Here is a 144,179-nt window from a genome sequence, read left to right as displayed (position 1 = left end):
AACCTCAACCAGGTAACTTGTCCCGACCGGGAATAGAACCCGGACCACCTGGTTTCGCGGCCAGACGCGCTGACCGTTACTCCACACATGTGGAGTTACACCAAGCTGTGCCACAAAAATAAAAAGAGCATACATGTCAGCTGCCAAAAATCCTATTCAACTAACTGCTGAGAAAGCTTCGGCTCTTATTACAAAACAAAGATGTTACCTCTAACAGTGTAAAATGATTAATAATATCTGTTAGAAGAAAATTTGATAATTTTATTTAAGTTCACCCACTATAATAGTGTAGTTTCCTTTACATAAACGTAATGAGACTTTGTATACAAAATGAATATGTTACCTGTAATTATTGTACAAAGTTTGATTAAAATCTGTAAAATTGGAGAAAATTTGATAATTTCATTTAAATTCATTCACTATAATAGGGTAGTTTCCTTTAGACAAATTTAATGAGGGTTTGTATACAAAACGAATATGTTACCTGTAATTACTGTACAAAGTTTGATTAAAATCTGTAAAATTGGAGAAAATTTGATAATTTTATTTAAATTCACTCACTATAATAGGGTAGTTTCCTTTACACAAACGTAATGAGACTTTGTATACAAAATGAATATGTTACCTGTAATTACTGTACAAAGTTTGATTAAAATCTGTAAAATTGGAGAAAATTTGATAATTTTATTTAAACTCACTCACTATAATAGGGTAGTTTCCTTTAGACAAATGTAATGAGGGTTTGTATACAAAACGAATATGTTACCTGTAATTACTGTACAAAGTTTGATTAAAATCTGTAAAATTGGAAAAATTTGACAATTTTATTTAAATTCACTCACTATAATAGGGTAGTTTCCTTTACACAAACGTAATGAGAGTTTGTATACAAAACGAATATGTTACCTGTAATTACTGTACAAAGTTTGATTAAAATCTGTAAAATTGGAGAAAATTTGATAATTTTATTTAAATTCACTCACTATAATAGGGTAGTTTCCTTTACACAAACGTAATGAGAGTTTGTATACAAAACGAATATGTTACCTGTAATTACTGTACAAAGTTTGATTAAAATCTGTAAAATTGGAGAAAATTTGACAATTTTATTTAAATTCACTCACTATAATACAGTAGGGTAGTTTCCTTTACATAAACGTAATGAGAGTTTGTATACAAAACGAATATGTTACCTGTAATTACTGTACAAAGATGATTAAAATCTGTAAAATTGGAAAAAATTTGATAATTTTATTTAAATTCACTCACTATAATAGGGTATTTCCTTTAGACAACTGTAACAAGGTTTTGTATACAAAACGAATATGTTACCTGTAATTACTGTACAAAGTTTGATCAAAATCTGTAAAATTGGAGAAAATTTGACAATTTTATTTAAATTCACTCACTATAATAGGGTAGTTTCTTTTGCACAAATGTATATACAAAACAAATATTATGTTACATTTAAATACCGTACGCAGTTTGATGGAAATCTGTTTCATATGAGAAAAGCCACTATCTAATTTTAATCTAATTTCACCCCTATAATGGAGTAGTTTCTTTTACGCAAATGTAATGAGAGTTCCTATATAAAACAAATATGTTACCTGTAACTACTATACAAAGTGAACCGTAAGTAACGTCATTAACTCTGGTGGATAATTCCTTTAGTAAAGACTAAGAAAAAAGTGAAATGCCATTTTGCTATATTTTGAATAATTTTCCGGAAAGACGTACCTTTTAAAATGCGTAAATTATGACATCGTGCAACGCTGTAGTCAGGAGCGACTGCACATCAGGATTATGTTGCTCTGAACAACCCCTTCACCTAACATGCTCTGAATAGGGAAGTGCAAGGTCATTGCCATCAACAGGGAGGGACAAAAACTGTTGAGGGATCGAAAATGTTTCAAAATCTGTATCGGGGTTCATAAGAGACTTTGAGTGCTATGCATAGACATTTCGCTAGCCCGCTCTACGAGCGTGTTAAACTAGCTCCGGCTATCGACTGGTTACTTGTACAGGATTTATATATTATCATATCGCTAACACTGGTTTATGAATACGAAAAACGTTAGTTCGCTGATCATCCACCGGAAGCCCGCGCTAAGAATGTCTATGAATACGGCCCTATAGTTTTAATTTCTTCTCATCATAGATAGCCTACGTATTATTTAAACAGAAAACCGAAATCGAAGCGAATACCTGCTCAACATATTATTGAAAACTTTCGGCTCGTAGCATGCGTAGTGTGGCATTGTTTAAATTATAAAAAAAACTCGAATCGCTTAACTATTATGTCCCTCATTGTACAGTACATTGTTTCTAGACATCTAAAAAATACACAACATATACCGTTCAATTATTGTGTTTAAACTGTGTTAGAGAACAGAGAATGAACACTGATGATTTCACGTTAAACAAAATATCGGAAAATTGAAAATAAACTCTACAACCTAATTTTAATTAAATGTTCAGAGAACACAGAAAAATTAGATACGCTTATCTCAAAATAAATTTAAAAGAAATGAGAAATATTTCTACACTAACTTTCGGTGTTGGACCCCGGACTCATTTCAGCGGCATTATCACCTTCATCTCATTCAGACGCTAAATAACCTAGACGTTGATAAAGCGTCGTAAAATAACTTACTAAAAAATATTTCTACGCTCCTATTTCAATTGAATGTATTTAGAGGAACGTGTTCCTGTATGTAGTCGCAGCTATATTCTCGCGAAGTTCAACGCCAATTATAAGCTCACTTTATCTCTCTTTCGTTTCCGAAAGAACTAGAACAGCTAAAAACACACGTAATTCCAAGTGACACAAGACATTTTTTTAGATAATATACTGTCTGCAAAACCACATAACTTAAATAAATAGCCCTACACTTCAACAGTTATAAAAGCCTCTGAAACAGGATGACACAAGTCCGGTACTGTACTCTGCAAGTTCTTGGTGGTTGCAATATCCGTAGGCCTATGTAATCCCCGTTACAGGAATAACAAAAATGTTGAGAATATTTGGAAGACACATTTCTATAGCTGGAAAAACAAAGTATCAAAATATTCAATTTCTTAGTGAAAAATTCTATTCTGTTAAAAGCAGTGAAAGTATACTGTTTCGGAGAAATTGCAATAAGAATGTGGTCTCAAGTATTGCTTTTCCACAACATAAAAGCAATAGTTACGTGAGGTAAGTAATGATGCTGTATTATTTTTAATAATGATACAGAATCTTCTACTTCAATGATCTAATCCTGTGCTTCCTAAACCTTTTGAATGTCACGGATTCCTTACTCAGATATTTACCTATATATCTCACCAATTTTTGTACATATTTTTATAAATTATTCTACATCAAATATTTTACGAGGCGTGTTCATAAAGTAAGTTCAATTTTCAATTATAGCTGTCGCATCGCTGCAATCGTTATTTTGCGCATACGTGTTTTCTTCTTCAGTCCTCAGGCAAGCTGTGCATGCAGTTTCAGAGCTTCAGTCCGTGTGTGTGGTTAGTTGTGATCAGTTGAAATGTTTAAAGTGATCGAGCACCCCGGCGACTGTGAGATGCGGTCTGTTATCCGTTTTTGGAATACGAGAAACATCAAACCAGCTGACATTCATCGTCAACTTTGTGAGGTGTATGGTGATGATGCCATTAGTGATGGAATGGTCAGGAGATGGGTTAGAAAGTTCAACGAGGGCCGCGTCTCTGTGCATGACGAGCAGCATACCGGTCGGCCATCTTTGATCAATGACGATTTGGTGCGTGCTGTAGATGAAAAAATTCATGAGGACAGGAGGTTCACAATTTCTTCGCTTTCCTTGAATTTTCCACAAATGTTGCGGAGTGGTTCGCAGGCGGGTGAATTCTACAATGAGGGGATAGAAAGACTTGTGCCACGACTCGATAAATGCCTCAATAATGGTGGAGATTATGGTGAGAAATAATTGAAGTGTGGGGAATACAATGCTACAAAAATGGTTTGTAAATATTTTCCCGTTTACTTTCTACACCCTTTTGGAACTTACTTCAAGAACACGCCTCGTACATATTATAATCAATCTTAGGAAGTTCCTATCAAAACATTGTTTTCACGTTGAGTGCAGCCAGGCATGTAGATAAATGCACTAGCATACTACACTCTGTCCTTCTAAACAACTCGTAGTATATCCGCAACTATGGGTGGATGACTATAGTCACTTACTTTATTATGCACAGAAGAGAAGCAGTATCATTACGTACTAACGTTTGCAGTGGAGTTGTGCAGTTTAATGACTGGTTTTCAACGTGACAAGTTAAATCCTCAAATCACAACAAGTTGAATTCAAGATTTCAAGAATTTGCCGGTAACCATGGTAACAAATGGAGAAACACTTTACTGAAAATTATGTAATGTTTAAATTTCAGTGGCGCAACTGGGTGTCCCGCAGAACCCGCGATGCTGGGAGGCCGAGTTTCTAGGGACCCCGCAAAAAAACGAAACGTTTGAAAATTAAAAGGGAAAGAAATATATAATTACTTGTCATAATGGGGAAAAAATACATGCAAAGTAATAAAAGAAAAAGAGCTCGAAAATTTTCAATGAACATACCGGTACCCTACATGTCAACAAACTGAGTATGATATTGAAATATAACACGAACCTGTCGTTTCTACCTGCGCCGCCAAAAAGACATATACTTAGGTTAGATTCGTGAATGTAATAGTTTATTTTTCCGTAGCATTTATTAATGCATTATTGAGGCAGATACAGTGTCGCTTGGATGTTATATCAAGACTAGTACGTTGGTAAAAGTGAAGCATAGTGTTTTATTCTGGTCTCGAGTCGCTTACAATATTAGACTAAAATAGCCTAGTCTCAGCAATTCAATTTTATTTTTTTTTTATTTTTTTCTTTCCGAAATGAAGCCATTTAAATATAGTTATGAACATTTGAGTGGTGCGCTAAAACGGAGAAAAAAAGAGACATTGAAATGAAAGACCGGTTTCAAAATTAGTAAAAATAGATTTCTTCTTTAATACTAATTCCGAAATAATAAATTAAAATTGTAATAGCCTATGCTCAAGTAGATCATCTGTTTCTCTAAGAACAAATGACAGTAATGAAAATTCAAGCAGCGGTACAGTGAATATTAGTAAAGACGAAGAGTGTGTGAATCTTGATAATGGAAAGCCTGACATTTCTATTGAAATTGAGAATGGACGTAATAGCGCACAGCAGAATATAAGTACTTCTTTCGATGATACTACTAGTACTAGAGAGGAATGTCCTATTGATCCTGCTAATTTTACAGATATTTTAAATGAAGAGACAAAGGAGTTTATTATACGGCATGACTCTTGCAAACCCCAAGGTCCATTTCCGAAAGATTCTAAGCAAAGTAACAGATGTTTCTCCATGAAAAATTAACAAAATCTGGGTTAAAAATGACAAGACAATAACTCTGTTATCCTAGAAAAGGAGACTTTGTTTATTGAGAGCTACGCTGGTTACTTGCCAACAGGAGTCCAGCATCTTTTCAATTTTCTTAGATAACGAGTGTTCGTGATTGGCAGAGCATGTCAAAAAAATTTTAACATACGAAATGTCTCATTCCTAATTAGAGAAATGTGTTGTTTATAATGTCTGGTAAGGTTTATTCTAATTTCGAATGTGAATTACAGAAAAAAATTAACATATGAAAACAAACTCTTGATCGCGTAACTAATATCATCACTTTATCTAGTTTTACGAGGTCATAGAGGAGAATTAGGGAAAGCTCGCAGTGGAAAATATTTAGCTATCGTGGATTTATTGTTTAAGTATGATCCAGTATTACAGCAGCATGTACATGGACCAAAATACCTGAAAAATATATCAGTCCAAAAATCCAAAATGGATGAATTCAGCTGTTATCACAGAAAATAGAGAATCAAATCGTGAATGCAATCAAATCTGCACAATTTTTTTCTATAATTGTGGATACTACACAAGATGTGAGCAAGAAAAGATCAATAAAGTCAAATTTTCAGATATGTTCATATAGCCTAGTTAAAGATTCTTTTGGAAAACCTTGTGAAATAAAAATAAATGAAAGGTTTTTAGGATTCAAAGAGGTAAAAGAACATACTGCTGTGTCATTGGAAGCCGAAATTCTAAATTCATTGGATGAAAAATGTACCGTATCTCATTAGCCAAATGTCGTGGTCAAGGTTATGATGATGCAGCGAATATGCGTACAATGTTGGTATGTCGCACTATCCCTTCAAACAACTGCCTGTAATATAGTAGTCATTCTGCTGCAGTCAGGAAATGTAGAAATGAATGAAGCCGTGAGATATGTGGAAGAATAATAGGCCTGCGAGATGCGCTGTTAGATTCAGAAAGCTATTTCTTACTTGATTATACACTAAAGAATACTTTACCATATTTCAGGCTCGCTCCAGTCACGACTTGTGACGTAGAACGAATATTTTCCGCATACGAATAGTTTTACTGAACAAAGAAAGAATATTTATTTTGATAAATGAAAATGTACATCATTAAATAGGCCTATTGTAAAAAGTCTAGAAACATATCACTATGTATTTGATTTGTTACTTTTATACGTATGCGAAAATAAAAAATTGGACTTACTTTAGAGACACGGTGTATTACTGTCTTCAATGCATTGCCCAATTGTCTTAAAGCTTCGTAGAACCAAGGGAATAGGGTTAGAACAGAATTAACCAAATGTCTACATACTTTTACATTCTACTCAACTGATGAATTGTTTATATTTGTAAACTGTACTATTCTGCTTCATATGTATTGTACATTTTTGTAGAGGCAACATCGGCAAAGGTGCTTGCCTGCCGATCCGGAGATTCACTCGGGCGAGGGTTCAATTCCCTCTTGGGCTGATTAGCTGGTTGGGTTTTTCCGATGTTTTCCACAAATTTGTACAGAAAATGTCAGGTTAACTATGGAAAAATCATTACATACAGGGCTCCTACAAAATTCCTTTCCGGTTTCGAACACATGTAATTTACGTTCTATGAATCTGAGGTGAATGAAAATAGCAGCATGGAAAAAGAAACTCAAAAAGTTTAGTTGTGGTAACATTATTTTCCTACTTAGTAACACTGTCTCATAACAGCGCATATAAACAAATTTCTTCGTTGTTAAGACGAAATGGCTGTTATAGAGAAGCTTGATTTTTATGTGAATCAGTCGGTTATTAATGTGCAACGGCATTACCGAACAAATTTTGGTGCAGATCCACCCAGTGGGCCTACAATCCGTAAATGGTACACTGATTTTAAAGCAAAATTCTTAGCAAGTGCTTGTGATTTCATCCGTACCGACTACAGTTGCTGCAAGCCTTAAAACCAGAGGACAAAGTGTTACGAAGAAATTTATGTATAAGTATGCAGACTTTAATTGAAAACGATTATGAATTTATTCGTTCCGTGGAGTTTTTTGACAAAGCTACTTTTCATCTTTGTGGTAAGGTGAACAGACATAACCTCAGAATCTGGGGGTCGGCAAATCAGCGTAGCTACGTGGAATATGACTATAAGCTTGATGTGTGCCGTGTTACCAAGTGCGGACACACTGAACATCTTTAAGACAAGAAACTAAACTTTTTTAGTTTCTCTTTCCATTGGTACTATATTCATGCCTCTCAGATTTATAGAACGTAAATTATATGTCTTCGAAACCGGAAAGGTCTATTGTAGGAGCCCTTGTTCCAGCTTCAATGCTGATGAACCATTTTTGGAAAACAATAAATGAAATGTAAATGAGAAAATAAATACTATTCGGCATCGTTGAGGTGAAAGATTTTTGGAAAACAATAAATGAAATGTAAATGAGAAAATAAATACTATTCGGCATCGTAGAGCACCAAATGCTCGTTAACGATTTCCAAAAATAATTCTACATTAGAATCGCTTATAGCTTTTAACAAATAAGGACAGCGAAACGAAAAGTATACCACAATGTAGACATAGGAGTTCCGTACATGCAGCAAACATTATCTGCTACATTCGTCTTAGAGATTTCGTTTTTACAGGCACATTTAATGATAAATAAAAAGTGTACGTTTATAAAAGTCATTACATACGTGTATAAATGCGCTAACATAAGTCTCATGCAACATGTGAGCCATAAAAACACTTACCGATCGGAATGACCGAGACGGTCCTTTTAGTGTTAAAAATATACTTTTTTACGAAAAAAAATGTATAACATTTAACCACATTATATCTTTCAGTTAAATATACTCTTGTAAATTTAATTTTATACATTTTTCATAGAAATTTCGCTGCAAATCCTGCTTAATGTACAATTTCAACAACATTATCTCCTAACTAATTGAACGAATATACTGACAATTTGAGTTCTAATATAAAAGAAAATATGCTTGCAATCTTATATTAAAAAGAACTGCATTATTCATGGTTACTGAGATAGGTACATAATTTTCTCATTTTTCTCAAAATCTAAAATTATGCATTTAGCACGATTTGAACGGCATCCCCTCAATTATTCTTTATACATTTCAGTGGACTATCAACAGAGGGAATTCCCGAATATTCACAACAGACGGAAAGTGAAAGAAAAGACTTCAGGATTGTTTTTGAAGATGTTATGCGAAATCTTGCAACAAGAGAACATTATCACAACAGTCTTGAAGCTGGTGACTGGTTGGAAAAAGTGAGTTTAAGTTTAAGGAACGTTGTACTGTAGATCTTTCCTCGTGTTCTTAAACTTTGAGTTTGCTATTCATTCATAGTTTTCTGCCCAAGGGCAGGTTTGTCATTTCAAACCCAGCATTCTCCAATCTTGCCTAATTTTCATCTTCCTCTTAGTCTTTGCATACAATCCATGTAAGGGTTTACTATACTAATGTGATCAGATTTTGAAACAACAAAACGGGACATTTTGAGGACTGACGTTTCAAAACGCGGTAAGTCCACTGTCGATCGTAAATTAGTTTGAAGAAGATTTATACTCTTAAATATGTCCTGCATCGAGCTGCAGTGATGTTTCAGTTCAGAAAGTAATATTTACACTTTTAAATATCGTACAAAGTTTGGCCTTTGGTGCAATACGCGATCAGTCCAACATCATTTCTGGTTCAAACCACGATAAGTCCAACTTGTTACGATTGCTGATGTTGGTTTTTATATATTCGAATAGAAAGCAAAATGATTTTTACAGCTGAGAAGTTCCGCGTGTCAGACGTTGACGACAATATTTATGTGGTTAATCGCTCTTTGATAATCGAATTTACACTGCTCAACAGCGTGGTTATTACTCTACGCGCTAATCCTTCGTTCTGTCTTGTGTTATTGCGACAAAGACAAACTCGAGCTACGTGTTCAAAAACCGTTTTGAGTACATGGATGTGAACGATAACATGGAATTCCTTGTATCTTATTGGCTATATCACCCACATAATTATCACTCCAAAAATTGGATTCCTGCACATGGCTTGCTTACAATGGCAATGTAACTTTTTATTTACTCGTGAGTGCGGATGAGAGGTATCGATCAAATTCCAGCAGAATTAATACAAGAGGGTGGGAGTGCATTATATAGCGAAATTTATAAACTTGTACTTGCTATTTGGGAAAAGGATATTGTACCAGAACAATGGAAGGAGTCCATAATTGTACCTATTTTTAAAAAGGGGGACAAAACTAACTGTGGTAACTTTCGAGGAATATCACTTTTGTTGACGTCGTACAAAATTTTGTCCAATATTCTTTTGAGAAGATTAACTCCGTACGTAGATGAAATTATTGGGGATCATCAGTGCGGTTTTCGGCGTAATAGATCGACTATTGATCAGATTTTTTGTATTCGACAGATAATGGAGAAAAAATGGGAGTATAAGGGTACAGTACATCAGTTATTCATAGATTTCAAAAAGGCTTATAACTCGGTTAAGAGGGAAGTATTATATGATATTCTTATTGAATTTGGTATTCCCAAGAAACTAGTTCGATTAATTAAAATGTGTCTCAGTGAAACATACAGCAGAGTCCGTATAGGTCAGTTTCTATCTGATGCTTTTCCAATTCACTGCGGGCTAAAGCAGGGAGATGCACTATCACCTTTACTTTTTAACTTCGCTCTAGAATATGCCATTAGGAAAGTTCAGGATAACAGGCAGGGTTTGGAATTGAACGGGTTACATCAGCTTCTTGTCTATGTGGATGACGTGAATATGTTAGGAGAAAATACACAAACGATTAGGGAAAACACGGAAATTTTACTTGAAGCAAGTAGAGCGATCGGTTTGGAAGTAAATCCCGAAAAAACAAAGTATATGATTATGTCTCGTGACCAGAATATTGTACGAAATGGAAATATAAAAATTGGAGATTTATCCTTCGAAGAGGTGGAAAAATTCAAATATCTTGGAGCAACAGTAACAAATATAAATGACACTCGGGAGGAAATTAAACGCAGAATAAATATGGGAAATGCGTGTTATTATTCGGTTTAGAAGCTCTTATCATCCAGTCTGCTGTCCAAAAATCTGAAAGTTAGAATTTATAAAACAGTTATATTACCGGTTATTCTGTATGGTTGTGAAACTTGGACTCTCACTCTGAGAGAGGAACATAGGTTCAGGGTGTTTGAGAATAAGGTGCTAAGGAAAATATTTGGGGCTAAGCGGGATGAAGTTACAGGATAATGGAGAAAGTTACACAACACAGAACTGCACGCATTGTATTCTTCACCTGACATAATTAGGAACATTAAATCCAGACGTTTGAGATGGGCAGGGCATGTAGCACGTATGGGAGAATCCAGAAATGCATATAGAGTGTTAGTTGGGAGACCGGAGGGAAAAAGACCTTTAGGGAGGCCGAGACGTAGATGGGAGGATAATATTAAAATGGATTTGAGGGAGGTGGGGTATGATGATAGAGACTGGATTAATCTTGCACAGGATAGGGACTGCTGGCGGGCTTATGTGAGGGCGGCAATGAACCTTCGGGTTCCTTAAAAGCCATTTGTAAGTAAGTAAGTAAGTTGTAAGAGTGCGGATGAGTTGGAGTGGTCGTCAGCACTCGCTGAAATTGGTAACGGGCAAGCAGTGTATCGCAATATGCACCGTCGTGCGGGAGGATGCATATCCGCCAGTAGCCACGGATGCACGCTGGTGCTATATGAGATGCATGGAAACTTTTATGGGTTTTTCCAAAAGAAGTCTGAAGGCAGTGATCAGTGCTTTTGCTGAATGGCAACAAATAGGGGAAACTCGGCAAATTTGGCAATATGAGAAATTTGGCAATATTCTTGTATTTCTTCTATTGCCAAATTTCCTCCAGAGTTTTAAGAAGTTCAGTGACACGATCATAGGGTGCAACATCTGAGTGTACTTTTAGTTTTCGTTTCATTCGAATCCGCGCATTATAGTGGCACATATTGCTACTAATAGAAAGAAGTGTTGAATACTTCCTGTTGACGTGGTGGTTGTGTGGGCGTGTGAATACAAAGACGGAAGAAAAGTGTTGTTCATTACCTACGTTTGTTTGTGCATTATATATCAAAAGCTGAGATTCCATATTATAAGGTAAGCCACTTATATAATTAATATCTTCTGTTAATAACTCATCAGGCCTTAGCTCGTTTTATGTTCTTCTTAGCAAAAAATGTCTTCTTCAGGGTAATGTAAATTAGCCATTTTCCTTTATAGCGATATATTGCTGCTCTCTTTGAACAAGAATGTGTACTCGATGGTAAAATTTAAGAGTAGGGACGTATGAGGGATTTTTACAGTCTTCAATGCAGCACTGTGTGTGGTGTGTTGCAGATATGCCAAGGGAACGAGGACATTATTCTGAAAAATATTCCAAAGATGATTTGCTGGCTGCGGTTGGGAGTGTTTTGAAAGTTAGATGGTCGACTTATAAGGGCTTCTAAGAAATACAATGTGTCCTTTAACAACTTAAAGTGGTTTCTGTATGCATTCTCAGGACCCGATGACGTTGTCATTCTCAAGAAAGGAAGTCCTCTAGCTCTAACCGTTGAGGAAGAGCAAAAACTGGTGACATATGTAATCAAAATGCAAGAACTTGGGTTTGGGTTATCGACAACAGAAATTAGAAGACAAACCTTCAATATAATTAGTAAGAGTGGTCGGAAAAATTCATTCAATTTTTTTTCTTGCTTTTGTTATGTGTTTATGGTATTTAGTGATTTCTTGTCCCAGTAAATTAAGTCTTATAAACCTTGTACCACTGTTTTATTTTTAAAATTTTATTTTTTTTATCGTATTGACAAATTACCCCTGCACTATTGCCAAATTATCCTGATGAAGTACCAAATCTGGAAACATGTAACTTGTTGTTTATTAGTGTGTTATGTGTAAAGTAATTTAGATTTGTAGAATTTTCTTTCAGAAGTTTATTGGGATTTAATGTTTAAACACATTCCATAATAGAGGAATATTTAATTTCTGAATATGTAACTACAAACTGTGTCGAAATATAAAATATTGCCAAATTAGACGAGTCTTCCCTATGCTTTGCTACCTGTTAGTCATTCGATACACCTTAAAGAAACTTATGAGAATCTTGAACTAGTTCTTACGAAGATAAAATATGAAGATCATAACTGAATGATCTGTGGAGATCTCAGAGAGTTGTGCATGCTTCTTGGTCAGTAGACTGTGTATACTAAGTTTCCATATTTCCTCTGTGAAAGGGACATCAGAACAAGAAGCAGGCAATGGGAACAAAAACACTGGCTACAAAGAATATCTCTTGAACCTCACAAAAGAGGAAAAGCAACTTCACTATGAAGAGAAAAAAGGCGGTATAAAGCATTTGACTAAATATGAGTTGTTAATTATGACAATGTAATAGTTTTTGTAAAGTATATGGGAGAGTTGAGTAGTATCGGACATCGGGTAATATCGGACAGTGAGTTTCTTTGAAATGTTATCTTTTATTTAACGACGCTCGCAACTGCAGAGGTTATATCAGCATCGCCGATGTGCCGGAATTTTGTCCCGCAGGAGTTCTTTTACATGCCAGTGAATCTACTGACATGAGCCTGTCACATTTAAGCACACTTAAATGCCATCGACCTGGCCCGGGATCGAACCCGCAACCTTAGGCATAGAAGGCCAGCGCTATACCAACTAGCCAACCAGGTCGACTGAGTTTCTTTCATCTACCACCAGATGATAGTACCTGAATTACATGGTTACGTTTCTGTGATGTCGCATACAGAAATGTAACCATGTTATTCAGGTACTACCAACTGGTGGTAGATGAAAGAAACGCACTGTCCGATATTACCCGATGTCCGATACTACCCAACTCTCCCCTACCTTTAATATTTGCCTCAGGGTACGTGTCCTTCATCACTTTTCCATATTAAATTCAGTAACGCTACATTCACATTGCTAAAAGTATCAATGCATGTTTCGGGTAAACGGTACATGGCAGAGAAAATCTGAGCTCAGATTTGGATTCAGCACCCCAAGAAACCATAACTGTAGCATAATTTTTAGAAAAAAAGATATGATCCTTAATTTTGCAGGCGGGGGCTAAAGGCTAATTGGAATTTCCCGGTCTCTGATCTGGTCAAAAACCCTGATAGAACTGATATTTAAGTCTTTCGGTGAAGTCCGGAGGGCCTAATTAGTCAATTCCACTCTCCTCACCTCCACGCTGGGGGCCCCTGGGATCTTTTAAAATGCGAAAGAGAGTGTGGTGTGCGGAAAGCAACGGGAAGCTATCACGGTAAAACATTACAAAGAGGCGGTATGGCATAGTTGCGCCCCGCGGTCAATTGGGAGGCCTAGGCATGGCATAGTTGCACCCGAAGAAATCAGTAGCAGAAGGAACATGGCATAGTTGCGCCCCGAAGAAATCAGGTAGCAGAATGGACATGGCATAGTTGCGCCCCGATGGGCATAGTACACACGAAAATGATTGTCATAAAATAAATAAATTACTTAAAAATATTACAGTGACAGCTGCATTGAAATCAGGTAGACCTAGCATATGATCAATTTTCCTATTTAAAATAACATTTTTTTATCGATCACACACAATAAATGAACTGCATTTTTTGTTTGTACATCGGTATCTTAACCCTACGGCACAGGGTTTCGAAAATTGAAACTTAGAACCATTGTGAACTATTAACTATTTACCCTTTTCACTGAACTTAACATTCACTTTAAATTAGCCTCACTATACGCCACAGACGGTGTTAAAATCACTAATAAAATGTTAAGATTGCTAAGGCCCCATATTCCAATGGCTCACTCATTTGAATATATCAGTTAATAAAGTACTGCCAACTTCATGGTGTTCATTTTAATAAATATTAAATCGAATAAGAAATCAATAAGGTTGTTGAATAAGAGCCTTGAGTTTCCGTAGTGTCTTTTTCTCTACCTATTTCATCAGGGCGCAACTATGCCATGCCCCTTTCCTCTACCTGAAGGGAACGGGGCGCAACTATGCCCACAAAACAGGGACCCTTTTTTATGTGCTGCATTTTATCTGACTGTGGGGCGCAACTACGCCCTATCCCAAAGAGGAAGGCAGAAAATAGGCCAGATTGGAGAAAGCTGGGTTTGCAGTGAAAGACTCGCCCTTGGGCAAAACACTATGCATGAATTAATGAAATTTTTCAGGCCTGTGTAATAGTTGTTTCACTTCTTTAAAAAGCGGAAGCACATTAAATAAATAAATAAATAAATAAATAAATAAAATCAAAAAAGTTCCTGTGGTAGGCACTAATTTCTTGTCCACAAACAAACTACGTCAACAACTGCCTCCATTCTGCGCGGCATGGAGTCTACAAGATTACGGAACAAGACTCCAAACACTTTGGCCCCAATGATTTGTTGACGGAGTTGTTGCATGTCAGTCATATTGAATAGTAATGTCTAGACAGACAGTTTTATTTACAGACTGGAGTATTGCTTGGATGAATGGTGTTTCTTATTTATTACAGTTCGGACATATAATGTAAGAGACGTCGCCACATAAATCTAGCTTTGCGAGAGATATGATAGGGAAATATGTAAAAAAAAAAGGTAAAGGTATCCCCGTAACATGCCATGAAGGCACTTGGGGGGGGGGCATGGAGGTAGAGACCCATGATTTCCACGACCTTGGCACTAGAATGAGATGGTGTGGTCGGCACCACGCTCTGACCGCCTTTTATGCCCGGGAAAGACCCGGTACTCAATTTTATAGGAGCTGAGTGAACCTCGGGGCCGTTCTGAAAGTTTGGCAACGAGAAACAATCCTGTCAACACCTGGGGATAAGGAAATATGTAATTTAAAAAATGGTGATTGTGAGAGATTCGAACCATGCACTAGTATTACTCAATCATTCTGTAGATCCGTGCAATCTACGCTACTGAAACTGATAGTACCAGAGCGGATTAATACTCGTTTCTCTGTTCATATTCGCTTCGATTGATTTTGTATTTATGAATTCAATTATTATTTCTCTCTTCAGACGACCTGGCATATCTAGAATCAATCTTCCATTCGGTTTCATATTTCATATTTCAGAATTTTAAACAAAATACAGTACAGGTACAGCAAATTTAAAAGCTTTAAGCAACTTAAGTGTCATCAGGTGAACTGTGGCTTTGACGAGACGAGTATGCGCAATATTATAGTTAAAGGTAGGAAATATACCACAACATGACGATATTAGGTTAGTTGTGCTTAGACTGTCGTCACGTCATGAACAAAGCTCGGAACTTGGGGACTTGGGTGTCGTGTGCATGAGTAAGGCTACAGGTACAGCGTACACAAAGCTCACCCTGCAAGTGCTCAGGGACAGTCGTGTGTACTAAGAAAGTGGTCACATCGAATGACAGGAAGACGGACGAGGAAACTGTGTCGTGTCGAAGGCAATGACATTCAGATAATTAATTAGAGGTAAACGGTCTGTTTGAAAATAAGAAAATACGTATTATTCGAATGGGTATTGTATACGTTTGAAAATATATTTCTTAAAATTTAGGTACAGAATTTCGGGAGGAATTCTGAGGAGATACATTATTTTCTTCGAATGGAGAGTTTATATTTTGTAACTTGTGTCAAACACAAACTAGAGATTGGAAACGGGCATTCATTGAAATACAGTGCAGTCCCTTAAATCGGTGGAAAATTTGTCCATAGCCATGGATCAAGTCGTAGTGGAACCTTCCCTAGTAGTGACATAGAAATTGAAAACTATTTTCGAGACAAATTTAGGATACTTATCTTTCTCAGATACGAGGTCAGCTAGCAACTACTGAAAATCGAACAGGAAACAGTGACAGTTAAAACATTCAATACTTTATTTCGGCCTAAGACTTTATAATACAATTACAAACCATTTTCCAAATTTGAAATTTTTTAAAATTGAAGCTTTTAAAATATAAATTTGTAAAATTATCCACGATATAATATAATATTAACAAATGTATTTTTTTACCTTTTATTTCTGTCTACTATATTCTTGTTTTTATTGAATATCACTGGCTTCTGTCGAATTGTCAATTTATATTAAATGTGCATTTTTCTCTCTTTTTCTCTTTCTTCTTTATTCTTGCTCTTGTGTTGTATTTATTGGTTTGAATTAAGTTACTTACTGTATTTAGTAAACTGTCCTTGTAAATTTTATGTTATATTATTGACTAAGACCACATCATACACGAGCCTGGCTCTTACGGTAGTGGCTAGAAACATTTTTGTTTTATAAATGTAATTTGTATTCCGTAGGTAGCTAGTTAAAATAAATAAAATAAAAAAAATAATTTTGCTCCCGTCACTTCATGTGACATGGAAATAAATTTCTTTCGTTTAAAATCATGTTTAACTAACAGACGAAGAAGGTATGGGTTCGAAAAATATTCGAATGTATGTAGTCATACACTGTAATAAAATATACAGAGCAGAACTGTAAATTTGATATATTTTGCATGTTTATTTATATATAAGCTATAAAATTACTTGTTTCAACCTACCATAATATTATCATTATGTTGTCCCAGCCAGGAACCACTTTTATAGCAGACTTTACAGTACCTCTGTGCTGGAAGCGGGAGTTTGTTGACATTGAAGTCCGGTCGCTTAGCCACGTTCAAAGACACAAGTCCCCAAGTTCCGAGCTTTGGTCATGAATGACGTGAAGCCTGAGGTACGGCCAGGCTACAACTGAAATGTGTTTTGTATCGCAGCAATTGAATGGGGATATGTTTCTCGTGCGTACAACGAACACACTCTGCATATCTAACCTTATAGTCTCTGTGGGTAAATTCCTATCTGTAATATTATAGTATACCTAAATTGTCGGCTGCCCATTCTTTTTGCCTCGAAGTGTACACTGCTCGACAAAAATAATCTTGCGAAGTTTTTGGTATACGAGTATTACAGCTGGTTGCGTTCTGCAAGTAACGGTAATTTGTGCGATATTTACTTTTCTTGTAAATGCTTTGTGTGTACACAAACACAATGTTTATTTCCTTCATTCCTTGATATAGATAAGATCTTTGTAATGTTAGCTATCTTCTGGAGCGCTTGTTAATTGTTTTTCTGCACTCATAAACAGATGATAATGGTGAATAGCATACTACTCAACTCAAGACAAAAACAGTAACGATCAATTGAAATTATTGACAAATTGAGTTAACCAGAATATGAAATTTAATTAACAGTTGTTGATTTCAGTTCAATGTTGACTATTATCTGTGCATTTCCAACTGTCTGCTCAAGGTCAAGCAATAGGCTGCATTTACCACGTGTGCTTATCCCAATCCTGGACCATTCTCCTCAACTAAAGTCAACTGAGACAGCCGGAATTACCAGTACTTCAGTTCACAGTTTTCAGTTCAGTGACTCGTGCTTGGTGTATGCTTTTGAACGTTTATACGTGACCTTGATCCGCCAGTTCGAAATGCACAAATAATAGCGGTGCAATAATAGGTTAAAGGACTTAAAATACCACCTGTACTTTGTTTCCTAAAAAGGAAGAACTTTTGTTCGAACGTCTAATCTGTTTGTTTACTATGTTCAGGCCTGTTATATGTATGCTATTATTTTTCCTGTACTCCATTTTCCTCTTTTTGTTCATTCCCCACATTTCTCTTTTGTGGTCTGTTTCTTTTCACTCTGTGTGTTTGTTATGCTTTGTCCAGTGTGATGGTCCCGTTACTGGGAAAGCTGAGAGAATGTCTTTCTTATTATTAAAAAAACACTCCATCGTGGCGCTGAACGCAACGTGAGTCCCTTTATAATGAGAGTTGAAACATAGGATCATCTCTTTCTCATTGGCTGGAACCAGTTACCACGACCTCCATTAATGTATTACTAAGTAAATCTAATCACACATAAATAATTCTAATAATTGGGTCGATGGAATAATACATCCTTCTCCTTTTGCAGTAGAGGAAGTGAACAGCTTCAAATACTTGTGGTGCACTATAAGCAGTAATATGAGCTGCAGCCAGGAAGTCAAAAGGAGGATAGCAATGGCAAAGGAAACTTTTAGCAGAAAAAGGAGCATATTGTGCTGACCTCTCGAAAAAGAACTAAGGAAGAGGCTAGTGAAGTGTTTTGTAGCTATGGAGTGCGGCATTGTATTGGGGCAGGAACTTGGACACTACGACAAAGTTAAGAGTAGCGAATAGAAGCATTTGAAATGTCAATATAAAGGAGGATAGAACGTGTGAAGTGGACAGACAGATTAAGAAATGAAGCTGTGTTGGAAAGAGTGGGTGAAGAAAGAATGATGCTGAAATTGATCAGAAAGAGAAAAAAAGAATCGGTTGGGTCACTGGCTGAGAAGTAACTGCCTACTGAAGGATGCACTGGAAGGAATGGTGAACGGAAGAAGAGTTTGGGGAGAAGAAGATATCAGATGATAGACGACATTAAGATATATGGATCATATGCGGAGACTAAGAGGAAGGCAGAAAATAAGAAAGATTGGAGAATACTGGGTTTGCAGTGAAAGACCTACCCATGATCAGAACACATACATGTATGTATGTATGTATGTATGTATGTATGTATGTATGTATGTATGTATGTATGTATGTATGTGTTCTCTCCAAGACTGTTAAAACCATTTAACATAAACTCCCAAGCTTCCTTTCTGTTCTCCAACAATACCCAGCATGAACAAATCACTAATAGCTTCTCAATATTAACCAAATAAAATCCTGCCCATCTTATTGGCGCTCTCGGTATTAAGAGAGAATTCCTTCGTTTAAAAAGACTTCAAGCAGCTCCAACTTATCTCATTATTATTATTATTATTATTATTATTATTATTATTATTATTATTATTATTATTATTACTGCCAATTAAAACCTTCCAGGTGATCAAATACCATGTCCCTGGAGGAACAATTAAACGAGGATTAGCATTCATGAGAACATACAAAATGCTAGCTTCACAACAAGATCTGACACCAGAGAACATTCGACTGTCGACGGTAATGGCTGTATGTATAGAAATGGTAAGTAAATCCTATACGTATACTATTAAAAGAGCAATATATCTTTTTTTTCTTTGCATATTTTATCTTGGAAATGGGTCTAATGACTTTGATGAAATGGAGATTTTGGGTGCGATAAAATGATTTAGCTGGTTCTAATTTCGGAATGTCGCTTCATAAGAAAATAAAATATAGGCTATGTGAACTATTTGAAACAATCTAGAGAGGTTTCGCACCCTGGTCGCCCGCTAAGCGGCCAACGCTATGATCACGTCAGTAGATTTTATTGACGTATGTTCACTTTCGTAAAACTTCCGTAAGAATCGTAAGGGATCGGTGCACGTATTCCTTTAACCCTATATCATATATCTAACAGATAACTCATCATTATGTTAAAATCGGCAGCGCTTTGAAGAGAACAACCGCCAGGATCGCCACCCGTCCGCCGTAAACAAATACGAGATGGCAGTGCAGTCGCTAATGCAATTCAAATGGGAATTATGATGTGATACCTTATGTAACAACTAGATGGCAGCATAGTAAACCTGACAAAAGTTTTTATACCATTAAGTACGAGAAAAATTCGTACCGGCACCGGGAATCGAAACCAGGACCTCTCAGCTGTGCGCGCTGAGTGCTCTCTAACCAACTGAGCTATGCCGGCGTCGCGAATCGGGTTCCGGCATAACTCAGTTGGTTAGAGAGCACTCAGCGCGCACAGCTGAGAGGTCCTGGGTTCGATTCCCGGTGCCGGTACGAATTTTTCTCGTACTTAATGGTATAAAAACAAACTGACTAGTCATACTAGCCGAGCAAAATATAATGAGGTGGGCGAGACCTCATTCATATTTAATACATATCTGACAAAAGTTGTTAACGTCAAAGCCTATAAGGCCGACCTATCTGTTACATATATGATCTAGGCTTTACGTAAGGCTCTGTTATACGATTTTTCCAGCTCCGTTAAACAAATATCACGTTGCACCTACTATGAAATCAATCAATCAATCAATCAATCGCCCTGTAAAATGTTTAATCGATAGCCCAATGTCTAAGGAAAGGATAGTAAAAAACTCGAAACGAAAATATGTTTTCTTTAGTGAGTGTTTTTGCTTGGCGGACTACTCAAGATTCAACCTTTTGTCAGTTGGAATATCAACGAAAAATTCTTTCCTGCGCCTTCTAGTATTTCGGCATGAATAATTTATCCATCTTGAGCAGTTCTAGTATTTCGGCATGAATAATTTATCCATCTTGCGCAGTTCTAAGTAGATGAATATCATCCACAGTGGCAAATATCAAACTAGATGTCATGTTTTAACACCGGATTAGGAATACGGTAAACTTCGTTCACCTCCACGTTATATCTCTAGAGATAAGGGGTCCGCTATTGAAATAACATGAAGTGAATGGCTCTGGCTCTTTTATCAATGACGTCAAATAGCTTTAACCGTTTAGCGTATCAGTAGGGTGCGAAAACTCTCTATTTAAATAATAGAAATCTGTTATCTTGTAATTTCCACTAAATCTGGTGTTATTAGATAGTGTTCAGAGGGAAAAACTACCTTCGGTGGTCAGAGACATTTCCAGGTTTTTTAAGATTTGCAACCCTTGGGTGTAGAGGGAACGACATTTTCACTTACACTTCGACGTAATTTCTTATACGCTATTCTATTTTTTCGTGTCTGAATCTTCACTTCAAAACGATAGAAATCTGAACTCATACATTTTAAAAGGGCGTAACATGACGTAGAAAATAAAGTAAAATGGTGAAAAATTTTTATTCATAAGCATTTTATTGCTTTTGAATTTTAAAACACTTCAAATGAAATACGAAATAATGCTACTATTAATAAGGCTAAAGATATTCTTCATAGGTATTATCAAATCAAAAATATTTTCATAAGTTTCAATTAAATATAATCACACCATTAACTTTTTTGGTTCTATCTGGTGTCTACTTACAGCTGGAAGCAAGTATCATAATCTTAGACGATCTAATAGATGGTTCTATACTGAGGAGAAGTCGACCATGTTGGCACCATGTTAACAACATTGGAGTGGCTGCTGCAAATGATGCAGTGCTTGTTCAGTGTGCAGTATATCAAGTACTGGAAAAATACATTAGCGATAAACCGTATTATTTGGACACGGTTAAACTGTTCCGTGACGTAAGTTACAATCACATATAGCCTATTAGAATGAAAGTTTAATTAAACAATATGCTAGACTTTTATGAATATTAGTTTCACCTTCCAAGTTGAATACTGATTAATAGAGATAGAATATATGCATAAAACATATTTTGCATGCAATATTCTGAATACACAGAGCGAGAAAAAGTTCACTGGCATGCAATTCCTTTAGTTAACATCGAGGCACTTTCCGAGTCGCATATTTTCTCAATCTTGCATATTATTTTCTAAGAAATATGGAATATAATCTTTTTATTTTTTATTTTATTGGGTTATTTTACGACGCTGTATCAACATCTCAGGTTATTTAGCGTCTGAATGAAATGAAGATGATAATGTCGGTGAAATGAATCCGGGGTCCAGCACCGAAAGTTACCCAGCATTTGCTCGTATTGGGTTGAGGGAAAACCCCAGAGAAAAACTCAACCAGATAACTTGCCACATGGTTTCGCGGCCAGACGCGCTGACCGTTACTCCACAGCTGCGGACTGGAATATAATCAAATTTACGACATGGGAACACACTAATTATCCTTGGGAAGTTCATGTAAATTACTTAATTACAAGATCGTTTAGAATACTGTAATTATTAAGAAATTTAAGAACATATTCAGCAAACATTTATGTTAAATCGGTTTATTTGCATATTTACAATCCATTATTAAATATGGAATATTAATTTGGAGGAATAGTAGGCTTACAATATTTATATTACAAAAGAAAGACTTCAGAATAATAACCGTTCACCTCATGAACACTGCAAGTCCATTTTCATATTTAAAAGAATCTTGACTAACTTGTATATATCTTTTCGAAATACTATTACTATTAAAAGATAACATTAATTATTTCTTCTTAGACAAAAAATACCGGCTGCCATACGCTAAGTCCCCTTCGGTTGATTTCGTGAGAGCTTAGGTTTACTCGTGAACGAATTTCTTATGCAAGACTCCGCTCTGTTTTTATTTTGCTTCGTTTGTTGCTTTTCCTGTCTGTATGTAGATCAAGTGTTAAATAAATAATCTATAACAAAGATAGGCTCTATTCAAAGGGTAAAATGGGCGCAAAATAAATATCCCTTGTCTAGTCCTTTTTTGAACCAGGCGCTGCCCGATGTGGACTTAAATTCACGTTTCAGGAGATGGGTCATTTTTTGTGTGTGAGACTGTACGTACTTATAACTAACCTTGTAAAGTTGGGTACCGATTACAAATGTTGACAGCGGCGTGTTTTTTTTATTGGGTTATTTTACGACGCTGAATGAAATGAAGGTGATAATGCCGGAGAAATGAGTCCGGTTTCCAGCACTGAAAGTTACCCAGCATTTGCTCGTATTGGGTTGAAGGAAAACCCCGGAAAAAACCTCAACCGGGTAACCTGCCCCTTCCGGGATTCGAACCCGGGCCACCTGGTTTCGCGGCCAGACGCGCTGACCGTTACTCCACACAGCGGTATGGTACATAGCTAGTACGAAGACAATGACTTGGTTCTACGATCGATTACGCGAATAACAATGTTAACACATACAAATCGGGACAGCTCTAAAACTAATAAATGCTACACAGCATTAAAAGATATATTTTTACGTACCTTTCGTTATGTGCAGAAGAGTTATCATACAATTATTTGCGGGTTTGAGTTTCCTTTTTTTTCCTTCAGGATTCGTACAATTGAAGAGTCCACTGGAAGAATGATGGATGTCATTTGGAATACATTTTGCAGGAGAAGCAATTGAAAGTTTGAAATGCTCAGCGCCCAAAGCTTAACTGTGATTTTACGATCATTACTGGACAATGACTATCAGAGTTAATGCCATATAACTCTCTATGTACATTCTATATGTCTTAAGCTATGCATTGACAGTCTTGGTTCATTTTCGACAAGAAAGTGACATCCATCATTCTTGCAGTGGACTCTTCAATTATAATGTACAACAACATACATCTTCAGTGCCTTAAAGGTGAATCTTCTCCGATTATTACGGAAACAATTTCTCTGTATATAATATCGCTTGTTAAGGTGAAAATATACGTAGTAGCCTATCTGTTCAGCATGGTTTAGACATGAATACTGAAGGTGAAAATGAACGTAGTAGCCTAACTGCTCAGCATGGTTTAAACATGAATACTGAAGGTGAAAATAAACGTAGTAGCCTAACTGTTCAGCATGGTTTAGACATGAATACTGAAGGTGAAAATAAACGTAGTAGCCTAACTGTTCAGCATGGTTTAGACATGAATACTGTATTACATAATGTGCATGTAATTTTCCCGCCATTCACTTCAACACACTCACCATATTTTGCTGCAAAAATATGCGTCTGAGAATATTTAAACTTCGACATTATTATTCAGCGTATACTGTTTACGCATGCTACGGTAGTGACTGGCAAACGGAGAATTCATCTCATGCACTGTTTACGCATGCTAGAGCTTACTCATTGGTGGACGGATTGTAAACTTGAAACCACCGTAACGCACCCTATTGGTCCCAAACATAACTAGCCTAATTATAACACAAGACAAGATCTATGTAATATACCCAAATTAGGACTAAACAAATCAATGCAGATTTATGAATTTATATCGTATAATGAATACACCAAATTTTCTCAATAATATTTTACTTAGACAGGAATGGTCTTCGAAAAATTAACTTCTGGTTAGCTAAATGGAAAGTCTATTTGTCACATTGATGATTTTTGAAATCTTAGTTGTATAAGTATTAATTTATGTTTGTAATCTTATTGCTCATACACTTTAAAGGCTATTTGATTGCGTACAATTGACTAAAATCAAGACACATTATGGTGCTCACAGATTTGTGTATAATACTAAATAAATGAGGAGAGTTTTTACAAAACTTAACGTCTACAGAAATCAAACTTTTCAGTAGACATTTCTTTTAATTAACTCCAAATTCAAGCACAGTATTTTAACAGGTAATAAATATTTTCTGAAAAGAGATTAATAGAAATAGATTATGATATCATACATATTATTTTATAAGCACCATTTCTAAATAGACCCTGAAAATAACAAATTTAAACAAAAGTTAACATCTAAAAACCTTTTCACCACTTTCAAATGTTTTACTAATATTTTCAATTTAAAATTCTGTTGTCGTTTTAAATTTAGATCTTACTATGCAGGAAAACAATTTTCATACTTATAAATTCTTAGCAAGAACTCGGCACATGCAGAACAGACATCCGAGCGAGGATTTCCAAAGCCAGGATTTTTTGAGAGAGAACAGGCAAGATGGCTATGGTAAACATACTGTCACAATATCTTCTCCACATCAACTTAATATTTAGTTCCGGTGACAGGAATCTCGTCGACAATAATGAACTTCGCGACATTTCTATTTTAATTTATTCCTCTTAATAAATTCGGTTTGCTCTTTATCTCTTTCCTTCAGTCTTCGACCTCCGCGATTTCTCTACAGGCATCTCTCCTGAGATAAAACGTGTTTTGTCTAAACGTAGTGATATGCTCTTTGACACATTCCAAATGCTTGCAAAAGTGGCAGTACTTACAACCACAGATCCGCTATTCTCTTCCTTCACATAATATACTACGGATACACATCTCTTGTTTCTCACTTTCTCAGGCTCTACTGTTCTCCTTGCAGGTTTCATTACTGTCACATGTTTAAGCAAAACTGTATTCTGTTTTATCTTACTGTCATTTTGATAAAATTTCTCTAAATCGTTATTTAGTGACAAATCAGCCGCTGAGCAGTTATGCTACTACGTTTATTTTCACCTTCAGTATTCATGTCTAAACCGTGCTGAACAGTTAGGCTACTACGTTTATTTTCACATTCAGGATTCATGTCCAAACCATGCTGAGCAGTTAGGCTACTACGTTTATTTTCACCTTCAGTATTCATGTCTAAACCATGCTGAGCAGTTAGGCTACTACGTTTATTTTCACATTCAGGATTCATGTCCAAACCATGCTGAGCAGTTAGGCTACTACGTTTATTTTCACCTTCAGTATTCATGTCTAAACCGTGCTGAACAGTTAGGCTACTACGTTTATTTTCACCTTCAGTATTCATGTCTAAACCATGCTGAACAGTTAGGCTACTACGTTTATTTTCACCTTTAGTATTCATGTCTAAACCATGCTGAACAGTTAGGCTACTACGTATATTTTCACTTTCAGTATTCATGTCTAAACCATGCTGAGCAGTTAGGCTACTACGTTCATTTTCACCTTCAGTATTCATGTCTAAACCATGCTGAGCAGTTAGGCTACTACGTATATTTTCACCTTCGGTATTCATGTCTAAACCATGCTGAGCAGTTAGGCTACTACGTTCATTTTCACCTTCAGTATTCATGTCTAAACCATGCTGAGCAGTTAGGCTACTACGTATATTTTCACCTTCGGTATTCATGTCTAAACCATGCTGAGCAGTTAGGCCACTAAGTTTATTTTCACCTTCAGTATTCATGTCTAAACCATGCTGAAAAGTTAGGCTGCTACGTTTATTTTCACCTTCAGTATTCATGTCAAAACCATGCTAAGCAGTTAGGCTACTACGTTTGTTTTCACCTTGACTATTCATGTCTAAACCATGCTGAACAGTTAGGCTACTACGTTTATTTTCACCTTCAGTATTCATGTCTAAACCATGCTGAGCAGTTAGGCTACTACGTTTATTTACACCTTCGGTATTCATGTCTAAGCCATGATGAGCAGTTAAGCTACTACGTTTATTTTCACCTTCAGTATTCATGTCTAAACCGTGCTGAACAATTAGGCTACTACGTTTATTTTCACCTTCAGTATTCATGTCCAAACCATGCTGAGCAGTTAGGCTACTACATTTATTTTCACCTTCAGTATTCATGTCTAAACCGTGCTGAACAGTTAGGCTACTACGTTTATTTTCACCTTCAGTATTCATGTCTAAACCGTGCTGAACAGTTAGGCTACTACGTTTATTTTCACCTTCAGTATTCATGTCTAAACCATGCTGAACAGTTAGGCTACTACGTTTATTTACACCTTCAGTATTCATGTCTAAACCATGCTGAACAGTTAGGCTACTACGTTTATTTTCACCTTTAGTATTCATGTCTAAACCATGCTGAACAGTTAGGCTACTACCTTAATTTTCACCTTCAGTATTCATGTCTAAACCATGCTGAGCAGTTAGGCTACTACGTTCATTTTCACCTTCAGTATTCATGTCTAAACCATGCTGAGCAGTTAGGCTACTACGTTTATTTTCACCTTCAGTATTCATGTCTAAACCATGCTTAGCAGTTAGGCTGCTACGTTTATTTTCACCTTCAGTATTAATGTCAAAACCATGCTAAGCAGTTAGGCTACTACGTTTATTTTCACCTTCAGTATTCATGTCCAAACCGTGCTGAACAGTTAGGCTACCACGTTTATTTTCACCTTCAGTATTCATGTCTAAACCATGCTGAGCAGTTAGGCTACTACGTTTATTTACACCTTCAGTATTCATGTCTAAACCATGCTGAACAGTTAGGCTACTACGTATATTTTCACCTTCGGTATTCTTGTCTAAATCATGCTGAGCAGTTAGGCTACTTCGTTTATTTTCACCTTCAGTATTCATGTCTAAACCATGCTGAGCAGTTAGGCTGCTACGTTTATTTTCACCTTCAGTATTCATGTCAAAACCATGCTAAGCAGTTAGGCTACTACATTTATTTTCACATTCAGTATTCTTGTCTAAACCATGCTGAACAGTTAGGCTACTACGTATATTTTCACCTTCAGTATTTATGTCTAAACCATGCTGAGCAGTTAGGCTACTACGTTTATTTTGATCCTCAATATTCATGTCTAAACCATGCTGAGCAGTCAGGCTACTACGTTTATTTTCACCTTCAGTATTCATGTCTAAACCATGCTGAGCAGTTAGGCTACTACGTTCATTTTCACCTTCAGTATTCATATATAAACCATACGAACATACTACATTGGGTTCTGTACCTGGATCATCGTACTTCGGCACGGATAAGGTTTGCCTGCACCTCTTACGACCTCGTTCAACTTCTTGGACAGGAAACACGTAATCAGACACCTCACTTTATATAAAGATTATTTTAATTCACACAAACATGAAGAGGTAGCTTGCAAACTTCTGATGTGCTGCCACAATAGTTAATCTACCAACAATGACACCGCAGCAGTTGATGAAATAAATTAATTGGAAACCGCCAAATCATTGTTGCAAATACCTACACTATAATTTACCATTTTTTAAAAAGTCTGACTAGTGTAATATGTAGCTAGTTGGCGATGTATGCAATGCAGAGGGGATAGGAACTGGCCATCCTATCCCATTAACTCCTGGCCTAGTTGCCTCGTAAATGGTGCCTTCTTGTTTGTGAGGTTCAGGCCTGTTGACTACACAACAAACAATTTACCATTATTATCTGAGAAACAGGTAAATTCAATTGAAGAAGATTAACCCCAATTGAAATGTCATCTAGATGTTGTTGTGTTAAAAGAAATTGGCAGTAGATATTAAGTTTTGTGAAAACTCTAGCCATTTACCGACATTTTACGCCGGTGGATATTAAGTTTAGCTAAATTTCAGCCACGTCAATGAATTCATCGGGTGCTTAAACATATTATGGATTCACCAATATTACAAAATTCAAAATTTTGTAGAAGTTAAGTTTTTTTAAAATGCCCCTGAAATAGAATATTCTTAGTCATAATTTTGGTCGAGTCTTAGCAAAAATTGTTGGATTGCACATAGTTCACTTGCCATATTGGGTAATTTATATTCATAATTTTTCAGACTATATTCAAACTTTCTCTCGGTCAACTGTTAGACGACAATGTCGCAAAGAAAGGAGAAAGAAGAGTTCCTGATTTAAACACATACACAATGGAGCGCTATCGTACCACAGTTAAATACAAAACAAGCTCTTATACATGTTGTTTCCCATTTACCCTCGCTACATATATGGTAAGTACTATCATCAAATTATTTCTGTAATTTCATTTTCAAATAATATGCTAATAACGTCACGCTTATTAATAATAGAGATTTCCCTGCTTTTATACATTTAACTATGTCTGAGTGAAATTTGTTCTTCACATTACCATATTTGGAATACATTTAAAACACTAGAAATGAAATATTTAAATAACTTGTATACTTTCAAGATGTAAGTCGATGTTAGTAATGTTTCAATTTAAATATGAAAAACATACAAGTTCGTTACAATGCTATATATATATATATATATATATATATATATATATATATATATATATATATTAACATAATACATCCACAGATATGTGCTGAGATGTAAGAAAATTTTTTTGTATTTACCCCTTAACGGTGTTCCAAGTACAGTGCGGTCAGTTTAAAAGTCCCGAAACATTTCTCGGCTGGTTGGCGGCCCGAGTCCCATGCAATCGCCGGCATTCTCCTCCATGAAAGCGTGGCGTTCTTCCCGCCTGCAGCCAATCGTGAGTGTAAAATTTCATCGGAGTAGGACAGTTGTGTTGTACAGTAGAGAATGGTTCCAATTAGAATAATTTTATCATCGATCTCCATACCATGTTTAATTCTATGCGCACTAATATGATTAATATCTCTTAAAATGTTTTAAGTTAATTTTAAACTAATATCCTTAAAAGCTATAAATAAAGAGATTAAATTTCTTTAAGCCTTAGTAATCAATTTCATTAGAGAGTACAGTACTGTGGTGCAAAGGTGAGATATTTACTGCGCCATTATATATTCTTTTTGAAGACGTGTATCAAGTTAATGATTAGTTAACGAGTCATTAACTGAGATAAATCATAGGTATTGTTTCAAATTAACACATGAAAGTCGTTTAAATAATAAATTTACTAAACCTTAAGTGATAAAATTGTTAAAAATGTGTAATCTAGATATAAATTGAAATAAATTTCACTCACTATTTTACTTGATGAAGCATTATTTATTACTTTTATAAAGAATTATCTACGTTCTGGTAAACTAAGTTCAACCATCTAGAATTCCTAAGATATCGACAGTTAATTTGATCTCATATAAAGACGGCATTGTCGGGTGGCTACGTGGTCTATGGCCCGCTCCCCTTAGGCGGTGCGGTTCGAATGTTCGTGGTTTCTAATCACGCCCCGGGCACGGATGGTTCTTCTTCGCTAATGTTTTGTTCTGTGTGTCTGTGAAACCCCCCTACCCTCTGCTGACTCCAGACCAGCGGTGATCCACATATGTGTTGGTGTCTAGTGTGTGTAGGCCATAGGATATGTCCTGTTCCCTAAAGGTATTGGTTGTTAAGTCCTACAATAGGATATTAAACGAACATGAAAAACATAAAATTTATTAAATCGGAAGGTAGTTATCTTGGATTATGTTTATACGTACAATAAAAAAATCTAAATTTAACTTAATTGATTTCAGTTTAATTGTATTATACAAAACTGACTCTAAAAATTTAAGTTTTGTTAGCCGCTATAATAAACTGCCAACTTACACAATTAAAGACGTGGAGTTTGAATTCTTTGTATTTCAAAATGGAATAGAAAGTATTAGATTCACATTTAAGCAAAAGTTATGGAATGAATTGTAGTATACTGTCGCTATACATGTCTACGAAATTTTATATTTACAAAAAACTTAGCCTACAATATTTTATTACTGTAGTTGGTCAATTATGGCAGAGTCCGTACATGTACTAGAGAGCGTAATCAGCTTGTCGGCCGACATTGTTATTCTATTTCGGCACGCTTGTGGTAGGAGTAAGTAAAGAAAAACTCAAATATCTTTAGTTTTAAGGGCAAACACTTGAAAAGGATTTTCGTATATTTTATAACATTGTCGACATATTAATGTACAAATTAATAATTATTACAGCATAAATGTTAATTTAATTCTTCAATACATTCCTTCCTACTCATCACAATCATAGCTATTACAGCAACATAAACTTGGGAGCAACAATGTTGCAAATGAAAAATAATAAATCTAAATATTTCCAACTGCATTTCTTGTTCCCACGCCTCGACTTCCGGGTTTAATAGGATTTCTAACGCCTTCTCTGTATTTTCCAATCGAGCCAAGCAATACAATCTTGTTCTGAAGAATGAATTCAGAAGTTTAGCAACCGTATTATGACATTATCGTGAATAGCAATATTAGGACTGAATTCAGAAATGTTGGTGTTAAAAGAGATGGTGAAATTTCATATTTTTTCCTAATTGACGCATAATTTTCATTTGTTTTATATAGAAATATCATTGCTGGGACAATTAATTTCGAGATAAATTTTAGGAAAACATTTTGGGGTCCAAATTTTTGACAAAAAACAGGCTACAGTTAGTTATTCATTAATCTCACGGTTAATGTATGCTCGCTTAGGCAATGGATCGTACCTTTTCCTATTTATAATCGTTTCTTCCTTTTTTTCTTTATTTCTTTCATCTTGTGACAGACAAAACAAATGGGTGCTTTTTTCAGTGCTCTGTGAACAGTTCGGAAAAACAGCACAGCATTTTTTCGCACTTACATTACATTCGTTCTCTGTACGACTGTAGCCTATACTTCGCAGCGCACGCTGGAATAATGGCCGATTTGTCGGCACTTGCCGGCTCAAAGGATTGCCACGGATTCTGAAGTATGAAGTGAGCTTTATAGAGCTCACTGAAAATATGGGAATAGGTAAGACATCTAGGTGCAGAACTGATAACTGCAGGCTCTAAGAGAGTCGTCAACTTTGCAGGTTAATCTGCAGAATTACGCAGATATAATTGGTAAAAATGTATGACAATATTAACTTATCTATCTATCTATCTATCTATCTATCTATCTATCTATCTATCTATCTATCTATCTATCTATCTATCTATCTATCTATCTATCTATCTATCTATCTATCTATCTATCTATCTATCTATCTATCTATCTATCTATCTATCTGTCTACCTATTTATTTATTTATTTATTTATTTATTTATCTATTTATTTATTTATTTATTTATCTATTTATAATCATGTGGGGCTTACTATATATTAAATTACAGTATGTTATTCAGTTGTCTTTTCTCAAGGACGCGAAACAGACGCGTACACAACATGCTAACTATGGAAAGTTAATCCAAGGTTGGCACTACCCACAAAAAGATGGATCAACAACAACATTTATCTGGTACTCTCATGTACTTATATACATTATACAAGTTAACTCTGAACACTTCCTTTACTGCGCTATTTTTTTCTCAAAATTTTCTAACTGTGTACATTTTTGACCCATTATTTTTAAGGCAAATTTAATGCTCTTTTTTTTTTCAAGTTTTATTTTAAGACCACAATATTATTTTCACACTTCTTATATTTTACTCACTATATACACCTATTTCATTTCAATCATATTCATTTTTTCTTCAAAAACAAAATTCATTTGAAAAAAAACAAGCTATTTTGAACAATTCTTGCGCATTACACGGATGAGTTTTTTTAAGTGATTCTTGCAAACCTATTCATTACACTGATTACATTTCCAGTCAGTTTTCATAGTTGGAAGAGTAACAAAATATTTTTAAATTATAAATGGACTCAGCTATTATTATGTTGGTTCTATTTTAAATTGTTTAAAAAAGCATAGAGGTAGAAAACAATTTAATAATAATAATACATATAAGGAGCACTCGAAAGAGTATTAAGTATGTCTTTTATATATGTTGATCTTGTTTCACACTGTAGTCACTTATGGATTTTGTTCTTTTTCCACACGTTATTATGTGATAACGTTCGCACTTTCGGTCGCACAATGAGCAAACGCAGTCGTCGTCTGGATGGTGGAATCTTTGTGTCCTACATATCTTGTGGTGGAAGACGTGGATAGCGAGTCTGGTTACCACGTGTCTTTGGTCCTGGCACCTCTCTGTCCACTTCCGGTCCGTCATTGCGCTTGTACAATAGAAGTCCGGGTCGATGTCATTTTGCTTCCTACGCTGTCTCTCCAGGTGTGCTTGATACGGGCCCGTAGATGGCAGCATTAGTTCCAGCCTGAGGACCTCTATGAAGAAACTCTCTTTGGCCAACACGTAGACGATCCTGGTAGGGGACTGCTTTCCTACTCCTAGGACTCTCTTCAGGAACCTTGCCTTCACATTTTCTAACTTTGCAAGATCGTTGTCCGTCAGTTTCTCCCATATTAATTCTATTCCATAGGAGGCAATCGGTGTTATAACTGCATGAAATAATGATATCGCTGTGGTCAGGGAGAGTTTCCTGATGTTCTGAATTCTGTTTATGGCTTTCGTGGCTGCCGTTGCTCTTTCCTGGATATGTATCCTGTAGGAAGTCATTTCGGTTGCAGGTATACACCTAGGTAACGAAAGGTGTTCACGGTCTTCAGCGTTTCTCCTTGCAAGGTAAATTTCTCGTCTTTTGCTGGCTTTCCTCCCTTTCTAAAGACCATGTGCACTGTTTTTTCTTTGTTGATCTCGAAGCTATTTTTGCAGGCCCACTGTTCGAGCCTCTCGAGTGCTGTTTGCAGTGCGACCCTAGCGCCATGTCGTCTGCATACATTATTAGCTTCACTGTGGGTAGATCCTTAACTATGTCTATGATGTCTGCTGTTAAGATGTTGAACAGCAGGGGGCTCATAGGGTCGCCCTGCGGTACGCCGTTTGTCTGTCTGACCTTTTCGGATAGGACTGCGCCTTCGTTAATAATAATTTGGTTATATGCCAGAAGAGCCTCAATCATAATGGCTAGGGGGTGTGTGTCTCCCAGCATCTGTTTTAGCTTGTTTATAAGGATGTTCCGATTGACTAAGTCGAACGCTTTCCTATAGTCAATGAAGACAGCGTGATATGTGCCTTTCTTGTATCTAAGGGTCTGCTCTGCTTCTTGTAGAACTTTCACCGCTTGTAAAGTGCTCCTTTTTTCTCGAAAGCCGAATTGACAGTCTGGGATGAATTTGTCCACTTCCATGATCAGTCTTTTAGTTAAGATTTTAGAGAAGATCTTATATATAGTGTTCTGTAGAGCTATGCCCTTGTAAGAGTTAGGGTCTTCAGTGTGCACTTTCCCTTTATACAATATTGTCAATTGGGCCGTTCTCCAGCTGTTGGGGATTGACCCGGTTTTCAAGCATTGATTAAATAGCTTTTCCCATATGGGCAGTAGCAGTTCTTGTGTTTCCTTTAGGTGCTCTGCGTATATGCTGTCCGGTCCTGCTGCCTTTCCCTTCTTTGCAGCCTTGATAGCTTCCTGGATTTATTTTGCGGTGATCAGGACGCTTGCTTCTGGTATGCTGTTTGTAGCTTTGACTTGGTAGGCTATGTCTGCGCCGTTCCTGTTGAGTATATTGGAGAAATGTTCCTCCCGGGTCTCAATTGGGATCTCTCTTGCCTTGGGAGCTTGTTTTCTTCTCAGCGCTAAGAAGGGATCTGATTTCGCTTGTTCAGCTGATTCCCTGGCTTCTTTCTCGATGAACTCTGCTCTTTTTGCTTTTATTATTAGTTTGTATTCTTTCCTCCTCCTCCTGGCGTAAATTTCTATGTCTTCTTTCTCATTCGTGCTCTTTGCTTTGTGCTGTGCCCGCAGTGTTTCTTTCCGTGAATTGTAACACTCGGCGTCGAACCATTTTTGAGCGTATCTTTTCCTTCTTAGGATAAAAGCCTTGTTGAAAGAGCTGTTAACAAGTTGCATCGCTTCTTCTGTGCGGTTCTCTGATATAAGTGCGCTTACTTCGTCTATGACTTTCATGTCCTGCAGTTTTTCCGGGTCTAGTTTCCTAGAGGGTCTTTGTTCTGGTGTTATTCTCGCTGTCTGGTGTGTTATGTCTAATGTTGTAGACACTGGTATGTGCTTTCTGATGAGTGCTGCTCCTGAGGTCCATAAACCTTCTTGTTTCAAGATGCGCAAGGATTTCCCTCTGTGAAATACTTGGTCGATAGCACCTGCCCCGTTGTGGGCGAAATAAGTTTTGAATGTTTTATCGTTTGCTAGTGTGTACCCTTCTCCTTCTAGTGCCTCTAGTACCAGGTCCATCTTTTGACTTGCTTTGTCGATTCTGCAGTTGATGTCCCCCGCCAGTATTACGTTTGGTTGATCTGCAACGTGGCTTGTTGTCCTTAGTAGGGTATCAATTACTTCTTCTGTTGCTGTGTTTGGTGGGATGTATACTCCTATTAATGTGAGTTTTGTTGTCTTGACTATTGTGGCATTTGTCTCTTTCCTGCATTCCAGTATCTTTCCAGCTGACTGTTTGAGTAAGCAGGACACCCCTCCCGCTGGTCTACCTCCTGTCGCTCTTGCGTATGCATGCACTCCATAGAACCCGGGTAGGTCTAGTGGTACTTGTAGGAAAGTTTCCGTCATAATCACTAAGTTATACTGTTTTGTGAGGTCCGGTGGAATATATTGCAGAACGTGTCTGAGTCCCTCAGTGTTCCATAGGAGCAGTTTTAAGGTGTTCTTATTCGAAGGCAGCCCTTTCGGTGCGTCTGTGGCCTCGAAAAAGGTATCTTCTAACGAGGATCCCTTCAGGCCAGAACTCTGGCTTCTCTGCTTCGGTGAGGTGTTTAAAAGGAATGCCAACCCTGAAGGCTTCCATGGTTCCTTTTGTAGTTAGCTTTTCGCAGGTTATGCCCTCTTTTATGTTGTTTTTAATAGGAAGTTTCTGATTGATTCTTCGGCCGTGCCGTGCTTCACCTTGCCCACGTGCAGCCACGCAGTCCTGTCTGCTGGTCTTAGGTCGTTGTCATCTCCTTCTTTGGAACCTATGATCGGGACTTTTTCTTGTCTCTGTCTTCTCCTTGAATGGTAGAGCGTCCAATTTTCTTCATCTTGGATGTCGACCACATGAGCTGCTGAGATCTCCTCTGCGTCATTTTTACCGCCTAATGTAACGGCGGCTTCCCTGTTGTCTTCCTCGTTCGTGTATAATAAACCGACTTGTTCCGCCTCGCCTATACTTGGCGGTGGATCCCTGTTTCCTGCATTGAGGTTTGAATTTGAGTCTGCTTTACTGGGTTTCTGCCGTGGATTCATTGCTTGGTGTGGTATGGATTTTATTTCCTTCTTTATCATGTCTTGCACACTGTTTGTAAGTGCTTCCAACATCCTCGTTAATTTTTTCGTTACTTTCGTAGTGACTTTTTCTTCTATTTCGTTGAAATCCATATAGTGACTAGTTTTGCCGCTAGGAGACGGTGGCTGTCGGTTCGGTCCAGAGTCCGTGGATATACAGAGTAGCGCAATCACCGAGCCGGCCGCCATTGTTAGTCCTTTTCAACACGCTAGGGATAGGAATATTTGAAGTAAAACTCAGATATTTTTAATTTGAAGGGCAAAAACGTCTAAAGGATCTTCTTACATTATAGAACATTATTATCAGTCAACATACTAATGTATAAAAACTCCATTTAATAATTATTACAGCATAAATACGCATTTAAGTGTTCAATATACTCCTTCATAAACATCACAGTTATAGGTATTACGGCAGCATGAACTTAATCAAATTACAAGTAACAAATGAAAACAACAATTTTGCAAATAAAATAACAGTAAATCTAAACATTTCCAACTGCATTCCTCGTGCAAACTCTCCGGCTTCCGCATATAAGGGCACACTATAGTGACATTTCTCGAAGTTTATTAGTTATAAGAGTTCACAACAGTGAAACCAATAACTACCATACTTACGAAGCTAGATTCACCAAATTTTGATCACTGGTATATCTGCTTATTAGTGACAAGCGTACAAAATTGCATTCGCCTATGATACGTGGTTCGCAGATTATTAATTTTTTTTTTTAATATTGAACCGCTTTATATAAAAAGACGCTTGCACTACAATTGACATTATTCTTAAGTGATTTTCACTTACATGTCTCCTTACATACATGGAATCAACGCTTACTATAAGTTTTTGCTGTAAAATTAATAAGTAAATTGCTAGAACGTTTTAGTATATAAAAAAAATTAATAGTCATAAAAATTCCTAGTAATTTACCCATTCGCTGTACAGAAAATTCCAATAGTAATGTTTGTTCCAATGTATGTAAAGAATCTTATAAGTGAATATAAATTAAATATAATGTAAATTGTGACGCAAGGAACTTTTTGCATTAAGCAATACACTATATAATTAAGTTATTAATAAAGTGCAAACCACTTATCATAGAGAGAGACGAAATTTTGTAAATGTGTTATTATCAACCAGATATACTAGTGATAAACATTTTGTGAGTTTAGCTTTAAAAGTATGGAAGTTAGTAATTTCATTATAATGTTCCCAAGGATACACTCATGTGAGATTTTGTCATTTTTTGTAAACAAAATCGTTTCTTTGTTTTTATCTTTAAAAATTCATTTATGATCTAAAGATGCCCTCTGCCAATTTTCATGACCATACGACCGGTCTATCAGCTGTTTAGGGTCACATTTTAAACGGCTGTGGGCTCTGACTGTTAATTTAAATTCTCCGTCCACGATCTCCACTCTGAATTCTGCGACCATTTTGGAAATTACGCTATATTTCATACATTATTTATTATATTAGATTTCCGATTGAGCCAGTGTAGCTTCTTGACTTCTCGAAATATTTCTTCATAGAATCCAACAGGTGTTAGACCTACTTCAAAGGCTGCTTTCCTTTAAAAGATATTCAGTTACAAAGGAGAGCACAACTCTTATCTAAAGGAAAATTCCACTTGTTGCTAGTAGCCATAACAACGTGTTTTCCATGCTTGGTTTTTGTTTGTGATACAAGAAATATTTGCAAGTTTCTAACAGTTTTATTGTTAGTGTTATAATAGTGTCTATAGTCCATAGTGATTTGTAAATATTATTTATCTATTATAGTGTTTTCATAAGATTACATAATTTTTTAGTCATCTTTATTTACTAGTGTAGGTTAGGTCTGCACAGCGTGGTAAGTGTATATAAGGATAAGTTCTTTATATAATATGATAGTTCTATATGTTTCAAAATGCCTAGAAAATAAAAAAGACAGAGACCTGGTTAATTATTATTATCCCAAACTTCTGAAGCCAATTTTCTACACTTTAATTTTCTGTAAATTTTGCATTGCTAAAAATGCTACTCTTTCTACAGATTGTGTACTACATGCATGATTTTTTGCAGAAGTTTTTGAATAATATGTTCTTAACAAAACTTACTATCAGTATTATACCTAACACTCATTTTTTTTTTTTTTTTTTTTTTTTTGTTCTTGTTGTTTAGTCAATTGTCCGAAGACAGATTTGAACCTCATAAGTACCACCAATAAGGCATCACTCATGAGAAAACTAGGCCAGAAGATAATGGGGTAGGGTGGCAAGTTTCTTTCCCCCTCCAATGCATACTTCGCCGATTAGCTACATATTCCACTAATCACACTTCAGATACTTACAAACAATTGTCTTCCTCTGACACATATCGTCAAGTGAGATGTACTGCCTGATTATATATTCTATGCATATCAGCCAGAAGAGGTATTTTTTAATATTAAGTTTTTTACACTCGAGTTGAATTTTTCTGTCTTTACACTTTTAGTGCATTAAATATGTTTAATTATTTTTTAGTAAAATAAAGAGGAAAATTGTATAGTAAGTTTCGTTTCTGAAGGTCTGACACGTATGTAGACAAAAATTCTGGCCAAAATAGTAACAATTTTTGAAAACCTAAATTTTCACAATTTAAAATTACAAATTAAAAGTACAAAATTTCATAGATCTACTTAGAATAGTTTAGAAAATTGAAATTTCACATCAGTCTAACCTTAATAGGGTTTATAGTTTCTTCGGTCTTTGTATTTTCTAATCGAGCCAAACAATACAATCTTGTCTCAAGAATAAATTCAGAACTTCACAAATATATTATGTCATTCTTGCAAATAGCAATAGGATTAAATTCAGAAATGCTTGATTTGAAAGGGAGAAGATGGTAACAATTTGACACTGATCCTAATTGGTACGTGATTTTCATTTGTTTTATGTAGAAATATCATTGCTGAATCAACTTAAATTCTAGATTAGTTTCATAAAAATATTTTGGGGCCCAAATTTTGAAAAAATAAATATCAAAATACAGTCATTCATTAATCTCACAATGTATGCTCACTTAGGTAGCGGATCGTTCCTTTTTATATTTATAGTCACTTCTTTCCTTTTTCCTTATTTCTTTCACCTTGTCACAGAGAAAACAAATGTTCGCTTTGTTCAGTTCTCTGTGAACAGTTCTGAACACAGTAGCATTGCATTTTTTCGCATTTAAATTACATTCTTTCCCTATGCAACTGTATACTGCATAGCGCGCCCTGGACTAACAATGGCGGATTTGTCGGCATTTGCCGGCTCAAACGATTGCGATACTCTGGTTCGGTACGTCCACCTTGCTCGCTCGGTTCAGCTGCAGCCGACTGCTCCCTCGAAGCCGGTATTGATTTGTCGGGTTGGCCGTCAGATGCCACTAGGTGTTGGTGCGCGTTCTCTAGTTGATCTTCTGGGTCGGAATATGGCGCTACTTGTCTCATCCATGGTGGAAGAATACTGGTGTGGCGGTGCGCAGGTATCGTCCCCTCTCACTTGCACAGATGACGTCACGCTGGGACCAAGATCCAGCCTTGCCTTCAGTAAAGCATTACATTGAGGCGGTTCTGATCATAATTATGTTACTCGAAGGCATCGCTGATGAAAATAAATATTTGTTACGGAACATTATAATTATGAACAATGATAATATGCTCACGATACAGCAATAACTCTGTACACTGAAGGTGGAAACTGAATTAATGGACAACCGCAAAAAAAAAAAGCAGTGAATTACGAACAAGTATTGAGCTCTCTTTTAATTTTGATAATTATTATATTACAGCTGTGAATAGTACCACGTTTCTTGGAATTTGTGTCGACAACACTTTAAAATGGTAGGCCTATGTTCATATTTATTTTACCTTTTATGGGGAAATACTATTAATATTACTAGACCCTTTATTGCTTAGAAAAAGTTATTAGAACGATTTTATTATTAAAAGTACTGAATCTTATCAATCTTCTTCTTTTTTTTTAAGGAATACAAAATATTAGAGTGTTGTATACTTATATCTATAGCCTATGCTGTTTAAGCGTAATGAAACTGAATATATAATAAAATATTAGATTGTCACGATTCTAATACACGTAATGCAGAACTATAATAACAGAAAGTCACAGATTAAAGAAATATAAAACGTCTTCTGATTATTGTTTTATTAAGTTAATTTCTAGGGAGTCGGCCATGGCAATGACGGTGATCTGAACTGATTTTTTATCGGTATACTGAATTAAGTTCAATTAATAATCGACAGTGACTTCAGTTTTGTGTTAACATAGAGCAGTGGTTCCCAACCTTTTTTGACTGACGACACATTTTACTGAACGCCTACGATATCGCGACACACATTTGTTTTTATTAATAACAATATAATAATAACAACCAGTGCTTTTCTTCTGGAGAAAAAGGTGATGGAACTCTGTGTAGAATATTTTATAGCGGACAGAGAAATGATTACTGTTCACTGCACAGAAATTTTGTCGTTTTTAACTTCCTTTACGCCCAATTAAGACTGTCAAAATCTAAGCGAAATTCAAAGAAAAATTATATTGAAAACATAGTTATTCACACATATTTCGGTTCAATGATGAAAAATGTAACAAAAATATGCCCGAACGCCGTTCCAGCGCGTTCCGCCAGAGAAAAGCACTGAAAACAACTTCTATGTAGTGTCGGCTAGCCAGTGTTGTAGATAGGTCGATGTTAATACGCAATAAAAATAATAAAGAAACAAGTAGCAACTTGAGCAGCATTAGAAAAAAACAAAGATATGTGTCAAAAATTTTAACCTATCTATGCTGGATGTCCGATAAAAGATTTTTATATTCGTTTTTGAAAACGTTTGTGAAGTCTGCGCTTGGTAGGTTGCAAAGTGTTTCTCTATACGTGGCCTTATAGTTGACAGGACAACACGTAAATAATCATCACGTAAGTCTGTTCCTTTGTTTATATTTCACAATTTTCATAATATAAAATGTTGATTCACACAATTATGACGTTGAAAACAGCAGTTCTATGTGTATTTTTAGTTTATTCAGCACCTTCGACAAAACATTTCCGCATATTAGGCACTTGGGATTTTGTTTATATTCATCTTCACGGTACGTAAAACCATATTGCCAGTATTAATCACGCTATTTACGAAACGCAGTACGTTTTTATAAAACCTGGAGGGAAATTTCGCTCACATTATTTGAATTAGCACTGCTGTCATCTAACCCAGAACTTGATTCATATTGTCTCTTTCGCATTAAAAATTTGCCCATGATAAAATCTAAATAAAACGCTTTTGATAAAATAGTCGCACTATCACCCGCTCACACGTACCGTATAGCTATACTAAAAGTGACCAATATATTCTGACGATTATAAACTCTTGTTTTTATTAGTGGGAAGAGTAAACGAATTACTAATGCGTACACTTCCATTCGAATTATCGCCAGACAGAAAAATTAAACTGAGCAATGTTGCAGGTGTTCACGTTTCATTGGTAAAGTCTGTCTCAAATAAAATGTACCATATCAGAGACTTCGTTATAAATAAAAAAAATGCGTTGTAAAGAGACGTTCTGGATGGCATAAAATTAATTTTTCAATTCCAAAATTTCGCGACACATTCCATGGCTTTTAAGGAACACGGAGGTTCATTGCCGCCTTCACATAAGCCCCCATTGGTCTCTGTCCTGAGCAAGAACCCCTGATGTAGAGAGTTCAATTACTTTTCAGTTTTTGCGTGTGTTTAATTTTCAATAAATGGTTCATAATGGCGTACGTTTGGATGCAGTGCGGACATCAGCAGTGCACACGCAAATAATTATTTTTACTTGTTAGAAACATTACATTATTGTTATAAATTTTTGCATGACAATAAAGTTTTACTGACATGATTATTCGTATTATTGGCAGTAATATTTTGTATATTGACAGTGATTTTGGTTTCAGAATATGAATGGACACAAATGTTAAAATTTCGGACCGTATTGGTTGAATAGAGTGTCTCTAAATAAATGAAGAAACTAATTTTCAAAAGATAGTTAGCCAGTGAGACATATTACAATATAAATTAATAATAATAATAATAATAATAATAATAATAATAAATTTGTATTAAGAAAAGCCGCCCTGAATAAGGGTTCAATAGATCGGCCTACTAATCAATTCACAAAGAACAATCATTATAAATAATTATGTGAAATTTGAAAGAAAAAAGAAACAATAAGATAAATGATAAGAAAACATAGGAAATCATCCCTAATGGTTGCATTCGAAAAGTCATTTTCTCTGGTTATTGCATAACCAACATAAATTTTGAAAAACTTATGGACCCAGAAATAATAAATAAAAATAGAAAAATAATAAGTATCAATAAAAATAGTGATATTAATGTAAATAATAATAATAATAATAATAATAATAATAATAGTAATAATAATAATAATAATAATAATAATAATACAACTTTTAAGGAACTCGGAGGTTCATTGCCGCCCTCATGTAAGCCCGCCATTGGTCCCTATCCTGAGCAATATTAATCCAGTGTGTACTATCAAATCCATTTTGATATTATCCTCCCATCTAAGTCTCAGCCTCCCAAAGGACGTTTTACCTCCGGCCTCCCAACTAACACTCTATATGCATTTCTATAATAATAATAATAATAATAATAATAATAATAATAATAATGGTAATGGTAGTAGTAATAATAATATTACTAATAATTGTAATGGTAATAATAACTTAATAATAGGCCTAATTATTATTATTATTTCCACATCAATAATATTTAATATATTTGTAAATGAGTACATTCAAATGTTTCTACTATCATGAGAAAGACTTTAACAAGTATTTTACTTTTATGAAGTTATTGTAATGTCAGAACAAACATTCTTGTTTTAAAAATCGTAATTTAGCGTCTTCTATATTGAACTTGTCCGCCCTTCGACAGTGATCCACGAGCTCGCTACTCGCTACGTCTTTGTCCTTCGGAAATCCGTAGTATCTTATGTTGGTTCATTTCGTTTTCTTCGAGTGGCTGTTGTGGCCATACATAACACAGCCCGGCATTCTATTGCATATTTCTTTCACATAGATTAAAAAAATTCGCACAATCTTTGTCACCATAACCAAGTTTAAAGCGACTGCTGTGCTTGATTCCCAGCTCTGACCTCCCAGTGTGACGTCACATGCGCAGACCCGACGCATTTGTGTCAACGATCCGCCACACCAGTATTCTTCCACCATGGTCTCATCAAACATCTGTCTCCTCTCTGTAGGTCGCCTTCTGATTGTACACTCTTAACCTCTTTTGCTGTGTTTGCAGCGTTTTCTATTTCTCTACTACCTTCATTTCCACAAAACATTTCCTAATCTCACTTACCGCTTTACGTAAGTCTTCTCTGTTTTCTTTCTTTCTGCTGCTGTCTGCTGTGTTTTCAATAGTTTTTGAGAGCACTTTCTATATCGTTTTCGAACGTATGCGCCATCTTGCACTAGAAAACAATTTGCTATATATTATGTACTCATGAGGGCTTAAAGAACAAAATAATACATGACCTGCCAAAATTTTACCTTCACAGCATCAATAAATATATGAATACAATATTATATGACCTGGGTACATTTTGAAACCACTTAGAAAAGTGACTGTCTCTGGCTGAAGATCAGTTTTTTACTTGTTCTCTCTGAAGTACCCGCTGTCTTAATTATTAGGTTATTATATTATTATTATTATTATTATTATTATTATTATTATTATTATTACTACTACTATTACTATTAAATGATTGACTGCTATTCATAGCTTATTTCATTGCGATCATTACACATACTTAAATTTTACAGAAAATAGTATTTATTTATTCTCAATTCCATTACCCAAATTCCTCAATAGAACTTGCACGTAATCACACGGGTTTCCTCAACTCTCGTGTCACATTTCTTTTAAACGGTGGCTACTAAAATATGTATAGTAACTTTAACTAAGCAATTTATAATTTTATGTGACTTTCTTCAGACAGGCCTGAAAAACGAAGAAATAATTCGTCAATGTAACGACATTTTATTGAAGATCGGTGAATTGGTACAAATTCATGTAAGTAATAATTTCATTATTAACTTTTAATAAAGGTTTTACTCATGTATGCCGATATAGGCCTAAACGCAATTATCATTTTCCAAAGGTTTTCAATAATGACAGTTCTACAATAACAGCAATATTATAAACTATAAACAGGAGATAGAGGAGAAGGAAAAAGGAAGCCGAGTCTCCTTCTTCCTTAAAGATTTATGTGACAACACTATCGAAAGCGAGAGATTTTCTGGAATCGGTGATGACGACATGGTATTTCTGGACATGAAATTGAGAATTCTCCAAGCAAACCTACACAGAGTGAGCAGTAGTGTCATTAATTCTAGTGTTGCGATTCCTTGAGTAAAGAGCAACAAAAGAGTCAAATACCATTCTGCTATTTTTTAATTGTTTTCCAGAAAAATCGCGCATTTTAAAATACAATAACTATGGCATCTTGCAACGTTGCAACAAGCAGGCAGTACATATTAAGTTGTGTTGCTCTGAGCAACCACCTCACCTGGCTTGTTGAAGATCATTGCCTTGTACATTATTTTTAAACTCTTAAGCAAAAATATAGACTATATACCGTTTAATTCTCTTGTTCCAACTGTGTTAGAATGAACATTGTTCATTCCACGAAAAACAAAGTCTTGGAAAATTTAAAATAAACTCTACGACCTAAATATAATTACATGTTCAGAAAATACAGTCAAAATGGGAGCATAAGGGTACAGTACATCAGTTATTCATAGATTTCAAAAAGACGTATGACTCGGTTAAGAGAGAAGTTTTATATAATATTCTTATTGAATTTGGTATTCCCAAGAAATTAGTTCGATTAATTAAAATGTGTCTTAGTGAAACTTACAGCAGAGTCCGTATAGGCCAGTTTCTATCTGATGCCTTTCCAATTCACTGCGGGCTAAAGCAGGGAGATGCACTATCACCTTTACTTTTTAACTTCGCTCTAGAATATGTCATTAGGAAAATTCAGGATAACACAGAGGGTTTGGAATTGAACGGGTTACATCAGCTTCTTGTCTATGCGGATGACGTGAATATGTTAGGAGAAAATCCACAAACGATTAGGAGAAACGCGGAAATTCTAGTTGAAGCAAGTAAAGCGATTGGGTTGGAAGTAAATCCCGAAAAGACTAAGTATATGATTATGACTCGTGACCAGAATATAGTACGAAATGGAACTATAAAAATTGGAGATTTAACCTTCTAAGAGGTGGACAAATTCAAATATCTTGGAGCAACAGTAACAAATATAAATGACACTCGGGAGGAAATTAAACGCAGAATAAATATGGGAAATGCCTGTTATTATTCGGTTCAGAAGCTTTTGTCATTTAGTCTTCTGTCAAAAAATCTGAAAGTTAGAATTTATAAAACAGTTATATTACCGGTTGTTCTGTATGGTTGTGAAACATGAACTCTCACTTTGAGAGAGGAACAGTGATTAAGGGTTTTTGAGAATAAGGTTCTTAGGAAAATATTTGGGGCTAAGAGGGATGAAGTTACAGGGGAATGGAAAAAGTTACACAACACAGAGCTGCACGCATTGTATACTTCACCTGACATAATTAGGAACACAAAATCCAGACGTTTGAGATGGGCAGGACATGTAGCACGTATGGGCGAATCCAGAAATGCATATAGAGTGTTAGTTGGGAGGCCGGAGGGCAAAAGACCTTTGGGGAGGCCGAGACGTAGATGGAAAGATAATATTAAAATGGATTTGAGGGAGGTGGGATATGATGGTAGAGACTGGATTAATCTTGCTCAGGATAGGGACCAATGGCGGGCTTATGTGAGGGCGGCAATGAACCTCCGGGTTCCATAAAAGCCAGTAAGTAAGTAAGTAAGAAAGAAAACACAGCCAATAACACACGCTTATTCCAGAATAAAGTGAAAAGATTAAGAAATATTTCTAAATTCTCATTTCAATCAAATAATTATTATTCTACAGATCGTAGAAAATAATGATGCATATTTTACGTCAGAAAATCAAAATTTTAAAACATTAAAACTCTAAAGGAGAAAATAAAAGTGCGATATGTTCATTTTACTTTACAGTAACCAACAAAATTAAAATAGTAATATTATGAAACAAGTTTATAATGTAATAATAACATTATGAATGAGATTCATACCTTTTTTTGTACGACAGCACTATAAAACACAATATTAATAAAGAAATAATATCAGATTTGTGATGATGGGTAGTTTAGTGTAAGTCTATGAAGAAAAGGTTGCTATGACAACAATGATACATTAAATACACTCAGGGACAAAAAAATCCGGACGCTTTAATATTTGCTGGTATTTTGCAAAACATTATCTTCTCATACAATATTATGGTAGCCATCTGTTGTTATGGAGACGTGTATACATTGTTGATTGTTTTTTGTTTTATAAACAAGCCATTACAACCAAATATTCCAATTTTGCTTTCGGAGTCTCAGCTATAACAATTTTGTCCCAACCATTTTGTGCTTCATTATCGTTATCATTCGTTATTTGTTTATTTTTACATTTTCTGAGTTTAAGTGGGGTTGTAACATTTGTCTTAAACCAAGATGCGACCTGAAGATGTGGCTCGAGCTGTAGCCCTTTACGATGATGGACGCAGTGTACGTTACATTGCAAATGTTATGAATATGGTTAGAAGCACAACCCATGATGCCATAAAACGGTATAGAGAGACCATAGAATATACCAGAAGACCAGGTTCGGGTCGTCCAAGAGCTATAAATCCAAATGAAGACAGGTATATGGTGTTGAGAGTTCTTAGGGAGCGCAATCTGCCAGCTACTAGTGTAGCCCAGCAATTTGTTAACATGCATGGACGCCCAATTTCGGCCAAAACAGTTAGAAGGAGGTTGAAAGCAAGTGGACTGATATCAAGTAGACCTGCAACTGGTCCCAGACTTCTCAGGATGCATCGAGTTGAACGACTGTGTTTTGCAAATGATCACAGGGATTGGAGAAATGGACAGTGGAGCTGTGTTCTGTTCACCGATGAGTCCCGTTTCTATCTGTGCTCACCTGATGGACGTAAAAAAGTTTGGAGAAGGAGGGGAGAACGATTTTCACAGTGTTGCATTTCCGAAAATGTGCCGTATGGAGGTGGTGGAGTGATGGTTTGGGCAGGAGTGTGTACGGATGCTCGTACAGAGTAGGTTTTTGTTGAAAATGGAAGACTAATAGCTGATAGGTATATAAATGAATGTTTGATCATGTTGTGCCATTTGGCCAATTTGTAGGCGATAATTTTGTTTTAATGCATGATAATGCACGGCCGCATATTGCCCATGCGGTCGGAGATTATCTCCAAGAAGTGGGAATCCATGTTCTTCCATGGCCAGCAAGGAGTCCACACATGAACCAAATTGAACATGTATGGGACATGCTGGGACGGCGTGTTAAGAATAGACGACCGAGACCAGAATCGTTACAAGAGTTGAGGCGAGCACTTGGCGAAGAATGGGAACTTATTCCTCAAGAAGACATTGCTAACCAAATTGAGAGCATGCCAAGACGTATGGATGCAGTTATTCAAGCCAGAGGGGGTAATACCCGTTACTAAAAAGAGTTTTTAATGTTTAAGGCACCATAAAATGAAAAAACAGTTAGACCAAACGATGCCATAGTTATACGCCCTTTGTAATTTTTTGTAAATTTTCTCATCAGAGATTTTTTTTAATGTTGTCGTATAAGGTGCTAAATGAAACATTATTTTGTTTAAATGGGTTTTGTTTCATTTTGAAATAATTGGCAACAAAATACAAGCATATATAGAAGTGATCGGTTTTTTTTTTTTTTTTTTTTTTTCCCCTGAGTGTATTATAGCACTGGCAAATCGTTTCGTAATGTTAACTGTATGATACAAGTTATGCCTTCTTAATAGAAGCCATGGTGTTATAGTTTGCATGGTAATATTTTTACGACACTTGTACGATAATGCCGTATATATTATGCACGATTTTCGCTAACGATAAAGACTGTTTATAATGTTAGTATACAAAAAATATTATTTTTAAACTCTTCGACTTACTTTTACGACTAATCAAATATTCGGTAAACAGCCAGTAAGAAAAGCTTATTTTATATTATACAATCATAATTAATGATTTTAAAAATCTCCATTTCTCCTACTATGAGCATTTTCTTCAGCCAATTATAAATAGTTACCTTCTACTTCAATTTTTAAAGTAGTAGTCGGTAAACGTACATACAAGAAATCAAATTTCCAATGCCATAATTAAAAGCAATTGTGTTATGTTTACATTTCTTGTTGTCACTGCACTCCTTAGAACGCGGTACCCAGCTGTTGAAGCCGTTGGCCATGATATTCTAGAGCAGTGGTCGTCAGCACTCGTACCCGCTAGCAGCTACGAGTGCACCATAGTGCAGTGTGTTCTCCACGGGTAAGAGACGCTAGCCCCAGGGTGCTCTGTGCTGATGACCGCTGTTCTAGAGTGTATTTAATCCCTCGTCAATTAATTGACTTTTTATACAGAAAAATATTTAATATAATTTGATTTGTCTATTTTTGTCGCAGCGCAAGCATGTCCTGAGAAATCTGCTATTATGAAATGAATTACTGTCAGAATTGGTTAACTGTTTTTCATTATTAACTGAATAACCACAATTAATTATTTTCGTCTTCACTGCAAACAGCTGTATGAGCCGGAGGAGGTAGGCCGCCCGGCAGACAAAATTGACGGCGAAGCCAATGTCCGAAGACATCTAAGTGAAAGTCAATCATTTTAGAAAGATGCTAATAGAGACCTGATTATTACAGACACATATAACACGATTTTAGTTAATACTTGCTTAGGTTAGAATTATCTTGACATCAAATTTAAAGAAATAAATATCAAAAGTCCTTCAAATACTGTAAGTTTTCTTATATTCAAAATACAAAATATTACATAGGTTACATGAACGTATCTTTGACTAGCGCTTTCGCTATTATAATAGCATCTTCAGGTCAGACTTGCGTGACGTTAAGCTTTTCATATAAAGACGTAGATGGACAAGTAACATCGAAATGTGTCAAGGTACATGACATGAGAATATAAAAGTACAATGATAAGAAAAACAAGTAAAATTTGACTTATGAACAGACGAATATATATGTATGACAGTTACACCTTCATGAGGACTCAAAATTAATACATAAAACTATTCGGAGTTAAAGCGTGCAGAAACATGTATGCTGCTAATAGATCAAAATTTGTTTGAAAATTGAAGTCTGCAAAACATATATGCAGCTTAAAATTGAGACACAGATAGTTAAAAGAATAACAAATTAAAATATTGTTTTGCATCAGTCATCACGACGTGGCAGCACATTGTAAAATCTGCAAAAATCAATAATAAGTTTTAGTGAAGGGATCTGTATAGAAAACAGAAAGAAAAATGAAGTGACGATAAACCACTTACGAGATCTTTGGTGTTGGCGTAGTAAAAGAAGTAATGTTGCCTGGTCGGTAGCGTGGTAATGACTGGTGCAGTAACACAGTATGAGAAAATACGTCATGACGTAAGTGGAGGGGGGTACGTGCCGCAGTGAGAAGAGCTTCCATTGGCTAATTTAAATAAGGGGTTACCGGAACTAGGTAATTGTTCATTAATTAATGAAACAGTATTATTAAGCGATTTAGCTATGTAAAATTCTTCAGCAACTAAATTAAAGGTTGCATTACTGATGGGTTTTAAAATCTGTAAAGCGTCGGACATTTTTTGAAGTTCATGGTTGTTCTCAATCAAATGGGTTGCAAATTTGGATTTATTACGATTGTGACGGAAATCTGCTTTATATTCAGAATATATCGTCCTAAAATTCCTTTTAGTTTGGCCAATATACTTTTTTCGACAATTCTCACAATGCAGCATATACACTCCACCACCGGCATATTTATCAAAGTTACAAATATTGTTCGAAATAACATTATTAAGTTTATTACCTGTTCTAAAAGAGATCTTTACATTTTCTTTTTTTTTTTTTTTTTTTTTTTTTTTTTGAAAAAATTATGCAACTTGTATGATACATTATTATAAAAAGACATTGTGTTCCAGTATTTAGATTTTTTATTATCAGTCAAGGGCGTGAGCGTAATATCTGAACTCTTGTTTAAAAGAGATTTTCTTTTAGAAAGAAGTCTATCTATCAATTTTTTATTGAATCCATTTTCTATTGCAAGTCCTACTATATATTTGTATTCTTTTAAATAGTTTTTCTTGGAAAGGGGGACATTCAACAATCTATCAATTAAGAAAACGAAAGTACTATGCTTATGAGATTGGGGATGGCTGGATTGGCAGTGAATAGTATGGGTAGTGTTTGTAGGTTTTCTAAAGATATCGTAATCGAAACGTTTATGTTTTCTGATGACTTTTAAGTCTAAGAAATTTATAGATTTGTTACATTCAAGTTCTATGGTAAATTTTAAGTTAGGATGTAAACTATTAAAAGAATGCAAGATACATTCATGGGTGTCAGCATGACTCTCAAAAACTAACAAGGTGTCGTCAACATATCTGTTGTAAGAAATGATGTTATGTTTAGCAGCAAGTTTTTGATATGTTTGTCTTCCAAGCTCTGTAGAAATACGTCGGCTAAAAAACCGGAAAGAGAGTCACCCATTGCTACACTCGAGTTTGTAAGAAATATTTATTGTCGAAACGGAAATAATTTTGTTTTGTGCAAACAGAAAGCAACTGCATTAATTGACTGATGATTTTTTCATCGGTGTTAAGTTTGTGCAATTTCTCTGAAATTATCTTTAAAGTTTCATCAAGTGGAATATTGGTATATAAATTTTCGATGTCCAAAGAGACAAGTTTTGTGGATTTATTAATACTTAAGCGTTGTAATCTTTCAATAAGTTGTTGGGAATTATTCAAAGAATATCTGTTATCCATCTTAAGTATTTGTTTCAAATATAACCTTTGTTAAGAATGTCCAATTCATCTGTAGAGAAAGCTACGTTGGAAAGATTAATGGTTCTTTGTGCCGCATGGGTACTCACATTGTGAACAACTTCATTTTGTTTTAACAAAGAATCCAGTTTTTTACGTAAAAGTTTACAAGTTTAATTACCCTCCACACAATTTGGACAATACTATTGATAATTTGGTTATAGAGACTGAACATGTTATTCAAAATTGCGAACACAACTGTAAAGATTATTTGAGATACCATACTTCTAAGATTATTCAGAATTACCAAAATGATCCCAACACAAAACGACAGTTTAAAGAAGCCAAATTAACGCACCAGAAAGTTACTGCACTTGGTAAAAAACTCAAACATAATAATTTGATCCACACTAAAGCTGACAAGGGCAATGCAGTTGTGATCATGGAAAAACCTGATTACGTTAATAAAACATATGAATTCATCGCTAAGAATAATATCGAAGAAATTAATTATAACCCCATTGATAAACTTGAAATCTATAAAATCAGCCATAAAATCTGCTCCGGATATCATACATGAGAAAGATGCACACAAATATATTGCTAAGAATCCAAGTTTACCAACCTTAAAGCTTTACCAAAAACCCATAAAAAGGATTTATCTATGCGTCCGGTTGTTAATAGCGTAAATTCACCAAACCACAAAATTAATAAATTTTTGTTGAAATATTTGAAACAAATACTTAAGATGGATAACAGATATTCTTTGAATAATTCCCAACAACTTATTGAAAGATTACAACGCTTAAGTATTAATAAATCCACAAAACTTGTCTCTTTGGACATCGAAAATTTATATACCAATATTCCACTTGATGAAACTTTAAAGATAATTTCAGAGAAATTGCACAAACTTAACACCGATGAAAAAATCATCAGTCAATTAATGCAGTTGCATTCTGTTTGCACAAAACAAAATTATTTCCGTTTCGACAATAAATATTTCTTACAAACTCGAGGTGTAGCAATGGGTGACTCTCTTTCCGGTTTTTTAGCCGACGTATTTCTACAGAGCTTGGAAGACAAACATATCGAAAAACTTGCTGCTAAACATAACATCATTTCTTACAACAGATATGTTGACGACACCTTGTTAGTTTTTGAGAGTCATGCTGACACCCATGAAGGTATCTTGCATTCTTTTAATAGTTTACATCCTAACTTAAAATTTACCATAGAACTTGAATGTAACAAATCTATAAATTTCTTAGACTTAAAAGTCATCAGAAAACATAAACGTTTCGATTACGATATCTTTAGAAAACCTACAAACACTACTTTCGTTTTCTTTATTGATAGATTGTTGAATGTCCCCCTTTCCAAGAAAAACTATTTAAAAGAATACAAATATATAGTAGGACTTGCAATAGAAGATGGATTCAATAAAAAATTGATAGACTTCTTTCTAAAAGAAAATCTCTTTTAAACAAGAGTTCAGATATTACGCTCACGCCCTTGACTGATAATAAAAAATCTAAATACTGGAACACAATGTCTTTTTATAATAATGTATCATACAAGTTGCATAATTTTTTCAAAAAAAAAAAAAAAAAAAAAAAAAAAAAAGAAAATGTAAAGATCTCTTTTAGAACAGGTAATAAACTTAATAATGTTATTTCGAACAATATTTGTAACTTTGATAAATATGCCGGTGGTGGAGTGTATATGCTGCATTGTGAGAATTGTCGAAAAAAGTATATTGGCCAAACTAAAAGGAATTTTAGGACGATATATTCTGAATATAAAGCAGATTTCCGTCACAATCGTAATAAATCCAAATTTGCAACCCATTTGATTGAGAACAACCATGAACTTCAAAAAATGTCCGACGCTTTACAGATTTTAAAACCCATCAGTAATGCAACCTTTAATTTAGTTGCTGAAGAATTTTACATAGCTAAATCGCTTAATAATACTGTTTCATTAATTAATGAACAATTACCTAGTTCCGGTAACCCCTTATTTAAATTAGCCAATGGAAGCTCTTCTCACTGCGGCACGTACCCCCCTCCACTTACGTCATGACGTATTTTCTCATACTGTGTTACTGCACCAGTCATTACCACGCTACCGACCAGGCAACATTACTTCTTTTACTACGCCAACACCAAAGATCTCGTAAGTGGTTTATCGTCACTTCATTTTTCTTTCTGTTTTCTATACAGGTCCCTTCAGTAAAACTTATTATTGATTTTTACAGATTTTACAATGTGCTGCCACGTCGTGATGGCCAGTAGCGGCTGGTGGTCAAAATAATGAGTGTGCTACAATCTCTATATCGGCCTACTGTATACACTTATATGTATTTATCTTAATTTGAGACTCGCCTAGTGACGAAATATGAAATCCGTACGACGTTCCTTCCTACTGCAGAACTTGTCAATTGCCCTGGTGTTAAACCCTCCATCCTGGACATCATACTCTTTTCTATTGACAGTATTGCAAGAGCAATGAGACGATCCTGGGACATAGTGTTCCTTAAAAACGTTTTTATACGTTTTAAGCAAGAAAAACATCTTTCTGGCTCAGCAGTGGTTATTGGTGTTGTAACCAAAATATTTAACAACTTCGTTACCTCACAGAATTGATCCTGTGAATTGTTGGAGGCTATGTATTGTAACAATTGAACAGCCATCTATATTCCGGAAGTCGGGTCTTCCGTATAGAACTCCAAGTTGTGTCTTTAACACTCTTTTATTCAGTATAGTATAGCTGTTGACAGCAACTTCAAGTACGCGTTCAGGAAAATTATGCGAAAAATTGTCAAAAAATTTGCTGTTTAACAATTTTGTTGCGTCTAGGTAGCTTAAAGACTGGAAACGATAAGTATTTTCCTGAATTATACGGTCATATACTTCCTTGACTTCAATTTTCTGGGATTCCATTTTCCGTCGCTTGCTGACTGATTCAAGAGGAACCTCAAAAAGCTGGTAGATGGCAGAGCAATCGGACACTTTAATTACCAAATACATTGTACATAGTTCCGAGTTCTTCCACAAACAAGCATTCTTTCGTTACGCTTTACTTTTGCAATCTCCAAGCTGTGTAGTGCTGAAGCTGACTACAGCACTTTCTCGCGTAAAAATAGCCAATCAGAGCAGTGATTTCAGCTTCGCACATGCGCATTAAATGTCTACATTCTCATGTAGATTTTGAGTAGCACATTGTATCCCCTGAGGCACCAAAGAGCGAAGACCGAAGACTAAACACTCTATAACGTGTCATGAACATAACCACGGGAAATTGTCAAATGACAGATCAAATACTGTGGTATTGCAAATACATTATATGAGCAAAAATTATCATTGTGCTGTAGCACTGTAGCACATAAGGACGGGCCGCCCCTGGTGATGACTGATGGAAAACAATATTTTAATTTGTTATTCTTTTAACTATCTGTATCTCAATTTTAAGCTGCATATATGTTTTGCAGACTTCAATTTTCAAACAAATTTTGATCTATAAGCTGCATACATGTTTCTGCAGGCTTTAACTCCGAATACTTTTATGTATTAATTTTTGAGATCTCATGAAGATGTAACTGTCATATATATATATATATATATATATATATATATATATATATATATAACAGACGAATATATATATATATATATATATATATATATATATATATATATATATATATATATATATATATATATATATTCGTCTGTTCATAAGTCAAATTTTACTTGTTTTTCTTATCATTGTACTTTTATATTTTCATGTCATGTACCTTGACACATTTCGATGTTACTTGTCCATCTACGTCTTTATATGAAAAGCTTAACATCACGCAAGTCTAACCTGAAGATGCTATTATAATAGCGAAAGCGCTAGTCAAAGATACGTTCATGTAACCTATGTAATATTTTGTATTTTGAATAGACAGTTATTGAAGGACTTTTGTTATTTATTTCTTTAAATTTGTTAACTTGTCGGACCAACATGCCTTTCAAATTTTGACATCAAATATCACCTGCCAAAATATTTTCAGTTATTCACTTCACACGCACATTATGTAAGTGAATGAGTCATCATATGCCTAACTAGCAACTTTCATGTTGGAAAATTATTCCAATATTTATTTCCACAGGACGACTACATAGATTGCTATGGAGACCCGGCAATCTCCGGCAAGATCGGCACCGACATTGAAACACGAAAGTGTACCTGGTTCATAGTAACTGCAATGCAGCGAGCCACTCCGGAACAGAAAGCTATATTAGAGGTAAGAACAAACATCATTTTATGTAATAAATGGAGAAAGCATTCACGTGAGTTTTAAAAACACAGGATGACTCTTAAGTCAGTTGACAAAAATGCATCATCATTGTGAACGGGATTCATTTACAAATGTAAAGGCAATGAAGATAAAATTTATTGTAAAAATACCGAAATAACATGTTATTTACTAAAATACTCTGACAGCGACGTGAGATTCGAACTCACGACCAGCGTCCCGCAAGACAGCAGGTCGCGCGTGAGTCGACACGGGCTCCACGGAGAGAAGAGAGGGGAAAGGGGCGACGCGGCGAGGGGAGGTTGCGCGCCCATCTTCTGCTTGCCTTGAGAGGCCGAGAAGTCCGTCGAAGTGGAAATATCGCGAACTCGAACTTTCCAGGCTACGTCGCTGTGGTTATAAAAGAAGAAACGCGAGTGAACTCGGACAGTGATTCATTGAGCCCGTCAGCAGAGCAGATTTGATTCAATCAGTCAGTAAGCCAGTCTTGTGTAGAAGTGAAGCCAGCTTCGAGACCAGAGCGCGACTTGAGTTGTGTCCGTAACTGTGGAGCCTGAAGCCCGGAGTTAGAGTGCAGTGGACCGCAGTTGGGGGACCTGAGTTCGAAGTTCAGCGGATCGTCTCTGAAGGTCTGTGGTACGAGATTCTGTGAACGCGAGTGACTGAGCTAGAAGAACTAGCCAAGACAAACGAGCTGTGAACTGAGAACTGACCGTTCTGTGTTGTAAATAGTGCTTTGTAAATATTAGTTCAGATTAACAGTTCATTGTTGTTCGTAATAGTCCAAGTAAATTGTGATTGTCGTCAGTGGAGTGCACTAACGAATACTGAGTTACTGTGTGGAGAGCAAATCCTATTGTTGAGGTAATAAAGTTACATTGTTGTCCGTATAAAAACGTTACAAGAGTAAGACCTAGCGAAAGAGGGAGCCAATCAATGGCACTACACGGGATTCACCTCACCGGCACTTTGAAGAATGCAAAAGAAAGGCATCAACTGTTACTCACTCCAAAGCTACTTGGAACCACGCCCTATTCGCCAGCTTCCGAACTGATAACTTCTACAGCAGGCGTTCTCAACCTGGTGCTTTTTTAATGGCATTTGTTGCTCTCCTCATGCGAGTAAAATTGTGCAAGAACGCACCTGAGACCCTTTTTGCAATTCAAACTTTGATGTACAGCTGGAACAAATAATGTTCCTACCCATCCATTATACTATTTTAGCGACCTAATAGACCTTGCAATATTTCATGTTGTATAACCCCTTTCAATCCAGTGTGGACTTAGAAAAATCAAGATTATTCAATAGAATAATGTAGCTGCTGGTGCGGAATTTCAATTGATAGATCTACAGTCATGCGTAGCGCTGAAATATTTGTTTCAAAAACGAGTAATTCATAGCTTTTGAGGGGCATAGAAGATTTAAAGAGACTCCAAATATTGCTGACTGTTTCTTTCAATATTACGCATAACCAACTTATGCGAAAAAAACTTTCTCACTTATGAAATAGTTCAAGAACAAAGCACTATCACGATTAACTGATTCACATCTGCAGGACTGTTTCTCCTTGGACATCACTAAAATTACACAGTACTAGAATTCACTACGTTTATCAGGATGATTTTCAGTTAAACCTTGAAGTAAAGTACGACTGCAATACGAACAGGTAGAATATTTTAATCGTAAATTGCAGAAACTCTACAAGTCACATTTTTTCTCAAATTCAGTTTTTCATACGGTTGTAATATAAATAGGCCTTTCAAATGGTGCAGAAACTCCACACGGCTAGTGCTTGATGTACTTTTTACTGTGGCAACAAGTTACAGTCAATTGCAGGATCACAACTCCAGGACAAGTGAGAAACAAAAAAATTGTTCAGTTTAATTTCTTTTGTTTCTTTACTGGATTAAAGGAATTTGAGGAATTTAATGTATCAATCATATAATTTTTTTGTTTTATTTTATGTTTTCGTAATTGCTTGACTTAAATATACATTTAAAGTAGATTAGAAGATTTTTAAAAAATTCTCTCTTCGTCTTTTTTAACGTAGAACTTTTTAAAGGAATAAAATAATTGTTACCAGTCATGAATTACAGAAATCCCCACATGTCTAGGTAATTCAGATTCTCTTTCCAGAAAATACCAAAGAAAAACATTAAAGTTCATGTCTGTCAAACTCTAGAACTTATTATGAATCATTAATAAAAATAGTCACTTAAAATACCAAACGTTTCTGAAGACAAATCTACTTATAGGATGAATTTGTGATATTGGCAATAATGTTTCGGAATAGATTTAATATCAACCAATCACAGTTCTGTTTCTTGAAAGGACGCCTTGTGAGGAAGCGTCTCATAGCGTCTTATCTGATAAGACGCCTCCTACAATACTTCAGTGTCAATCACAGAAAATCAAGAAATGCCAACAAAATTTAACTTTGAAAATTGGGTTTTCAATAAATGTAACTTGAAGTTATAAATAAATATCTGTAAAAACCTTTCGTGTTTTTATTCTGTTAATGTAACATTTCAGCTTATCTTACTTTTGAGGTTAACTATTATTGTTTCTGTATTTCCGCTCTGAGTAGTTGGCAATACTAGGTAGTCTATTTACTATGCCATGATAGACAGCAGTTTGTTTTTTTAATTTCATTACAAGGAAATATAATGTCGTATTGCTGTGTTTTTATAATAATTTTTTCATTTACGTAATTAATACAGTTTTTCAAGTTATTTAATTTTATTCGTTGAATAATCTTATTAAATTGCACTCGTGGTTTCATCTTATCAGCATAATTTCATTCGCCCTTCGGACTCGTGAAATTATCAATAAGATAAAACAGCACTTGTGCAATTACTATAGATAATCAGTTTTTGGTTTTCTTAAAAAATTTACTCAAATCGACATGTGAGGTTTCTGCAAATTATAATTCATTTGTGGACAGAGACATGAAAGGATGGTATAAATAGTTTCCGCTCAAGAACATATTGCCCATGCATAGACTATAGGCCTAATTATTCTGTTTTTCAACTATATGATTCGTTTCCATAACGTTAAAGTTTGTTCCTGCACAATAGGGTAGCTTCTGAATTTCTCCACAAGACTGAAGGTCGTAAGTCATGTTATGGCTACAATGTCTTAATTTCGGAGTATATTAATATCCATCTTCTTACTTCTTTTTCAGGATTGCTACGGATGCCATGATCCAGATAAAGTCGAAAAAGTGAAAGAAGTTTACGATGAGCTTGATTTACGTTCTGCATATGTCACTTTTCTGCAAGACAGATTTAAAGCCTTGTACAACCTCATTGATCAACTTTCAAATGATATACCACCAGAGCTTTTCCACAACTATTTCATGTGAACAAAAAGAAAGTAAAAACAGTAGTTGTGGAAGTAACTTATTATTTTAATTACTTAAGTTACTATGTAAACGAGTCTATTAATTATGTCGGTGTGATACCATCAGTTTGAATGTCGTGTACCGTAGGACACGGAAAAACAAACGATTAGCAATTTAAAATGGAATATCTTCATTGCAAAGCAAGTATTTATTATTTTTGCCTACATAAAAGAAACTCACCGAGGTAGTAATATGTTATATGGTTACTTAGAGGAGTTTCGTGACATTGTACTACAATTTGAAGTTTCACAGGAATTTTAGCTTAAATATAAAACTTCAAATCCTGTATGGTGGGAGATAGATTTTTTTACAACTTTTCTTCAAATAATCCCACAGGAAGAAAAAATATGTTGATAAATTCTGTCAATGCGGAATCCACGATACGTCTCCGAAACCAGACAAGATGTAGTGAGGACTTCGTCACCACTATTGCCTTGGGTAGATCATGCATCCTTAATTATATACATATATTTTTTGTTTTACAATCCAATACGTGTTTTAGCCTTTTCAAAAAATTTACTCATATTCCATTCAAAGGATGCCCTACTTGTTCAACATTTACTTGAAGGATTCGGTGAATAATTGTTTTTAGAAGTTGCCGTACTATGAATACTTAAAAAAATAACTATGAATGGCTGAATGAAAGCATAATATTCGACATTATTAGACATACTGAACTACCCTTGGTACTAGCAAAGAGATATCTCCACGTACACCAACCAAACATTTGTCTGAATCTTCTGAAAGGTCTAAGAGAAAGAAAGCTAGGAACACACTGCAATCCAAAAATAAGGAGGAACTTCCCTCTCCTACACAGATGAGCGAGAGAGATCAGGAAAAGAGAGAAGCTGCTGTCCTTGTCAAGGAAATTACAAGTACAACACCAAGGATTTTAGTAGGTTATTTTACGACGCTTTGTCAACATCTTAGGTTATTTAGCGTCTGAATGAGATGAAGGTGATAATGCCGGTGAAATGAATCCGGGGTCCAGCACCGAAAGTTACCCAGCATTTGCTCATACTGGGTTGAGGGAAAACCCCGGAAACTTGTCCCGACCGGGAATAGAACCCGGGCCACCTGGTTTCGCGACCAGACGCGCTGACCGTTACTCCACAGATGTGGACTTACACCAAGCTGTGCCACAGAAATAAAAAGAGCATACATGTCAGCTGCCAAAAATCCTATTCAACTAACTGCTGAGAAAGCTTCGGCTCTTATTACAAAACAAACATGTTACCTCTAACCAGTGTAAAATGATTAATAATATCTGTTAGGAGAAAATTTGATAATTTTATTTAAATTCACCCACTATAATATGTTCGTTTCCTTAACACAAATGTAATGAGAGTTTGTATACAAGACGAATATGTCACCTGTAATTACTGTACAAAGTTTGATCAAAATCTGTAAAATTGGAGAAAAGTTATTAAATTTTCTAAATTCACCCATATAATGGGATAGTTTCTTTTGCACAAATGTATATACAAACACATATTATGTTACATTTTAATACTGTATGCATTTTGATGGAAATCTGTCTCATATAAGAAAAGTCACTATCTAATTTTGATCTAATTTCACCCCTATAATGGAGTAGTTTCTTTTACATAATCGTAATGAGAGTTCCTATATAAAACAAATATGTTACCTTTAACTATTATACAAGGTGAACCGTAAGTAACGTCATTAATTCTGGTGGATAATTCCCTTAGTAAAGACCAACAAAAAAAGTGAAATGCCATTTTGCTATATTTTGAATAATTTTCCAGAAAGACGTACTTTTTAAATTCGTAAATTATGACATCATGCAACGCTGTAGTCAGGAGCGACTGCACATCAGGATTATGTAGCTCTGAACAACCCCTTCACCTAATTTGCTGTGAATAGGGAAGTGCAAGGTCATTGCCATCAACAGGGAGGGACAAAAACTGTTGAGGGATCGAAAATGTTTCAAAATCTGTATCGGGGTTCATAAGAAGCTACAGTTTTAATTTCTTCTCATCATAGATAGCCTATGTATTATTTAAACAGAAAACCGAATTCGAAGCGAATACCTGCTCAACATATTATTGAAAAGTTTCGGCCTGTAGAATGTGTAGTGTGGCATTCTTTGAATTAGAAAAAACTCGAATCGCTTAACTATTATGTCTCTCATTGTACAGTATATTGTTTCTAGACACCTAAAAATACACAACATGTACCGCTCAATTATTGTGTTTAAACTGTGTTAGAGAACAGAGAATGAAGACTGATGATTTCACATTAAACAATATCTTGGAAAATTGAAAATAAGCTGTACAACCTAATTTTAATTAAATGTTCAAAGAACACAGAAAATAAGATACGCTTAACTCAAAATAACTTTTAAAAAAATTGAGAAATATTTCTACGCTCCTAATTCAATTGAATATACTGGGTGTTCAGTTCAAAATGTGTCTTATCTCGTTGTATACCGTCGTGTGGCTAGCTGATTAGCCTAGAGAATTCAATCTTCCTACACTTCCGCAGCTCAGGTGTATAATCTAAGAGGCAGAGAAGTTGGCTAGCAAGTACGGCGTTCATTCTGAAGAGTACGTGCCGATACGTACTGTAACGCCGGTAGTGGCAGGAATGTGAACTGTTTGGAAATACGTACTGTCGGGATATGGGGAGAGGATTAAGACGATTACTTATGTATTTGTTGACATTAACTTCGACGGTCAACATGGACACGGAGCATTTGATTTGTGTTGTGGAATGTTACCGTACGCAACCGATGATAACAAATACCCTGCGTACGACTTGCCGGCGCAAAACAGAGTTCGAAAGAGGTTATGGTAGCACACAGACCGTACAGACCGCCATCTGTTGCTACAACGTTCAAGTTATACCGTACACGTTCTCAAGTTCAGATTGAGGAACGCCTTAAATAATAGGCAACTTCTCCAACATATAAGCTGAAACTCGCTTCAAATCGGTGACCCAACAACAGTGACGTCATGACACACTTTGAAATGAACACCCAGTACTTAGAGGAACGTGTTCCTGTATGTAGTCGCAGCTATATTCTCGCGAAGTTCAACGCCAATTGTAAGCTCGCTTTATCTCTCTTTCGTTTTCGAAATAACTAGAACAGCTAAAAACACGTGTAAGTCCAAGTGACATAAAAGACATTTTTTTTAGATAATATACTGTCTGCAAAACCACATAACTTAAGTAAATAGGCCTACACCTTAAAAGTTATAAAAGCCTCTGGCACAGGATAACACAAGTCCGGTACTGTACTCTGCAAGTTCATGGTGGTTGCAATATCCGTTTATAATCCCCGTCACAGGAATAAGAAAAATGTTGAGAATATTTGGAAGACACATCTCTATAGCTGGAAAAACAAAGTATCAAAATGTTCAATTTCTTAGTGAAAAATTCTATTCTGTTAAAAGCAGTGAAAATATACTGTTTCGGAGAAATTGCAATAAGAATGTGCTCTCAAGTACTGCTTTTCCACAACATAACAGCAGTAGTCACGTGAGGTAAGTAATGATGCTGTGTTATTTTTAATAATGATACAGAATCGACTACTTCAATGATCTAATCCTGTGCTTCCTAAACCTTTTGATTGTCACGGATTTCTTACTCAGATATTTACCTATATATCTCACCAATTTTGTACATATTTTCTATAAATTATTCTACATCTAATATTTTACATATTATAATCAATCTTCATCAGTTATTCATTGATTTCAAAAAGGCATATGACTCGGTTAAGAGAGAAGTTTTATATTATATTCTTATTGAATTTGGTATTCCCAAGAAACTAGTTCGATTAATTAAAATGTGTCTCAGTGAAACGTACAGCAGAGTTCGTATATGTCAATTTCTGTCAGCTGCGTTTCCAATTCACTGTGGGCTAAAGCAACGAGATGCACTAGCACCTTTACTTTTTAACTTTGCTCTAGAGTATGCCATTAGGAAAGTCCAGGATAACAGAGAGAGTTTGGAATTGAACGGGTTACATCAGCTCCTTGTCTATGCGGATGACGTGAATATGTTAGGAGAAAATCCACAAACGATTAGGGAAAACACGGGAATTTTACTGGAACCAAGTAAAGAGATAGGTTTGGAAGTAAATCCCGAAAAGACAAAGTATATGATTATGTCTCGTGACCAGAATATTGTACGAAATGAAAATATAAAAATTGGAAATTTATCTTTGGAAGAGGTGGAGAAGTTCAAATATCTTGGAGCAACAATAACAAATATAAATGATACTCGGAAGGAAATTAAACACAGAATAAATATGGGAAATGCCTGTTATTATTCGGATGAGAAGCTTTTATCATCCAGTCTGCTGTCAAAAAATCTGAAAGTTAGAATTTATAAAACAGTTATATTACCGGTTGGTCTTTATGGTTGTGAAACTTGAACTCTCACTTTGAGAGAGGAACATAGGTTAAGGGTGTTTGAGAATAAGGTACTTAGGAAAATATTTGGGGCTAAGCGGGATGAAGTTACAGGAGAATGGAGAAAGTTACACAACACAGAACTGCACACATTGTATTCTTCGCCTGACATAATTAGGAACATTAAATACAGACGTCTGAGATGGGCAGGGCATATAGCACGTATGGGCGATTCCAGAAATGCATATAGAGTGTTAGTTGGGAGGCCGGGGGGAAAAGACCTTTAGGAAGGCCGAGACATAGATGGGAAGATAATATTAAAATGGATTTGAGGAAGGTGGGATATGATGATAGAGAATGGATTAATCTTGCTCAGGATAGGGACCAATGGCGGGCATATTTGAGGGCGGCAATGAACCTCCGGGTTCCTTAAAAGCCAGTAAGTAAGTATAATCAATCTTAGGAAGTTCCTATCAAAACATTGTTTTCACGTTGAGTGCAGCCAGGCATGTAGATAAATGCACTAGCATACTACACTCTGTCCTTCTAAACAACTCGTAGTATATCCGCAACTATGGGTGGTTGACTATAGTCAGTTACTATATTATGCACAGTAGAGAAGCAGTATCATTACGTACTAACGTTTGCAGTGGAGTTGTGCAGTTTAATGACTGGTTTTCAACGTGACAAGTTAAATCCTCAAATCACAACAAGTTGAATTCAAGATTTCAAGAATTTGCCGGTAACCATAGTAACAAATGGAGAAACACTTTACTGAAAATTATGTAATGTTTAAATTTCAGTGGCGCAACTGGGGGTCCCGCAGAACTCGCGATGCTGGGAGGCCGAGTTTCTAGGGACCCCGCAAAAAAACGAAACGTTTGAAAATTAAGAGGGAAAAAAATATATAATTACTTTGTCATAATGGGGAAAAAATACATGCAAAGTAATAAAAGAAAAAGAGCTCGAAAATTTTCAATGAACATACCGGTACCCTACATGTCAACAAACGTGAGTATGGTATTGAAATATAACACGAACCTGTCGTTTCTACCTGCGCCGCCAAAAAGACATATACTTAGGTTAGATTCGTGAATGTAATGGTTTATTTTTCCGTAGCATTTATTAATGCATTATTGAGGCAGATACAGTGTCGCTTGGATGTTATATCTAGACTAGTACGTTGGTAAAAGTGAAGCATAGTGTTTTATTCTGGTCTCGAGTCGCTTACAATATTAGACTAAAATAGCCTAGTCTTAGCAATTCAATTTATTTTTCTTTGCGAAATGAAGACATTTAAATCTACTTATGAGCATTTGAGTGGTGCGCTAAAACGGAGAAAAAAAAGAGAGATTGAAATGAAAGACCGGTTTCAAAATTAGTAAAAATAGATTTCTTCTTTAATACTAATTCCGAAATAATAAATTAAAATTGTAATAGCCCATGCTCAAGTAGATCATCTGTTTCTCTAAGAACAAACTGACAGTAATGAAAATTCAAGCAGTGGTACAGTGAATATTAGTAAAGATGAAGAGTGTGTGAATCTTGATAATGGAAAGCCTGACATTTCTATTGAAATTGAGAATGGAAGTAATAGCGCACAGCAGAATATAAGTACTTCTTTCGATGATACTACTAGCATTAGAGAGGAATTTCCTACTGATCGTGCTAATTTTCGAGATATTTTAAATGAAGAGACAATGCAGTTTATTATACAGCATGAGCCTTGCAAACCCCAAAGTCCATTTCCGAAAGATCCTAAGCAAAATAATAGATATTTCTCCATGAAAAATTAACAAAATCTGGCTTAAATGACAAGAGAATGGCTCTGCTATTCTAGAAAAGAAGACATTGTTTATTGTGAGCTACGCAGTTCAGCATCTTTTAATTTTCTTAGATAAAAGGCGTTCGTGATTGGCAGAGCTTTTCAAAATAATTTTAACATACGAAATGTCTCATTCCTAACTAGAGACATGTGTTGTTTATAATGTCTGGTAAAGAAAAGAAATGGTTTATTCTATTTTCGAACGTTAAGTACAGAAAGAAATTAACATATGAAAACAAATTCTTGATCGCATAACTAATGTCGTCATCACTTTATCTAGTTTTACGAGATCATAGAGAAGAATTAGGGAAAGCTGACAGTGAAAATTATTTAGCTATTGTGGATTTATTGTCTAAGTATGATCCAGTATTACAGCAGCATGTACATGGACCTAAAACATCTGAAAAATACATCAGCCCAAAAATCCAAAATGGATTAATTCAGCTCTTATCACAGAAAGTAGAGAATCAAATCGTGAATGAAATCAAGTCTGCTAATTTTTTTCTATAATTGTGGATACTACACAAGATGTGAGCAAGAAAAAATCAATAAAGTCAAATTTTCAGATATGTTCACATAGCCTAGTTAAAGATTCTTTTGGAAAACCTTGTGAAATAAAAATAAATGAAAGGTTTTAGGATTCAAAGTGTGCCGTTTTATTTCGGCACACTACTTCCTTTTATTTCCTCTTCCTTCATTTCTTCCTTTCTTTCTTTATTTTCTATTCTTATTATTTTCTTTTTAGTATTAGTTTACCTCACTTTTCATAGATGGCTTTACTTCTTCTCCATTTTCAGTCTTACTTTCTCCTTTAGATAGCTTGTTTCTTTTCTTCCATTATTGCTCGATTATTCCTCACGTATAAGGAGCGAACTTTAGTGATCACGTGACTTGGGATTGGTTTGTCATTGGCCATTTTGGGGGAGCATTGACATACAGTTTGAGTTTTGGGGAGAATTTCGTTTTGAGTCGAGTTTCGAGGAGACCTTCGTGGTGTAAGGTTGAACGACAGTTGTGGTGAGCTCGGTGGGAGCTGTGTGTGTTGGCGACCCAACAAATATCTGTGATGTGATGGCAGAGCAGTCGGGAGTCGAACTGGAATTGTGATTTATTACCATTTAAAGTGGCAGCCAGTCTATGGAGTGGTGTATTATGTGAGGATGGCAGTATGAGAGTAGCGGAGAGAGGCCATTGTTGGGGTGGATGCGGGATCGGTTCGGCAAGGATTGTAACAGGTTTTTCTATAATGATAGAGTGGGTTATGTTGTGATTCATAGTAAGAGTTTGATATCCTAGCGAGTGCGGGATTAGAAGCTGGCATTCCTCAAACAGTGCTATATTAGTTGTAGTGGATTTTGCAATAGAGATTTATAATACGTCAGACAAGCGAGGACATGTCGAATTAGTTATTCACGACTTCAACTAGGAAGCACAGATGGCATTACTAGATTATATATTGACCAATGTCAGTTCAGTGAACTGTAATAATAAACAAAGTTAGGCCTACTTGGAGTGCTGGGTTATAAGCGATTGTATTCTTACGGGGGACATTTGTTCATATCCATTTCATTCACAGTTGTGTTAATAAATGTTATCGGAGTGAGTTGAGAATTTACATGAAGTATTTTCTTTGTACCACCTTACCAAAGAGACAGTCAACCCTGTCATAGCTTTCTACGGCGAGGTAATACAGGGTGCGTCAGAAAGAACGGATGGATTTCACATGGCAAGAAAATTGTAAAGATTCATCAAATCAAAAATTTATTGTTATCAACATATTCATCAATACATGCAGTTTATTTATGGAAAACAACATTATCCATATGATGTCCTTGGCTTTCAATACAGGCATCGAGGCGTTTTCTGATGTTCGCCATCACTTTCACAGTCATAGCTGGTGCAATTGCCACGATTTCTTCACGAATCGCTGTCTTCAGTTCGTCCAGTGTATGTGATCGATGTTTACAAACTTACGCCTTCAAATGGTCCCAAAGAAAGAAGTCGCAGGGCGCGAGATCTTACCGTAGCCTCGGACAATCTCAGTGCAATAGAATTTCGTCCAGGTGATTTCTTCTTTAATGTTGAACATGTGATACGAAATGAAGCCACCCACCGCAAAATTGTATTCCGAGTTGGAATCCTAGCGTGACATCCGATGTCGAAATGAGTCCTGAGTGGCGATCACAGACTCTTCATTTTTCAAAAATGTCTCTACGATGAAAGCACGTTGTACACCAGACCAACACCATATTCTCAACTGAAACTGCATTCTATGGCTGACCCAACAGTCGTGGTCCCCCTCACTATATCTCTCTCCTCGTTGCGTATCGATAGTTTGAAATCCATCCGTTCTTTCTGACGCACCCTTTACTTTATTTTGGTAGTATTGTTTATTCAATATTTTTACCATCTATACCAAGTAAAGATTGAAGCCAACCGTTCCAAAACAGCTGTTATCACAGAAAATGGAGAATATAATCGTGAATGAAATCAAGTCTTCACAATTTTTTTCTATAATTGTGGATACTGCACAAGATGTGAGCAAGAATTCAAATTTTCAGATATGTTGATATAGCCTAGTTAAAGATTCTTTTGGAAAACCTTGTGAAATAAAAATAAATGAAAGGTTTTTAGGATTCAGAGTGGTAAAAGACCATACTGCCAATGTTATGATGGTGCAGCGAATATGTGTACAATGTTGGTATGTCGCAATATCCCTTCAAACAACTGCCTATAATATAGCAGTCATTCTGCTGCAGTCAGGAAATGTAGAAATGAATGAAGCCGTGAGATATGTGGAAGAATAATAGGCCTGCGAGATGCGTTGTTAGATTCAGAAAGCTATTTCTTACTTGATTATACTCTAATCTAAGGAATACTTTACCATATTTCAGGCTCGCTCCAGTCACGACTTGTGACGTAGAACGAATATTTTCCTCATACGAATAGTTTTGCTGAACAAAGAAAGAATATTTATTTTGATAAATGAAAATGTACATCATTAAGTAGGCCTATTGTAAAAAGTCTAGAAACATATCACTATGTATTTGATTTGGTACTTTTATACGTATGCGAAAATTAATGTGGAACTTACTTTAGAGACACGGTGTATTACTGTCTTCAATGCATTGCCGAATTGTCTTAAAGCTTTGTAGAGCCAAGGGAATAGGGTTAGAACAGAATTAACCAAATGTCTACATACTTTTACATTCTACTCAATCGATGAATTGTTTATGTCTCTAAACTGTAATATTCTGCCTGATATGTATTGTATATTTTTGTAGAGGCACCATCGTAGCTTAGTCCGGAGATTCGCTCGGGAGAGAGTTCGATTCCCTCTTGGGCTGATTACCTGGTTGGGTTTTTCCGAGGTTTTCCACAAATTTGTAAAGAAAATGTAAAGTTAACTATGGAAAAATAATTACACACAGTGCTCCTATAAAAGACCTTTCCAGTTTCGAACACCTGTAATTTACATTCTATGAATCTGAGGTGCATGAAAATAGCACAATGGAAAGAGAAACACAAAAAGTTTAGTTTTGGCAACATTGTTTTCCTACTTGGTAACACTGTCTCATAATAGCGCATATATATACCATTTTTTCATTGTTGAGGCGAAATGGCTACTATAGGGGACAGAAGAGCTTGATTTTCGCGTAAACAAATCGGTTATTAATGTGCAACAGCATTACCGAAGAAAGTTTGATGCAGATCCACCCAGTGGGCCTACAATCCATAATTGGTATATTGATTTTAAAGCAAGATTCTTCGCAAGTGTTTCCGATTTCATCCGTACCGACTACAGTTGCTGCAAACCCTAAAACCAGTGGACGAAGTGTTACGAAGAAATTTATGCATAAGTATGCAGACTTTAATTGAATTATGAATTTATCCGTTCCGTGGAATTTTTTTGACAAAGCTACTTTTCATCTTTGTGGTAAGGTGAACAGACAACTTCAGAATCTGGGGGTCGGCAAATCAGCGTACCTACGTGGAATTTGACTATAGGCTTGATGTGTGCCGTGTTACCAAAGGAGGGCACATTGAACATCTTTAACCCATTAACGCCCAGTGGTCTATTTATAGACCCTTGCACACTCGACTACATTAGATTTTTTTATTGGCGCCCCATTGATCCAATATTAATGATCATCATAAATATATCATGTAAGATGTTAACTAAACTTGCCAACATTTTATCCTCCTTCAAAAATAAGAATTCATTAAGGTATCTTAGTTCGAATTATTTAGGTATAAAATGATGTCACACTGTGTAAAGAATATAATTAATTTTCCGTATTATAATGTCTCGATATTGTTATTGATTTGTGATGTAGTAGTGTCAAGGTTACTACTATTCCATTGCACAAGAAAAACACATATTTATGTAAACTGATTGGAGCAATATGAACTGAAACGGCTGCGGTCTATAAATAGACCGCTGGGCACTTATGATAACACGTGAAAATAACAGTGGAGAAAGGTGTGTCATTGCACTCTGTACCGTAACAGTTGATATTAGCAAGTGACTGTCGCAGTAGTACTGTACTATTGCAAGTAGATTAGCATCTGAAAGATGAGTAGCACCTATTCGATCCCCAGAACGTGTTATTGTATGCTCTAAATTGGAAATAAATGTGATACGGTGTACGTCTGCAGTGTATACATAATGGATATATTCCTTTTTACTTCTAAGAACAGTGGTCTATAAAATATGCAATAATGCTTCTCGACCAATAAAGAAAACCATGCATCCTATTTTCACCAACATATTATAACAGTAAACAGGAAAAAATTCAATATTGTAATGGTACGATATATTGCTGCCCCTTGCTGTGGCATCGTGGTCTAAGGCATCCTGTCTAGAACTCGCGTTACGGAATGCACACTGGTTCTAGTCCTCATGGGGGAAGAAATTTTGTCATGAAATTTCGGCCAGTGTATGGGACCGGTGCCCACCCAGCATCGTGATACACTTAGGGAGCTACGATAGGTAGCGAAAATCTGGTTTCGTAAACCAGCTATAACGGCTGGGAGGATCATCGTGCTAACCACACGATACTTCCATTCTGATTGGATGATCGTCCACCTCTGCTTCGGCATGTGGACGTGAGGTCAGCAGTCGGCTGGTCGGTCTTGGCCCTTCATGGGCTATAGCGCCAAGGATTTACTTTTTTTACGATATATTGCTTCATTTTCTTTCGTAATATTATGTCAGATGGTATCACTTTTGACTAATTTCTTCTGTGGCCAACATCACATTGAGGTTTTCTATTCCCTGTGTAAAAAATCTCTGGTAAGGACACAGCTGAAATGACGTCAGTAATAGGCACGACTTAGTCTTAGGCAGCAGAGTTGTGCTGAATGTGCTCGATTGCATTGTCCATCCTCATGCTTGTGACACATGATTTGATAATTTTTTTAGAAGTAGAGACCTTTTGCTCCACCTTCAGGATCTTGGTTTCCGGGTTACAGAAACTGTGAGAGAAAACAAAATGGATGCCTTTACTCTTCAGGATACGAAATTATTACAGAATGCAGTACGAGAGTCCTACGATTATACATTTGACACTAATAGTGAAATTCTGTGAAGTGGGATGACAACAGATGTGTACCTGTAGGATCAAACTGTGATGTAGGGGCTTCTGCAAGCAGGTGGGACAGAAATGTAAGACAGAATATAAGTGTGCAGCAACCACAGGTCATATTTTTAGTAGGTTATTTTATGACGCTTTATCAACATCTTAGGTTATTTAGCGTCTGTATGAGATGAAGATAATAATACCAGTGAAATGAGTCCGGATCTAGCACCGGAAGTTATCCAGCATTTGCTTATATTGGGTTGAGAGAAAACTCCGGAAAAATCTCAACCAGGTAACTTGCCCCGACCGGAATCGAACCCGGGCCACCTGGTTTCGTGGCCATATGCGCTAACCGTTACTTCACAGGTCATAAAGAAATACGGTAAGTACATGGGTGGAGTGGACCATCATGATTGGTTAGCAGGGAAATATGCCACTTCAATCCATGGAAAAAGTGGTACTGAGATCTCTTTGCCAGAATGCTGGATATGGCTGTAGTAAATGGTTGGATTGTCTACAGAGAAATACATGGACGAGACTCCCTGGACCTACTTGACTTCCGACGATGCTTGGGTGTTCACTATCTCTAGATGTTTTCGAACTGCAAGAGAATGGAGCGCCCTATTTCATCACCTCGAGGAGTAAAATTTGGTTTGAGGATAGATATAGTAGAGGTCATTTCATGGCAAAATGACCCTCTCAGAAACACTGCCGGATGGAATGGTGTAAATGCAGACCAGTAACATTCCGCAAGAAGTGTGATGAAACTCTCTGTCAAAGATGCTTTGAGCCTTACCACACTCGGTAAAGACAGATATTACTAAATAAGTGTGTTTCATTATAGCTGCCGCATTGTATTGTTGCATTAAATACTAAAACTGTCATAAATAAATTTATTTATATTGGTGTAAATGTTTCTGGTTATACTGCATTAAATACGCAAAAAATATATTTACTTTATTGCAAATGAATACGCAGATATCATAAGTGCCCAGCGGTCTATTTATAGACCGGGGGATTTTCAGCTACTTGGTGCACGGAAAAATAAACAAAACATATTCCTGGCATCTTATGGATTAAATTTATGAAATAGTGATATTATTTTCGTTTTTTTTTAAATAAAAATAATTTGGGCGTTAATGGGTTAAGATAAGGAACTAAACTTTTTGAGTTTCTCTTTCCATTGGTACTACCTTCATGCACCTCAGATTTATAGAACGTAAATTACGTCTTCGAAACCAGATAGGTCTGTTGTAGGAGCCTTGTTCCAGTTTCAATGCTGATGTAAGATTTTTGTAAAACATTAAATTAGATGAAAATGAGAAAATAAATACTATTCGGCATCTTAGAACACCAAACGCTCGGTAACAGTGTCCAGAAATAATCTCACATTAGAATCGCTTATAGCTTTTAACAAAATACAAGGATACCGAAACGAAAAGTATACCATAGTGTAGACATGAGTTCCGTACACGCCACAAACATTAGCTGCTACATTCGTTTTAAAGATTTTGTTTTTTTCAAGCACGTTTAATGATAGATAAAAAGTGTAAGTGTAAAAAGTCATTACATACGTATATAAATGCGCTAACATAAGTCCCGTGCAATATGTGAGCCATAAAAACACTTACCGGTCGGAATGACCGAGACGGTCCTTTTATTGTTAAAAATATCCCTTATTATATGAAAAAATGTATAACAATTAACCACATTATGTCTTTCAGTTAAATATACTTTTGTAAACTTAATTTCATACATTTTTCATAGAAATTTCGCTGCAAATCCTGCTTAATGTACAATTTCAACAACATTATCTCCTAACTAATTGAACGAGTCTATTGACAATTTGAGTTCTAATAAAAAAAGAAAATATGCCTGCAATCTTATTTAAAAAGAATTCATGGTTACTGAGGTCGGTACATAATTTTCTCATTTTTATCAAAATCTAAAATTATGCATTTAGCAGGATTTGAACTGCACCCCGTCAATTATTCTTTATATATTTCAGTGGACTATCAACAGAGGGATTTTCCGAAGGTCCACAACAGGCGGAAAGTGAAAGAAAAGAGTTCAGGATTGTTTTTGAAGATGTTATGCGAAATCTTGCAACACGAGAACATTATCACGACAGTCTTGAAGCTGGTGATTGGTTGGAAAAAGTGAGTTTTAGTTTAAAGAATGTAGTACAGTAGATCTTTCCTCGTGTTCTTAAACTTTAAGCTGCTATTCATTCATAGTTTTCTGCCCAAGGGCAGGTCTGTCATTGCAAACCCAGCATTCTCCAATCTTGCCTAATTTTCATCATCCTCTTAGTCTTCGTATACAATCCATGTAAGGGTTTACTATACTAATGTGATCAGATTTTGAAACAACAAAACGGGATATTTTGAGAACTGACGTTTCAAAACGCGGTAAGTCCACTTTCGATTGTAAATTAGTTTGAAGCGGATTTATACTCTTAAATATGTCCTACATCGAGCTGCAGTGTGTTTGGTTCAAAAAGCAATATTTACACTTCTAAATATCGTACAAAGTTTGACCTTTGGTGCAAAACGCGATTAGTCCAACATCGTTTCTGATTCAAACCACGATAAGTCCAACTTGTTACGAATGTTGATGTTGGTTTTTATATATTCGAATAGAAAGTAAAATTATTTTTACAGCTGAGAAGTTCCCCGTGTCAGACGTTGACGACAATATTTATGTGGTTAATCGCTCTTTGATACTCGAATTTACACCGCTGCTCAACAGCGTGTTTATTACTCGCCACGCTAATCCTTCATTCTGTCTTGTGTTATTGCGACAAAGACAAACTCGAGCTGCGTGTTCAAAAACCGTTTTGAGTGTGAACAATAACACGAAATTCCTTGTTTCTTATTGGCTATATCACCCACGTAATTATCACTCCAAAAATTGGATTCCTGCACATGGCTTGCTCGCAATGTCAATGTGGCTCTTTATTTGCTCGTGAGTGCGGATGAGTTGGAGTGGTCATCAGCACTCGCTGAAATCGATAACGGGCAAGCAGTGTATCGCAATATGCACCGTCATGCATAGCCAATAGCCACGGACGCACGCTGGTGCTCTATGAGATCTGGAAAGGTAAGTAATTTTAATAATTACCTTTTTCAATAAATAAAATTCTGGATGATAGTAATAATACGAGTAAATATGAATGGTATTGTTTCAAAACATGATGTATCATTCTGGTTGGTGCAAAACGGGATAAGTCCTCAAGTTTCAAAATTTTAACTAACAACTATACCTTTAAATAAATCCACAAAATGATTATATATATATATATATATATATATATATATATATATACATACATATCACAATCTTCTGTTTTCAGATTCCTTAACCTACTCCCGTAATTAGACTATAAATTATTATGAAACATTTCAAGATATTAGGTTTTAGCACCTCCTGTAAAATCTTTATTTCTGGACTTATCGCGTTTTGAAAAGTTACCCCTCTTATAATTTGCTGTACGAAAAAGGGACAAAACGGAACGACAAAAGTACATATTTTAAAATAAAAAAACTTTCTTACTAAATAATTACGTTTCAAAATAAATAAATTAATATTATGTAAACAACTTACACATTACGGTAATACACATTGCACTCCAACCTCCAACTAGGCAGTCCTTTAGAATTACAGCAGCAGACATTGATATTTTGCCGATGAATAAATGCGTCCTTTTATTGCACAGCATTTTGTAAAGGTTGAAACAGGTGTGATTAAAATTCACCTTCTTAATCAACATAGCTTTCAAACTTTACCTCACATGATGCAAGGTACACTTCGAGGCAGAAAGAATGGGTCGACTCTTGGTCGTTAGAAATGTAAAGTTCTACCGCGCGGTTCACGAGTGTAAACGCGCTGCAGTTGAAGGCATTGTTGTGATGTTTATTATTTTAAAGTCATTCGTCTACAATGTAGCCAACCTTACCAGCCGCATGTAGCGTAGGGGTAACATGTCTGCTTCCCATGATATAGGTTGTGAGTTCGCCTCCAGGTGAAGTAAAATCATTTTTTTATTTTAATTTTAATTGATTTATTTTAAATGTTCAATGGCATTTTTTTTTGTAAACTTCGTGTTGCCTGTCTTTTAAAAATATTACTGCCCATCACGTGTGGGCTATTAACAGGCGATACCTGACCTGTATAAAGAAAAAATAACACAGGCGTGCGATGAAAAACTTGAAAAAGAAATTAGCTCTCCTTTATGTATTCTTGTGTGCTGAAGCCAGAAATGACATCGAAAATGGCACATCACGGATCAGTTTTACGCAAAACTATATTTTACGTTTTATATTATTAATATACTAGTGATTTTGCTCCATCCATAATCCAGTCCTCTAATGTAAAATTTTGTACTATCCAGCTGATGAGGATCAGAAACAATCTAGAAGGCTGTTTGATGTAAAAGGTGAAAGTCCTGAATAGTTTACCAGTCTGAACTCGATGATGTAACAAGAGATGTAGTGTTACCCAAGGAAAAAGCTGAGTTCTTACGCTCCATATTAAAATAAATAAATTTGCTGACACCATAAATATTTCTTCATTGATACAGGAATAGAGAGGAGGAATTTACTCCTACTCTTCATAAGAGGGTGCCTTGGTATACATACTGCAATGATATTCCTGGCTTCATACAAAAGCTTAATGTTCAGTACCAAGTGGATGAATGGAGACTTTCATGAATTTTTCCAAAAGAAGTCTGAAGGCAGTGATCAGTGCTTTTGCGCAATGGCAACAAGTTTGCTTCGCTACCTGTTGGTCATTCGGTACATCTTATAGAAAGTTACGAGAATTTTCAACTGGTTCTTCCAAAGATAAAATGTAAAGATCATAACTGAGTGAACTGTGGAGATCTCAAAGAGTTGTGCATGCTTTTTGGTCAGTAGACTGTGTATGCTAAGTTTCCATATTTCCTCTGTGAAAGAGGCAGAAGAAAAAAAAGCAGTCAATGGGAATAAAAACACTGGCTACAAAAAATATCTCTTGGACCTCCCAAAAGAGGAAAAGCAACTTCACTATGAAGAGAAAAAAGTGGTATAAACATTTTGACTAAATATGAGTTGTTAATTATGAAATATAATAGTTTTTGTAAAATAAACCTTTAATATTTGGCACAGGGCATGTGTCACTTCATCACTTCTTCATATTAAATTCAGTAACGCTACATTCTCATTGCTCAAAGTATCAATGCATGTTTCGGATAAATGGTACATGACAGAGAAAATCTGAGCTCAGATTTGGATTCAGCACCCCAAGAAACCATAAATGTAGCATAATTTTTAGAAAAAAAAAAGTCGTGACCCTCAATTTTGCACACGGGGGCAAAGGCTAATTGGAATTTCTCGGTTTCTGGTCAAAAACACTGATACAACTGACATTTAACCCTTTCGGTGAATTTCGGTGAAGTATGGAGGCCCTAATTAGTCAATTCCACTCTTCTCACCTCTACGCTGGGGCCCCTTGGGATCTTTTAAGATGCGAAAGAGAGAGTGGTGTGCGGAAAGCAACGGGAAGCTATCGAATTTATCTTCCCTAAGATAAACTGCAAACATGGCATTATCAGTCGTTTCACGGTAAAAGATTACAAAGAGGAAGGCAGAAAATAGGACAGATTGGACAAAGCTGGGTTTGCAGTGAAAGACCTGCCCTTAGGCAAAACACTATGCATGAATGAATTAAATTTTGCAGGCCTGTGTGACAGTTGCTTGCTTGCTTACTTACTTACAGGATTTTAAGGAACCCGGAGGTTCATTGCCGCCCTCACATAAGCCCGCCATTGGTCCCTATCCTGAGCAAGATTAATCCAGTCTCTATCATCATATCCCACCTCCCTCAAATTCATTTTAATATTATCCTCCCATCTACGTCTCGCCCTCCCCAAAGGTCTTTTTCCCTCCGGCCTCCCAACTAACACTCCATATGCATTTCTGGATTCGCCCATACGTGCTACATGCCCTGCCCATGTAACAGTTGCTTCACTTCATAAAAAAGCGGAAGCACATTAAATATGAATAAATAAGTAAATAAATAAATAAATAAATAAATATAAAAAAACACCTGTGGTAGGGACTAATTTCTCGTCCACAAACCACCTGCGTCAACAACTGCCTCCATTCTGCGCGGCATGGAGTCTACAAGATTGTGGAACAGGACTTAAGATTTTGGCCCCAATGATTTGTTACGGAGTTGTTGCGTGTCTGTCATATTGAATAATTATGTCTAGACAGACTGTTTATTTGCAGACTGGAGTATTGTTTGGGAGGGAAGGGTTTCTTATTTATTAGAGTTCGGGTATAATATAAGAGACATCGCCACATAAATATAGCTTTGCGAGATATATGATAGGGAAATATATAATTTAAAAAATGGAGATTGTGGGGAAACTCCAACCTTGAACTATTATTACTCACAAGGAAAGCTCACCATGTGATAATGGATTTTTGCAACGATTTTTTCCCCCCCATACCTTCCATTTGAAACAAATTTCTACATTTGGAGAAGGCGTAGCATTCGATATATATATATATATATATATATATATATATATATATATATAGGATAAACATTGGTAATTTCGTGGCAGTGGTTATTTCGTGATACTTTTTCTTTGCTCTTTTGTGAACTAACCAATGGTGCTACGAGATCCAAATTTCCGCCAAGGGATTGCATATGTTATCCAGTTTCCAGAAACATGCAGCTAAGCTTTGTGTGACTATTGTAGTTGCTTCAGTGAGCTTTTATGTTTGGAGAGAGCAAGTTTGCGTCGACTTCTCAGGCGTACAAATTTTGTGAATGTTTGTAATTACATTACAGGCTTATTACTAAAGGTAAGCATATGATATTTGGTACAAAGATTTATTGTATCTTCATGAAATTTTAGGAAATGTTTTTGGAATTTCAGATACATCTGTAGTCGCCATATAGGCTTAGCTTTACTGACAGAAATCTTAGCTGTTTGAGGCGAAATTTTGTTGAGCATTAATGGCCCTGTGCACCATTCTCGATCATCTAGCCCGTTTATCAGCAATCATGGAAACATGGTCAATTCTTGACAATCATCAAGTTACAGATGCGGTGCACCGACATTTTCCCTCGATCAACTCAGTACCGTCGGCTGACGGTACGCTCGCTTGAGAAGAATCATCTGAGCGCTAGGTTACCGCGTATAAAAAAGCGAACGAACGCACTCTGTCAATTATCGCTTCGTTTTTGTTTGCCGGACTGCTTTCCAACATCTTCGCAGTTTTCAAATAAGTTTCAATAATCATGGAAGAAAAAAAGAAAAGAGCACCGAACTTCTCTCAGTTCGAAGTGGGAATTCCTTTAGAACTCGTCAGGAATTATGCATCCATATTACAGAATAAAAGTACTGACGGAAGTTCTCTGAGAGAAAAGCAGGCTACCTGGTTAGATTTAACCTCACAATTCACATGAGTTATACGTGCTTACATAATTCCACATAATTTTAATGTAATTTATACAAAGGTTATTTCATATTATTGATAATAATTGGGAAAATTTCAGTATACGGATACCTCACTGACAATTATCTTGAAATAGGCTACTAAAATGAGCAGATTTTTATGTGTTTGTCGAATGCTCATCATCTTGCTTACGAAAACACACATTTCAGTGCCAATAATTTATTTGGGAAAATTTCAGTATACGGATACCTCGCTAACAATTATTTTAAAATTAAAAAAAAAAAAAAAGAAAAAAAAAAGCAATTCGTCTGTATATGTCGAATACGCATCATCATGCATACGAAAAGGAAGTTTTTAGTGCCAATTTATTTTGTGTGCACAAGGTTGGAATTTTGGAGTAAGAGGGAAAGGAAATTATCCTTGTTCTGAAATTTCTCCATTTATTTTGTGTTCACAAGGTTGGAATTTTGGAGTAAGAGGGAAAGGAAGGTATCCGATTAATTTATTTTAATTCAAGCGTAAATAGCCTAATTGTCCAAAACGTCATGTAGGTCATAATAGTTTCAAACGGCAAATCTATAGCTAATAAGTGATAATCTCACATTCTACAAAATGGTCATTTAGTTTTGCTATATTATTACCGGCATAGAATAACTACTTTATTATTACGTTAACAAAATTGGACAATTAGGCCTAAATAATATTTTTTCCTCAAGTAAAGTCCCGATCTTCCAAAGCAGAAACATATATAAAACGTTAGAATATTTTGAGAGAAAAAACATTTGTATTATTCATCTACAAACTTACTCTTTCTACAATAACACCAAGTCTGTTATTTCCGCAGTGATGTGCGTGTTCAAGATACATCATTTCATCTTCAATTCCATCAAGCACGTCAAATCGTGCTCCCATTTTGGTTTTCTCGACTTGACCATGTTCAATTAAAGATAATCGGTCCCACACTCGTGATCAAATTTGATCATAATCAACTCGCTTGTTTAACTTTGATCGAGATTGATACTCCGCAAATTGACGTTGAAGATGGTCAAGTGCCGACTTAAACATGGTCAAATTTTAATCGAGAATGGTGCACACGGGCATAAGTGTTACATTTTATATTATTTTAAAAATTGTATTACAATAGGAATTTTAGAAATCTGAAGACAAGAAGTGATAACAAAAAAGAAAACGGAGACGCAATAGGTTCAGTGTAGCTTCTGTTTGAATTATTATCATGCTAAGTGTCAATGATAAGTGCTAGATGACTTACTTGCAAGAATTGTGACAGAAGATGAAACATGGCTCCACCATTTTGGACCGGAGACAGACGCAGACAATGGAGTGGCGTCATGCAAATTCACCAAAGAAATAGAAATTCAAAAGTACACCTTCGGCAGGAAACGTTATGGCTACTGTGATTTTCGAATCAGAAGGACCCTTGCTTGTGGACATCACGCCACACTGAACCACCATTAATTCTGACGGGTATGTTGCAAATGTCAAGAAACTTCTAGTTCGACTGAGTCGTGTTCGACGACATCGGGAGAAGCAGGATGTTCTGCTATTGCACGACAAAGCACAGCCATATGTCAGTCACAAGACCACAGACCAGATCAGAAAATTCGGATAGACAACACTGAAACATCCGCCTTACAGTCCTGAACTGGCACCGTGCGATTACCATCTCTTCGGTAAACTGAAGGATCCCTTCGCGGAACAAGGTTAGAAGATGACTCCCTTGTGCACGCTGCTAAAGAATGGCTCAGACGTGTTGGTCCAGACTTTTACCGTGCTGGTCTACAGGCCCTCGTTCCTAGGTTACGTAAGGCAGTTGAAAGGGACGGGGATTATGTGGAAAAGTGACATTTTGTTCCTTAAGGATGCATCTACATTCTGTGAAAATAGCAAAGCTGTAGGACAAAAATATAATTTTTAAACAAACGTTATGCATTACTTTTGGAGTTACCCTAGTAATATAGGCTATAGTAAAGTCCGTAATAAAAGTGTTCACCCTTTCAGGGCAAAGAAGATCCCTTTTCAACTTCAATTTTTACTTTGATTTCATTCTTATTATATGTTGATATGTATTTCTATGTTTTCTTGCTATGAATATTAGACGGAATTACTATGTTTGAAGTCTTGTAACAATAAATGAGAATTTTATTTGAATTTAATGAATTTTTCCACAATTCTTCCACCTCTCACGAAATTATCAATGCAATATCACGAAATTACCAAGGTTATCACGAAATAACCAACTTTTCAGCTTAAGTTGTAAAAGTGGTTTTTGGCACATTATTCAAGAACGTATCCAATCTTTTATGTCTCCAGATTTGTACAGCAAGTTATCGTCTTTGAGATGAAAAAATCGGAATAAGGATATATTTACACATTTGCATTTTAAATTAGTTTTCATGAAATTATCACGAAATTACCATTGTTTACCCTATATATATATATATATATATATATATATATATATATATATATATATATATTAGCCAGTTTACAATGCCTTTTGACATTTTCTGACAGCCAAATATTAATTTACAGTCACTGATAAATGTATCGCACTGCAAGGTACCACTCCCCTCTATCTCTCCATAGGTCTTCTCCTAATTGTCTTCTTTCCATAGCTTCCAGAATGCCCTTTTTCCATGTTGTCGTAGGTCTTCCTCTTTTTCTTCTTCTTGATGGGGTCCAATCATATGCCAACCTTGGTAATCGTTCCGTATTCATTCCCATCATATGCCCATAACATATTAGTTGTTTTGTGAAAATATCCTCTACAATATTATTCTTAACTTCCATTTTCTATCTGATTATATCGTTTCTAATTTTATCTCTTCGAGATATGATTTTTCAAAACAATCGCTTGACACTCATATTAGTCTCATAGGCTATCTCCATTGCCAACGTGAAGAAGAAAAAGTTTAAGGCCCCAGATGTTTATGCATTACCCTCAAAGTCAGGAATCTTATGAAAACTCACCTCTTCAAGTAGTTTCAAGAAGCATACTTTCCATCTATCTGTCATCGTATCATTTTTTTCTTTCTTTTTTTTTTTCTTTTTTTGTAGACTCGTGGACCAGTTACCGAGATAGACAGCCTATAGAAATAACTCCAGAAGATAAAAAAGTGGAAGTGTTAACAATTACAAAGCACACAACTCCTACTGTTCAGGTTTAGGTGAGGGGTTTGGACTTTTTCCATTGCTGGTTGTCACAATCAAAAAATTAAGACACAACGTTTCGAAGGGTGGTTCTCCCTTCGTCTTCAGGTGGAAGGAAGTAGGGAAGAGAAAAAAACTGTTCAGCCTCTTCACGTTTATGGCTTTAGGCCATGGAAAAATTTCATTCAGAAATTCTCTTATAGTGTTTTGTTACTTGGCACGAATATTATATTGCATCAAAGAGATAGTGTGATAAAATTCTAGTCTTTAACACATAATCAGTTTACATCTTCTAGATATGTAAATATATAATTTAACTATGGCTGCAATAAAGCCCAGTACCTTGACAACAAATCTTATAAATTCCTCACTCCTGTAGAATTCTGTTTTGGCGTTGATGTACAGAACTACTCTAAGAAATTTATTTTTCTGAAATGTTCGTAGTGCAAAGTTCCACTGCATATTGGCATATTGTGTATTTTTACAACGATTTCCACTACTGTGATCAGTACAGTTACTAATTTCAGATAAGCTTACATTTCCCTATCATTTCATCATAAACTATTGTATAGTCAATTTCATGAATATTAAGTATTTGGTATGTCATTTTCATAACTTATATTATTTACGGAGGTTTTGACAGTACGGTATGTAGTTAGATGGTATTTATTGCCTGATATGTCCAGGCACATAGAACTACATATTTACATTAGCTGTCATAGCTATGGATTGAAGAATTTGAAAAAATATCTCGAAAACTAGATTTTCTCCGGATGTATAAATTCAAAGGTAGGTTTCTTATTTCAAATGGAAAATATGGGGGAGGAGAAAATCGTTACGAACATCTATTATCACTTGGTGAGCTTTCCTTGCCAGTCATTTTGTAGACCCGTTCAATAACGATCAACGCTACTCAAACTGATTAATACGAGTTTCTCTATTCATATTCGCTTCGATTGATTTTGTATTTATGAATTCACTGGCTGAGAAGAAACTGCCTACTGAAAGATGCACTGGAAGGAATGGTGAACGGGAGAGAGATTGGGGAGAAGAAGGTATCAGATGATAGACGACATTATATGTTGATCATATGTGGAGACTAAGAGGAAGCAGAAAATAAGAAAGAATGGAGAATTCTGGGTTTGCAGTAAAAGACCTGCCCATGATCAGAACACATGTATGTATGTATATATGCATGTATGCATGTGTATGTATGTATTTATGTATGTATGTATGTATGTATGTATGTGTTCTCTCCAAGACTGTTAAAACCATTTAGCTTAAACTCCCAACTTCCTTTCCGTTCTCCAACAATACCCAGCATGAACAAATCACTAATAGCTTCTCAATATTAACCAAATAAAATCCTGCCCATCTTATTGGCGCTCTCGATATCAAGATAGAATTCCTTCGTCAAAAAGACTTCAAGCATCTCCAACTTATCTCACTATTATTACTCCCAATTAAAACCTTTCAGGTAATCAGATACCATGTCCCTGGAGGAAGACTTAAACGAGGATCAGCATTCATCAGAACATACAAAATCCTAGCTTCACAACAAGATCTGACACCAGAGAGCATTCGACTGTCGATAGTAATGGCTGTATGTATGGAAATGGTATGTAAATTCTATACGTATACTATTAAACGAGCAATATATCCTTGTGATTTTCGGGTGCGATAAAATGATTTAGCTGGTTATAATTTGGGAATGTCACTTCATAAGAAAAAAAATACAGGCTATGTGAACTATTTGAAACAATCTAGAGAGTTTTCGCACCCTGGTCGCCCGCTAAGCGGCTAACGCTGTGATCACGTCAGTAGTGTTTGGTGATGTATAGGGCGAGGCAATTAATGATTTTGCATCTTTTTCTTATGAAGGTTTAAACATTGCTAGCATATATGGAAATGTATGACATTAAAAACCGGGTTAAATAAAAGCAATTCGGTAGGGAATTTTTTTGCATTTTCTTAACTTCTTTACGGATATGTCATTTTGTAGCAATTTTTAGGTCATTTTGAGCATTTTTTACATTTTTCAGAAAGGCTGTGACATTATTTGTATTTCATTTGAGATTTTTATTATAATTCAATATTTTCCTTGTCGATACAATTTCTTGGAATTAAGTAGATGTTTGCTAGCTTCTACCCCTATTTTTCAAGGTATGTGCATAATGAACTTGCCCACTTCTAGGAATTTTATTCAAATTCTTAGAGCGTATGTTAGCTTGTACCCCTAGTTTTCAAGCCATAATGAACTTGCCCACTTCTAGGAATTTACCACACTCCCACAGAGATTCCTTTCTCCAGGTAAACTGGCATTGTTATGCTGTTAATTGAGGTGGTCAGTTGTTTCTAGTCGTCTGTGTGAACAGGTCAAGAGCAAAATGCCTAAAGTAAAGGAAAGTGCTAGTGTTAAATTAAAGGCATTTGTTTCAAAATATGGAGAAAATATTTTTTCAACGGACGGTCGTATTTTAATCTGCAAGATCTGCGATGTGAGAGTGGCTGCTGAAAAAAAGTTTACGATAGAACAACACATGTCACGGGAGAAACATAAACGTGGCCTGCAGAAACTTGAAAATAAATCCAGTGTAAACTTACAGCAAATTCTTCTGGGGGATACGTGTTCAACTTTTTCTTCATTTTGTGAGAAACTATGTGAAGCTTTTCTATCGGCTGATATTTCACTTCACAAACTGAATCATCCTAAGCTGCGAACTTTCTTAGAAGAGGAGACCGGAAAATTAATTCCAGATCCCAGAACATTGAGAAGAACACACATAGCTCGGTGCTATGACAAAACTTTGAAAAAAAAAATAAGAGAAATGATTGGAGAAAGAAATGTATTCGTATCCATTGACGAGACAACAGACTCTATGGGCCGTTATGTAGCTAATGTTATTGTTGGAGTTTCAGAAGCATACAGCCCTGGAGAACAATTTCTACTACATTGTGAGCAGCTGGACAAAGTCAACTACTCAACGATCAGCTTAGTATTTGACCATGGCCTGATGGGATTCGAAATTCCAATGTATTGCTTTTTATAACAGATGCAGCACCCTACATGATGAAAGCAGCTGCTTCTTTAAGTGCACTGTGCCCAAAAATGGTACATGTGACGTGTTTAGCGCATGCGTTACACCGGGTCGTGGAAGAAGTACGTGCAAATTTTCCTGAAGTGGGTAAATTAATTGGATTCGTGAAGAAAGTATCTTGAAAGCCCCCTCTCGAATTTCAGCATTCAAAACAGAAGCTCCAGAAATCCAATTGCCATTTTCACCTGTTTTGACTAGATGGGGAACATGGCTCCAAGCTTGCAGTTATTATTGCAAGAATTTCGATGTTGTGAAGAAAGTGGTTGATTCTTTTGATAATGGTGAGTCAGTGTCAATAAAAAAAAGGCGCAAGAACTGTTAGCTGATAAAGAAATTGCTGGTAAACTTTCTTACATAAATACTAATTTTGGATTCCATCCTGATGTCATAACTGCACTGGAAAAATCCCAAGTGACATTAGTGGAACAGCTACAAATAGTGGATAAAGTGGTGAATGATTTGAGCCGTGCATGTGGTAAAGTGGGTGATGCAGTGTCAATGAAAATGAAAAACTGTCTAAGCAAGAACAGGGGGTACACAACATTGTGTTCAATTGGCAGAGCTTTGTCTGGTGAAAATTTTTCTCTTCCTGACTGTGAGTTAAATCCAGGAGATATTGCTTGCTTTCAGTTTGCTCCAATTGTTTCCGCTGAAGTAGAAAGAAGCTTTTCCATTTATAAGTCGGTACTAGCAGACAATAGACAATCATTTTTGTTTGAAAATCTCCGCCAAGTTTTGATTGTTAACTGCAATTCAAAATTGTTGTAAAAGTGCACTTGAAATTAATTTTCTGCAATACAAGGTACTGTAACATGTATTTTTTTTAATTTTATGTAGTTCAGTAATCAAGTGAGTAATTAAAAGTATTTTCATTGGCAATGCTTTACTTTTTATTGGTCTTTTTTTTTTGTTTTAGGTCATTTTTTGTATTTTTTAGGTCATAAATGCATTTTTATTTTGCATTTTTTACCAATTTATAGGTCATTAAATGCCTTGCCCTAGTGATGTATGTTCACGTTCGTAAAAGTTGGGGAAGAATCGTAAGGGATCGGTGCACGTATTCCTTTGAGCGTATTCCGAATCTCACCGGTGAGCAATCCGATGGCATCACGGTGTTCCGAATTCCACCGATGACGTCATTGATGCTCCACCGGTGTCGCACCGGTGCCATCATCTTGCAAAGGTGGTGGCAGTCTCCATCAGCCGCCATCAGTAAATCTGATTGGTTCTTGTATAGGGCGGGAATTAGCAGACGAATGACATCGTGCACTGTTGTGTCATGGCGGTGTGTTCTGCATTAGCTCTGCTGTATTGTTTGTAATGAGCACAACGTAAAAACAATATGTTAATGGCTTATGAGCGAACATGTCAACGGACCAGTTATTACTACCGGTTCAAGAAATAAATTGTTTATGCTCTTTTCTTTGAACGAGATGGCAGCACGGAAATTTTGCTAGCGTCGCACAGACAACAACTTATACAGTCGCCATGACCAAAGACGTTGTAGTTATATATCTAGACACACAATTGGCGCTGATGTCGTGTACAAATTTGAAACCTCTAGCGCAGGGTCGCGTGACGCCATGTTTTGGGAGTAGAAGCACTTTATCAAGCATCAACACATGGAGATTCATGTGTTCATTTGTATTGTTTACTTTCAATAGTATGTTAATTTGTGTTGTCTACTTTTAATAGTGCATTAAAGTTAAAGTTAATAGCAAGTTTAGTTTTTAGCCATTGATGGAGTGCATTAATAGTCATTTCTCATAATAAAATTAGTGTATTTTAAAAATGCGTAATATCTTCGAAGTGTGAATGTGTTCCTACAATTTAGAGATGCACGTTCCTAACGTGTAGATGTTATTAATTGAATTTAATTGGGTGACTAGTGCCATTCTTTATGGTGAATTCGTGTACAACGTTTAATTGTACGTATACGTACAAGGAAGGATCTGGAAGCACTTTATCAACACATGGAGATTCACGTGTTCATTTGTGTTTACTTTTAATAGTGTGTTAATTTGTATTGTTTATTTTTATAGTGCATTAAAGTTAAAGTTAATAGGAAGTTCAGTTTTTTTAGTCAGTGATGGAGTACATTAATAGTCGTTTCTAACAATTAGTGTATTTTAAAAATGCGTAATATCTTCGAAGTGTGAATGTGTTCCTACAAGTTAGAGATACACGTTGCTATCGTGTAGGTTTGTTATTGTTTAATAAGTTCTACGCCTAAGTAATAAATTTGAGTGTGCCTTTCACTATGGTGAATTCGTGTGCAGCGTTTAATTGTACATACACGTACAAGAAATGATCTGGAATTTCTCTGCACAAGTAAGTACAGTAATATAATTACCGTACAATTTCTTTCTTGCTTGCTTAGCCTAGTTGGACATGTACCGAGATAATAGCTACAGACAAAGACGAATATCTAACACAAAAAAGCGTTGTTCTGAATATTAAGTTTTCAAAATACTTCTAATAAACTTGTTTAAACTTATAACTTAATGCTACTAATTACAGGTTCCCATTAAATAAGCCAGATCTACTGGCTAAGTGGCTGACAGCAATTAAACGGGATAAATTCGTGCCAACTCGGAACCACAAATTATGTTCTGCCCATTTTGAAAAGTCTTGTTTCTGAATATCTTTAGGAAAGAAACTTTTGAAAGACGATGCAGTTCCGTCTCTATTTAACTTCCGAAGCCATCTACAAAAGGTAAACTGTTGAACAGTGTTATATTAATAGCTTATTTACATTTGCAATTAATAATTTAATAACTTTGCTTTATAACATGAATAAATGATTATCGCTTTTATAAATTCTTAATAAACTTAGTATAATATTATTCTTGCAGGTTGAAAAAGCATCTCGGAGAGTTCTGAAAAGAAAAACGGAAGCAATAATTCCACATGAAACAAATATACTGAGCCCCGACAGTAATTCTTATAATACATCTGATCATGATGTATATTCAGACCACAATTATAGCATTATCGAGAGTCCTAGAAAACGTATTAAATTACTTGAAAATATGATAGAAAAGAAGAACGAATAGTTACGAGAATTGAGGAAGGAAAATATTAACTGCAAAAGAAAATGTGACAGGCAAAGCGAAGTGATATCCACCCTTAAAACCTTTATCAAAGATCTAAAGGATAAAAATCTAATTAATGATCATACACAAGAGGTTCTACAGAACAATTTCTCTGAAGTAATGTTTGGTTTAATCAAGAGATCTGGGACAAAAAGTGGAGAATATTCAGACACTTTAAAAAAATTTGCATTAACACTTAATTTCTATTCACAAGTCGCATACGAATATGTTAGACAGTGCCTAAATAGGGCTCTACCACATGTTAACACACTAAGAAATTGGCCTAACAAAATACGTGGAAATCCTGGATTTACACCTGAAGCCTTCTTAGCTTTAGAAGATCGGGTAGCACTTTCATCTCACCCTCTCTATGTAGCACTTACTTTTGATGAGATGTCTATTCGAAAATGCATCGAATGGAATGGTAGCGCATTCACAGGCTATGCTGATTTAGGCGATGGTATATGCCTAAGTGAAATGGAGGAGGAAAAAGAAGTTTTTGTAATAATGGTAGTGGGAATTAATGCAGCCTGGAAAATTCCTGTGGGCTATTTTTGAAATTAATGGTCTAACAGCAGATTTGAGAGCGAATTTAATTAAACAGTGCATAAGTCGCTTGCAAAGTATCAAACTAACTGTTGTTTCAGTGACCTGTGATGGTCTCAACAGTAATATTGTTATGGCAAACAAGCTAGGTTGCAATTTCAATGCAGAAGACTTAGACACTTCTTTCGACATAGGAGGCTACAGTATACAATTGATGTTGAATGCATGTCATATGATTAAATTAATGAGGAATTTGTTTGGCGAAATGAAAGTTTTAAAAGATCTAACTGACAATGTTATTGAGTGGAAGTATATAGACAGATCAGAACAAATACAAACAAATGAAACCCTTACTCTTGCAAATAAACTTTCAAAGCGTCACGTCCATTTCAAACAACAGAAAATGAAAGTACAAGTGCTAAGTGCATCTGTTGGAAATGCTCTGCTATTTCTATGTTCAGACTTAAAAGTAAAAGAGTTTGAGGGGGCAGAACCAACAGCAGAATTCTGTTTGTTCTTTGACAAGATATTAGATGTCCTTAATTCAAAAAATCCTTTGGCAAAGGGTATAAGAGTGTAATGTCTGCAAGGAATGGAAGTCTAATGTTCAGTTTTATAGACTTCGTAGAGTCATACTTACTTGGTCTAAAAGACATAGAAGAGAGGCCTTTATACCAGACCCCGAGAAAGACTGCCATTATTGGCTTCCTATCACTATGTAGGGCCTTGAGAAATATTTACAATTAATTAATTGAGACGAAAAAACTAAATTTCATAGGTACCTATAAATTTAGCCAAGACCACATTGAATTATTTTTGGCATGGTTCGAAGTAAGCTTGGACATAACAATAACCCATCTGTACAGCAGTTCAAGGCAGCTTATAAGAGTTTATTACTAATTAATGAAGTGAAAAACAAAAGTACTGGAAACTCCGTGGAAATTGATGGCAGGCCTACAAGATTGCTATCATGGAATGGGAGTAACAAGCCACAAATGATTGTATCTAACAATGATCCACGGTGTTTTGAAAATCGGAGGCGATATGATTCTCTTGAACAGCCAACTGTAGACAATATTTACAGCCCCCTCATCCTTACACCATTATCAATGTCAGAATATTCTGAAAATATAATTGTATACATTGCTGGCTTTGTAGTGAAACAAATTAGTAAGAAAATATATTGTGAAACATGTGAAGAATCACTTTATGGTACTGTACCATCAGTGAACAAAATCTCACATTTTTCTTACGAAAGAATAATGGGGGTCTTGTCATACCATCATCTGAGGTTATAAAAATTTGCCGCTTGAGTGAAGTAGCGATTAGGCAGATGTTGGTAGATAACAATAGCATACTCCCCAAGGGCCCTGTGTTAGATCGTGTGAAATACAATGTAATCCAACAATTGAACATTTCTAGAATTTTTCCACAACTGCAAGAACATATTCTAGAAAATGAGTTCCCAGAAAATCACATTTTTAGACTTGTTAAACTGGTCATAAATATGTACATAAAGATCAGATGTCACCACACAGCCAAAAGTTACAATATGAGTTTGCACAAGAAAATTGTAAGACAATATTTAACAAAATCCATCTTATTTATGAATCAATAGGTAAGATCTTGTTCTCTGCAATGTAGGTCTAAAATCCACATATTTTTTCAAAATTTGTTTGACAGAGTAATTAATGCCTGTAAAGTATATTTTATAGACCTATTACTGCTATGATAATAAGCTAATGAATGGTACTTACGCCAATATTTTCAAAATAAAACAATAGGCTTACATATTTTTTTACGGGTATGGAAGCAGAGATATTAATATTTTTAGACGTGTTAAATTAACCATAATGACCATATATACATAAAGATCAGATGTCACCATACACCTAAAAGTTCTAACATGAATTTACATAAATTTGTAAGAAATTTAAGGAAGTCCATCTTATTAATTAAGAATCAATAGGAAGCTCTTATTCTGTACACTAGGCCTAAAATTCATATAGCCTATCAGTTTTCAAGTACCTATATTTGACGGAGTAATTCCTGCATGTAAAGTTTATTTTATATTACTATGATAATAAGCTAATGAATGGTATTTATATCTTAAAACTAGAACATTAGTGTGCATGTTTTTATTTTACAGATGTATTATACTATACAATATGAAAGCAGATCAAATTGTTCGTTTCTCCTCTACATCAAGGTAAACATATCATGTACATAGTAGGATATATATTGTTTTATGTAATGTACAATATATAGCTGGCAGTGTTTTACGAATAACAGGTAATAGACTACTAATACATAACTTTATTTTCACCTGAACTGGCTTACAATATGCATTTGTATTTTTTATTCGCTCTAAAATGATGTCAAATAACTACAACGTCTTTGATATTATCAAATTGTTTCCGTCATCTTTCGTTTCACGTCATACCAACGGTAACTTGAATTATATCCACAACGTAGTCGCTTTAAATCTCAACGGGATTTTGTTTCATTTAGTTACTCCGATTGGTTTAAAAAATAAAAAAAAGCATATTATTTTAAACCTTGAACATTGGATATGCGGATGTGTGCCAGCCGGCGCTCTCCCCAAACATGGCGGCGGACGCAAGCTTCAATTTGTCCCGACTCTAAAACTTCTGCGCAGCCTGGGCTGTAGGGGCTCGGCCATGACAGCCATCAATTCTTTCAGCAGTTTTGTTCCTAATTCGCTGCAGCGTGACTTCATTGTTGTCCACCGGCCCGGTGAGATTCGGAATACCCTGTTTAATGTAAGGCTCTATTATACGATTTCTCCCACTCCGTTAAACAAATATCACGTTGCACCTACTATGATACTCAATCAATCGCCCTGTAAAATGTTTAATCGATAGCCCAAAGTCTAAGGAAAGGATAGAAAAAACTCGAAACGAAAATATATGTTTTCTTTAGTGAGTGTCTTTGCTTGGCGGAGTACTAACGACTCAACCTTTTGTCAGTTGAAATCTCAACGAAAAATTCTTTCCCGCGTCTTCTAGTACAGGGACACCATTTTATTTTTACTTCAATTTTTATTGTAGCTGAGTTTTTGAATGTACTTCACTCCCACCCCATCTACTAAAGAAGTTCCAACTCCACGCAGAACCAAGACCGTAGAAAGTAAGCAGTACAGAGTTACTGAGTATAGTACGTTCCAGAAATATGTTCGCGTTTTCCAGTGACGAAAGAGCTTTCAATATTGAATCATATTTTCGCACAGGTACTGTCCGTTTGCCTACGTCGCATCCCGATTTCCCCCACCTGCTTCTGCTCGCCCCTCTGTAAAAGCTGGGCTGTCTTAGCTCTTTTCTGAAAACATTAATTTCTCTTAGGAATTTGACGTTTACGTAATATTATACAGCTGTTTAATTTAACTTAAATAAAAGGGCCTCGTTAAGTAATTAACTGTCACGTGATTTCCTCCCTTTATACAATCCTGCGGCATAACCACTTGGACGGACAGTAGATAGCATGTCTGAGTAATTTTATATTTTCGGGTCGGGCAGAAGTGAAGATTGAATTTACAGTACGTAGAGTAGGTACAGAATTATTTCAACATGAGTTACTAGTACGAAGGACGAAACTGGCAATTGGAATTAGATGCAATAGTCTATAGTGCGATAATATGCACAAAAGAACTGAAGCCTGTATCGAAATCAACGGCCACCATTTTCAAAATTGTGTTTAAATATTCATATTATGATTATTTTTCAATTTAAGTTCTTTCTCTATATTGTACGCTAATGTGCTGTAGACAGTATATTATGCACCGCATAATGAATACGTTCGCATGGATAACTCACTTCGTGAGTAAAAACACTTATTCTTAATACAGTACTGTACTTTGATTAAAGAAAAACCTAATGAAAATTATCAAACTCTGAATCACGATATTTCCTAGTTTACGTAAATGGAATAACTACTTTTCTTCCTTCCTATACCTAGTAGAGTGATTTGTGTTTTACGCCAGTATCATCGGACTCCAATCTTGGAGGGGGGAGCAAGCGGTGTTTCCGGTTCTCTAAAGGTATAGACAGGTTAATATTAAAAATGTTAGTAAAAATAAAATGATGTCCCTGTATTTCGGCATATATAATTTATCCATCTTGAGCAGTTCTAAGTCTATGAATATCATCCACAGTGGTAAATATCAAACTAGATTACATGTTTTAACACCGGATTAGGAGTAGGGTAAACTTCGTTCACCTCCATGTTATATCTCTAGAGATAGCAGGTCCGCTATTGAAATAACATGAGGTGAATGGCTCTGGCTCTTTTATCAATGACGTCAAATAGTTTTAACCGTTTAGCGTATCAGTAGGGTGCGAAAACTCTCTATTTAAATAAAAGAAATCCGTTATATTATAATTCCCACTAAATCTGGTGGTTATTAGATAGTGTTCAGAGAGAAAAAACTACCTTCGGAGGTCAGAGCAATTTCCAGGTTTTTTAAGATTTGCATCCCTTGGGTCTAGAGGAAAGCTCTTTACCCCTACCCCACAGGGAACGACATTTTCACTTACACTTCGACGTCATTTCTTATACGCTATTCTATTTTTTAGTGTCTGAATCTTCACTTCAAAACGATAGAATTCTTAACTCGTACATTTTAAAACAGCGTAACTTTACGTAGAAAATAAAGTAAAATGGTGATTTTTTTTTATTTATAAGCATTTTATTGCTTTTGAATTTTAAAACACTTCAAATGAAATACGAAATAATGTATAATTAATAAGGCTAAAGATATTCTTCATATCAAATCAAAAATTTTTTCATAAGTTCCTATTAAATATAATCACACCATTAACTTTTTTGGTTGTATCTGGTGTCTACTTACAGCTGGAAGCAAGTATCATAATCTTAGACGATCTAATAGATGGTTCTATACTGAGGAGAAGTCGACCATGTTGGCACCATGTTAACAACATTGGAGTGGCTGCTGCAAATGATGCAGTGCTTGTTCAGTGTGCAGTATATCAAGTATTGGAAAAATACGTTAGCGATAAACCGTATTATTTGGACACGGTTAAACTGTTCCGTGACGTAAGTTACAATTACATATAGCCTATTAGAATGAAAGTTTAATTAAACAATATGCTAGACTTTTATGAATATTAGTTTCACCTTCCAATTTGAATACTGATTAATAGAGATAGAATATATGCATAAAACATATTTTGCATATAATATTCTGAATACACAGAACGAGAAAAAGTTCACTGGCATGCAATTCCTTTAGTTAACATCGAGGCACTTTCCGAGTCGCATATTTTCTCAATCTTGCATATTATTTTCTAAGAAATATGGAATATAATCTTTTTATTTTTTATTTTATTGCGTTATTTTACGACGCTGTATCAACATCTCAGGTTATTTAGCGTCTGAATGAAATGAAGGTGATAATTCCGGTGAAATGAATCCGGGGTCCAGCACCGAAAGTTACCCAGCATTTGCTCGTATTGGGTTGAGGGAAAACCCCAGAGAAAAACTCAACCAGATAACTTGCCACATGGTTTCGCGGCCAGACGCGCTGACCGTTACTCCACAGCTGTGGACTGGAATATAATCAAATTTACGACATGGGAACACACTAATTATCCTTGGGAAGTTCATGTGAATTACTTAATTACAAGATCGTTTAGAATACTGTAATTATTAAGAAATTTAAGAACATATTCAGCAAACATTTATGTTAAGTCGGTTTATTTGCGTATTTACAATCCATTATTAAATATAGAATATTAATTTGGAATAATAGTAGGCTTACAACATTTATATTACAAAAGAAAGACTTCAGAGTAATAACCGTTCACCTCATGAACACTGCAAGTCCATTTTCATATTTAAAAGAATCTTGACTAACTTGTATATATCTTTTCGAAATGCTATTATTATTTAAAGATAACAATAATTATTTCTTCTTAGACAAAAAATACCGGTTACCATACGCTAAGTCCCCTTCGGTTGATTTTGTAAGAGCTTAGGTTTACTCGTGAACGAATTTCTTATGCAAGACTCCGCTCTCTTTTTATTTTGTTTCGTTTGTTGCTTTTCCTGTCTGTAGGTAGATCAAGTGTTAAATAAATAATCTATAACACAGATAGGCTATATTCAAGGGGTAAATTGGGCGCAAAATAAATATCCCTTGTTTAGTCCTTTTTATAACCAGGCTCTGCCCGATGTGGACTTAAATTCACGTTACAGGAGAGGGGTCATTTCTTGTGTGTGAGACTGTACATACTTATAACTAGGCTTGTAAAGTTGGGTACCGATTACAAATGTTGACAGCGGCATGTTTTTTTTTATTGGGTTATTTTACGACGCTGAATGAAATGAAGGTGATAATGCCGGAGAAATGAGTCCGGGGTCCAGCACCGAAAGTTACCCAGCATTTGCTCGTATTGGGTTGAAGGAAAACCCCGGAAAAAACCTCAACCAGGTAACCTGCCCCTTCCGGGATTCGAACCCGGGCCACCTGGTTTCGCGGCCAGACGCGCTGACCGTTACTCCACAGATGTGGACTACAGCGGCATGGTACATAGCTAGTACGAAGACATTGACTTGGTTCTACGATCGATTACACGAATAACAATGTGAACACATACAAATCGGGACAGCTCTAAAACTAACCAAAAGCTACATAGCATTAAAAGATATATTTTTACGTACATTTCGTTATGTGCAGAAGAGTTATCATACAATTATTTGCGGGTTTGAGTTCTCTATTTTTCCTTCAGGATTCGTACAATTGAAGAGTCCACTGGAAGAATGATGGATGTCATTTGGAATACATTTTGCAGGAGAAGCAATTGAAAGTTTGAAATGCTCAGCGCCCAAAGCTTAACTGTGATTTTCCGATCATTACTGGACAATGACTATCAGTGTTAATCCCATATAACTCTCTAAGTACATTCTATATGTCTTAAGCTATGCATTGACAGTCTTGGTTCATTTTCGACAAGAAAGTGACATCCATCACTCTTGCAGTGGACTCTTCAATTATAATGTACAACATTAACTGTGTATTGTTAATATTGTATATACCACTGCCACCGGGTGCTTGCCCACTTGCAGTGTAAATAAATACATACATACAACATACATCTTCAGTGCCTTAAAAGTGAATCTTCTCCGATTATTACGAAAACAATTCCTCTGTATATAATATCGCTTGTTACCTCGTATGTCTGTATTACATAATTTACTTGTAATTTTCCCGCCATTCACTTCAACACACTCACCATATTTTGCTGCAAAAATATGCGTCTGAGAATATTTAAACTTCGACGTTATTATTCAGCAGGTAGGCTATACTGTTTACGCATGCTACGGTAGTGACTGGCAAACGGAGAATTCATCTCATACAATGTTTACGCATGCTAGAGCTTACTCATTGGTGAACGGATTGTAAACTTGAAACCACCGTAACGCACCCTATTGGTCCCAAACATAACTAGCCTAATTATAACACAAGACAAGATCTATGTAATATACCCAAATTCAGACTAAACAAATCAATGCAGAATTATGAATTTATATCGTATAATGTATACACCAAATTTTCTCAATAATATTTCACTTAGACAGGAATGGTCTTCGAAAAATTAACTTCTGGTTAGCTAAATGGAAAGTCTATTTGTCACATTGATGATTTTTGAAATCTTAGTTGTATAAGTATTAATTTATGTTTGTAATCATATGCTCATATACTTTAAAGGCTATTTTATTGCGTACAATTGACTAAAATCAAGACACATTATGGTGCTCACAGATTTGTGTATAATACTAAATAAATGAGGAGAGTTTTTACAAAACTTAACATCTACAGAAATCAAACTATTCAGTAGACATTTCTTTTAATTAACTCCAAATTGAAGCACAGTATTTTAACAGGTAATAAATATTTTCTGAAAAGAGATTAATAGAAATAGATTATGATATTATACATATTATTTTATAAGCACCATTCCTAAATATACCCTGAAAGTAACAAATTTAAACAAAAGTCAACATCTAAAAAACTTTTCACCACTTTCAAATGTTTTACTAATATTTTCAATTTAAAATTCTGTATATGTAGCTAGTTGGCGATGTATGCAATGCAGAGGGGATAGGAACTGGCCATCCTATCCCATTAACTCCTGGCCTAGTTGCCTCATAAGTGGTGCCTTCTTGTTGTTTGTGAGGTTCAGACCTGTCTTCGGACAGTTGACCACACAACAAACAATATACCATTATTAACTGAGAAACAGGTAAATTCAATTGAAGAAGATTAACCCCAAATGAAATGCCATCTAGATGTTGTGTTAAAACAAATTGGCAGTAGATGTTAAGTTTTGTGAAAACTCTAGCAATTTATCGACATTTTACGGCGGTAGTTATTAAGTTTAGCTAAATTTCGGCCACGTCAATGAATTCATCGGGTGCTTAAACATATTATGGATACACCAATATTAGAAAATTAAAAATTTTGTAGATGTTAAGTTTTGTGAAAATGTCCCTGAAATAAAATATTCTTAGTCATAATTTTTGGTCTAGTCTTGGCAAAAATTGTCGGATTGCACATAGTTCACTTGCCATATATATGTAATTTATATTCATAATTTTTCAGACTATGTTCAAACTTTCTCTCGGTCAACTGTTAGACGACAATGTCGCAAAGAAAGGAGAAAGAAGAGTTCCCGATTTAAACACATACACAATGGAGCGCTATCGTACCATTGTTAAATACAAAACAAGCTCTTATACATGTTGTTTTCCATTTACCCTCGCTACTTATATGGTAAGTACTATCATCAACTTATTTCTGTAATTTCATTTTTAAATAATATGCTAATAACGTCACGCTTATTAATAATAGAGATTTCCCTGCTTTTATTCATTTAACTATGTGTGAGTGAAATTTGTTCGTCACATTACCATATTTGGAATACATTTAAAACACTAGAAATGAAATATTTAAATATCTTGTATACTTTCAAGATGTATGTCGATGTTAGTAATGTTTCAACTTAAATATGAAAAACATACAAGTTAGTTACTATTATACTATCGTATATATACTGTATATATTTTAACATAATACATCCACAGATATATGCTGAGTTGTAAGAAAATTTTTGGTATTTACCCCTTAACGGTGTTCCAAGTATAGTGCGGTCAGTTTAAAAATCCCGAAACATTTCTCGGCTGGTTGGCGGCCCGAGTGCCTTGCAATCGCCGGCATTCTCCTCCATGAAAGCGTGGCGTTCTTCCCGCCTGCAGCCAATCGCGAGTGTAAATTTCATCGGAGTAGGACAGTTGTGTTGTATATTAGAGAATGATCCCAATTAGAATAATTTTATCATCGATCTCCATACAATGTTTAATTCTATGCGCACTAATATGATTAATATCTCTTAAAAGGCTTTAAGTTAATTTTAAACTAATATTCTTAAAAGCTATAAATAGAGAGATTAAATTTCTTTAATCCTTAGTAATTAATTTCATTAGAGAGTACAGTACTGTTGTGCAAAGGTAAGATATTTACTGCGCCATTATATATTCTTTTTGAAGACTTGTATCAAGTTAATGATTAGTTAACGAGTCTTTAACTGATATAAATCACGGGTATTGTTTCAAATTAACACAAGAAAGTTATTTAAATAATAAATTTACTAATCCTTAAGTGATAAAATTGTTGAAAGTGTGTAATCAAGATGTAAATTGAAATAAATTTCACTCACTATTTTACTTGAAGGAGAATTATTTATTACTTTTATGAAGAATTATCTACGTTCTGATAAACTATGTTCAACTATCTAGAATTCCAAAGATATCGTCAGTTAATTTGACCTATAAATACGGCATTGTCGGTGGCTACGTGGTCTAGGGTAAGCAAGGGTGAATAGGGTCAAAATTCATATTTACTCTAATAACTCACATAACTTAACATCAAACCTACAGTGTGATACTTCTTCAGAAAGATTGAAGTTTTAGCTACACGTTTAAATGTCTATATTAGAATTAACTCTGCAACAATTAGCATATTTAGAAATTAAACAAAGTACTGCATGACCCTTTTCACCCTAAGCAGTCAGGGTGAATAGGATCATCAAGAAGGGCGAATGGAAACATTCATACTTTTCATTTTTATTCGTAAACTTTTACGATTTAAAATACTTATGAAGATTCAGATCCACATAAATTATACAGAGTGAGTCATAGGTATGTTTGGAAAACGCGTGAGCGTGCTCCTGGATCTAAAATAAGAACAATTCCTTACATGAATATTTGACGGAAAATGCTTATTTATCGGAGAAATAGTCATGCTTTCTTTTTGTTCTTTTTCGTTGTGTCACAAGTACATGTTAGGAAACTTGTCATTTAACGTTTACAAAAGACGCTCAGTATGTCCCACTCCATTGTTTCACATGCTTGAGCACGAGATACACACGACTGGCGAGTTCGCTCAAACACCATGTTGTCATCACGGATCAATAAAATTTGCATTCATTTTCAACACGGTGCAATAGCTCTTCTGCATTATTTACTGGTGTTGAATAGACGACAGCCTTCAAGTGACCTCAAAGGTAAAAATCTAATAGGGTTAAGTCGGGTGATCTGGGTGGCCAAGGCACTGGACCACCTCACCCAATCAAAACAAAAAACAATGTAGGCCTATTACTGTATTGTATCTGGGTTGTTTTTAAACAAACACTCGTACAAAATCAAAACAAAAACAACACAATATGATCAGATGCTTATGAAAACGAAAATCACTATTTCCGTCAAATTTTCATATAAGGAATTGTTCTTATTTTTTATCTAGGAGCACGCTCATACGTTTTCCAAACATACTTATGGCTCATCTTGTATATTTAATACTAATTACTCATCACAAGCAACAAATGTCCTGTTTGAATTATTCAATGAACATCTTCCACAAATAAATCTCTTCTTACTCTCAGCTCTAACACAATTTTCATGGTACCACTCATTCCCCTTTCCCATGCATTGTACCCAGTTTCCGAGCTTTAAAGAAACAGGATCACTCTAACATTGCAAAAACCACATCCAGTGTCATATTCACCTGATGATTCATCTCATAATGATGATGATGATGATGATGGGCACCTTTTTGAACATCGAACATTCAGTTCAAATCCACAAGCTGAAAGTTTAGGCCTAAGTATTCTATTTGCAAATTGCTTTTATTGGTCAACTGAGAACACGGTTTGTCCTCCCCTATTCTTTACCTGTTGGTTGACCTCATTTTCCAGACGTCTTTGTAGGCAGTAATGTGGTACATTGAAGACCTTCGTGCTTCACGATAAGCTTTTATTGCCCTCTACATACACTCCTCCAATCATGAAGACTGCGTCTTCCTTCTGTATTTCCCCATTTAGGACAAATATCAACCATATTTCAGTGAAATCAATTAAAAATATTCTGGCCCTTTTCACCCTTAAAATAGTGACCCGAATCACCCAAAGAGCAGTAATATTTTGCATCGTAAGGTTTGCCATAATCATTGGTCTTAGAAGCACAACATATGGGTAACCTATCATTTAAGAGTCCACTTTCAACTTAATTATTAAATCATATAAGAATCACAATAATAACTGGTAAAACGCAGATTATATAAACACTACAATTCAAGAAACTAAATAAAATATTGCTTCTTATCGTTACAATAGCAATGTTCTACCTCAAATACCGCAACGAAAACAATAGTTATATTGCTTTCCCGCCTTTCTGCATTGAACAAGTTCCCAAATTCAAAGCTAGCTAGCGCACAATCTTTGCTCTTTGGCTTACAGAGCGGTGTTTTCATCTGGTGACCCGTTTCACCCTTGTTTACCCTATGGCGCACTCCCCTTAGACGGTGCGGTTCGAATGTTCGTGGTTTCGAATCACGCCCCGGGCACGGATGGATGTTCTTCGCTAATGTTTTGTTCTGTGTGTCTGTGAAACCCCCCTACGCTCTGCTGACTCCAGACCAGCGGTGATCCACGTATGTGTTGGTGTCTAGTGTGTGTAGGCCATAGAATGTGTCCTCTTCCCTAAAGGTACTGGATTTTAAGTCCTACAATAGGATATTAAACTAAAATGAAAAAACATAAAATATATTAAATCGGAAGTTATCTTGGATTAGTGTTTATACGTACAATCAAAAAAATCTAAGTTTAGCTTAATTGATTTCAGTTTAATTGTATTATACAAAACTGACTCTAAAAATTTACGTTTTGTTAGCAGCTATAATAAGCTGCCAACTTAAAGACGTGAAGTATGAATTCTTCGTATTTCGAAATGGAATAGAAAGTATTAGATTCACATTTAAGTAAAAGTGATGAAATGAATTGTATATTGTGGCTCTACATGTCTACGAAATTTTATATTTACAAAAAACTTAGCTTACATTATTTTATTACTACAGTTGGTCATTATGGCAGAGTCCGTACATGTAGTAGAGAGCGCAATCAGCTTGTCGGCCGACATTGTTATTCTATTTCGACACGCTTGTGGTAGGAATAAGTAAAGTAAAACTCAAATATCTTTAGTTTTAAGGGCAAACACTTGAAAAGGATTTTCGTATATTTTATAACATTGTCGACATAATAATGTACAAATTAATAATACAGCATAAATACTTAATTTAATTGTTCAATACATTCCTTCCTACTCATCACAATCATAGCTATTACGGCAACATAAACTTGGGAGCAACAATGTGGCAAATAAAAAATAATAAATCTAAATATTTCCAACTGCATTTCTTGTGCCCACGCCTCGACTTCCGGATTTAACAGGATTTCTAACGCCTTCTCTGTATTTTCCAATCGAACCAAGCAATACAATCTTGTTCTGAAGAATGAATTCAGAACTTTAACAACAGTATTATGAATTATCGTGAATAGCAATATTAGAACTGAATTCAGAAATGTTGGTGTTAAAGGAGATGGTGAAATTTCATATTTTTTCCTAATTGACGCATAATTTTTATTTGTTTTATATAGAAATATCATTGCTGCGACAATTAATTTCGACATAAATTTTAGAAAAACATTTTGGGGTCCAAATTTTTGACAAAAAACAGGCTGCAGTTATTCATTAATCTCGCAATTAATGTATGCTCGCTTAGTCAATGGATCGTACCTTTTCTTATTTATAGTCGTTTCTTCCTTTTTTTCTTTATTTCTTTCATCATGTGACAGACAAAACAAATGGGTGCTTTTTTGAGTGCTCTGTGAACAGTTCGGAAAAACAGCACAGCATTTTTTCGCACTTACATTACATTCGTTCTCTGTACGACTGTGGCCTTACTCTGATGGCCTTAAATAAAATACTTCATAGCGCACGCTGGAATAATGGCCGATTTGTCGGCACTTGCCGGCACAAAGGATTGCCACGGACTCTGAAGTGCAGTGAGCTCTATAGAGAATAGGTAAGACATCTAGGTGCAGAACTGATAACTGCGCGCTCTAACAGAGTTGTCAACTTTGCAGGTTAAACTGCAGGATTACTCAGATATAATTGGTAAAAATGTATGACAATATTAACTTATTTATTTATTTATTTAATTTATTTACTTATTTATTTATTTACTTATTTATTTACTTATTTATTTATTTACTTATTCATTTATTTATTTACTTATTTATTTACTTATTTATTTACTTATTCATTCATTTATTTATTTACTTATTTATTTACTTATTCATTCATTTATTTATTTACTTACTTATTTATTTACTTATTTATTTACTTATTCATTTATTTATTTACTTACTTATTTATTTACTTATTTATTTACTCATTTATTTATTTATTTATTTATTTATTTATTTATTTATTTATTTATTTATTTATTTATTTATTTATTTATTTATAATCCACTGGGGCTTACTATATATTAAATTACAGTATGTTATTCAGTTGTCTTTTCTCAAGGACACGAAACAGACGCGTACACAACATGCTAACTATGGAAAGTTAATCCAAGGTTGGCACTTCCCACAAAAAGATGGATCAACAACAACATTTATCTGGTACTCTCATGTACTTATATACATTATACAAGTTAACTCTGAACACGTCCTTTACTGCGCTATTTTTTTCTCAAATTTCTCTAACTGTGTACATTTTTGACCCATTATTTTTAAGGCAAATTTAATGCTCTTTTTTTTTTTCAAGTTTTATTTTAAGATCACAATATTATTTTCACACTTCTTACACTTTACTGACTATATACACCTATTTCATTTCAATCATATTCATTTTTTCTTCAAAAACAAAATTCATTTGAAAAAAACCCAAGCTATTTTGAACAATTCTTGCGCATTACACGGATGAGTTTTTTTAAGTGATTCTTGCAAACCTATTCATTACACTGATTACATTTCAAATCAGTTTTCATAGTTGGAAGAGTAACAAAATATTTTTAAATTATAAATGGACTCAGCTATTATTATGTGGGTTCTATTTTAAATTACTGAACAAAGCATAGATGTAGAAAACGATTTAATAATAATAATAATAATAATAATAATAATAATAATAATAATAATAATAATAATACATATAAGAAGCACTCGAAAGAGTATTAAGTATGTATTTTATATATGTTGATCTTGTTTCACACATTAGTCACTGTATCTCTTATGGATTTTGTTCTTTTTCCACACGTTATTATGTGATAGCGTTCGCACTTTCGGTCGCACAGTGAGCAAATGCAGTCGTCGTCTGGATGGTGGAATCTTTGCGTCCTACATATCTTGTGGTGGAAGCCGTGGATAGCGAGTCTGGTTACCACGTGTCTTTGGTCCTGGCACGTCTCTGTCCACTTCCGGTCCGTCATTGCGCTTGTACAATACAAGGTGTTTAAAAAATAAGGGGCATAATTTCAGGTATGTATTTCGCACATGTAGACAATCAAAATAGTTAATTACAACATGTGTCCGGAAATGCTTTATTTCCGAGTTATGGCCTTCACAACATTCAAATTCACCGGAACGTTTTTCTTTCTGCAGGTCGCAGGTCGCAGGTCCGCAAGAGACATTAAGAGGGCACTCTGACAGTTCATTCCGAGGCGAAGGTTACATTCAGTGTTGTGTAGGCGTTAGACTGTGCGACATGTATTCAAATCAAGAGCTGGTAATCTGCTGGTGACAGGGCCTGTACACTTTGCAAATGATAAGGATACAATTGATAGCCTACTCTTTCAACATTCTCCAGACAGACGTATGAGGAACATTGACTTGCAACGCTACCCTTCGTGTGCTGATAGAAGGAGTCATGTTCACAGCCTCCAGAATCTCCTCCTGTACTTCTGGAGTTGTAGATCTTGGTCGTCCCCTTCCCAAACCAGGAGAGTTAAATTCTCCATACTCGCACAGACGGTAATGGAGACGTACAAATGTCTTCCGAACTTGACATTGTCGCTGTGGGTACCTCTCCTGGTACAAACGACGAGCCAGAGCAGCATTGCCGTCCGCCTTACCGTACATGAAGTGTATCTCTGCCAGCTCTTGATTTGAATACATGTCGCACTGTCTAACGCCTACACAACACTGAATGTAACTTTCGCCTCGAAATCAACTGTCAGAGTGCCCTCTTAATGTCTCCTTTGACGGCAACGACCTGCGGAAAGAAAAACGTTCCGGTGAATTTCAATGTTGTGAAGGCCATAACTCGGAAAAAAAGTATTTCCGGACACATGTTGTAATGAACTATTTTGATTGTTTACATGTGGGAAAAACATACCTGAAATTATGCCCCGTATTTTTAAAACACTCTGTATTGCAGAACGTGTCTGAGTCCCTCAGTGTTCCATAGGAGCAGTTTTAAGGTGTTCTTATTCGAAGGCAGCCCCTTCGGTGCGTCTGTGGCCTCGAAAAAGGTATCTTCTAACGAGGATCCCTTCAGGCCAGAACTCTGGCTTCTCTTCTTCGCTGAGGTGTTTAAAAGGAATGCCAACCCTGAAGGCTTCCATGGTTCCTTTTGTAGTTAGCTTTTCGCAGGTTATGCCCTCTTTTATGTTGTTTTTAATAGGAAGTTTCTGATTGATTCTTCGGTCGTTCCGTGCTTCACCTTGCCCACGTACAGCCACGCAGTCCTGTCTGCTGGTCTTAGGTCGTTGTCACCTCCTTCTTTGGAACCTATGATCGGGACTTTTTCTTGTCTCTGTCTTCTCCTTGAATGGTAGCGCGTCCAATTTTCTTCATCTTGGATGTCGACCACATGAGCTGCTGAGACCTCCTCTGAGTCATTTTTACCGCCTAATGTAACGGCGGCTTCCCTGTTGTCTTCCTCGTCCGTGTATAATAAACCGACTTGTTCCGCCCCGCCTATACTTGGCGGTGGATCCCTGTTTCCTGCATTGAGGTTTGAATTTGAGTCTGCTTTACTGGGTTTCTGCCGTGGATTCATTGCTTGGTGTTGTATGGATTCTATTTCCTTCTTTATCATGTTTTGCACACTGTTTGTAAGTGCTTCCGACATCTTCGTTGATTTTCTCGTTACTTTCGTAGTGACTTTCTCTTCTATTTCGTTGAAATCCATATAGTGACTAGTTTTGCCGCTAGGAGACGGTGGCTGTAGGATGACGCAGAGTCCGTGGATATCCAGGGTACCGCAATCGTTTGAGCCGGCAAATGTCTACTAATCCGTCATTGTTAGTCCAGCGCGCGCTATGCAGTATACAGTTGTATAGGGAAGGAATGTAATTTAAATGCGAAAAAATGCAGTGCTGCTGTGTTCAGAACTGTTTACAGGGAACTGAAAAAAGCGCACATTTGTTTTCTCTGTGACAAGGTGAAAGAAATAAGGAAAAAGAAGAGCAGTAACTATAAATATAAAAAGGAACGATCCGCTACCTAAGCGAGCATACATTGTGAGATTAATGAATGTCTGTATTTTGATATTTATTTTTTCAAAATTTGGGCCCCAAAATATTTTTATAAAACTAATCTAGAATTTAAGTTGTTTCAGCAATGATATTTATACATAAAAAAATGAAAATCACGTACCAATTAGGATCAGTGTCAAATTTTTACCATCTTCTCCCTTTCAAATCTAGCATTTCTGAATTTAATCCTATTTGCTATTCGCAAGAATTACATAATATATTTGTGAAGTTCTGAATTCATTCTTGAGACAAGATTGTAAGTACTGTTTGGCTCGATTGGAAAATACAAATACCATAGAAACTAGAAACCCTATTAAGGTCAGACTGATGTGAAATTTCAATTTTCTAAACTATTCTAGGCAGATCTATGAAATTTTGTACTTTTAATTTGTAAAATTGTGTAAATTTAGGTTTTCAAAAATTGCTACTATTTTGTCCAGAATTTTTGTCTACATACGTGTCAGACTATCAGAAACGGAACTTACTATACAATTTTCCTCTTTATTTTACTAAAAAATAGTTTAAAACATTTAATGCACTAAATGTGTAAAAACAGAAAAAAATTCAACTCGAGCGTACAAAAATTAATATTAAAAAATACCTCTTCTGGGTGATATGCATATATATAATCAGGCAGTACATCTCACTTGACAATATGTGTCAGAGGAAGTCTGATTAGTGGAATATGTAGCTAATCGGCGAAGTATGCATTGGAGGGGGAAAGAAACTTGCCACCCTACCTCATTATCTCCTGGCCTAGTTGTCTCATGAGTGATGCCTTATTGGTGGTACTTATGAGGTTCAAACCTGTCTTCGGACAGTTGACTAAACAACAACAACAAAAATGAGTGTTATGTATGATATTGATAGTAAGTTTTGTTAAGAACATATTATTCAAAAACCTCTACAAAAAATCATGCATGTAGTACATAATCTGTAGAAAGAGTAGCATTTTTAGCAATGCAAAATTTACAGAAAATTAAAGTGGAGAAAATTGACTTCAAAAGTTTGGGATAATAATAGTGAAGCAGGTCCCTGTCTTTTTTATTTTCTGGGCATTTTGAAACTTATAGAACTATCATATTATATACAGAACTTATCCTTATATACACTACCACGCTGTGCACACCTAACCTACACTAGTAAATAAAGATGACTAAAAAAATTATCTAATCTTATGAAAACACTATAATAGATGAATATTATTTACAAATCACTATGGACTGTAGACACTATTATAACACTAACAATAAAACTGTTAGAAACTTGCAAATATTTCTTGTATCACAAACAAAAACCAAGCATGGAAAACACGTTGTTATGGCTACTAGCAACAAGTGGAATTTTCCTTTAGACAAGAGTTTTGCTATCCTTTGTAACTGAATATCTTTTAAAGGAAAGCAGCCTTTGAAGTAGGTCTAACGCCTGTTGGATTCTATGAAGAAATATTTCGAGAAGTCGAGAAGCTACACTGGCTCAATCGGAAATCTAATATAATAAATAATGTATGAAATATAGCGTAATTTCAAAATGGTCGCAGAATTCAGAGTGGAGGTCGTGGACGGAGAATTTAAATTAACAGTCAGAGCCGGCAGCCCTTTAAAAATGTGACCCTAAACAGCTGATATACCAGTCGTATGGCATGAAAATTGGCAGAGGGCATCTTTAGATCATAAATGAATTTTTAAAGATAAAAACAAAGAAACGATTTTTTTTTACCAAAAATGACAAAATCTCACATCAGTGCATCCTTGGGGACATTATACTGAAATTACTAACTTCCATATTTTTAAAGCTAAACTCACAAAATTTTTATCACTAGTATATCTGGTTGATAACACATGTACAAAATTTCGTCTCTCTCTATGATAAGTGGTTTGTATTTTATTAATAACTTAATTATATAGTGTATTGCTTAATGCAAAAAGTCCCTTGCGTCACAAATTACATTATTTTTCATTGATATTCACTTATAAGATTCTTTATATACATTGGAACAAACATTACTATTGGAATTTTCTGTACAGCGAATGGGTAAATTACTAGGAATTTTTATGACTATTAATTTATTATTTTTTATAATAAAAACTTCTAGTAATTTACTTATTAATTTTACAACAAAACCTTACAGTAAGCTTTGATTCCATGTATGTAAGGAGCCATATAAGTGGAAGTCACTTAAGAATAATGTCAATTGTAGTGCAAGCTACTTCTTATATAAAGCGGTTCAATATTTTAATAAAATAATTAATAAAATGCAAACCACGTATCATAGGCGGATACAATTTTGTACACTTGTCAATATTTAGCAGATATACCAGTTATCAAAATTTGGTGAATCTAGCTTCGTAAGTATGGTAGTTATTGATTTCACTGTTGTGAACTCTTAAAACTAATGAACTTCGAGAAATTTCAGTATAGTGTCCCCTTATATGCCGAAGTCGGAGAGTTTGCACGAGGAATGCAGTTCGAAATGTTTAGATTTATTGTTATTTTATTTGCAACATTGTTGTTTTCATTTGTTACTTGTAATTTATTAAGTTCATGCTGCTATAATTCCTATAACTGTGACGTTTATGAAGGAGTGTATTGAACACTGAAATGTGTATTTATGCTGTAATAATTACTAAATGAAGTTTTTATGCATTAGTATGTTGACTGACAATAATGTTCTAAAATGTAAGAAGATCCTTTAGTAGTTTTTGCCCTTCAAATTAAAGAAATCTGAGTTTTCCTTTAAATATTCCTATCCCACGCGTGTTGAAAAGGAATAACAATGGCGGCCGACTCGGTGATTGCGCTACTCTGGTATATCCACGGACTCTGGGATGACGTTGGCCGGTTCGGTACGTCCACCTTGCTCGCGCGGTTCAGCTGCAGCCGACTGCTCCCTCGAAGCCGATGTCGATTTGTCGGGTTGGCCGTCAGATGCCACTAGGTGTTGGTGCGCGTTCACTAGTTGATCTTCTGAGTCGGGAGATGGCGCTACTTTTCTCATCAACCATCTGTCTTCTGTCTGTAGGTAGCCTTCTGATTGTACACTCTTAACCTTCTCTTGCTGTGTTTGCAGCGTTTCCTATTTCTCTACTACCTTCATTTCCACAAAACATTTCCTAATCTCACTTACCGCTTTACATAAGTCTTCTCTGTTTTCTTTCTTTAGATAGCCACTGCTGCTGTCTGCTGTGTTTTCAACAGTTTTGAGAGCACTTTCTATACGGTTTTCGAACGTATCCGCCATCTTGCACTAGAAAACAATTTGCTATATATTATGTACTCATGAGGGCTTAAAGAACAAAATAATACATGACCTGCCAAAATTTTATCTTCACAGCATCAATAAATATATGAATACAATATAATATGACGTGGGTACATTTTGAAACCACTTAGAAAAGTGACTGTCTCTGGCTGGAGATCAGTTTTTTACTTGTTCTCTCTGAAGTACCTGCTGTCTTAATTATTAGATTATAATAATAATAATAATAATAATAATAATAATAATAATAATAATAATAATAATAATAATAATAATATTATTATTATTATTATTATTATTATTACTATTATTATTATTATTATTATTATTATTATTATTATTATTACTATTATTATTGAATGATTGACTGTTATTCATAGCGTATTTCATTGCGATCATTACACACAACTAAATTTTACAGAAAATAGTATTTATTTATCCTCAATTCCATTACCCTAATTCCTGAATAGAACTTGCACGTAATCGCACGGGTTTCCTCAACTCTCGTGTCACATTTTTTTTAAACGGTGGCTACTAAAATATGTACCTATAGTAACTTTAACTAAGCAATTTATAATTTTATGTGATTTTCTTCAGACAGGCCTGAAAAACGAAGAATTAATTCGTCAATGTAAAGACATTTTATTGAAGATCGGTGAATTGGTACAAATTCATGTAAGTAATAATTTCATTATTAACTTTTAATAAAAGTTTTACTCCTGTCTGTCTATATAGGCCTAAACGCAATTATCGTTTTCCAAAGGTTTTCAATAATGACAGTTCTACAATAACAGCAATATTATAAACTATAAACAGTAGATAGAAAGAGGAGAAGGAAAAAGGAAGCCGAGTCTCCTTCTTCCTTAAAGATTTGTGTACCAACAGTCTATCGAAAGCGAGAGATTTTCTGGAATCGGTTATGACGACATGGTATTTTTGGGACGTGGAATTCAGAATTTTACAAGCAAACCTACACAGAGTGAGCAGTAATGTCATTAATTCTAGTGTTGCGATTCCTTGAGTAAAGAGCAACAAAAGAGTCAAATACCATTCTGCTATTTTTTAATTGTTTTCCAGAAAAATCGCGCATTTTAAAATACAATAACTATGAGATCTTGCAACGTTGCAACCGGCAGGCAGTACATATTAAGTTGTCTTGCTCTGAGCAACCACCTCACCTGGTTGTTGAAGATCATTGCCATGTACATTATTTTTAAACTCTTAAGCAAAAATATAGACTCTATACCGTTTAATTCTCTTGCTCCAACTGTGTTAGAGAACGAAGAATGAACATTGTTCATTCCATGAAAAACAAAGTCTTGGAAAATTTAAAATAAACTCTACGACCTAAATTTAATTCAATGTTCAGAAAAAACAGCCAATAACACACGCTTATTCCAGAATAAAGTGAAAAGATTAAGAAATATTTCTAAATTCTCATTTCAATCAAATAATTATTATTCTAGAGATCGTAGAAAATAATGATGCATATTTTACGTCAGAAAATCAAAATTTTAAAACATTAAAACTCTAAAGGAGAAAATAAAAGTACGATATGTTCATTTTACTTTACAGTAACCAACAAAATTAAAATAGTAATATTATGAAAGAAGTTTATAATGTAATAATAACATTAGGAATGAGATTCATACCTTTTTTGTACGACAGCACTATAAAACAATATTAATTAAGGAATAATATCAGATTTGTGATGATGAGTAGTTTAGTGTAAGTCTATGAAGAAAAGGTTGCTATGACAACAATGATACATTAAATACACTCAGGGACCAAAAAAAAACCGGACACTTTAATATTTGCTGGTATTTTGCAAAACATTATCTTCTCATACAATATTATGGTAGCCATCTGTTGTTATGGAGACGTGTATACATTCTTGATTGTTTTTTGTTTTATAAGTAAGCCATTACAACCAAATATTCCAATTTTGCTTTCGGAGTCTCAGCTATAACAATTTTGTCTCAACCATTTTTTGCTTCATTATCGTTATCATTCGTTATTTCTTTATTTTTACATTTTCTGAGTTTAAGTGGGGTTGTAACATTTGTCTTAAAACAAGATGCTACCTGAAGATGTGGCTCGAGCTGTAGCCCTTTACGATGATGGACGCAGTGTATGTTACATTGCAAATGTTATAAATATGGCTAGAAGCACAACCCATGATGCCATAAAACGGTATAGAGAGACCCTAGAATATACCAGAAGACCAGGTTCGGGTCGTCCAATCCAAATGAAGACAGGTATATGGGAGCGCAACCTGCCAGCTACTAGTGTAGCCCAGCAATTTGTTAACATTCATGGACGCCCAATTTCGGCCAAAACAGTTAGAAGAAGGTTGAAAGCAAGTGGACTGATATCAAGTAGACTCTGCTACTGGTCCCAGACTTCTCAGGATGCATCGAGTTGAACGACTGCGTTTTGCAAATGATCACAGGGATTGGAGAAATGGACAGTGGAGCTGTATTCTGTTCACCGATGAGTCCCGTTTCAATCTGTGCTCACCAGATGGACGTGAAAGAGTTTGGAGAAGGAGGGGAGAATGATTTTCACAGTGTTTGCATTTCCGAAAATGTGCCTTATGGAGGTGGTGGAGTGATGGTTTGGGCAGGAGTGTGTACGGATGCTCGTACAGAGTTGGTTTTTTGTTGAAAATGGAAGACTAACAGCTGATAGGTATATAAATGAATGTTTGGCTGATCATGTTGTGCCATTTGGCCAAATTGTAGGCGATAATTTTGTTTTAATGCATGATAATGCACGGCCGCATATTGCCCATGTTTTCGGAGATTATCTCCAAGAAGTGGGAATCCATGTTCTCCCATGGCCAGCAAGGAGTCCAGACATGAACCAAATTGAACACGTATGGGACATGCTGGGACGGCGTGTTAAGCATAGACGACCGAGACCAGAATCGTTACAAGAGTTGAGGCGAGCATTTGGCGAAGAATGGGAACTTATTCCTCAAGAAGACATTGCTAACCAAATTGAGAGCATGCCAACACGTATGGATGTAGTTATTCAAGCCAGAGGGGGTAATACCCGTTACTAAAAAGAGTTTTTAAAGTTTTAGGCACCATAAAATGAAAAAAACAGTTAGACCAAACGATGCCATAGTTATACGCCATTTATATTTTTTTTTTTTGTAAATTTTCTCATCAGAGATTTTTTTTTTAAATGTTGTCGTATAAGGTGCTAAATGAAACATTATTTTGATTAAATGGGTTTTGTTTCATTTTGAAATAATTGGCAACAAAATACAAGCAAATATAGAAGTGTCCGGTTTTTTTGTCCCTGAGTGTATTATAGCACTGGCAAATCGTTTCGTAATATTAACTGTATGATACAAGTTATGCCTTCTTAACAGAAGCCATGGTGTTATAGTTTGCATGGTAATATTTTTACGACACTTGTACGATAATGCCGTATATATTATGCACGATTTTCGCTGACGATAAAGACTTTATAATGTTAGTATACAAAATATATTATTTTTAAACTCTTCGACTTACTTTTACGACTAATCAAATATTCGATAAACAGCCAGTAAGAAAAGCTTATTTTACATTATACATTCTTAATTAATGATTTTAAAAATCTGCATTTCTCCTACTATGAGCATTTTCTTCAGCAAGTTATAAATAGTTACCTTCTACTTCAATTTTTAAAGTAGTAGTCGGTAAACGTACATAAAAGAAATCAAATTTCCAATGCCATAATTAAAAGCAATTGTGTTATGTTTACATTTCTTGTTGTCACTGCACTCCTTAGAACGCGGTACCCAGCTGTTGAAGCCGTTAGAGCAGTGGTCGTCAGCACTCGTACCCGCTAGCAGCTACGAGTGCACCATAGTGCAGTGTGTCCTCCGCGGGTAAGTGACGCTAGCCCCAGGGTGCTCTGTGCTGATGACCGCTGTTCTAGAGTGTATTTAACCCCTCGTCAATTAATTGACTTTTTATAAAGAAAAATATTTAATATACTTTGATTTGTCTATTTTTGTCGCAGCGCAAGCATGTCCTGAGAAATCTGCTATTATGAAATGAATTACTGTCAGAATTGGTTAACTCTTTTTCATTATTATCTGAATAACCACAATTAAATATTTTCGTCTTCACTGCAAACAGCTGTATGAGCCGGAGGAGGTAGGCCGCCCGGCAGAAAAAATTGACGGCGAAGCCAATGTCCGAAGACGTCTAAGTGAAAGTCAATCATTTTGGAAAGATGCTAATAGAAAACTGATTATTACAGACACATATAACAGGTTTTTAGTTAATACTTGCTTAGGTTAGAATTATCTTGACATCAAATATCACCTGCCAAAATATTTTCAGTTCTTCACTTCACACGCACATTATGTAAGTGAATGAGTCATCATATGCCTAACTAGCAACTTTCATGTTGAAAAATTATTCTAATATTTATTTCCACAGGACGACTACGTAGATTGCTATGGAGACCCGGCAATCTCCGGCAAGATCGGCACCGACATTGAAACACGAAAGTGTACCTGGTTCATAGTAACTGCAATGCAGCGAGCCACTCCAGAACAGAAAGCTGTATTAGCGGTAAGAACAGACATCATTTTATATAATAAATGAATGAAGAAAACATTCACGTGAGTTTTAAAAACACAGGATGACTCTTAAGTAAGTTGACAAAAATGCACCATCATTGTGAACGGGATTCATACACAAACGTGAAGGCAATGAAGGTAAAATTTATTGTAAAAATACCGAAATAACATGTTATTTACTAAAATACGTTAGACCCTCAAAGTGCTCTCTTTCATTTCAATGGAACAATGATATCTATTGAACTTATAAACAAATCGTGTCACAAAATGCCCTCTAAGAGTATGTTTTCGAATTCACATTGAATATTGCACATCAACACATCATGTATTTTGAAACTTTATCTTTTATTATTTTCCCGCACTGAAAAGCTCGTCTGAGTAAGACCTAGCGAAAGAGGGAGCCAATCAATGGCATTACACGGGACTCACCTCACCGGCCCTTTGAAGAATGCAAAAGGAATGCATCAACTGTTACTCCAAAACTACTTGGAACCACGCCCCTATTCGCTAGCTTCCGAACTGATAACATCTACAGCAGACGTTCTCAACCTGGTGCTCTTTTAATGACATTTGGTGCTTTCCTCATGCGAGTAAAATTGTGCTCGCGAGCAAGAACGCACCTGGGATCCTTTTTCCAATTCAAACTTTGTCGTACAGCCTGAACAAATAATGTTCCTACATATCCATTATAATATTTTAGCGACCTAATAGACCTTGCAATATTTCATGTTGTATAACTCCTTTCAATCCAGTGTGGACTTAATCAGAGAAATCAAGATTATTCAAGAGAATAACGTGGCTGCTCGTGAGGAACTTCAATTGATAGATCTCCAGTCCTGCATAGCGCTGAAATATTTGTTTTGAAAGGAGAAATTCATAGCCTTTGAGAGGGACAGAAGATACAAAAAGACTCCAAACTTTGCGGAGTGTTTCTTTGAATATTAGGGATAACCAATATATGCGAGAAAAAAAAACTTTCTCACTAATGAAATACCTCAAGAACAAAACACGATCACGCTAAACTGATTCACATCTGCAGGACTGTTTCCCCTAGGACATCACTAAAATTACACAGAATTAGAATTCACTACGTCTATCAGGAGGATCTTCATTTAGACCTCGAAGTAGGACTACAATACGGACAGATAGAATATTTTAATCGTAAATTGCAGAACTGCTACAAGGCACATTTTTTCTCAAATTCAGTTTTTCATACGGTTGTAATATAAATAGGCCTTTCAAATGGTGCAAAAACTCCACACGTCCAGTGCTTGATGTACATTTTACTGTGGCAACAAGTTACAGTGAATTGCAGGATCACAAGTCTACGACATGTGAGAAACCAAAAAATTGCTCAGTTTAATTTCTTTCGTTTCTTTATTGGATTAAAGGAATTTTAAGGGCTCGGGTTCGATTCCCGGTTGGGTTGAATTTCCTGGTTGAGGTTTTTCATGGTTTCTCTTCAACCGTAAGCCAAATGACACGAAGTTCGGGCCACAACATCCCTGAATATCACCGGCCTCATTCATCACCGAAATCATATTCATTACAAATCAGTCATGTATATACAGTCGCCATCTACTTCACAACAATAGAACCTGTCTCAACAATAGTACACAGGCCTTCGGATTTCAACCAAAGATTAACTCGCGATATGACCAAAGATGTTAAAGCGAGTATAAATAATAGCGAGGAAAAAAAAAGAAAGGAATTTGAGGAATTTAATGTACCAACCATATAATTGTTCATTTTTGTTTGTTTCACGTTTTTGTAATTTCTTGGCTTAAATATATATATTTAAAGTAGTTTAGAAGATTAAAAAGAAATTTAATTGTCCTCTTCCTCTTTTTTCACGTAGAAGTTTCTTAAGGAATAAAATAATCGTTACCAGTCATGAATTACAGAGAGTCCCACATGACTAGGTAAGCCTAATTCAGATTCTTTTTCCAGAAAATACCCAAGAAAAACATTAAAGTTCATGTCTGTCAAACTATAGAACTTATTATTATGCATTAATAAAAAATAGTCACTTAAAATACCAAACGTTTCTGAAAACAATTCTACTTATAGGATGATTTTGTGATATTGGCAATAATGTTTCGGAACAGCCTTAAAATCAACCAATCACGGTTCTGTTTCTTGATAAGACGCTTTGTGAGGAAGCGTCTTACAATACTTCAGTGTCAATCACAGAAAATCAAGAAATGCCAACAAAATTTAACTTTGAAAATTGCGTTTTGAATAACTGTAACTTCAAGTAATAAATAAATATCTGTAAAAGTTTTCGTGTGTTTATTCTGTTAATGTATTATTTCAGCATATCTTATTTTTGAGGTTAACTATTATTGTTTCTGTATTTCCGCTCTGAGTAGTTGGCAATACTAGGTAGCCTATTTACTATGCCATGATAGATAGCAGTTTGTTTTTTAATTTCATTACAAGGAAACACAATAACGTGTTATTGCTGAGTGTTTATAATAAATTTATAATTTACGTAAGTAATTCAGTTTTGCTAGTTATTTAATTTTATTTGTTGAATAATCTCATTAAATTGCACTCGTGGTTTCATCTTATTAGCATAATTTCACGAGCCCTTCGGTATAAATAGTTTCTGCGCAAGAACATATTGCCCATGCCTAGACTATAGGCCTAATTATTCTGTTTTTCAACTATATGATTCGTTTGCATAACGTTAAAGTTTGTTCCTGCACAATAGAGTAGTTTCTAAATGTCTTCACAAGACTAAAGGTACAGAGAGAGTCAGAACTTTCTCCGCAGTGGCAGACACACTTAACTGTACGTTGGTATTTCTCTCTTGCCTTAGCGGGTAGCCATGCAAACAATACCGGCGTGTCTTCGCCAAGGTTATACACAAATTCAACAGCCAGCAGGTGCATTCATTCCGTAAAAGGTTTTCATTCAAAGGATTAGCTTTTTAGTGGTATATGTGTTTCGTGAAGGTGATAAATACACTAAAAAAAGTGAAACAGAAATTAGAGAACGTTTCTCAAAGTCTAATTTACCTCATCAGGATACATTGCGCGATCTGGTAAATAAATTTCGCCAGACAGGCTCCATGCAAGATGCTCCACTGTGTGGCAGACCCACAGTTTTAACGGAAGAAAAACCGTTAGAGATTTCTAATCGAATGCTAAAAAAACCTTAACAAATTGGTTAGAAAATTGGCACAGCAAACTGACATGTCTTATTCCAGTGCGTGTAGAGCATTAAAAGATGAACAAGGCTTACAGCCTTACAAGGTATCTGCATGAACTAAAACCCAAAGATAATGAGAAAAGACTAAATTATTGTGTTTAGTTTCAAAGATTTATTTGTCATGGTGTTGACGTGTTAGACAGGAAATTCTTTACAAACGAAGTTTGGTTTTATCTTTCAGGTTACGTAAATTCCGAGAATACATGGATCTGGTCCTACGGAAACCATTATGCAATACATGAAACACCATTGCACTCCCAGAAAATTGGGGTATGATGTACCATATCATGAGCACGCATTAGGCCTATAGGACAATATTTAAAGACAAAGTAAACTCTGAAGTTTATTGCTCAGACATGTTGTTCCCTTTTACTGGATATTTAAATGAAACTTAATTAAATAGCTGTTTTTTTCGATAACATGGTGTCACAGCTCATACATCTAAACGATCTCTGCAATTTTTAGAAGAGACTTTCGCGGAATAATAATTGTGCCAGCTGAGATCCTCCGAACTAACGCGTCTTGATTATTTCTTCTGGAGAGCAGCTAAATCTAAAGTGTACCAGTTCAATCCTACCACGATCGATGAATTAAAACATGTAATAACAAACTTTTTTAATTCAGTGACGAAGTAAACTTTGAACAAGGTTTTTGAAAATAAGGTGAAGTGGGTAGACCTATGTCTTCAAGTAAATGGACAAATTTTCAAAATCTTCTGTAGAGTAGGTAAGTATTTTGGAATTTCAATATTATTTATGTATTATTGCCATATTTAGGATTTGTCGCTTCATAATGATTTTATATTCATTCTTCGTACCTAGCGCGCTCTCGTATGTTCCACTAGCTCAGCCAGTGGTACCACTCCATTCTCCATATCTAGCGCGTTCTCGCTTATTCCACTAGTGCGGAGAAAGTGCTGGCTCACTCTGTATTAAGGGGAGTTGGTCATTATCGCATGCAAAATAATGGTAAAAATAGCCTATCTTCTAGCAGTCATAAATATAATAGTCTACTATTTATCAGTGGTTTTTCATTTTTGTTAGCTATGTGTGTATACATATTAAGCTTTAAAATGAAAAAGAATGGTGACTCTAGAGTAAATGTGTATCTTTAAATTAATTTTTTTAATTAAGCACAATTTTTTTTATAAATTCACTACATGTCTGTGATTAGGTACACTCTATTCACTTATTATAAAACATATAGAATTGAAAATTTGACCACTTACTGCTAATAGATACTAAAACATACCATACTAAAATTATTCATATATCTGTAATATTATGGGCATAGGGCTTATAGTAATCATCACCGTCAATAAATTAAAAAAAAAATTGAAGATTAGTATAAGCCCTATGCCCATAATATTACAGATATTTTAATAATTTTAGTAGGGTATGTTTTAGTATCTGTTAGCAGTAAGTGGCCAAAATTTTAATTCAATGTGTGCTATGGTAGGTGAATAGAGTGTACCTAATCACAGGTATGTAGTGAATTTATATAAAACATATGTTTAAATTCAAAAATTAATTTAAGGGTAAGATTTACACTAGATTAACCATTCTTTTTCCATTTTAAAGTTTAATGTGTATACATATATCACTAAAAAAGTGAAATAGCTGTGATAAATAGTATTACATTTATGACTGCTTGAAGATAGGCTATTTTTACCATTACTTTGCATGCGATAACGTCCAATTCCCCTTAAGCCATGTTATCGCTACGCTGTCTTAATTTCGGAGTGTACTAATATCCATCTTCTTACTTCTTTTTTCAGGATTCCTACGGATGCCATGATCCAGATAAAGTCGAAAAAGTGAAGGACGTTTACGATGAACTTGATTTACGTACTGCATATGCCACTTTTCTGCAAGACACATACAAAGTCTTGTACAACCTCATTGATCAACTTTCAAATGATATACCACCAGAGCTTTTCCACAACTATTTCATGTGAACAAAAAGAAAGTAAAAACAGTAGTTGTGGAAGTACCTTATTATTTATGTTACTATGTAAACGAGTCTATTAATGATGTCGGTGTGGTACCACCAGTTTGAATGACGTGTACAGTAGGACACGGAAAAACAATTAAAGGAGTAACAATTTAAAATGGATTATCTTCACTGCAAAGCAAGTATTTATTACTTTGGCCTACATAAAAGAAACTTTCCGAGGTAGTAATATGTTATATGGTTATTTAGAGGCGTTTCGTGACATTCCACTACAATTTGAAGACTTCACTGGAATTGTAGCTGAAATATAAAACTTCAAATCGTGGATGATGGGAGGTAGATTTTTATACAACTTTTCTTCAAATAATCCCAAAGGAAGAAGAAATATGTTGGTAAATTTTGTCAGTGCGGAATCCATGATACGTCTCCGAAATTAGACAAGATGTAGTGGGGACTTCGTCACCACTATTGCCTTGGGTAGTTCATGCATCCTTAATTATATACATATATATTTTATTTGTTTTACAATCCAATACGTGTTTTAGCCTTTTCAGCAAATTTACTTGTATTCCATTCAAAGGATGTCCTACTTCAGACGTCTCCAAAAGCCTACTCGCGAGTAAGCCCCTGAACGGAACCGAAGCCAGTACGTAATGAGCGCGTTTCGCCTCACCCATCTCCACCTGTACTGTACTCAATGTTTATGCGCAAACAAAGAGCAGTGGCAGACTGCCATTATCATTGTGTTGGTCAGAGTGTTTCACCGTTTCACAATGTCTTCTAATCATGGGCGTAGTTTTCATGAACAGGGAGGGACAAAATCTGTTGAGGGAGCGAAAATGTTTCAAAATCTGTATCGGGGTTCATAAGAGACTTTGAGTGCTATGCATAGACATTTCGCTAGCCCGCGCTACGAGCGTGTTAAACTAGCCCCGGCTATCGACTGGTTACTTGTACAGGATTTATATCTTATCATACCGCTAACACTGGTTTATGAATACGAAAAACATTAGTTCGCTGATCATCCACCGGAAGCCCGCGCTAAGAATGTCTATGAATACGGCCCTATAGTTTTAATTTCTTTTCATCATAGATAGCCTACGTATTATTTAAACAGAAAACCGAAATTGAAGTGAATACCTGCTCAACATATTATTGAAAAGTTTCGACTCGTAGTGTGGCATTCTTTGAATTAGAAAAAACTCGAATCCCTTAACTATTATGTCCCTCATTGTATAGTACATTGTTTCTAGACACCTAAAAATACACAGCATATACCGTTCAATTATTGTGTTTAAACTGTGTTAGGGAACAGAGAATGAACACTGATGATTTCACGTTAAACAAAATCTCGGAAAATTGAAAATATTAGTAATATGCGTTACAACAGCGGTATGTTGACGTTTTCATGTTCGAGGAAAAGTTTGAAAAAGCGAAACATAGTTGAGCTTCTTTAATTTCCGAGAATTGAAAGAAAACATACTGCTCGTGTATCGTACATTATTTTGTGCGAAGATCGTTTATTACATACCTGAAAGAAGAATTTCTAATTAGCTGCAATGAAATCTCCATCTTGGTTTCTGTTCAATGACGGCAAATTTGAAAAAGAAAAATATCTATTCCACACATGTGTTGCTTTAAAATGTTTTCTGTGTTTACTATACTCCAGCAGGCCGTGATATACGTCTGCCTTTTTTTTCCCCCAGTCTATAAATGCGAACTTAAAACAAACGGTAAAGTTATGTAATGATTTATTTTTCATTTTTAGTATTTTAACAATATAATTTATATAACATATTGCAGTAATAACATCGGCAAGTTTAATTTTGCCGGTCTTGTTGATTTTTTCACGGCTTCCTTAATGTTACTTGCATCATGAATGCAGTAACTTTAGTGGAGTTGTAGAGTTTACTTAATTTTTGCAAATATTTAAAAACAATAATTAACAGTGCAATTTAGGTGAAATTGCAGTGGTAAGTTTCCAATTTATAATTATTACTATATTTAACGTCTCTAAAATTAATATGTTAAAAGCCTAAAGCAGTAAAATCAATATGCCACTTAGAAGAGGGAAATTGTTATGTGTGTTACCTTGGGAATACTGAATGTGGAATTTTAGACTTTCCGCGGATTGGTTTTGTGCGGAAACCAAGCAAATGCGCACGATCTCGCACAAACTCTATAACCTAATTTTCATTAAATGTTCAGAGAACAGAGACAATAACATACGCTTATCTCAAAATAAATTTAAAAATTAAGAAATATTTCTACGCTCCTTTTCAATTGAATGTACTTAGAGGACCGTTTCTCTGTATGTAGTCGCAGCTATATTCTCGCGAAGTTCAACGCTAATTATAAGCTCGCTTTATCTCTCTTTCGTTTTCGAAAGAACTAGAACTACAACCGCTGAAAACACACGTAATTCCAAGTGACATAAAAGACATATTTTTAGATAATATAGGCTACTGTTTGCAAAACCACATAACTTAAGTAAATAGGCATACACTTTAAAAGTTATAAAAGCCTCTGACACAGGATGACACAAGTCCGGTACTGTACTCTGCAAGTTCAAGGTGGTTGTAATATCCGTATGTAATCCCGGTCACAGGAATAAGAAAAATGTTGAGAATATTTGGAAGACACATCTCTATAGCTGGAAAATCAAAGTATCAAAATGTTCAATTTCTTAGTGAAAAATTCTATTCTGTTAAAAGCAGTGAAAATATACTGTTTCGGAGAAATTGCAATAAGAATGTGCTCTCAAGTATTGCTTTTCCACAACATAAAAACAGTAATCACGTGAGGTAAGTAATGATGCTGTGTTATTTTTAATAATGATACAGAATCGACTACTTCAATGATCTAATCCTGTGCTTCCTAAACCTTTTGAGTGTCACGGAATTCTTACTCAGATATTTACCTATATAACTCACCAATTTTGTACATATTTTTTATAAATTATTCTACATCAAATATTTTACATATTATAATCAATCTTCAGCAGTTATACATAGATTTCAAAAAGCCATATGACTCGGTTAACAGAGAAGTTTTATATGATATTCTTATTGAATTTGGTATTCCCAAGAAAACTAGTTCGATTAATTAAAATGTGTCTCAGTGAAACGTACAGCAGAGTTCGTATAGATCAGTTTCTGTGAGATGCGTTTCCAATTCACTGTGGGCTAAAGCAAGGAGATGCACTATCACCTTTACTTTTTAACTTTGCTCTAGAGTATGTCATTAGGAAAGTCCAGGATAACAGAGAAGGTTTGGAATTGAACGTTTTACATCAGCTGCTTGTCTATGTGGATGACATGAATATGTTAGGACAAAATCCACAAACGATTAGGGAAAACACGGGAATTTTACTGGAAGCAACTAAAGAGATAGGTTTGGAAGTAAGTCCCGAAAAGACAAAATATATGATTATGTCTCGTGACTACAATATTGTACGAAATGGAAATATAAAAATTGGAAATTTATCTTTTGAAGAGGTGGAGAAGTTCAAATATCTGGGAGCAAGAGTAACAAATATAAATGATACTCGGGAGGAAATTAAACACAGAATAAATATGGGAAATGCCTGTTATTATTCGGTTGAGAAACTTTTATCATCCAGTCTGCTGTCGAAAAATCTGAAAGTTAGAATTTATAAAAGAGTTATATTACCGGTTTTCTGTATGGTTGTGAAACTTGGACTCTCACTTTGAGAGAGGAACAGAGACTACGTGTGTTTGAGAATAAGACTCTTAGGAAAATATTTCGGGCTAAGAGGGATGAAGTTACAGGAGAATGCAGAAAGTTACACAACACAGAACTGCACGCATTGTATTCATCGCCTGACATAATTAGGAACATTAAATACAGACGATTGAGAATGGCAGGGCATGTAGCACGTATGGTCGAATCCAGAAATGCATATAGAGTGTTAGTTGGGAGGCCGGAGGGAAAAAAACCTTTAGGTAGGCCGAGACGTAGATGGGAAGATAATATTAAAATGGATTTGAGGGAGGTGGGATGATGATAGAGAATGGATTAATTTTGCTCAGGATAGGGACCAATGGCGGGCTTATGTGAGGGCGGCAATGAACCTCCGGGTTCCTTAAAAGCCAGTAAGTAAGTAAGTATAATCAATCTTAGGAAGTTCCTATCAAAACATTGTTTTCACGTTGAGTGCAGCCAGGCATGTAGATATATTGCACTAGCATACTACACTCTGTTCTTCTAAACAACTCGAAGTTTATCCGCAACTATGGGTGGATGACTATAGTCAGTTACTATATCATGCACAGTAGAGAAGCAATATCATTACGTACTAACGTTTGCAGTGGAGTTGTGCAGTTTAATGACTGGTTTTCAACGTGACAAGTTAAATCCTCAAATCACAACAAGTTGAATTCAAGATTTCAAGAATTTGCCGGTAACCATAGTAACAAATGGAGAAACACTTTACTGAAAATTATGTAATGTTGAAGTTTCAGTGGCGCAACTGGGGGTCCCGCAGAATCCGCGATGCGGGGAAGCCGAGATTCTAGGGGCCCCGCAAAAAACGAAAAATTTAAAGTGAAAACCGAAAAAAAATACAGGGTTGCATAATGGGGAAAACATAATGCAAAGTAGGTTTTGAAAAAGCATCAGCTTCTTGTCTATGCGGATGACGTGAATATGTTAGGAGAAAATACACAAACGGTTAGGGAAAACACGGAAATTTTACTTGAAGCAAGTAAAGCGATCGGTGTGGAAGTAAATCCCGAAAAAACAAAGTATATGATTATGTCTCGTGACGGGAATATTGTACGAAATGGAAATATAAATATTGGAGATTTATCCTTCGAAGAGGTGGAAAAATTCAAATATCTTGGAGCAACAGTAACAAATATAAATGACACTCGGGAGGAAATTAAACGCAGAATAAATATGGGAAATGCGTGTTATTATTCGGTTGAGAAGCTCTTATCATCCAGTCTGCTCTCCAAAAATCTGAAAGTTAGAATTTATAAAACAGTTATATTACCGGTTCTTCTATATGGCTGTGAAACTTGGACTCTCACTCTGAGAGAGGAACATAGGTTAAGGGTGGTTGAGAATAAGGTGCTTAGGAAAATATTTGGGGCTAAGCGGGATGAAGTTACAGGAGAATGGAGAAAGTTACACAACACAGAACTGCACACATTGTATTCTTCACCTGACATAATTAGGAACTTGAAATCCAGACGTTTGAGATGGGCAGGGCATGTAGCACGTATGGGCGAATCCAGAAATGCATATAGAGTGTTAGTTGGGAGACCGGAGGGAAAAAGACCTTTAGGGAGGCCGAGACGTAGATGGGAGGATAATATTAAAATGGATTTGAGGGAGGTGGGATATGATGATAGAGACTGGCTTAATCTTGCACAGGATAGGGACCGATGGCGGGCTTATGTGAGGGCGGCAATGAACCTTCGGGTTCCTTAAAAGCCATTTGTAAGTAAGTAAGTAAGTAAGTAAAAGAAAAAGAGCTCGGAAATTTTCAATGAACACACCGGTACACTAAATGTCTACTATCAGTAAACTGAGTATGGTATTGAAATATAATATGAGACTGTTGTTTGTCCCTGCACCGCCAAAAATACATACAGTATAGGCCTTACTTATGTTAGATTTGTGAATGTGTTGGTTTATTTTTCCGTTGTTTTTATTAATGCATTACTGAGGCAGATAGTGTCGCTTGGATATTATAGAAAGTACGGTGGTAGAAGTGAAACATAGTGTTTTATTCTGGTCTCGAGTCGCTTAAAATATTAGACTAAAATAGCCTAGTCTTAGCAATTCAATTTCTTTTTCTTTGCGAAATGAAGACATTTAAATCTACTTATGAGCATTTGAGTGGTGCGCTAAAACGGAGAAAAAAAAAGAGAGATTGAAATGAAAGACCGGTTTCAAAATTAGTAAAAATAGATTTCTTCTTTAATACTAATTCCGAAATAATAAATTAAAATTGTAATAGCCCATGCTCAAGCAGATCATCTGTTTCTCTAAGAACAAATGACAGTAATGAAAATTCAAGCAGTGGTACAGTGAATATTAGTAAAGATGAAGAGTGTGTGAATCTTGATCATGGAAAGCCTGACATTTCTATTGAAATTGAGAATGGACGTAAGAGCGCATAGCAGAATATAAGTACTTCTTTCGATGATACTACTAGCACTAGTGACGACTTTCCTACTGATCGTGCTAATTTTCGAGATATTTTAAATGAAGAGACAATGCAGTTTATTATACAGCATGAGCCTTGCAAACCCCAAAGTCCATTTCCGAAAGATCCTAAGCAAAATAATAGATATTTCTCCATGAAAAATTAACAAAATCTGGCTTAAATGACAAGAGAATGGCTCTGCTATTCTAGAAAAGAAGACATTGTTTACTGTGAGCTACACCGGTTACTTGCCAACAGCAGTTCAGCATCTTTTCAATTTTCCTAGATCAAGGGAGTTCGTCATTGGCAGAGCTTGTCAAAAACATTTTAACATACGAAATGTCTCATTCCTAACTAGAGACATGTGTTGTTTATAATGTCTGGTAAAGAAAAGAAATGGTTTATTCTAATTTCGAATGTGAATTTCAGAAAGAAATTAACATATGAAAACAAATTCTTGATCGCATAACTAATGTCGTCATCACTTTATCTAGTTTTACGAGGTCATAGAGAAGAATTAGGGAAAGCTCACAGTGGAAATTATTTAGCTATTGTGGATTTATTGTCTAAGTATGATCCAGTATTACAGCAGCATGTACATGGATCGAAAACATCTGAAAAATACATCAGCCCAAAAATCCAACATGGATTAATTCAGCTGTTATCACAGAAAGTAGAGAATCAAATCTTGAATGAAATCGAGTCTGCACATTTTTTTTCTATAATTGTGGATACTACACAAGATTTGAACAAGAAAAAAATCAATAAAGTCAAATTTTCAGATATGTTCACATAGCCTAGTTAAAGATTCTTTTGGAAAATCTTGTGAAATGAAAATAAATTAAAGGTTTTAGGATTCAAAGTGTGCCGTTTTATTTCGGCACACTACTTCCTTTTATTTCCTCTTCCTTCATTTCTTCCTTTCTTTCTTTATTTTCTATTCTTATTATTTTCTTTTTAGTATTAGTTTACCTCACTTTTCATAGATGGCTTTACTTCTTCTCCATTTTCAGTCTTACTTTCTCCTTTAGATAGCTTGTTTCTTTTCTTCCATTATTGCTCGATTATTCCTCACGTATAAGGAGCGAACTTTAGTGATCACGTGACTTGGGATTGGTTTGTCATTGGCCATTTTGGGGGAGCATTGCCATACAGTTTGAGTTTTGGGGAGAATTTCGTTTTGAGTCGAGTTTCGAGGAGACCTTCGTGGGGTAAGGTTGAACGACAGTTGTGGTGAGCTCGGTGGGAGCTGTGTGTGTTGGCGACCCAACAAATAGCTGTGATGTGATGGCAGAGCAGTCGGGAGTCGAACTGGAATTGTGATTAATACCATTTAAAGTGGCAGCCAGTCTATGGAGTGGTGTATTATGTGAGGATGGCAGTATGAGAGTAGCGGAGAGAGGCCATTGTTGGGCTGGATGCGGGATCGGTTGGGCAAGGATTGTAACAGGTTTTTCTATAATGATAGAGTGGGTTATGTTGTGATTCATAGTAAGAGTTTGATATCCTAGCGAGTGCGAGATTGGAAGCTGGCATTCCTCAAACAGTGCTATATTAGTTATAGTGGATTTTGCAATAGAGATTTATAATATGTCAGACAAGCAAGGGCTTGTCGAATTAGTTATTCACGACTTCAACTATGAAGCACAGATGGCATTACTAGATTATATATTGACGAGTGCCAGTTCAGTGAACTGTAATAATAAACAAAGTTACTTGGAGTGCTGGGTTATAAGCGATTGTATTCTTACGGGAGACATTGATTCATATCTATTTCATTCACAGTGTTGTTAATAAATGTTATTGGAGTGAGTTGAGAATTTACATGAAGTGTTTTCTTTGTACCACCTTACCAAAGAGACAGTCAACCCTATCATAGCTTTCTACGGTGGGGTAATACTTTATTTTGGTAGTATTGTTTATTCAATATTTTTACCATCTATACCAAGTAAAGATTGAAGCCAACCGTTCCAAAAGAGCTGTTATCGCAGAAAATGGAGAATAAAATCGTGAATGAAATCAAGTCTGCACAAATTTTCTTCTATAATTGTGGATACTACACAAGATGTGAGCAAGAAGTCAAATTTTCAGATATGTTCATATAGCCTAGTTAAAGATTCTTTTGGAAAACCTTGTGAAATAAAAATAAATGAAAGGTTTTTAGGACCCAGAGAGGTAAAAGACCATACTGCTGTGTCATTGGAAGCCGAAATTTTAAATTCATTGGATGAAAAGTGTACCGTATCTCATTAGCCAAATGTCGTGGTCAAGGTTATGATGGTGCAGCGAATATGTGTACAATGTTGGTATGTCGCAACATCCCTTCAAACAACTGCCTACTGTATAATACAGCAGTCATTCTGCTGCAGTCAGGAAATGTAGAAATGAATGAAGCCGTGAGATATGTGGAAGAATAATAGGCCTGCGAGATGCACTGTTAGATTCAGAAAGCTATTTCTTACTTGATTATACTCTAAGGAATACTTTACCATATTTCAGGCTCGCTCCAGTCACGACTTGTGACGTAGAACGAATATTTTCCGCATACGAATAGTTTTGCTGAACAAAGAAAGAATATTTATTTTGATAAATGAAAATGTACATCATTAAGTAGGCCTATTGTAAAAAGTCTAGAAACATATCACTATGTATTTGATTTGTTACTTTTATACGTATGCGAAAATTAATGTGGGACTTACTTTACAGACACGGTATATTACTGTCTTCAATGCATTGCCCAATTGTCTTAAAGCTTTGTAGAGCCAAGGGAATAGGATTAGAACAGAAATAACCAAATGTCTACATACTTTTACATTATACTCAATCGATGAATTGTTTATGTCTCTAAACTGTAATATTCTGCTTGATATGTATTGTATATTTTTGTAGAGGCACCATCGTAGCTTAGTCCGGAGATTCGCTCGGGCGAGAGTTCGATTCCCTCTTGGGCTGATTACCTGGTTGGGTTTTTCCGAGGTTTTCCACAAATTTGTAAGGAAAATGTAAAGTTAACTATGGAAAAAATAATTACATACAGTGCTCCTATAAAAGACCTTACCAGTTTCGAACACCTGTAATTTACATTCTATGAATCTGAGGTGCATGAAAATAGCACCATGGAAAGAGGAACTCAAAAAGTTTAGTTGTGGCAACACTGTTTTCCTACTTGGTAACACTGTCTCATAATAGCGCATATATATACCATTTTTTTCATTGTTGAGGCGAAATGGCTACTATAGGGGACAGAAAAGCTTGATTTTCGTGTAAACAAATCGGTTATTAATGTGCAACGGCATTACCGAAGAAAGTTTGATGCAGATCCACCCAGTGGGCCTACAATCCATAATTGGTACATTGATTTAAAGCAAGATTCTTCGCAAGTGTTTCCGATTTCATCCGTACCGACTACAGTTGCTGCAAACCCTAAAACCAGTGGACGAAGTGTTACGAAGAAATTTATGCATAAGTATGCAGACTTTAATTGAATTATGAATTTATCCGTTCCGTGGAGTTTTTTGACAAAGCTACTTTTCATCTTTGTGGTAAGGTGAACAGACATAACCTCAGAATCTGGGGGTCGGCAAATCAGCGTACCTACGTGGAATTTGACTATAGGCTTGATGTGTGCCGTGTTACCAAGGGAGGGACACATTGAACATCTTTAAGATAAGGAACTAAACTTTTTGAGTTTCTCTTTCCATTGGTACCAACATTCATGCACCTCAGATTCATAGAACGTAAATTACATGTGTTCGAAACCGGAAATGTCTGTTGTAGGAGCCCTTGTTCCAGCTTCAGTGCTGATGTAAGATTTTTGGAAAACAATAAATGAAATGAAAATGAGAAAATAAATTCTATTCGGCATCGTAGAGCACCAAACGCTCGGTAACGATTTCCAAAAATAATCCTACACTAGAATTGCTTGTAGCAGCAGTCATCAGAAAACTGCACTCTCGGGCTAGCTTTTCTTATCCGCGGAAAAAACACTGCCCTAGCGTGCATTAATGGCTGCTGGCGAGTATGCTCTCTCTCTATCCCTTGTGCACGACGGAGCATATTTCCTAACCCTCCATGCACTCTACCGATTTCAGCGACAGCTGACGACCACTGGCTTATAGCTTTTAACAAAATATAAGGATACCGAAACGAAAAGTATACCACAGTGTAGACATAGGATTCCCGTACACGTAATAAACATTAGCTGCTACATTCGTGTTAGATATTTCCTTTTTTTAGGCACGTTTAATAATAAATAAAAAGTGACCGTGTATAATAGTACATTATGCAACGAGCCTATAATGAAGGTAGTTAAGAAGTGAGTATGGATATTTATGAAACGAGCGCAAGCGAGTATCATAATTTTCATACGAGCTTCTTAATTACCATTATAGGCGAGTTTCATACGACTTTTTATGCTCGACCATATTTCTGACTTGATATTATTAATTTTTTAGCAATGTCCCGTATGTTGTGAGATGTGCGCAGACGCGAAAGTATTGATTTTTTCCGAGGAACAATGTCCACATTGACCTTGCTAGGCCATAAGAACCTACAGAGATAACACTGACATTAAATTAGACATTGAAAAACGAGATGACAAATTGAATTTATTTGAATATTATTTACAATTAACGCTAATTATTATAGTAACAGAACATAACCTTCTGCGAGAGTATTGGATTTCCAGCCTCCGTGACTTTTCGCTAATTCTCTTTCGATTGCATATCCGAGAATAATCGATACTTGCGGTTTTATAACGGTAGAAAGCTGACCTGTCATTGGCTGAACAGTTGTAACCTGAGTCGTCATTGGCTGAAAGACCTTCCTTTTAATGAGTAGGTGTACTTTAATGACATGCATTAAAGGTCTGCTACCAGGAGTATAATTACTACATTTCGGCATGGTCGAGCATAAAAGTCATTACATACGTATATAAAGGCGCTAACATAAGTCTCATGCAATATGTGAGCCATAAAAATACTTACCGTTCAGAATGACCGAGACGGTCCTTTTAGTATTAAAAATATACTTCATTAAAAAATGTGTAACAATTAACCACAGTATGTCTTTCAGTAAAATATACTGTTGTAAATTTAATTTTATAGATTCTGCATAGAAATTCTGCTGCAAATCCTGCTTAATGACAATTTCAACAACATTATCTGCTATCTAATTGAACGAATCTATTGACAATTTGAGTCCTAATACAAAGGAATATAATAATATGCTTGCAATCTTATATTAAAAAGAATTGCATTATTCATGGTTATTGAGATAATTACATAATTTTCTCCTTTTTATCAACATTTAAAGTTATGCATTTAGCAGGATTTGAACGACACCACCTCAATTATTCTTTATATATTTCAGTGGACTATCAACAGAGGGAATTCCCGAATATTCCCAACAGACGGAAAGGAACGAAAAGAGTTCAGGATTGTTTTTGAAGATGTTATACGAAATCTTGCAACACGAGAACGTTATCAAGACAGTCTTGAAGCTGGTGATTGGTTGGAAAAAGTGAGTTTAAGTTTAAAGAATGTAGTACAGTAGATCTTTCCTCGTGTTCTTAATCTTTAAGTTTGCTATTCATTCATAGTTTTCTGCCCAAGGGCAGGTCTGTCATTACAAACCCAGCATTCTCCAATCTTGCTTAATTTTCATCATCCTCTTAGTCTTCGTATAAAATCCATGTAAGGGTTTACTATACTAACGTGACCAGATTTTTAAACAACAAAACAAGATATTTTGAAGACTGACATTTCAAAACGCGGTAAGTCCACTTTCGATCGTAAATTAGTTTGAAGCAGATTTATACTCTTAAATATGTCCTACATCGAGCTGCAGTGTGTTTGGTTCAAAAAGCATTATATTTACATGTTTAAATATCGTACAAAGTTTGGCCTTTGGTGCAAAACGCGATTAGTCCAATATCATTTCTGGTTCAAACCACGATAAGTCCAACTTGTTACGATTGCTGATGTTAGTTTTTATATATACGAATTTGAAAGTAAAATTATTTTTACAGCTGAGAAGTTCCACGTGTCAGACGTTGACGACAATATTTATGTGGTTAATTTATTGTTCTTTGATACTCGAATTTACACCGCTCACAGCGTGGTTATTACTCGCCGCGCTAATTCTTCGTTCTGTCTTGTGTTATTGCGACAAAGACAGACTCGAGCTGCGTGTTCAAAAACCGTTTTGAGTGTGAACGATAACACGTAACTCCATGTTTCTTATTGGCTATATCACCCACATAATTATCACTCCAAAAATTAGATTTCTGCACATGGCTTGCTTACAATGTCAATGTAGCTCTTTATTTGCTCGTGAGTGCGGATGAGTTGGAGTGGTCATCAGCACTCGCTGAAATTGGTAACGGGCAAGCAGTGTATCGCAATATGCACCGTCATGCATAGCCAATAGCCACGGACGCACGCTGGTGCTCTATGAGACCTGGAAAGGTAAGTAATTTTAATAATTAACTTTTTCAATAAATAAAATTCTGGATGATAGTAATAATACGAGTAAATATGAATGGCATTGTTTCAAAACATGATGTATCACTCTGGTTGGTGCAAAACGGGATAAGTCCTCAAGTTTCAAAATTTAACTAACAACTATACCTTTAAATGAATCCACAGTATGATTTTATATACATATCACAATCTTCTGCTTTCAGATTCCTTAACCCACTCCCGTAATTAGACTATAAATTATTATGAAACTTTTGAAGATATTGGGTTTTAGCACTCCTGCAAAATCTTTATTTCTGGACTTATCGCGTTTTAAAAAGTTACCCCTCTTATAGTTTGCAGTACGAAAAAAGGACAAAACGGAACGACAAAAGTACACATTTTAAAATAAAAAAACTTTCTTACTAAATAATTACGTTTCAAAATAAATAAATTAATATTATGTAAACAACTTACACATCACGGTAATACACATTGCACTCCAACCTCCAACTAGGCAGTCCTTTAGAATTACAGCAGCAGACATTGATATTTTGCCGATGAATAAATACGTCCTTTTATTGCACAGCATTTTGTAAAGGTTGAAGCAGGTGTGATTAAAATTCACCTTCTTAATCAACATAGCTTTCAAACTTTACCTCACATGAAGCAAGGTACACTTCGAGGCAGAAATAATGGGTCGACTCTTGGTCGTTAGAAATGTAAAGTTCTACAGCGCGGTTCACGAGTGTAAACGCGCTGCAGTTGAAGGCATTGTTGTGATGTTTATTACTTTAAAGTCGTCCGTCTACAATGTAGCCAACCTTACCAGCCGCATGTAGCGTAGGGGTAATATGTCTGCTTCCCATGATATAGGTTGTGAGTTCGCCTCCAGGTGAAGTAAAATCATTTTTTTTATTTTAATTTTTAATTGATTTATTTTAAATGTTCAATGGCATTTTTTTTTTTTGTAAACTCCGTCTTGCCTGTCTTTTAAAAATATTACTGCCCATCACATGTAGGCTATTAACAGGCGACACCTGACCTGTACAAAGAAAAAGTAACACAGGCGTGCGATGAAATACTTGAAAAAGAAATTAGCTCTCCTTTATGTATTCTTGTGTGCTGAAGCCAGAAATGGTACATCACGGACCAGTTTTACGCAAAACTATATTTTACGTTTTATATTATTAATACAGTAGTGATTTTGCTCCATCCATAATCCAGTCCTCTAATGTAAAATTTTGTACTAACCAGCTGATGAGGATCAAAAACAATCTAGAAGGCTGTTTGATGTAAAGAGTGAAAGTCCTGAAGGATTTACCAGTCTGAACTCGATGATGTAATAAGAGATGTTGTGTTACCCAAGGAAAAAGCTGAGTTCTTACGCTCCATATTAAAATAAATAAATTTGCTGACACCATAAATATTTCTTCATTGGTACAGGAGTAGAGAGGAGGAATTTACTCCTACTCTTCATAAGAGGGTGCCTTGGTGTACTACAATGATATTCCTGGCTTGATACAAAAGCTTAATGTTCAGTACCAAGTGGATGAATGGAGACTTTCATAGATTTTTCCAAAAGAAGTCTGAAGGCAGTGATCAGTCCTTTTGCGCAATGGCAACAAGTTTGCTTCGCTACCTGTTGGTCATTCGGTACATCTTATAGAAAGTTACGAGAATTTTCAACTGGTTCTTCCAAATATAAAATGTAAAGATCATATCTGAGTGAACTGTGGAGATCTCAGAGAGTTGTGCTTGCTTTTTGGTCAGTAGGCTGTGTATACTAAGCTTCCATATTTCCTCTGTGAAAGAGGCAGAAGAAAAAAAAAGCAGTCAATGGAACAAAAACACTGGCTACAAAGAATATCTCTTGGACCTCACAAAAGAGGAAAAGCAACTTCACTATGAAGAGAAAAAAATGATATACAACATTTTGACTGAATATAAGTTGTTAATTATTAAATATATTAGTTTTTGTAAAATAAACCTATATATCAAATTCAGTAACGCCACATTCACATTGCTCAAAGTATGAATGCATGTTTCCGATAAATGGTACATGGCAGAGAAAATCTGAGCTAATATTTGGATTCAGCACCCCAAGAAACCATAAATGTAGCATAATGTTTAGAAAAAAAGTCGCGACCCTTAATTTTGCAGACGGGGACAAAGGCTAATTGGAATTTCCCGGTTTCTGGTCAAAAACACTGATACAACTGACATTTAACCCTTTCGGTGAATTTCGGTGAAGTCTGGAGGCCCTAATTAGTCAATTCCACTCTCCTCTCTTCTACGCTGGGGTCCCCTGAGATGCGAAAGAGAGAGTGGTGTGCGGAAAGCAATGGGAAGCTATCAAATTTATCTTCCCCAAGAAAAACTGCAAACATGGTCGTTTCACGGTAAAAGATTACAAAGAGGAAGGCAGAAAATAGGACAGATTGGAGAAAGCTGGGTTTGCAGTGAAAAACCTGCCCTTAGGCAAAACACTATGCATAAATGAATTAAATTTTGCAGGCCTGTGTGACAGTTGCTTACTTACTTACTGGCTTTTAAGGAACCCGAAGGTTCATTGCCGCCCTCACATAAGCCCGCCATTGGTCCCTATCTTGAGCAACATAAATCCAGCCTCTATCATCATATCCCACCTCCCTCAAATCCATTTTAATATTATCCTCCCATCTACGTTCCGGCCTCCCCAAAAGTATTTTTCCCTCCGGCCTCCCAACTAACACTCTATATGCATTTCTGGATTCCCCCATACGTGCTACATGCCCTGCCCATGTAACAGTTGCCTCACTTCATAAAAAAGCGGAAGCATATCAAATATGAATAAATAAATAAATAAATATAAACAAAAAGACCTGTGGTAGGGACTAATTTCTCGTCCACAAACCAACTACGTCAACAACTGGCTCTATCCTGCGCGGCATGGCGTGTACAAGATTGTGGAACAGGACTTCAAAGATTTTGGCCCCAATGATTTGCTACGGAGTTGTCGCGTGTCTGTCATATTGAATAATATATCTAGACAGACTGTTTATTTACAGACTGGAGTATTTTTTGGGAGGAAGGGGTTTCTTATTTATTAGAGTTCGGGTATAATGTAAGAGACATCGCCACATAAATATAGCTTTGCGAGAGATATGATAGGGAAATACGTAATTTAAGAAATGGATATTGTGGGGAAACTCGAACCTTGAACTATTATTACTCACAAGGGAAGCTCACCATGTGATAATGGATTTTTGCAACGATTTTTTCCCCCCACACGTTCCATTTGAAACAAGAAATCTCCCTATAAATTTCTACATCCGGAGAAGGCGTAGCATTCGAGATATATACGCGTTATATATATATATATATATATATATATATATATATATATATATATTAGCCAGTTTACAATGCCTTTTGACATTTTCTGACAGCCAAATATTAATTTACAGTCAGTGATAAATGTATCGCACTGCAAGATACCACTCCCCTCTATCTCTCTATAGATCTTCTCCTAATTGTCTTCTTTCCATAGCTTCCAGAATGCCCTTTTTCCATGTTGTCGTAGGTCTTCCTCTTTTTCTTCTTCTTGATGGGGTCCAATCATATGCCAACCTTGGTAATCTTTCCGTCTTTCCGTATTCATTCGCATCATATGCCCATACCATATTAGTTGTTTTGTGAAAATATCCTCTACAATATTATTCTTAACTTCCATTTTCTATCTGATTATATCGTTTCTAATTTTATCTCTTCGAGATATGATTTTTCAAAACAATCGCTTGACACTCATATTAGTCTCATAGGCTATCTCCATTGCCAACGTGAAGAAGAAAATGTTTAAGGCCCCAAATGTTTATGGATTGCCCTCAAAGTCAGGAATCTTATGAAAACTCATCTCTTCAAGTAGTTTCAAGAAGCATACTTTCCATCTATCTGTCATCGTAGCATTATTTTTGTAGACTCGTCGACCAGTTACCGAGATAGACAGCCTATAGAAATAACTCCAGAAGGTAAAACAGTGGAAGTGTTAGCAATTTACAAAGCACACAGCTTCACGTTTATGGCTTTAGGCCTTGGAAAAAATTCATTCAGAAATTCTCTCATAGTGTTTTGTTACTTGACACGAATATTATATTGCATCAAAGAGATAATGTGATAAAATTCCAGTTTTTAACACATAATCAGTTTACATCTTCTAGATATGTAAATATATATTGTAACTTTTATTACAAAACAACAATATAATTTTATTCTCACACCAATAATAATCGCTTTCTACAATTTAATTCTGCTCCCGTCAACAATGGGGTTTCCGCTCCACACAGTAACACAGTATTCGTTATTGCACTCCACAGACGACACTGACAATTTACTTGGATTATTGAGAACAACAATGTACTGCTAATTTTAACTAATGTTCACAAAGCACTATTTACAAATCAGAACTGTCAGTTCTCAGTTCACAGTTCGTTTGCCTTGGCTAGTTCTTCCAGCTCCGTCACTCGAGTTCACAGTATCTCGAACCCCAGACCTTCAGAGACAGTCCACTGAACTTCGAACTCATGTCCCCCAACTGCGGTCCACTGCACTCGAACTCCGGACTTCCGATGATAGTCCACTGGCAAGGATGCTCACAGCTGCGGACACACTCAAGTCGAACTCCGGTCTCGAAACTGGCTTCACTGCTACACAAGACTAACTGGCTTGCTGTCCAAATCTGATTACAACAACACTGCTCAAGTTCACTCGCGTGTTGTATTTATAACTAAACCATAGTTTCTGGAGAGTACGATCTCGCGAACAATCGACAGATGCCTAGAAGATAACGCCTATCCAGACTTCTCTGGATTTCTCCCCTCAGTCACCAGCTGCTTTACTCCCCCTTCACCCTTCGTCGCGTTCGTGCCTCCACCTCGTGCCCCCCTCTTACATCTGTCCCCTCCAGACCCGAGCGGCCGCAACGAAGGTGGATGCGTCGCTCGTTTTCCTCGTGCACCCCCGACCTCTGTGGGACGCGATCGACTCCCGACTGTCACAATATATTTAACTATGGCTGGAATAAACCTGGTACCTTGACAACAAATCTTATAAATTCCTCACTCCTGTAGAATTCTGTTTTGGCGTTGATGTACAGAACTAATCTAAGAAATGTATTTTTCTGAAATGTTCGTAGTGCAAAGTTCCACTGCATATTGGCATATTGCGCATTTTTACAACGATTTCCACTACTGTGATCAGTACAGTGACTAATTTCAGATAAGCTTATATTTCCCTATCATTTCATCATGAACTATTGTAGGCTATAGTCAATTTCATGAATGTTAAGTATTTGATATGTCATTTTCATAACTTATATTATTTACGGAGGTTTTGACAGTACGGTATGTAGTTAGATGGTATTTATTACCTGATATGTCTAGGCACATAGAACTATTTACATTAGCTGTCATAGCTATGGACTGAAGAATTTGAAAAAAAAAATCTCGAAAACTAGATTTTCTCCGGATGTATAAATTCAAAGGTAGGTTTCTTACTTCAAATGGAAAATATGAGGGGAGGGGAAAATCGTTATGAAAAATCTGTTATCACTTGGTGAGCTTTCCTTGCCAGTCATTTTGTAGACCCGTTCAATAACGATCAACGATACTCAAACTGATTAATACGAGTTTCTCTATTCATATTCGCTTCGATTGATTTTGTATTTATGAATTCACTGGCTGAGAAGAAACTGCCTACTGAAGGATGCACTGGAAGGAATGGTGATCGGGAGAGACTTTGGGGAGAAGAAGATATCAGATGATAGACGACATTATATGTGGATCATATGTGGAGACTAAGAGGAAGGCAGAAAATAAGAAAGAATGGAGAATTCTGGGTTTGCAGTGAAAGACCTTCCCATGATCAGAACACTTGTAAGTATATATGTATGTATGTATGTATGTATGTATGTATGTAAGTATGTATGTATCTATCTATGTATGTATGTAGGCGTATGTATGTATGTGTTCTCTCCAAGACTGTTAAAACCATTTAACATAAACTCCCAAGCTTCCTTTCCGTTCTCGAACAATACCCAGCATGAACAAATCACTAATAGCTTCTCAATATTAACCAAATAAAATCCTGCCCATCTTATTGGCGCTCTCGGTATTAAGATAGAATTCCTTCGTTAAAAAGACTTCAAGCAGCTCCAACTTACCTCATTATTATTATTATTATTATTATTATTATTATTATTATTATTATTATTATTATTACTGCCAATTAAAATCTTTCAGGTGATCAGATACCATGTCCCTGGAGGAAAAATTAGACGAGGATTAGCATTCATGAGAACATACAAAATCCTAGCTTCACAACAAGATCTGACACCAGAGAACATTCGACTGTCGATAGTAATGGTATGTAAATCCTATACATATAGCTACTATTAAAAGAGCAATATATACTTTGTTTTTGCATATTTTATCTTGGAAATGGGTCTAATGGCTTTCGGGTGCGATAAAATGATTTAGCTGGTTCTAATTTCGCGATGTTACTTCATAAGAAAAAAAATACACGCTATGTGAACTGTTTGAAACAATCTAGAAAGTCTTCGCACCCTGGTCGCCCGCTAAGCGGCTAACGCTATGATCATTTCAGTAGTGTTTGGTGACGTATGGTCACGTTCGTAAAACTTCGGAAAGAATCGTAAGGGATCGGTGCACGTTTTCCTTTAATGTAAGGCGATTTTTCCCGCTCCGTTAAACAAATATCACGTTGCACCTACAATGATAATCAATCAATCGCCCTGTAAAATGTTTAATCGATAGCCCAATGTCTAAGGAAAGGATAGTAAAAAACTCGAAACGAAAATAGCCTATATGATTTCTTTAGTGAGTGTTTTTGCTTGGCGGACTACTCACGATTCAACCTTTTGTGAGTTGGAATCTCAACGAAAAAATCTTTCCTGCGCCTTCTAGTCTTGCGGCATGAATAATGTATCCATCTTGAGCAGTTCTAAGTAGATGAATATCATCCACAATGGTAAATATCAAACTAGATGCCATGTTTTAACACCGGATTAGGAGTACGGTAAATTTCGTTCACCTCCTCGTTATATCTCTAGAGTCCACACCTGAGGAGTAACGGTTACCGCGTCTGGCCGCGAAACCAGGTGGCCCGGGTTCGATTCCCGGTCGGGGCAAGTTACCTGGTTGAGGTTTTTCCGGGGGTTTCCCTCAACCCAATATGAGCAAAAGGTGGGTAACTTTCGGTGCTGGACCCCGGACTCATTTCACCGGCATTATCACCTTCATCTCATTCAGACGCTAAATAACCTAAGATGTTGATAAAGCGTCGTAAAATAGCCTACAAAATAAAAATATATCTCTAGAGATAAAGGGTCCGCTATTGAAATAACATGAGGTCTGCCTCTTTTATCAATGACGTCAAATAGTTTAACCGTTTAGCGCAGAGGTCTCCAAAAAGCGTATCGTCATTCGTGCTCTCGATGCTGCCCGCCGAACACAGTGTGCTGTAGGACTAGAGAAGGGGAAGAGACTCGTACCTCAACAGATGGGAGCCATCAGTGGGGGATCGCGGTAACAGTCTGCTTACGTTTAGAAATAATAATATCAAAAGAATAAGAAATATCATACGTTTGTAAATTATTTTGACATACTATGAAGCTGGAGCCCCTTCTGCTGCTATTGACACAAGCCATTGAAAATTCAACCTCTTCTGTTCTATGGTGCCTTTCAGTGCCTGGAAAAGATCTTCTCCAGTTGTATTTTGTAATTACATCTAGAAGACATTCAGACACAGTAAAATGTTCATTAACTCCTCGAATGAAAATGGCTAAGTGAGCTTTGTCATTTCTATCTGTGCTTTCGTCCAATGCAAGTGAGTAAGCTACAAACTGGTTAATCGTGGTTTCGACTTCAGATTCAATTACATTTGCAATCTTGAAATTCCTTCTCTCAACTGTAACTGGAAACAAATTAATTTTCCTAAAGTTTGACTTTGTTCTGGACACAGTATTTTAGTAATGTCCTGTATGCACGATTTTACAAATGATTCTTCTGTAAAGGGTTTCATTGATTTTCCAACATTCCAATCTAGAACATAGCTAGCAAGAAGCTTTTTTTGTTTAAGACTGAGAACACGTGTATGATTTGTGTTTATATTTTCTTGTTTTATATTTATAAAAATATTTGTAGGGCTAAGCATTTCACATAAAATTAAACAAAAACCTATAAGTATATCATGCGGAACTGAGTGCAAACATATTGCAATATACTGATTATTATGTATAACCAACAGTTATACAGATAGCCCCAAAATACATTATTTTCACATGTCCAACATGCCTGTAATTGTATGATATTCTTTGTGAAGAGTCGAGTATTGTCGTCGCATGTTGAATTTTAACACACTCTTAAGAATTTTCGAACAAATTAAGCATTTCAATTCTTCCCAGTAACACAAAATATTTCTCTTCCCTTTCATCCTTGAATGTACTACGTCCAAGATTAGAAGACATTGTAAAACGGTGGAACACGCCGACCAATACAGTGATAATGGGAGTCCGCCACTGCTCTTCGTTTGCGCATAAACACTGAGTACAGTACAGGTGGGGATGGGCGAGGCGGAGCGTGCTCATTACGTACTGTCTTCGGTTCCGTTCAGGGGCTTACTCGCGAGTACGGTTTGGAGACGTCTGGTTTAGCGTATCAGTAGGGTGCGAAAACTCTCTATTTAAATAAAAGAAATCCGTTATATTATAATTTCCACTAAATCTGGTGGTTATTAGATAGTGTTCAGAGGGAAAAAAAACTACCTTCGAGCAATTTCCAGGTTTTTTAAGATTTGCAACCCTTGGGTGTAGAGCAAAGCTCTTTACCCCTACCCCACAGGGAATGACATTTTCACTTACATTTTGACGTAATTTCTTATACGCTATTCTATTTTTAGTGTCTCAATCTTCACTTCAAAACGATAGAAATCTGAACTCGTACATTTTAAAAGAGCATAACATGACGTAGAAAATAAAGTAAAATGGTGAACATTTTTTATTCACGAGCATTTTATTGCTTTTGAATTTTAAAATGATTCAAATGAAATACGAAATAATTTTTATATTAATAGTGCTAAAGATTATTCTTCATAGGTATTATCTAATCACAAATATTTTCACAACTTTCAATTAAAATAATCACACCAGTAACTTTTTTGTGCCTGGTATCTACTTACAGCTGGAAGCAAGTCTCATAATCTTAGACGATCTAATAGATGATTCTATACTGAGGAGAAGTCGACCATGTTGGTACCATGTTAACAACATCGGAGTGGCTGCTGCAAACGATGCAGTGTTTGTTCAGTGTGCAGTGTATCAAGTACTACAAAAATACTTCAACGATAAACAATATTATTTGGAGACAGTTAAACTGTTTCATGACGTAAGTTACTATGACATATAGCCTATTAGAATGAAAGATTAATTAAACAATATGCTAGACTTTTATGATTATTATTTGTTTCACCTTCAAATGTGAATACTGATTAATAGAGACAGAATATATGCACAAAACATATTTTGCAAATAATATTCTGAATACACAGAACGACAAAAATTCACTGGCATGCAATTCCTTTAGTTAATATGGAGGCACTTTCCTAGTCGCATATTTTCTCAATCTTGCATATTATTTTCTAAGAAATATGGAATATAATCTTTTTATTTTTTTATTTTATTGGTTTACTTTACGACGCTGTATCAACATCTCAGGTTATTTAGCGTCTGAATGAAATTAAGGTGATTGATAAAAGAGCTGACATTTACTCGTGAACGAATTTCTTATGCAAGACTCCGCACTGTTTTTCTTTTGTTTCGTTTGTTGCTTTTCCTGTCTGTAGGTAGATCAAGTGTTAAATAAATAATCTATAACAAAAATAGACTATAATCAAGGGGTAAATTGGGCGCAACATAAATATCCCTTGTCTAGTTCTTTTTTGAACCAGGCGCTGCCCGATGTGGACTTAAATTCACGTTTCAGGAGATGGGTCATTTTTTGCGTGTGAGACTGTACATACTTATAACTATAGTCCCGTCGCTCTAATTTCTGGCAGCCAATCGCGTTGCAGGTCGGCTGCATTTAAACGTGTGCGTCTTGTGATTCGCTTATGAAGACGTTATTCATTTCTTAAGGCTCAATAAATGCTTAATATAATCGCCCGCCATTTTTGCTCTTTCGTTGGCGTTCGCAGAAAGCACACGAAGACGTTATTTGCCGCTCAATTATTTGCTCAATTACAGTGTATTTGATTTATTATCATAGGAGCTACGACATGATAATGTTTAACGGTGTGGCAAATAGATTCCTCGTATGGTAGCTCGGCAACGAAAGAACAAAAAATGGCGAACGATACTACCTACCTAGACTTTATAGAGCCTTCACTTCCTAAGACGTAAGCAAAGATGAGGAGTCACGCCGGGAATAACAGTGTAGGCTTGTAAAGTTGGGTACCGATTACAAATGTTGACAGCGGCATGGTACATAGCTAGTACGAAGACATTGACTTGGTTCTATGATCGATTACGCGAATAACAATGTGAACATACAAATCGGGACAGCTCTAAAACTAAACAAATGCTACACAGCATTAAAAGATATATTTTTACGTACCTTTCGTTATGTGCAGAAGAGTTATCATACAATTATTTGCTGGTTTGAGTTTCCTTTTTTTCCTTCAGGATTCGTACAATTATAATATACAACATACATCTTCAGTGCCTTAAAGATGAATCTTCTCCGATTATTACGGAAAAAATTTCTCTGTATATAATATCGCTTGTTACCTCGTATGTCTGTATTACATAATTTACATGTAATTTTCCCGCCATTCACTTCAACACACCATATTTTGCTCCAAAAATATGCGTCTGAGAATATTTAAACTTCGACATTATTATTCAGCAGGTATACTCTTTACGCTTGCTACGGTAGTGACTGGCAAACGGAGAATTCATCTCATACACTGTTTACGCATGCTAGAGCTTACTCATTGGTGAACGGATTGTAAACTTGAAACCACCGTAACGCACCCTATTGGTCCCAAACATAACAAGCCTAATTATAACACAAGACAAGATCTATGTAATATACCCAAATTTAGGCTAAACAAATCAATGCAGAATTATGAATTTATATCGTATAATGTATACACAAAATTTTCTAAATAATTATTTCTCTTAGACAGGAATGGTCTTCGAAAAATTAACTTCTGGTTAGGTAAATGGAAAGTCTGTTTATCACACTGGTGATATTTTAAATCTTAGTTGTATAAGTATTAATTTATGTTTGTAATCATATTGATCATATACTTGAAGGCTATTGCGTACAACTGACTAAAATCAAGACGCATTATTGTGCTCACAGATTTGTGTATAACAATAAATAATTGAGGAGAGTTTTTACAAAACTTAACATCTACAGAAATCAAACTATTCAGCAGATTTTTTTTTTTAATTAACTCCAAAGTCAAGCACAGTATTTTAACAGGTAATAAATATTTTCTGAAAAGAGATTAATAGAAATATATTATGATATTATACATATTATTTTATAAGCACCATTCCTAAATAGAACCTGAAAAAAAATAAATTTAAACAAAAGTCAACATCTAAAAAACTTTTCATCACTTTCAAATATTTTTCTAATATTTTCAATTTAAAATTCTGCTGTAGTTTTAAATTTAGATCTTACTATGCATAAAAGCAATTTTCATACATATAAATTCTCAGCAACAAATGCAGATCAGGCATTCGACCGAGGATTTCTAAAAGCCAAAATTAATTTTTTTTTTTTTTTTTTTTTTTTAAGAAAACTGATTTGTATTTTGAGAGTGAACAAGGAAGATGGCCATGAAAAAAACCCTTTCGTCACAATATCTTCTCCTCATCAATTTAATATTTAGTTCCGGTAACAGGTAAGAGTGACAGGAATCTCGTCGAGAATAATGAACTTCGAGATATTTGTATTTTAATTTATTCCTCTTAATAAATTTGATTTCGCCTTCATCTCTTTCCTTCAGTCTTCGACCTCCGCGATTTCTCTTTTGAGATAAAATGTGCTTTGACTAAACGAAGTGATATGCTCTTTGACACACTCAAGATACTTGCAAAAGTGGCAGTACATACAACCAAAGATTCGCTATTCTCTTCCTTCACATAATATATTACGGATACACATCTCTTATTTCTCACTTTCTCAGGCTCTACTGTTCTCCTTGCAGGTTTAATTGTTGTCTAATGTTTAAGCAAAACTGTATTCTGTTTTATCTTATTGTCATTTTGATAAAATTTCTCTAAGTCACTATTTAGTGACAAATCAGCCGCTGAGCAGTTATGCTACTACGTTTATTTTCACCTTCAGTATTCATGTCTAAACCATGCTGAGCAGTTAGGCTACTACGCTTATTTTCCCCTTCAGTATTCATGTCTAAACCATGCTGAGCAGTCAGGCTACTACGCTTATTTTCACCTTCAGTATTCATGTCTAAACCATGCTGAGCAGTTAGGCTACTACGTTTATTTTCCCCTTCAGTATTCATGTCTAAACCATGCTGAGCAGTTAGGCTACTACGTTTATTTTCACCTTCAGTATTCATGTCTAAACCATGCTGAGCAGTTAGGCTACTACGTTTATTTTCACCTTCAGTATTCATGTCTAAACCATGCTGAGCAGTCAGGCTACTACGTTTATTTTCACCTTCAATATTCATAATTATATAAACCATGCTGAGCAGTTAGGCTACTACGCTTATTTTCACCTTCAGTATTCATGTCTAAACCATGCTGAGCAGTTAGGCTACTACGCTTATTTTCCCCTTCAGTATTCATGTCTAAACCATGCTGAGCAGTTAGGCTACTACGTTTATTTTCCCCTTCAGTATTCATGTCTAAACCATGCTGAGCAGTCAGGCTACTACGCTTATTTTCACCTTCAGTATTCATGTCTAAACCATGCTGAGCAGTTAGGCTACTACGCTTATTTTCCCCTTCAGTATTCATGTCTAAACCATGCTGAGCAGTTAGGCTACTACGTTTATTTTCACCTTCAGTATTCATGTCTAAACCATGCTGAGCAGTTAGGCTACTACGCTTATTTTCCCCTTCAGTATTCATGTCTAAACCATGCTGAGCAGTCAGGCTACTACGCTTATTTTCACCTTCAGTATTCATGTCTAAACCATGCTGAGCAGTTAGGCTACTACGCTTATTTTCCCCTTCAGTATTCATGTCTAAACCATGCTGAGCAGTTAGGCTACTACGCTTATTTTCCCCTTCAGTATTCATGTCTAAACCATGCTGAGCAGTTAGGCTACTACGCTTATTTTCACCTTCAGTATTCATGTCTAAACCATGCTGAGCAGTCAGGCTACTACGTTTATTTTCACCTTCAATATTCATAATTATATAAACCATGCTGAGCAGTTAGGCTACTACGTTTATTTTCCCCTTCAGTATTCATGTCTAAACCATGCTGAGCAGTTAGGCTACTACGCTTATTTTCACCTTCAGTATTCATGTCTAAACCATGCTGAGCAGTCAGGCTACTACGTTTATTTTCACCTTCAAGATTCATAATTATATAAACCATGCTGAGCAGTTAGGCTACTACGCTTATTTTCCCCTTCAGTATTCATGTCTAAACCATGCTGAGCAGTTAGGCTACTACGCTTATTTCCCCCTTCAGTATTCATGTCTAAACCATGCTGAGCAGTTAGGCTACTATGCTTATTTTCCCCTTCAGTATTCATGTCTAAACCATGCTGAGCAGTCAGGCTACTACGTTTATTTTCACCTTCAATATTCATAATTATATAAACCATGCTGAGCAGTTAGGCTACTACGCTTATTTTCCACTTCAGTATTCATGTCTAAACCATGCTGAGCAGTTAGGCTACAACGCTTATTTTCACCTTCAGTATTCATGTCTAAACCATGCTGAGCAGT

At 35.7% G+C, this 144,179-nt stretch overlaps 2 protein-coding genes and 1 long non-coding RNA gene across 3 annotated transcripts in view; all 3 read left to right on the top strand.

The window, feature by feature from the left end:
* The first annotated feature begins 43,754 nt into the window (after positions 1 to 43,754).
* Positions 43,755 to 58,741, top strand: LOC138704281 (uncharacterized). The gene is made up of 3 exons (XR_011333296.1): positions 43,755 to 43,833; positions 54,908 to 55,042; positions 58,239 to 58,741. It is a non-coding gene; the product is annotated as an uncharacterized lncRNA (long non-coding RNA).
* Positions 58,742 to 70,961: 12,220 nt separating this feature from the next.
* On the top strand, positions 70,962 to 117,649 carry LOC138704383 (farnesyl pyrophosphate synthase-like). Its single transcript, XM_069832212.1, has 8 exons — positions 70,962 to 71,050; positions 72,255 to 72,405; positions 82,349 to 82,489; positions 92,480 to 92,683; positions 96,252 to 96,422; positions 108,385 to 108,462; positions 112,233 to 112,367; positions 117,369 to 117,649. The coding sequence occupies exons 1-8, from the start codon at positions 70,962 to 70,964 to the stop codon at positions 117,546 to 117,548; spliced, it is 1,149 nt and encodes a 382-aa protein (XP_069688313.1). The 3' UTR covers positions 117,549 to 117,649.
* A 21,772-nt stretch (positions 117,650 to 139,421) lies between these two features.
* LOC138704280 (farnesyl pyrophosphate synthase-like) overlaps positions 139,422 to 144,179 on the top strand; it is a 15,689-nt gene continuing 10,931 nt past the window's right edge. The window contains exon 1 of the mRNA XM_069832148.1: positions 139,422 to 139,620. The gene's annotated coding sequence lies outside the window, so the exon portion shown is untranslated. The remainder of the gene's footprint in view (positions 139,621 to 144,179) is intronic.

Source organism: Periplaneta americana, chromosome 8 (assembly GCF_040183065.1).
Source record: "Periplaneta americana isolate PAMFEO1 chromosome 8, P.americana_PAMFEO1_priV1, whole genome shotgun sequence".
Taxonomy (NCBI): Eukaryota; Metazoa; Arthropoda; class Insecta; order Blattodea; family Blattidae; genus Periplaneta; species Periplaneta americana.
Note: the sequence above shows the minus strand (reverse complement) of the source record. Positions and strands in the feature narration are given on the sequence as shown.

Excerpts from the sequence above, each read along its gene's own strand:
- LOC138704383 (XM_069832212.1), top strand. The coding sequence starts at position 70,962 with ATGGAATGGTGTAAATGCAGACCAGTAACATTCCGCAAGAAGTGTGAT. Across the intron at positions 72,406-82,348 it reads CTGGTGATTGGTTGGAAAAA|GTAATCAGATACCATGTCCC; the intron begins GTGAGTTTTAGT and ends AAAACCTTTCAG. Across the intron at positions 82,490-92,479 it reads TGGCTGTATGTATGGAAATG|CTGGAAGCAAGTATCATAAT; the intron begins GTATGTAAATTC and ends GTCTACTTACAG.